The sequence below is a fragment of the Orbicella franksi genome, chromosome 2 (genome assembly GCF_964199315.1).
Source record: "Orbicella franksi chromosome 2, jaOrbFran1.1, whole genome shotgun sequence".
NCBI lineage: Eukaryota > Metazoa > Cnidaria > Anthozoa > Scleractinia > Merulinidae > Orbicella > Orbicella franksi.
Window position 1 is genome coordinate 9,304,512 of NC_138146.1, and position 112,500 is coordinate 9,417,011.

The following is a 112,500-nucleotide window of genomic DNA, read 5'->3' on the forward strand; positions in this document are numbered from 1 at the left end:
ATTTGTAACGCGATGCTGGGACTGCTACAAACGGCTGAGATGCGGCTGAGATATGTCGACAAACTGCATTAGATGGTTTTGGATATAATAAGCTGCGATCCGCACTGCGAAAACTTAAAAACGCACTGCCCAAAAACTATTTGAATAAATTACACGAAGATACTAGCGGCACATTCCAACACGTTATACAATACAAAATGTACTTGCTAAAAAACCGGACGCATAAATAACACCATTTCAAGGCGTTGCGATCTTACAACCATTCAGTGGATATAGTCAAGAAATTATGATGTTATAGGAGATAACTAAAGGAGAGACTTCTCCAAGTGTTAGGTCTGTACCTTTTCCCAAACTTCAGATATTCGTCGAAATATTTTGCACAAATTTACAGAGCCACAGTATCGAGACGCCATGTCGGTGTACCTCCGCTATATACCAACATGGAGGCCGGAAAATACCGTAAACATCTAAAACTTACTTTAGCTATCTAGACAACTAATTATCTGAGATGAACAAGCAAACACTTAAATAAGCACTTTTTCTAACACTTTAACTTCAAAACGCTAAAAATCACGAGATAAGTATATATTTTTCCAAAACGCTTTCGTAGCTTTATGTCACCCACCGCCAGAGCTCAAAATTCAAAATGTGCTTGTTTCCAGACGAAGCAGGCTATTGAGCCGAAAAGTTGTCAACAGATATAAATTTACCCCTTCTTATTCCTGATGAGGATAAAAACTTTGGTGGCTCTTTAGTTTTGGATTTTAGAGCATGATGACGTCACGTGCAAACCAAGAATAGATCGTAGAACGTTCCTCATCTAAAGCTTTCATTTTCCTCCTATACACCTGTAATGATCAATGTTCTGACGAACTGGGTTGGTGCTCTAGCTCTTCAAAGTTGATTGGTATCTTCACTCAAAAATCTGATCGAGCCACTTCAATCAACTGCAGAATATATGGCGACCACTCAGGGGCGGAGCTAGTAACAGCCGAACCGATGAACTTGCCTCGGTGAAAATTTAGAAGTTATTTACTTATTTCAGGATCTTATAAGAGACTATGCGTTAAAAAATAATCAGATATGAAAGAAGCTTATGTTTCTGATAATGCGTCTGTAAGAATTTCCGTCACGCTACAGCCTTGTAGACTGACTATACAACAATAAAATACCTCCATTACCTGGGCTGTAAACAGAACGTGACGACATTTTTATCAAATATTTGCCTTGAGTGCTAAGCATTCATTATGCCCGTCACTTGCGTCAATGTGTGTTACGGGAAATATTTTATTCATGTTAATCATTCAATTTTACTCGAATAAAAAAAAGAAAGCCATAAAATTTAAATCAAGTGCTGTGAAGGAGAGGAGGAGCGTTCTCTTGTTTATATTTAGATTTAATGAAAGAGCAAATTGTCTTCTCTTCATTCCGTTCGCAACAAGAGCTTCGTTTTTCTGAACAAAAGCGTGATAATCACTTTATAGTAAGGGACAAAACAATGTCGGCAACCTTGATACCCAAGTGTTCAACTTAATTTAATTTTCTTGGCAATATTACTGGAAATAGAAAATCTTTTGCCTGATTTCAATCTTCTCTCTGGTTATATTCCTTATTCACAAGTTCTTACATTCAGGATGAAACCATTAATTTGTTTAAATGGAATTGCATTTGCCTGAAGTAGATGTGTTAGTCTACATTTTGTTATCAGTAGCTTTAATGAGAAATTCGCGTGAAAATAAACTGAGTATTATTATTCGTTACCAATAATCTCACTATTGGAACATTTCAAAACAGGGACACGCAATCTCAAAATATTAAAAAAAAAATTACCTCGGGCAGGTGGAATTACGAGATGGTAAGAAACATATGTTTAAATGTAGTTTATCGTTTATAATCTGCTTTCATTTAACTGAGAAGCTGGCTGACATAAATATTATAAACTTTCGCCATTCCGATAAATTATCATCATCATCATTAATTGTGCATGTTTTATACCCAACGTATATGAGATCAAAGGTGAAAGATAGTTTTCAGAATTAATTACATGCTTATCACAGGAGAACGTTTTTGTCAAGCAATCTCCTTTATTCGCAGACGTCTTTGTCTATCTAACAAATAATCAGTTCGTAAAATAAGAAAAATTTCAATGAACCGAATATGAGAGAAATTTATAAAGAGAAGGTTTTTGGGGCCGTTATGTTTTAATAAATTATTGACAACTTAAGTGTTTTCTCTCACGAAGGGGTCTGTTATCTTTTAAACATCGTCCTGTGATTGGAAGCTTTCAGTTGTTTTGGTTTTCAAATCCAACAATACGATTGTTATGTTTTTCTGTTTAGCTGAGACTTCAGTGGGATGCAACAAAGGAATTCCGTTGTGTAGAAACGTTTTTGGATGCGAGTGTTTTTTCAAAGTGTGGAGTCTAGTTTAAAGTTTAACAGGAAGTCGTAACTACACTTGAGAGTAAGTAAAATTGCTTTTGTATTCTGTTTTAAGATGTGTAGTTCCCTTTTAACGAAATCAAGGTGATAACATTCACTGGAAATTCCGTCTAACATTGTTTATATCTTATACTTTTTCGATAATATAGTAATATAATCAAGAACCACATTTACCTCATTCTTTCAATGTACGAGGAATATCATTCTGGGAAGAAGCTGCTGACATTTCGTACGATAAGTGAGAAATCATTCTAAAGCATTCCAGATGACTGGAGTAATGGTGTTCGAGAATAGTCTCCATTTCGCAGAATCACAAGGAATGGGTAATACGTAGTCATAATAGTGGCAAAACTTGGCGAAACGAAAGTCTGAGGGGACTCAAGAAAATTGTTGTTGGTAAACAAGGCCCAGATGATAAAGTCAAAAGCTGAAATGTAATTGGTTCAGTCAAGTTATTGTCTGAGTTACACATTACTGGTGTTAAGAAAACATATTTCTATCAAGATTCAAAAAAGATATTTTCAAAGGCACTTGTTAATCAAATTTTAACTTAGCCTGAAAACTTTGCACTCACGCGCGGATAAGGGGAAAGAGTTGAAATTACCATTATGTTAAAAAAAATTGGATTAGGAATATCTAATTGTGCAAAATATGTTAGGTTTTTCTCCTTAAAAACCTTCCATTATTTATAGTTTGTTCTAGAACATAATTTTCCTTGTTTAGAGACCTTTTCTGTCCAAAGATTCTAAATAAACCGCAGTCGTACCGTGCTGCTAATGAAAACTTTGACACTTAGATTAACTCGGTAAAACAAATCACAACTTTTCAATGATATTTTGATCTAGTTCTTTTTCAAAGATTTGAAGAGTATGGTTAGCAGGATTAAAAACTAACAAGTGCCATATCAGTAATGGGTTGGAACGAAGCCAAGCAAGAATGTCTCCCTCATGAATGATATGTTGTAAAAATACATTTTGCTTTGATTATTGCAATCAGTTGTAATCCCGTTAATTCTTCGGATTGTGGTTAATTGTGTTCGAACTTCAATTACTCCATATTAACCCACAGTGGACTTTTTGAATTTTTCATGGCTGAGGACGACCAAAATTGATTTTTTCTTATTATTTAAACGACGTCTGACAGTTACAACTACAAGAAGATTTCAGATAAGCTGAAAGCTAAAGAGGTCTCACTTTTATCTGATTTTTACCACTTCAAACTTTCTGCTTTCAACTGAGATCGAAACTAGTTTAAACCGAGACAATTAAAAATAACTGTTGTTTATGACTTCAGTATTAGTTTACCCAAATGCGAGTGCTTTCAGATAGGACTGCTTCAAGGTGTTTGCGTAATTAACTCAGTAAATTTTCATTGTTTATTTTCATTGGCCCAAGGCTGCCTGTAATCCTTATTAAAGCAGTTGACCTTCCTTGATTATTGATAAACCAGCGAGTGGCAACCATAACCGTGTTAGTGGTATAACCAGATGGCAACGCTACGATAAAAATCACTTTTCTCATGCTTGCTGGCAAAAACGGCGGGCTTTTAAACTTTCAACGTGTCCCTTCTTCTTTATAGCTGTAACTTCCAATGTGTTCGGTTTACATCTAGTAACGAAAGTTACATTTCTGCTCCACATTTTAGAATTTTAAAATGCATGTCAGGACGGCTTTGGTAGTCCTTTTCACTGTCACTCTCTCACTGGCTTACAAAGAAGGTGATAACGAAATGTAAGTATTGTCATCTTTTCACACGTTTCTTTTTCTACTGATATTCAGGATCTTGACAAGGACGCAGTACGTAACATGCCAGATAACAAAAAACTTAAAATGCACTTAAACCAGAGCTAAAATCCTTCTCGGGGGCTGGGAAACAGAAAATCATCTTTGATTATAGGAGGCAGCGTGGCCGACTGGTTAGGGCGTCGGACTTGAAATCCGGAAGTCGCGGGTTTAAGTCCCGCTCTGACCATTAAGTTGGAGTTGTTTCTCGGTAGACCATAGTTCAACTCCTCGGTCACGCTTGTAAATAGCCAAATGGTCTGCCTCCCACCAGTTGGGATTTTTAAGCCTATTATGTTTAGTTGATATATTTGTTTCTTTCAGTTTAAGTGGCATGCTTGTGAACTAGCTAGGTGTAGCTAAGCGCATTGACCACTATAACAACAACATTTGAACATTTTTTTTGAGCATTCCAAACGAATCAAATGTGAATACAACTATAAATATTGGTTTCACGTCCTCGCAAAGCTTTGTTTGAGATACCAGTGTTTTTTTTTTTTTTTGTGTCCCCAATTAGTTGTGAAAACTAAATAAATTGACACATTAATAAAGCTTTTACTTTACTTACTTTACTGTATTGATAGTGAAAACTGCACGCAAGATCAGAATTGGTTTATTGGCTGTGGTACATTTCCGAGGATAAATTAACTTCTTTGGCTTGCACTTTCGTAGCCTACATCATTGAAGGGCTTCGGTCCAATTATAATTCATGACATATCCTTGATGTTTACCAATAACAGTCAGCCTGAATGCTGCAGTTTACGTTTTGAGTTCTATTTGAAACAAAAAAAAATGTTTTGGGGGATGATAATAATTGCTTCTTTTATTACATCTTCGAGAGCGTCTTGTCTCAATGGGTAACTTAAAAGTTTCTACCGTAAAAAGATATGAGGACTACAAAGTGAACTAGACTACTACGTATTATATTTGTTACGTAGGGAGATGTACAAGAAATCAATGGAGGAAGCATATAATTTATCTGTGGCGATCAACAACAATTTGAGGAATTATGACACAAAGTTGAGACCAAACGCTGGAGGTGAGTTCTGTGACCGTTATTAATCTCACTACTCTGTCTTTTGACATTTATTTGCTCGTTCGCTTTTATTGCTTTTAAAAAAACATGTCTTGGCAGACATAATGCCTGGCTAGCATGTTAGCCGGCTACTAGCAATGTCGTGCATTTATGGAAGAGGAGATTGTTTGCTGACGTCATTGTTTACATTTTTCCTCATTGACATAGGACTTTACGCAGAGAAGGCATCACGCTAGACACGAAATACAAACTACAAACATTTTTAAAAAGAGCTTGGAGAACTTAGTAATTGGTGAAATTTTTGGCTCTTTGGGTGTGATATTCGAGGAGAAATTGGCTGCAAAGTTCTGGGTGGCAAAAGCCCTTGTGAACTAATACATTCTTTGTAAAATGTTGAGTTTTTAAACCCGCGTCGCACAAAATGTTTTCGATACATTGGCCTTAAATTCCTTGGGATCGTTTTGATCGTTCTGTTCCCTTTCTAACGTTTTTGTAGCTCCATTAGAAACTGTATCGCCAATGCTAATGAGGCAAATATTGTAAAAAAAAAGTCTCCTTAAGACAAACCAAAGGTTAAGTTACATTTCCAACTTTTGCCTTGTTTAGGGTTATAAATCTGGTTATACAAACGGGGAGTAGGGATGGCGTGGTGCTCGCCTTCCACAGCGTGGCCGGGTTCTACTCCATCTTGATGATATAATTGTGTTGATTTTGTTCTTTGCTCTTGCCATGCTCCGACGGTTGGGTACTCCTAATAAAAGACCGGTATTTTCAAATTTCAAATTGATCCGGATAGAGATACCACATTAAGACCATCTAGGACTGATATAGCTTCCTCTCTGAATATTGTAAGTTTTTTTCGTATAACGGGATAATTATATTATTTGTTTTCCAGGCGAGCCAGTCATAGTGCAAGTTGAGTTTAAAGTTATTTCATTTGGTGAGATAAAAGAAGTTAATATGGTAAGATGCTTTTGACGGTTAGCAGTTGTGTACTCTTGAACATTTTTCAAAATCAGGTTTGAATTGTGAAGGTGAATTAATCAACATGACACGAGCGTGGGACAAAGAAAAATTCTGAGTCCCCGACAGGAATCGAATCCATGACCTCCCGAACACCGGGCTATCAGGTTTGAATTATTTAACAAATATATATTTAAAATGTCAGAGCACTTTGAAATGCTCCATTCTGAAATGACTATGCTAAACGTTATGCTGACTTTCAGGAGTACAGCATGGACATATTCTTCCGCCAGTGGTGGAGAGACCCGAGGATGAGGCATAACTATTCTACTCCATTCAACATAGCGTTTGACCCGACCAACCTTTTATGGACGCCAGATACTTATTTCTGGAATGTCAAGAATGCAAAGTATCATCACGTGACCAGGGAAAACATGCGGCTGAGAATCTCATCGGATGGAGAGATTTACTTCAGTACAAGGTAAACTCACTACCAACTCACACTGAAACGGCACCCTTTTCCGGATTCTCAGAAGACAGCTAATTTACCTTTAAGCCTGGTCTACACGAGCAATGTTTATGTGACAATTCTTATTTGCTCCTGTAAACGAGGAAAATTCGCCAATTGTTATGTGATGAATATATTTACTGAAAAGCTGGCCTGTTAGCTTTTATGTGGCAGGTGGCTCCCTGTTTGGCAAAATGACATCAGGAATGAAGGAAAGAAACAGCAATACCACGAAGTGAGATCAAAAGTCCAGCGTCAGGTACGTGAGATGAAGAACAATTGTTGGGAGCAGGAGGCACAAAAGATCCAATCCCTATCCGACAGCATCCACAGTGGTGCGGAGCACAGTGAGTAACCGAGGAAAGAACACCGCGAGAGACTCCGGTCAGAGAGAAAAGAGTGGCAACAGGATGGCGGCATAGCTTTAATCTCATCTGTCTACGAGACTTGGAGACTTGGCCTGCTCAGTCATCAACGAACTCATAAATTGAACACCATCAAGTAGACATTCTACTCGATATCGAGCGATTGCTTACTACTACTAAAAGTTGCCACATACGAAAACTGCCTCGTAGATGACTCGTCACATATAATGTGGCAAATATGTTCATAAGCGCCATATTTTTTTGGACCTAACCCATTTTCCGCTGTCCAAAGTCATTACTGGCGCATCTACACGATCAAATATATTTGTCACGTAAAAATTGTTTGATAACAGTTATCGTGTACAACAGGCTTTATAGCCGAACGTTCCCCTTGCCCGCCGACACAGCACAACACATGGTTGCTTTAGAAACTTTATGCATTGTTGCAATCTTAGATACGATGAATAGGCCACGTTCGATATATCAATATTCTAACATGGCTCCGAGGTTTTCGGGTCAAAATTGTAAATTTTTTAAGTTTCTTTTGTCTTTCAATTCCCAAAAGAGACTTGGATACAAAGAAGACAACACCAAATATAGAAGTTTGTCCTGAAAGCCTCGGAACCATGTTAGAATATTGATATATCGAACGCAGCCTATTGCGTCATCGTCTATTTGCTCTAACTAGAAGCTATCGGGCGAGACTTAACTATGAGACACTCCTCATTTCCTATGATTTATAACCAGGGAGTAATAATCAAGTAAAAATGGCGAAGTTTAGCTGTTTAAAGTTAGCGTTAGAGGGGTATGCTTTGAAACTCCCTTGCACCAGGTGGTCGTTTAGAAAATCCACCTCTAGGAAGCATAACCCATACACAAAAACAATTTGATGTAGCTAAAATAACAGAGATTCCACCTCTCCTTCGGCTTGTTACGCTTTAATTTTCTTGGTACCTTCTATCAGGATAACAATTGTGGCTCAATGTGACATGGACCTACGCCTGTATCCAATGGACACTCAACACTGTGCTTTGAGAATCGAGAGCTGTGAGTATTGATTTTGAAAATTTTAAGAGTTTTCGTTATGGCCACCTTTATTATACTTCACATACCAGTCCCGAGAGGAGCAAGTAGCTTAATTTGTTTTCCTAACACCCGAATAGGAAACAAGGGGTTTGTTTATGTAGAAAAAATAAAATAAGACAGTTGAGCCTTTCAGCTTTTGAGGAGCTGCTTAACAAAAGATCGACAGGGGATCTCTGCTATTAAGTTAAGTGTTTCACCAACTAGCCAGAAGTTACTTTCAGCGCACTAAAGTACTAAGTTTCTGCTATACATTCAGATGCTCACACAGTGGCTGACGTGGACTATAAATGGAAAGGCGGCAAAGGTGTTGAAATTGTTTCTTCAGAAATGGCACAGTTTGATCTTCTCCGAGTGGTCACTGAAAACGAAGCGTCGACTAACAGTAAAGGTTGGAATATTGACAATGTCTGTGTCAATTTTTGTTAGCGTTTGTCCTGATGTAGGCTCAGCTTTCCCGGTAATTTCATGATGATTCATAAGTTCATAAGCTTTGTATCTCGGGAAATGAAATTAACATAAGATTTAAAAGCTTTTGAACACTTCTGTGGACGAAGTGACAAAGTCCCGGAAGTGCCGCCAACCGGCATAATTCCGCAAAAGTTGATGAAAGCTTTTAAATATTATGTGAATTTCTTTTGCCGAGATATAAAGCTTAAAACATATAAATCATCAACATTTCTCTTTTACCTTTTTACAGTGATGCTTAGTTGTTTGTAAAATAACTTGAAGGTTGTGTAATTTTCGAGAGGCGTTTGTTGCTGAGGGAAACAGTTAAAGAATTATGCGATCTATTGTTACTAGAATCACAAATGATTATCCGAGCGGACGCTTGGTTTTCGTGTATAGGCACCAAAAGTTTAGGATCAGCTGCTGGCCTTTTATGCTAAAACAATTGAACTGCTCGCTGACGGTTTCGATCGGCTTCGGTAATTGACCCGAGGCTGGGCCGCAAGACAACCATCAGGTATCAGATATAACAGATATGGCGTACAATTTTCTAAGTACTTTTCTCGCTTTCAGGTGTTGACTATCTATCTCTCAAAAGAAATTTTCAAATATCGCAATACGTTCATTATATCCTTTTTAATAAACCTGTATAAGATGTATTTTGGATTCCGAATCATAAAGAAATTACTCCACCGTATGGTGTTAATCAGTATAGCCCATTCTTGATTCGTTCCAGCCTCATATTCTTCTACTTTATAAACTCAAGGCTAAGTAGAAGTAATGGAAGATGATAATTTAAAGTATTTTATCTTATGTCATTGCCTTTAAGGTTCATTTGCCAAACTGAAGGCGGTGTTTTCATTCAGACGTCGGCTCGACTACTACATTTCAGCGGTGTACGTACCGGAAGTGATCCTGGTGGTGTTGTCATGGTGTACGTTTTTCATCACTCCCAGTGCTGTCCCCGCAAGAATATCACTCAGTATAACAACCATTCTTACTACCATCCTGCTTTCCAGCAGCCTAAACTCCAATATTCCCAAGGTACGTAAGCAGTGCATGCCTCTTGATGCTTGATGGCCAAGTAACAGCAATTTGTTTCCTGTCTATAATAGTGCTTCTTTCTTTAATAGCTTGCTCTCTTGCTACCTCTCAATCAGAAAGCAGCTCAGTTAAGCACTGGCCAATAGTTAAATCCAAACTAATTATCTTGGTTGACTGAGAGCAGTTATTGGAGAATGTCGCTATAAATTACCACATCGTTACTGTTAATATTTTGTTTCTCAGTTAGCCTTTTGATGGATTGATGTCCATGTTCAGCACTCATATGAGGTCGTTTCCTATAAGTTTCACAATGCTGTTAAGGTAGCTATATTAGCAGTAGTAGGTCCGTTAGTGTGGACTTCTTTGGGTCAGGGACAAACTTGGCTTTTTCTTCCGGTTTTTTGTGTCGTGAATTCATAATTCACGTAAATAAATTGATTGTTGTTACTATTATATTCCTCCTTTTAGGTCAGCTATATGAAAGCTGTAGACTACTTTATGTTAACGTCATTTGGCTTCATCTTCGCTGCTCTGATTGAATACATTATCGTTCTTAATACTCCTAATGTACTCGTGGATAGTTTCTACTGCGGGAAGAAAAAGCAAAAGAATGAGCCCGTTCAAGCCCAGGTAAATAATACAAACCAGCCAATCACTGACTGGTTTTCAAGATTTACACTTCAATCCGATTACGTGGCCAGTAAAAAGTTGGTATTGCTGTATGTGGGTCAGCACATTTAATCTTGCCCTCGTGGTTATGATTTTTTTCGTCTTTGTTTGGTCACCGAGACGAACAACGTTCTAGTCATGTTGGTTTGTATTAGTAGATTTGACATTCAACATAATACCATGGAATTTTACTGGAAACTATATTTTCTTCGCTTTCTTGATATTTCTTTTGCAGGATGGCGCAGAGGAACTTATTCTGAAGATCAGCGCTACCCCAAGGAAATTAGATCTGACCAAGCCCAGCAAACCAGCCGAGAAGCAACCAAGCAATTCCAAGGACCACTGGGTTGACAAAAGCTCCCGTGTGCTCTTTCCAACTCTATACGCCCTCTTCCTTCTGGCCTACGTCGTGCATTACAAGAGCAAGGACTAATAGGCAGAAGTTTTGATCCCTTGTCGAAATAGTGGGCCCTTTCCATTTGACCAAAAGTTCCGGCGCGAATTTCCAGAAATTTCCAACATCTAGAATTTCCTGAAAAGAGGACAACCTTACGAGGTATACGCAAATCTTCGAAAATTTGTTACCGGAATCTCCTCATTTAACTTTCCCCCCGTAGTTTTCGGTTGAACGGCTCGCATTCCGGAAATTCAATTCGGATTTTCGAGATAGTTTACCAGGGAAATTTCCGTCCAATTTGCCCTCGTTTCAAAACTTCTGGAATTTTTAATTGAATGTAAAGCGCCCTCTGTTCACTGTCTTTTTTCTAATTATTTTTGCTGTCTATTTCGTCGACTGCATCGAAAATCATATTTAGCCAGGCAACTACGTTTTTTCCTGCTAACTTCATTGGAGTAAATGAATCTTCAGTGAAATGGTTAGTTAATTGAAATATTTCAAAATTTCCAAAATATGTATATTTGAATATTGGCAGGACGCGCCTTTGTTTTTGGTAGTTTATTGCAATCAGATGTGCATGGGCCAGCTGACATACAACAATAGACAATTTTCCTATTCTCGGTATTGAACTGGAACAAGCTTGCAAATGAGGCTAATGAGTGGAGTCTTTTTAAATGAATATGAAATACATCTCTTTAATGATAATACATCTCTTTTAATGATATTCCCCCATACTAGCCTCCATGCATTGCAAACTAGTTCCGATCCAATACCGAGAATACAAAAATGGTCTATTGACTCTGGATCAAAAATATGACAAAGTGAAAAGCTGCAGGTTTCGTAAATGTAGTTGTAAATTCAATGTAATTCTATGTATGTAATCATTATGTATTATTCACTATAATGCTATTGATGAAATTCAATCAATTTATAATTGGTTAATTAATCTAGATAATCGTGCGCTAACTGCTGCTGTGCAAATCCCCTTTACGTTATTATATGTGCACGACTATACAAGGGCTAATAATATCCTGGCTATTTGCAGGTGTCCATGATATCAATACTGAGACGAATGTTCTCAGTTTCCCTCTGCTTTTTTCTAAGTTTTATATCAGTTTGTGCAGAAGTGGAAACCGGGGACCTTTGTTAACTCATCCTGTCTATCGTGACGTAATTTCATTTCGAGAAGCTGATATAACAACAATCTTGACTGAGAATATAAGTGACAACAAAGTCGCTGAACGGCTGTGGTAGCAGTGACTAAGTTCCAGTTTCTTTGCATTGAGAAACGTGCGTGGAATTTGACCTTCGCAGTTATAAAGTAGCGGGGCATTTGATAAGAAAGCCGCGAGGATGGTGAGACTACTGGCAAAAGCTCATTAAACTGGCTATTATGTTTCATAGATATTGCACAGCGGTCTTGAATCTCTTTTAGATCCATAAGCTACAGCTGTAACCATAGCTACAACAATGTTTTGAGGTTAGGTGTATTAGTGAGTCGTTTATGATTGTTTTGAAGTTTGAACAGCCACAGACTCTCCCTAGACATTAAAAGATAACAGATAATGGTCATATAATCTGCAGAGTATAATTGAGAGAGATTTATTTCAGCAGTCCGACTCCAAAGGATATTGTACAGTATTTACAATACGTAACTTGCCGTTAAATGACCTCATCCTCGTAGTTATAAGCTTTAACTAAGTTTTGAGCAGAATGAAACTGACCTTTCGCAAAAGTGAAATAAATAGAGGATGTGAGGAAAGACAAAGAAACTATCGCCTTAGCGGCATTGTATACTCAGAATATATAATAATTATCCTGTAAACAGGGTAAATGAATATTATTATTAGGTCATTAACTTTGTACATATTTCCAAATCGCTACAAAAGTTTAGCTAAGTAGTTTAGGTCACAGAATTATACTCTTTAGAATTACAGCGCTCTTTCATTTTTGCCTGACAATATCCACTGTACCGGTTTGTTTTAGTTGATTTACATAATCTTTTAGCTTAACATTTATCATAAACTAGATACCGATACTAATTCGATATGACGAATCAACCTTATTCTATTGCGCACTTTATAAGGTGGCTTATCAGCTCAAGGCGAGGATTGTTTTACCATTTGCAATCCACGGTTCCAACCTGTTAAGCCATCGAATAATGAAAATATAATTCGTCTGTCGTCGTTCCCTGGTAATTAATAATGCTAATCTTAAAACTGAAATTTAATGAAAATGTATTTAATTTACTTGAGCCTTAAATCTGTCGGGATACTACGGTGCCAAAAGACGGTCGTACTGGCCTGGGACATTGTGAGATTTCGTTTCATCTTATATATTATCATACTGTAAAATGACCAGTAGGCCAAAGAGTAACAATAAAAAGTAAAAATGCATTCCTGTTGCTACTATCTGAATAAAGTCACATTAATCTTGACCTTAAGTTAAATTACTTTTCTTTTACTTAGTACAATTTGGCCCTCAAAACTTTTCAAACTGTTTTTGTTCCAGTTATTCTACTGGTTTTCATATAAGCGTGGTCAGTTTTCTTCTGTCAACTTATATTCAGTTCGAAACTAAATAGTGTTATTAATGTGTTTGTAGACAGAGGAATGCTACTGATAGCTTTGTTTTTTTTCTTAATTCTTAAGTCAGGCATTCATCGAAAAATTATGCGAAGCCTTTAATTCAGTTAGCTGCTACCTCTCTGGAGGTACAGTATTTTATTTACCCGTGTGAATATTTACTGTCATCTTCGGGGTAAGGTTTTTTAAAATGATTCTAAGACTATTTCAAATTTATCTTTGTTGATAATTGCCAATTAACAAACCAAAATCAGTAATTTCCATTCAAATTGTCTCGTCTTTCTTCAGATAAATTGTTTATTCCACCACATCTTTGTTTCCTTCGTTTTCTTCCCTAAGCACACCGTAATATATGGTGTAGGAAACAAGGAATGTGACGTACAAAGTAGGGAAGACAAATCTTGACAATCGGTCGATCCAGTGTGCCTTGGGTTTAACTCCTTCTTGAGGTGCTGTAGGAAGTTGTTGTTTGGGTTGAGGTTTCAGCTTAATATTTCCTTTGTTGTTCCTGATTCTACACACTCCTTCATCCATTACTTGCACGATAAGATCAACACTGCCTCTGCTATGGGCCTGAAAAGGGAAGAAATAAAAACATAGAAGTACTGTTTTAAGAAGGTTCTCATAGAGGATTCTGAAAATTATTAACCGTTACCAACATTGTCCAAACAGTGATCAACATTTAACGTATAAATGCATTGCCAGGCAGAGCCGTAAGGAGAATATAGGAAATCATCAGTTAGCTAGAGGGGAATGTCTTGATGTATCTAAAATGAGGATAAAGATATGTGAGCCAGTGACGAAAACAGACTTTTAAAGTTACTGATTTCATGGTTCATGCACTTACCTCGCATTCCATCGCGATTTCCTTTTTGCCATCCGCCTTTTTACCCCTTTTGAACCAGGAAGGCGCTGAGAATACTGGATTGGTGTTGAGCACGATGATAAACTCGATCAACGCGGCGAAAATGAAACCAAACGACGTCAGCAAGAAGTAGTCAACCGCCTTCATGTAACTGACCTTGGGCATGTCCCTGTTAACGTTCCCCTTGAGCAAAATTGATGTTAAGATGGTGGTTATGCTGAGGGCCACTCTGGCCGGGACAGCAGAAGGTGATATAAAGAAGCAGCACCAAGACAGGACAACCAGCACTATGGCGGGAACAAAGATGGAAGACACAAAGCTCTCTGTGCGTCTTCGAAAAGAAAACACCGCTGTGAGACTCGCAAAGGAACCTTTTGTGAAAAAGAGAAAAAAACTTTAGTGGAGAAACTTACTAAGGTAAGTCATCTCTAGAGTGCATCTGAGCTTTGCTGTATTAGAGACGATGTGTGTTTCTGATAGGCTAATCCACTAATGAGCACGCTTCAAAGGAAATATTGAATGTCAAGACTGAAGCCTCAATTGCAAATTAACAAAAAATATGAGCATACTTAAAAGTCTCCGCTATGTGTACGTGTAGTCATAACGGAGGATGACCATTTAATTTACCAACACAAAATTCAGGGAGCATGAACATGAACTATACTGCATTCTTATTGGTTGATCTTGGCTACCTTCATTTGTCCATCCAGTAGCTGTCTTGAACGTTCATCAATCGAAAATACGGTATAGACCATAATTCACGGCTGATTTTTAAGTTTCATCCGTTTACGAAATCAGAAAAAGACAATTTTAAGAATATTCAGCTACAAAGTATGCTCATGGACGGCACCATATAATGATTAGAAAAGGTGTTTTTTTATGCACGTATTCTATCAAACATTCTGTTGTACCATTAGTGTGTCACGGTTCCTCTCCTAGCCGGAAACTGCTTCTCTTTTATTATTAGATTTTCTATTCCGTTCTATTTGTCACCTTTACTGTTGGTCTGCGATTTGGTGCGGGTCTTAACTCCAGTCAGATCAAACTGAGCCATTTCAGCGGACACTATTTCTATGCCCTGATCATCTCCTCCCTTCCAGCGGTAATCTACATCTGCTGTCGTGTACGCATCTACCATCAAACAGAAACAAATGGTGTGAGTCTAAGGCTGTCTGATAGTTTTTCAAGACAAAACGTTGTATTTCTAGTTTAATATTCTTGTTATCAAAGCCATGCAAACTTTTTTAGTAATATTTTCTTGTTCTTGTTTTCTGACCAAACAAACAATTTACAAAAGGACACAGCTCCGTAACAGTTTGTTTGGTTTTATTTTGAAGTATAAGATATGCAAAATGATTTATATTCGTAACATATAAAAGGATATACCAGGAGCACCAGAGTAGGGAAGCATTTGTTCTTTAGAGGTATGATATTTTTAGAACGGATTAAGAGCTTATTAGTTGGCTTGATTGTTGTTGTTATGTTGTCTTACATCTGTTTATCAACGAAACTCTAATAAGATAATGCATAAAGAACTCGCTATTTTATGTGATAATGGTGCTCGTTATTTCACGGTTGTTGAGGTAAGGAAGATGTAGACATCCTATTTCTAAGCATGGCCATGTTAACAGTCAACATGCTCAGTTCCTCTGTGGCAAATACATACAGCTTTCTATAATAAGGGGACAATACTGTGTGTCCATTGGGTAGAGACGCAAATCCATATCACACTGGGCTGTTAAAGTAATTCTGAAAGATACAGAAAGGCCCGAGAATTGCTATTATTTAGCGTGCAATTAAAATGTCCGATAAAGCACAAATAACATAAATTGTGAACAAAGAGGTCACTGCCTTAGTTTGTTGTCAGTAGATTTCAACCCAGTTCTCTCGTATGTTTAATTGTTTATTTCTCCAGGTTGTTGTCGCAATTGTGACTGACGGTGGCCTAAAAGTCAGTCCCTGCCGGTTAGGTTTCGCGTGTCATTTAGTGCAATGTAAAATTCACACAATTCGTTCGCAGTGGCCAAACTTTGTTTCACCTTATAAAGTAAGTAAAGCCCTGTCACTGGGGCTTTGGAGTTTACGAAACAAGAAGGATCGCTGACTATGCTAAGATAATTGTGAAACTGATTTGCTGACATTTGTCTGTACTGATAGTAATGAAGTTTTTTTTTATCATTTTACCTTGTGCTGTAATAAACCTCTCCGTCAGGAGATATTTTCACTCTCATATTCTCCCTGGTCACGTGATGGTATTTGGCATCCTTCACATTCCAGAAGTATGTATCTGGAGTCCAGAACAGTTTAGTTGGATCGGCGGCCATGTTGAATGGTTTGCTGTAGTTGTTCTTAAACCTTGGATCGTGCCACCATTGCCGCATGAATATGTCCATCGAATATTCCTTTAACACAACGAGCGTTTACCTAAATTTCTAATCCAGACTCAAAAGTTGATTTTAATGTTACTGTATCACTACATTTTCAATTGAAATATGAAAAGACGGGAGTTTGAGAAACCAATCTTTGTCGCTGAGATGAAAAGACGACCAGTCATTTAGTAGATCTGTCGTGAGGATTAAGTTATTAAAAAGATGAATCTATTCAGTTTTCCTGAAGTCAGGACTTCCAAAATTGACCAGTGTTACGAAGGGATGCTGGAAAACGTAATGTTATGAAAACGCTTTTCGATCAGTGCACAATGAGAAGAAAACATGAGAATAGATATACTTTTTTATAATATGCAGGTGCTTATTTAAAATCAAACCTTGGAAGATTAAAAATAGGCTATTTTAATGGATAAATTTTAATAAAATAATTAATGTTTTAGCCGATCATTATTCCATACTCTGTTTATGGGACAGCAGAAAGCTCAAGTAATATGGAATATTCGACCAAGTTCCCTTAGACGTTCAGTGCTGTGATCTGCAATTTTGAATTGTACGCTTTGGAAGTGTGCACTTTATGATTCCAGTAAAATATGCTACTGAAACTGAGATAAACGTAGCTGTATGGTCTCTAATGGCGTACCATATTAGCCTCCTTGATTTCTCCAAAGGAGATGACTTTAAATTCTATTTTCACTATGACTGGCGGTCCACCTGCGTTTGGTCTGACTTTCCTGTCATAACCTGTTAGACTCCGGTTTATCGCCCGTGACAGGTTGTAAGCTTCAATCATGCTTTTTCTCATATCGTCAGGAGCACTGAAATTGTAATGGAGAATTATCAAGTCTTAATAAACAGATTATGTTAACGATATATTTTACAAATTGCTTTGATACTGGCAACGCTCTTGAATCACTTTTTCTTAAAGACTCCTCAGTTAATCCCAGGTTTCGAAGTTGCAGTGTTAAAAGAATTTTAGATCGAGGATTTGTGTTCGAAATAACGTACCTAAGTTACAGTTGTCGGCGATTGAATAAATCCAACGTTCTGACCTTGTAATTGGAGAGGGATAGATTGCGAAATTTTGGTTTCAGCGAAAGTTAAACAATTAAATTATCATATCTACCCACAATACGTTTCTAGTTTTTTTGCTGTTGCTCGATTTCTATCTAACTAACGAACAATTTTTTGTCCAGTGTCCAGTAAGTACATGTAGGTAACGATATCTCGCGAAGATTTGTGAAACATAACTCTCGTAAATTAGTGCACTCTGCGCAATGAAACAATGTGTAAAAACTAAAGTGAAATTAGTAGTTGAATATTTGAGATTTTCGAATTGAGTTTGCTGGCTCGTCCTAAGAACACTCCGCTCCTTCTTAATGACCACAAAGAAGGTAATGTGGCTTCACAAATTCGTTGACAGAACACACGAGAAAACAGGTTTCTTTAACTTTAACAATTCAATAACATTGTTGTAATTACGATATATTTTTTTAACTTACCCCTCAGTAAACCCACAGGCAATAAGACTAAGGAATGCCACTATAGCTGCTGCTATTGGAAGGTAAAACTTCATAATCCAGGTGATGTAACTACAAGTACAAGAGTGAATTAGGAAAGGAAAGCTTGCACAATATACTACTAGGTTTCATTTGCTAATGAAATCGCTTACGGACATTTAATGCCTGAATTGGTTTCGTATAATAGTATATCAAGTGAAAGAAACCTGTTGTCAGAATTTGTCATGTATTCTGAGCTCCCTTCCGAGACGAGGGAAGACTCTATTTTGTCAAGACTGCGGTATCCACGAAACTTTACTGTCGCAAAGTCACGCCAACGGCACTTTTGTACGTAAAGCAATTTCTTACAAATGCAGATACTTAAAATATTCTTTTTAGGGATAATTAATTGAATAATCAGTTGTAACTGTTATACTTACTTGATTGCGACGGAGGAATTGGTGAAGAATCAGAATGAAATAAAAATAAGTATCTTTTGCCACCTCCAGTTGCCACAATTTGAATATGTATTAACATAAACAATTTTTTTTTAGATTTAACCGTATAAACCACAATTGCAAATCCCGAATCTCCCGGAGATTAGTTTACAAATATCTGTATTTGTCTTGGCACAATCACCGGCTAAAAACCTGCAGTACTGTAGTGGTTTCTTTGAGGAATTCAAATAGGATCACATTATATTTTCATTAACACTTCTAAAGAGAAATTTTCTGCGCGTTCGTAAAGAACGCATGGGCTTTTATCTGTGTTTGGCGGATGGACTTGTAAACACAAGATTTTTTATGATTTTGTTATCTCTGCTTTGACCACCGCAATATTTGATGAGATGGGAAACACAGTAGTTATTTTAGATGCGGTTAAGCGGGATATCAGTTATCAGTAATTAGCCCAAGTGTTTGCTATATAAATGTTAATAACTCAACCTTTTCAACATATTTGTACCGCAAATAGAATCCATTTTGACAAAAAATAATCTTAAATCATTCCTCAACTCCATAGGAAAATATGTTAATAACCAATCTATAGTTTATCTCATCTGGTATTGAAATTATTTTGAGCTGTAGGAATGGAAATGGAAACCAAATTTCTATTCAGTAGAGTCTGCAACTACAACGCAACCTGTTACGGTTATCCGGAATTTTATGAAACGACTAGGTTATTATGTGATTAGCACAGATTTAAACTGTGGTGCAGACGTTCCTTGGAACAATTACGTTAAAAGAGTCTGATCCAAATATCTGAGCGATATTTCAAGACCTGTTTAAGACCAGCTTGCCAGATATCTAGAATAACACGCACGCTCTTTTCGATCGTTCACTTCTTCCATTTCTGTAACTGTTTTGATGATCATTAAAACCGATAACAACCCTTTTGCTCAGAGTGCTGCCTAATGGAACTTTAGATGACTTACATTGTGATCAAGATTCGAAATGTTTCAATTAAATCTAAAGTAAATTTTGTTCTGCGACAAACCTCCCGCAAGGCACACAACGCTTGGTTGAATTGTTTACCTTTATATATTTTGAAACCGTTTTAAGAACATTGAAGTTTTAACTCTGATTGACTGTATTTAATTAGATAGTGCTGTCTCTAAATCGCATTAAACTTACCTCGAAAAATATTTATACGATATGAATTACGGATATAAATTTAAAAGGGAGTGTTTTTCATTTATGCAAATCACGGTTACTTTCGAGTCCGTTCGGGTAAGAAAATCGATTGAAAACGAGACAAAACTCAAGCGCATTTTAAATCGACAAAGTTATCGCCAAAAATAATTTGTAACATTTTATTGGATATCGTGGAAGACTTGGTTACTAAAATATACATATGTCTATTTCATGAGATAAATATTTTTTCCATCCTCGATCCCCAACTGCGTTAAAAATTTCGTATAATTAAGTTTAAGATGTGAAGGCACGAATATTTTTGATCTGTTGTCAGTCAAAAACGTTATAGGTGTGACAAAGAAATGTCAGAGTACTGTATATCTCTAATATCTCAAATAGCTGCCTTCTTCATTTTCTCGCTGGTGCAAAAAAATAAGAAACGTGCAGATAAATTGCCAGGTAAAAACCATCTTTCTAGACGTCGACGGCTTTGGCATCAGCTTTGTTCATAGTACATGTTTTATGTGCCTCCTGTTTTCATGCTGTGGCAGAAACACACGGATGTTACGTTTCTGTGCCAAGCTAGTTTCATAAACATGAGGAATATTTCGGTTGCAGATGTTAAGTTAAAGAGATACTAAGCACGTCCCTAAATATTTCAAAATTGATTTGGTTTTCCATAACTGTCTAAGTTTCTCGTTCTTCTCTTATTTTGTAGCTTAAATTCACGACTAAGACTTGGAATAAATGCTTGATTTACGCCGCAGTTAATAATGCCGCCTCGTAGTCTCATTATCAAGGAAGATTCCCAAGGCAAATGACGCTCATTTACACCACAGATATCGCTTATTTCTAAGCAAAGAAAGCTTTGCCTAAAGTCTTAGTGATTGTATTGATCGCCGCTGAGAAGACAACACCATCAGCTTATCACAAATAGCGAAATTCCACATCATTCTATCAATTGAAATTCTATACCAGTTCGCTGGAAAACATTTCAAAAATAAATTTATTGACACATCTGTTTAAGGATCGGATTTTTGTCAGAAGGAAACGGATTTGATTTTAACGAAAATCTCAATGTCTCAGACGTTATGTACACAAGGAATATCAAAGCCTGGAAATATTTAACTAAGATCATTGATGCAAATAAGAATTATTCATCAAGCGTTTACCTCATTTGTAGGCTTCTTTAGATTTATGGCAACAAAGTGTTTGATTTCAGTCCAGTTTTGTCCTTGTCTGTGTTCCAGAATAGTTCCAATCCAGGCGGATGTGAATGAATAATTTCATTTTTATCCGAATTACAGCGTGCAAAATCTGTTTGTTGATATATCATATAGAACACTAATAACGAACTGGAAGCATCGATAGCACCTTCTCGGCAAAGTAATAAATTATTTATGTCAAAACAATCGCAGACTCCAGCGACATGCTACAAACAGCTTTATCAGCTGCTTTCTAATATAACAGATTTAAATGAAACAAGAATTGTTGCTTCCAACTTGAACAAGATGAGACTATATATCTTATTGAAGTGATTTGCGCAATATATATATTTTTTAAAAATGGGCGTAATGTATTAGAAAAACAATTATAATAATCACGAACACTTACTGGTTGTGTGAAATAAAGTATATGACAGTACAGTAAACCGATCTTTGCGTTGCACGGTTGTATGCTGCTAAAAAAAGCTGTTTTCATTTTGGATACTTGAAGCGTATCGTCAGTTTTGCAAAACTAAATGTAACTCTGGCGTGGAGAATTCGTTTTTACGATTTAACAGACTCAAGAGCACCCCAGGCTCAGGTCCAACAGCTTTCTCAGATTGCCGGTGCGAACGTTCTTACTATGTTACAACAAAAATGTCTTCGAATGGAAGTTACGAGCTCATATGAGTTTGGGTTCTCTCGCCTCAACATCTGAATAAAGACGAACATTTCTTCAACAGTAGTTCAAGAGGCATGTTAGGATGGGGTTTTTGTCTATGAGCGCGGCAACATCTCGAAAAGTAATATTTATGAGCGTAATTAGCTTGCTAGATCCCCCTCTAATCCTTCGCAGAGAACCAACAGCGAAAGAGCAATTTCATGTGTGAAGAATTTTTTGTTTTTCCATATTTCAATTTGCGGAGAGTAAAGATAAAATGCGATACAACATGAGCAAAATAACATCATCAACAACAACAACAACAAATCCTAAACGTCTTTAGAGTTGTCTGAATAACGAATTGGACCGACATTCTTGTAATTTGCCAAAACAATCGTGGAAGGTATACCAACCTTTGAGGCATTATTGGATGAAGTTCCCCTTGTCCTCAGAATACAGGTGCATCGATTATTCTGTAGTTAACAAAACCTCATTAAACCACAAAATGAATCTAAGAGGCCCCCTTTTGAAACTGAAAAATGATATTCTTTTAATTCGTCTTTTGGAGTAAAAGAGTAGTTTAAAACGATCGAAGCAGAGTAAATCAACTGATATTGGAGCAAATTGATTTGTATAATATTTTTCATCGTTGCGGTTTATGATGGATGGTTGCAAATGCACCAAAAAACCAATAAAGAAATAACGATGAATAATAGTAGCAGCACAATCACAAATGTCAATATCATCATCAGATAATATCATCGGATAATAAGCAATTAAGGTGTAGAGCCCTTTTTAGGGCATATTTGTATTTGACAGCGTAGTTACGACAAGTGATGGATACCAATGAAATCAAATTTTCATAGTTGACGGGAAGATAGTTTGTAAAGACTGAAAAAATACGCAGAAGTAATGGAGGACTCTTCTCACTAAGACATTTTTTGTCCAGTCCTATCCTTTTTTTTCTAGTAGCATGCCAAAGTCGAGAACGATATGTTGCTCGGAAACCTCTTCGTCTTGTTATGTGTCAGCATGCTCGTCACCTGTTACGATGGCTTTTAAATGAAGTTTTCTAATATCGTTTCTAATATCGTATATAGATTTTTTCGACACGTACTTTCTTTCGTGAACAGCAAACCGCCAATTTAACTTTGATTCGTTGTTATTATGAAACTAGTTCATGCACTGAAAGATAAAAGTCAAACTAGAAAAACATGCGAGGGAGGTTTCTGAAATCAAATCAAAAATTTTAAACTCGGCATCCTAGATAGATAATTTATCTCAAGAAAGCACTAGAAAATAAATTGTTACTTCAGTAATCGTTTGAATAATAAAATTTGTTCTAGATAAGAAAATATTATCTCATAGAAGAAAAAGCACTTTTCATAAAATGTCAATTTCGAGTCTATTTATAGAAAAAGTTGAATCTGAGCATCAAGATAACTTTGTGCATTTAATATCGAAGATCAAGCTGTAAAGTTCTTTTCTTAAGTAATGACCTCAAATTCTTGGTTTTAGTTCATTACCTGATCTGTGAATATCCAGTCACTCAATATTGATGATCTTGCATCGACCAACGCGAGCTAAGGAACATAAAGAATACAAGTTTAGTCAGAATAATAATTCTACGACCCCATGTTATGTGTTTTGGCGATACGAAACCTTTATTAATTTTACATCCTGGTCACGGTATTGAAAAGAGTTCTGATTTCGTAAAATTCAGTAACTAAAGAAGCATTTTATAAAATATTTTTACTTACGAAGGAAAGGCAGATTTTTAAAATGCCTGCGGAAATATTCCTGAGGATACAAATTTATAAACGTTTAATCAGGATCCCGTCTGTTTTCAAGGTATCTGATCAAGAATTTATCTGATAAGTGTGTGAGCGTAATTTGCCGATCAAGTTCAAGAATTTTATCTCCAAAGGTGTTTAATTTAATAACTCTTTTCACTGACTTTCTTACTGAAGAGAATTCCTTTAAAGTGCTGCGCAGGTAGAGCTAATCTGGGCCAATCAGTGTGATACGTTCAATTTTTGTTATATATCGACTGCAATGGCAGATTTCTTTGCCAAGAGAGGAAGCTGCTAGTTCTCCAATTATCCTCTTTTGTATTTGTTTTCGTTATAACAGAATGCCTTTAGATCCACAGCAAGATGCTTGCGTCCTTTGGCCGATTGAAAACCTCTAAATTTAGGTGTCTTGCTGTGCCTCAAATTAACGCTCAACACCTTATGCAATATTTAAGAGAACAGAACACATTCTAAGTTTTTGTGGATATAACGTTCAGACCAGCATAGCGTAAGTATGATTTGATACCTTATTTCTTTGCTGTAATTATTCGTAAGACAACCATCTAGCAATGAAACAAAATGAAATTAAGACCTCTAAGTGACGTTGACATTTCTGAATCGTCGGGGGTCTAACATCACACCCAATTTATCTCTATTCTTACATTTTATTCATTGCAAAAATTTCCAAGAATTTCTGTAGTGGCATAAAATTAACTTGAAGCACTCATATAGGGCAGAATAAAGAAGGAGTACCTATACATATCCAGGTCGTGAAAATTCCTGTTTTAATATTTTCTTCGCAAATTAGTGGCAGCGGCAAGTTGTTGCAAACAAAGAATTCACATCGATCGGTACTTTTTGAATTAATATACAAAAGACAGGTGGCCTGATCACAAAGGTTTTTGGTTTGAAACGTTCTGTTTTTAAACTTCAAGATCTAAGAACGGATAATTTAAGCAATAATAATGATTATCGATACAAAACATTCTCTTATAATCAATGTGATTTGTTGTGTTCTGTTGTCAGCGTGAGCGAGTGCTCTCAACCTTGGAGCAAGACAGTCTCTTTTTAATTCTTGTTTTTCTACCTGAACTATTATTAACGCTGTTGAGTCAAGAGAGAAAACTTAAACCAAAGGTATGTGTCTTCAGGTAAGGGACGCAACAATTTTGAAACTGATAGTCTTTGACTTTGGGTGTTTTTTTCTACATTCCTTTGGATCGTTTTGAACGTGACATACCGACAATTTAGCCGAGGCAACTGAGGCATTACCTATTTTTCTTTAAATAATGCTTCAGTAACTGCATTTTTAATTCAAGGAAGTCACACTGAGCTGCGACGCACAAAAGTATTTAAAAGCTCCTTAACAACTAGTACGTGATTCCATTTCTAATCTTACTAAGAGGCTATCTTCTCAACAAATTTTTGAAAATGTTTGCAGATATTTACACTGATCTGAAAATTATTAGAGGGGAAAAATATTATACCGTTTCTGTTAGGACTGCACAATAACAAGATCAAAACACCTTGTGTACATACTAATTAATAAATATGGTTCTTTGATGTTCGTAGTGGCACGAGTTTTGGCAAGACGAAATGAATTGCGTTTAGGGAATTGAAATTTGAATTTTCAAATGTTGCATATATTTGCCAGGAGACACTTGTGGAGATAATAAACTTTTATCTTGCCTTCCAGTCTTGAGAACAATCAACCGTTTTTTGATTAATGGAAAACGCTTAAAGTTTGAAGCACCACTCTCAAACTTTGTCCTTTGACACTGTGTATAAAGGTCTACCTAGGGTAAATCTTTAAGCAGTTAATAAAATCTCTGTTGATTTTTATTGTGTAAGGGGACAATGAAGTTTATTCAGTGGAACTATTCTATTCAGATGCCGCGTAATTCAATATCCATTCTAATAACATAAATTTTGAAATGACAGATGATAGAATTTTACGGCAAATACAGATACATAAAGAGCGAATTTCAGCCTTTGACCTTTCAAAGGTAGTCGATCGATTTTCTCCTCACTGAAAGGACTCAGAAGGAGAGAGGACTTCTAGTACCATGGGAACCTATGGAGTTTCGTTTTGAATGCAACGGTTTAAATTTGTGACAGAGGATTGCAATCCATCATTACAACCCACTAACATAGCAATAATTAAACTTGATTTAGGCGGCAGAAGGGTAACTAATTGAAAAATATACAATATTCGTATTAGCATGGTCGTTTCCACAAAACTAATTTTCCTGAAATACACGGAAGCAATGAACATCATCCACACCCACTCCTTACACGTTTTCCACCAAGCGAATGTTGAACGAGGCGTAACCGATTCACACTCTAAAAATATCTCTGGCGTTTCAACTTACCCGTGTATAGTGCAAATATTTGGCACAGTCTAATCAGGCGACAATTATAAAGGAAAAGCTACTTTATTTCTTGATAATACTAATAACTTACAAAGGCATTTGGGAAAGCCATATATCGAATGCATATGGGAACTGTCATGGGTCATGATAGTTTTCTTCAAATTGTTGACGATAAATTCCTAGTCAGAGGGAAATGCAAATCCCAAACATAGTTGTTGAATTTTACGCAGCCAGAAGAGGATAATTACAGAAAGGTATTACAACGCGTTTCAAATAGAATTTGTACTCTACACAAGTGTACGTGCACGTTATGAACAACACAAAAAATTTCCAGCAGAGTGCTCTTTATCAGGAAATATAGAGATTAGTATTTTTAAAAACATAACTGACGCAGCAATCACCAACGACGCTGTGGTTCTTGAGGGCCTGCGGTGTTTCAACTGCTTTCTACCACAAAAACGTTTGCTAAATTAATGAACACTCTTTAACATAGCTCAAATTACATTAAATTATCGCTTTTATTGAATACAAGACCCTTCTGATTTAGTGAGATTCATAAAAATTTACAAATGTAGCAAACGATGGAAAGTGAATGAAATACAAATATTCTTGGTGAGCGGAATTTGATTGGACTAGGAACACGGCACGATCAGTTGCAAGAAGAAATATGTAGTGATTTCCTCAACCAAATTCAGAACCAAACATATATATATATATTTTTTTTAATCTGTGATGAACATAAAATGAAGGCAAGAAGTTCGAAAATAAGACAAAAAGGCCTTTTCTATGAATTTCAAAGAATTGCAAAATCTGATAAACTCATACGTAGACAGTGAGGATTTTAATTAGCTGTAAAGTTGTAAAGATGGATTAAGAATTTTTGAATTTTCCTGAGATGTATTTACCATTACCCCTTTATTTTTCAAATAACTTCATTGTACCTTAGTTTTTTCTTTTAATAAAAAGAAATCGTCAAAGCAAACGTATTTTGCACGTTTTTCGACCGCGGACAGGCTATTGTTTTTCTGCGGCATATGTGGTCTCTTAATCACTCGTCTTCTTTAGCTATTGTATTTTATTTATCTTCGCGTTAGAAACACATTAATTGCCCGCTATTTTATGTAAAGCCAGGGCAATGGACACTGTTGTAAAACTAAAAAACTACAAAAACGGTAATTGCAGAGATGTGTTATCCTTGATCTTATGCAAAGTTGCCCTTAACCTGAAATGTAAGTGACAACATCTGTTAGTAACGAATCACACTAGTGTTTGGTGATTTAACCTCTTAACCACTGGGAGGCAAATATTGGAATACGAAAAACGAAAGTGTTACAACGCAGTTTTTGTTTCGAAATCTTAGAGCACGGAATAACGACCTTTCTATGACCAACAGTCTCGTCTTCTGCAGTGCAATGGAATAAAGCTTTTACGAAGATGGAATAGAGATTAGCGAATCCGAAAATATGAATATTTAATTTTCGTTTAATCCTCAAGCAAATTTCAAACTATATAACCTATTATTCACGTTCTTAATGACGTTTGTGGTTTCGCAATAACTCATAATAGAATATATGGGAGATTTTCGACTTATTCAGTTTAAAACAAACAGACAGTGGGGAAAAAAAATGTGAATCACCTATTTTAAACCTTTAACAAAATATTTCTTAGGTTCAAATACGCTCAACCAGGAGCCATAATCGGGGACGGAGACCGTAAGTCTCGGGATTCGCGCGCACCTATGATATGGGACAATTTTTCTATTGTTAGAACAAATTGCGCCATCCCGACGTCATATATCCGCGCGGATCCACGCACATGTCGGCGGCTCCCGCGTGGATGTTGTCACGTTTCGTGATCAAATGGTGAGAGTTGAGAGATTCTCTTGCGTATTTTTCACAGCGATGGCAGGAATAAGGCAGGGACTAAGAACCAGGGCGCCTATATGTAGTTTTATGCTCTGAGCTAACGGAAAAGGTGGTTTTTCAGGGTCGAAAACAAGACTTCAATCTCGCGCTGGGAATGAATAATAAGATCTGCTCGCGCTAGTTGTAAGCTTACGCCTATGCTTTTGCGTTTGTTCTGACTTAAGAATATAGCAAGAAAACTCTCTACTCTGGTATCGAGTTAATTTGTGAGTTTCTCAGACAATGCTTAATCATAACCAAAACCTGTTTTGATGGTTTCTTATTGTTTCTGCTTGTTTGGCGAGTTTGCAAAAGTTTTTGAAAGGAAAGTCTGACGCGCACAGGTAGTCATTTACATAGTGCAGCTCGTGCACTTTCAAGTCCGAGTCGGTGTTTTCAATTGTCAACAAATCTTGACAAAGATTTGTTTCGTTATCTTTTGTGCTGAGATGTTGCAACAAATTTCACGAACGCAAAAAGGCTACTAACATCACGTGTGTTTCTTCAACAGAGTGAAATTTTACACTGCGAAAATGAAAATAGACAAGGAGTTTTGATAACTCGATCAACAAAGTCGAAATCATTATTCGAAGTTGATTAAAGAAAGCGTCATCGTAACTTTGCTGATTATTTCTGCTTTATTCACATATTTTCAGCTTAGATTTTAATATGTTCTGAAATATTTATCAATCTTAAACATGTTTAAAAACTATAGAGTTATTGTTTGAGTTCGATGTACGTTTTCACACGAAAATGCCGGAAGTACAATATGTCTTGTTTTCTGACTGTACAAAACACACATCGGCGGGCGCTCTCATTCATCGACAACAGCACAAATAAAACTGAACAGTATCTACGGACGTAGAGTTATTGGGCCTTGATGAAACATCGAGTGCTGCTTACAATTCAGGCGAAACTCATACTAGCGATTATTTTGTTTTATTTTTCGGTCGCGATAGACTGGCAAATTCCTCGCAATCGTGTGGCAAGAGGAGCTAGGAAACTATGAAGTCCTGAAACTCTGCTATATCTAAATATATCCAGCTAGTTTTTTGCTGTGTCGTGGAAAACTGTTAATCTTCAACATATGTGAAATTTAAAGTGGAGTAATGTACAGCTCATGTAAAAGAAGCATCGGAACACAACTTGGTCAGCGATATATATACGCTTAAAGCGGAACAAACCTAAATTCGACACTGCCTTACGTCACTCAAACTGGAGCAGCTTACGACGAAAATACTTAGCAAAATTCCAACAGACGTAAACGCGTTGAGTTGTGGGCCAAAAACATGAAAAATTTCGGGATTTCGGACGCCATTTCCCCCGCGCGACATCCGCAAAAATCCTCGCAGCATGTACGCGCGTGTCCCGCAGGCGATGGCGCATTTTTCTCCAAAAATAGAACAATTGTCCCATATCATGGGGGCAGCCCCAATACTAGAAATGGCGCGCGCTTATGGTCTCCGTCCCCGATTATGGCTCCTGGCCGGCTCAACTTATGAAACTGTGAATCTCTGCAATTACCAAAATTTCTCCAAGTGAATTAGGTTCCTAAGATTTCTTGTTATTTCTAAGTAAATGTCTTAAGGAATTCATCTAACTTTATTTCGGCTAAAAAAAATTGTTATTTTCATGACTGTGGCCACAGATTCCAATCCAGCTCTACTTGGGACCACAACCTGGAGACCACAAGCACAAGTTCAGTTAATGGCTACAATGTATTTTAACCCAGGACCAGTCGGTCACATTGTCTCTCACAAAGAGCTATTAAGAAACAGCGACTTCTCTATAAATTTGAGTTGTTTATAATATTTCATAAGCGAGGTAAATATCCCATAGGGTAGCTAGCTTTGGTTCCGATAGATGATGGTTGCATGGAGTCAAAACGCATGAACTCATGTTGATATTGTTAACACCTATCACCCCAACTGCGACAGTTGTAGCCTTTCATTTTTCCTTATTTACGGGCAACACTTACGAATTTTCATATTCGTTATTGTGTTTTCGTATTTACCAGCAGGGAATCGCCTTTTTTGGGAGCGTCCTGCTATGACACTCCACATGCTGCCGTCAGTTCGTAGTTCAACTTTAGTGAACGAGGCTACCACGGAAACCATTAATAATTTAATTTGGAAATATTTACGTGAAAAGCGACTCGTACCTCACGCTTAGAACATAGCATTACCCAGTTTAAAATCTGAGCATGTAATTCTGACAGATTATGTCAGGATTTTACTTAAATAATCTCTTATATTTATGTAGAACTGCATTATCGCTCTGTGCAATGCACTTACTAATATTATCACCCGTCGATTGGGCTCTTATTGTGGCTTAGAATACCTTAATGTTAGAATTTATCTACCAGAAAAAAAGTCGTGGTTGCCCTGTCTGTTTTTACTTTTTTCTCTTAACAATTAGTTTGGAGCGTTCAAATACTTAAGCTGCACAGTTAATCTTCTGTATGACTTTCATTTGATTGAAGAAAGTATGTTTTTTGCAATCTCTTCAAACTATTTTAAGGCACCACCAGTAACGCTTTCAACCATCTCCAAGCGTTAATATCTCCAATATTTATAAGTCCAGTACGTTCTAAGAATCTTCCACAACGACGTACAAGAGCCCTTAATTTATGCTAATTCTCAACCGCTAAAGTTCTGGCCGCTGTCCAATTTGTATAATTAACGGACTACATTACAGTTAAAGTTCCTGTGAACCAAATGCTAAAGTAACACGCGTGGTTCAAAGACACAATGTGATGACACGGTAACTTTTTCAAATCGTTAGAGGGGCTAGCCGACATATCCTGCTTTTGAAAAGAACCATAAACGTACGAAGAACTCCATTGCATTGTTACAGTAAGTGGTTTCGTTGCATTTGTGGCATTTTTAAGAGATTTGTCTCGCATTTTTAAAATGATAACATTTTGCGACAAAATAAGGTATATATGGAGAGTATCGAAGCTACGAGGAATGAGGAAGGTTAGAATCTGCAGAACAGGTATACTGCGTAGAGTTATAAAGTGTCTAAAATAGCTTTACTATCGAACATGGTAAACAAGATAAGAAATATTTATTTTCATTTTCCGTGACTTAAGTCACTGTTAAAAATTGAAAGGAATAATAATGAGTAATTCTTAGTGTATTCGATTATTGCTAAACCAAAAAGGACGCCGGCGACCAATATCCTCGTTGCAGAATTCAGTTAGTGCACTAAATAGAAAATTCATTCACATGATTAATATTTCACTGCAATTCAAAAGGCTTCAAAAGGAAGGCACTCATGCAGTGTTGTTACAGGTGCTTGAGTAACAGTGGGCACATCTCTAAGCAGTTTCGTCTTCTTAGTGTGTTGATGTAACTACTCTTACAGTCGGGAACCTTAAGGCTTACTTTATCACAACGCTCTTTATAGTTTAGTTAGCATGCAGCAGCGACCAAAACACTGACAAAAGTCAAATTGTAAGCTTAAGCTTCTCAGTCGCTGTTTCTTTGTTTGCTGTAATTTAGCTCGTTATTAATAATTTATATTTTGGCACGAATTTAGCTCATTTAGTTCGGGAACCAGTTAAAAGAAAGAATCAAGTGACAGAAAAAAAAAAATCATTTTTACAGACAATTTGCCATTGTCTGGTCCTGCCTGATATCTCCGGGTCGTGGCAACGAGTTTTGAAGGGATTCCACGGGGTTTCCTGTTCCACCACCAGACAGGAGTACTCGGTTATTCTGTTATAAATAACGATATATTGTATAATCAGCACTTCAATCATAGGCTGCGTCAGTTAAAGTATCCATTTTCTGGCTAGCAGGTTAAGGAATAGTTCTGGGCTTTACTGAGTTTACTTCGGAGTGAGACATTTGTTAGTGGAATGACAATAGGTAGCACTATAGCCCCAGTGCCCGCAGCAAAAGAATTCCATATTATCAGTTTACTCTTGTTCGCCGTTGATGTCTGGTCTGCATTCAAAATGCTTCATATATTCAGAGATAATTTTTAAATAAAGTCATTTCTAATCACAGGTACATCAAAGGAGTAATAGGAACTCAACCATTGGAATTTAAGGATTGTGGCTAAGAAACTAAGGCAATGATTTTGAAATGTTGAATACTAGAAATTGTTCTAAATTCCATGTTCTAGTTGTAATATGGAATCTTTGTTAAAAGTTTTGTCGATATGAGTGACTAATACATTGTAGAGGAAGAGTAAATCACACTCCGCAAGAGTTTTAAATGAAATCTCAGAATCATGCAACAGAAATGAAAGGGAATCAACAACTTGCTTATTTCTTAACAAAAACACGAGATATTGCATTGACTAATGAATTAATCCTTACAAAGAATGTTTACGCGGTTTTGTTTGTTATGGTGTCCTTCTTATCTGCGAGACTGGTGAAAACCATAGACGTTACCTTGCACTGAGATTTCATTGTTGTGGTAGAGTGTCGAATTGTTTGTTACTCAATAGGGGGTAGCTCTTAGTTAAATACACGTGAACTACAAAACCTCCAGATGTAGAACGCAAAGGAAAACCGTCAACAAAAATTAATAACGGAAATGAATTGGAGGAGTAGGTATAAGCAATCACTTGTAAAACAGGTAAACGCGTTGCAACAGAATGGGCAATCAATCTAGCGCAAGATTTTTTGATAACTTATCAACCATGAGACTGCATCCACTAAAAGTCTGTTTTGCTCAAATTTATCAAAATTTTGGAACCGGGGAACGGCAAATAGCAATTGCAGTCAGTGTGTATTCACGTGATAGTTAGCTTCTGAATCTGAACCTATAGGTTCACTCGGTGTAACTTGGAAATATCTACCACTGGTACTAAACGTCTCAATGATGTTGGTCCTTCCAGAAAAAGAAACCTGTCCGGGAAGACATTTCTGGACTTTTATCACCAAGCATAATCGATATCTTCGGACTAAAAGAAAAGATTCCCTTGTGACTAACAGTTATGGACTTCGCTGTACACTGTTCATGACTAATCAGAAAATATCTTCATCATATTATACGCTGCTGTGCCGATTTCCTCTAGATAAACCAAGACAGTCAAGGTCTTTCTTTGGGAAAATTGCCATAATTAAACGTGCTTTAAAAAACTTGGCATTCAATAAGTTATTCCATCCGACTGAGGACCATTGAGAATACAAATGCTGTATATTTAAATCTCATTTTAAACAGGATCCTTTCCTCTCACAACAAGCAGTCTGCATGCGCCAAAAGCCATTAACTAATCAAATTAGCGAAGACATTGATAAAAAGAGTTGTTTTTTTCGTTTCACTCTTATGACGTTTTTATTGTTCCAAAATTCTTAAACTAACTTGGAGAGAAAAAAAACAATTGCCAAGTTTCTCACATTGAAACAGCCAATTTTAAGGTGACTGTGAACTCCCTAAAAACGAATCAGCAATTTAATTCAGTTGGCGATGTTTAACGGTGCCAGCGTAAGAGAACTTCTATTAAGGCATGAAAAACTCACCGCTGTGATTCGTCTAGACACCACCTAATGGAATAATCACAAACCGTGAACGCATAAGTTCTAAATGATATCTCATACACTTAATTAGCAAGTTTAAGAGTTAAACGTTAGAGATGATTTATAAAATCATTTCGATTATATAGCAGTTTATCGAATGGAGCTATCCAAATTTACAAATATGTTACCATAACACCAAAACCGGTTAACTTGTATTGTCTTGCAACTGTTTTTGAATTTTGTAAACTTGGCTCAATAACGCAGAGTTATTTGAAATGAAATGGACGATTTGAAAAAAAATATTGAGAGAAATCGATTAAATGTTTAGGGCAAGTTAAAATGCCTCTTGAATCTGAACTTTTGATAAAGAATTGACAAAAAACACACACATTTTTCGAGTAACTCGAGAATTTTCACCGCTTATTTTTTATTTTGATATTCACGGCCGACCGCTTAAGTTGGAAACAGACCTTCTTGGCGCCTTACCTGTGCAAAACAATAACTGCGGCTGTACAAAAACCATTTTTTACGTATAAAATCCTTCTTCTTTAAGAGATGACACTTTTTTGAGACTTCCAAAGATAAGACCAATATGACACATTGAGGATATAAAATCAAGTAGTAACGATGTCTTAGAAATCAAAGTGTTCGTTCCTTCTTTATTACATCCAACTTCAATTGAATCTAAGAAATGTGGTAAGAAAATTATTTGCATAATACTGTAAACAGTCAGGGAACACAAAATACTGAGTCGGAGCTGCTGAAAAAGACCGTAAGTTGCTATTCAACTTTTTCCGTGTAGACTCTAAGGCGACGAATACCAAGGTTTGGTAGGTCGAATATATTTGTCCTCTCGAAGTGAAAATTAATACACATTTTCAATCTCAGTCTTTCTTAAATAGGCGAACAAGCACAACACGTTTACCAGAAACCACTTGAAAATAAGCTAGTCGCGTAGGTTTTGCGACTCTAGGTTTAGACTCCCTGTACAAATTTAATGTAACTGTAAAGTTGGCATACATCAAGTTGTGCGGAAAATAATTTATTCTAGCGTTTATGTATTTATAAAGGCAGTAATTTGCATTTTAGTGAAATCATTAATTTCACCAACTGTGAATGAACCAGTATCTCCGATAATCGAAACTAAAGTGAATAAATATGTGTAAGGAACAGGTTTTCAGCAGCTTCCTCGAGTTATGTTCTTTTAACAAGTGTGTTTTCTCTCAACAGGTTCTTGAAGCCTAGATCGCATAATCATGAGGACACGTTCAGCGGTATTATTCTTGTTGGTTATAACAAACGTCATTGGGAGATCTCACGAAGCAGAAGAAGAAAAGTAAGATGTCATTTCGTGGAATTTATCAGAAATTAATTCTGAGGTTTACAGACGGTTAGCATGCGAGATAACTTGGTGTGTTCAAGTAGGAGAGCTGCAGGCATGCAGTATGGAAAGAAATAGCTTATTGCCATATTCCTCACTCGCAACAGGGAATAAGATAGTTGAACTATTCAATATCATCTATAACGTTTGAAATAGGAAGGTTATCTTAGCGATATATCCTGATCAATATTAAGAAAGAGGTGGTTAACAGGTGTTTTTTTTTCTCAATTATGGCGCATATAGTTTTACAAGGCGAAAGTAGCCTTGTTTTTTTGGTAGAAAATGTACATTTTCTAATAATATGCGATATTGATCTTTTTCACGCTGTTAATGTTGCGAAGAAATGTGTGATATTGAAGATCACAACAACACTGTTATTTACAACCAAAACGAATAAAAGGAACATAGCATTTCAAGACATTAATCAGAAAAAAAGGCATATTTTCGACCGGCAGATCTGAAATGCAGTCCTAAAGCACCCTGAGATGCAGGGGAAAAAATGCCGTTTATTTGCCGCTATCACTCGGATCTCGCAACAGGGAAGAAAGCGGACTTCAAAGAAATTATTTCAAAATTAGTAAATAGCGGCGAAATATACAAGGCGATTCCCTTGTTTTGGACTGAGAAATGATTTTCATTTCAATAATGATGTTTGGCAATTAAATAGCGCCCTGCTTGTAAAGGCGACGTTTATAAAATGTGCTTCGGGTACAGCCGAGGCTATTCATGATCCTGGTCTCACACAAGACTGAACAGATTATCACTCGCCACATGTTATCAACAAAATAACAAGACGTCTTGTCTTTGTATCACGATAGTTGTTTATATTTCATGTATATTATATTGTAATGATATAAAACTGCCTCCCTTGTCTTGATCCATTTCTCTCAAAATTGAAGCTTATTTTCCACCGTTTTGGATTGATTTTCTTAATTGGTGTCAACTGCTAAGAACGATTATTATACATCGAAGTCTTAATCCTTCTTCTGCGAACTGCGTGGTCGCGTAGCTACAGGGGTTGATTGTCACCTGTCGAGCCAGTGCGGTCGTATAATGATAGCCACCAAGGTTTTTCCGTTTCTGAAGCATTGCCGACCACGAAATAGGAATGTAGCTAATGTTGGCCAATATCGAATCCAGAGAGTCTTTTAGTGTAAACGATTTTCTTTCGAATCCGGATAATTTTCTGGTTGCATTCGTTTGGTTGAGTTTGCGGACCAAGTAGTCACATTGATGGCGGTCGCTGGTCGCCTCATGTTACAGGTACAGGAAACCGATTTTATTTTGAGTAATGTCATATTCCTCAGAAAACGAAAATTATTGACGAAACAATGTTGAAGTCCTCCACACTTATCGGAGACGACAACGATGGCGCGATCAAAGACCTCTACGGTTTTGGATAAGACCAGCCTGTAGAGACAACATAATGGACAACAATATTGTGGTCGAAAGAGGGGAAAAATTTTAGACTATCTCACCCCCAACTCATAGCCTTCTTTTTGGCAACATTTTGTTTCACCTTGTCGAGGCAACAAACAGCTGGGTAACCATTTTATCAAGAATGCTGCGGCCGGAGTTGTCGTCGTGTGTAAACAGTTAGGAATCCGAATACCCTTTCAGTGTAAACACCTACGAATCCGAATACTCTAAAATTGATGAATCTGGAAACATTTGCTAATCCGGAAAAGTCTCCTGTAGTGTAAACCTATGTCTCCCACACAGTGCCACGTAGTTGAATTTCACCATCAATCGATAGCTGAGGTAGACATTAAACATACCGTGAGTATTTCCCAGCTGTTAGGGACCAACATTTTGAGATTGTACGTGACTTTCCGTCCAGCGCAAAACACCACGTTGCCTTTCAATTTTCTGCGAAGTCCTACTGGCTCAATTATCGTCGTGTGCATTAAATCGGTGTGGACATTTCATTGGCTCACGAGTGGGAGCAACTTCGGCTGCTTATAATTTACTGACTGTTTTATTTGAAGCTATACTTTGCGAAATTACATGTCGGACAAGATCTAGATTATGCGCTCTTTTATCGCAGGCCACTAACAGACTACACGAAGTCGATGGAAGAAGCTTTAAATCTGTCTCGGAAGATAAACGAAGCCTTAACGGCGCACGACAAAAAGTTGCGACCGAACGCTGGAGGTAAGACGAAAAACATTAACAACGGTTAGCACAACTAAAAATTGAGCGGAATAGTAATTTTGGTTTGATTCTTTGTCGATAACACTAGTGGACATTTTCCTCCTACAATATTACAAATACAAGGCTAACTGTTATACGCATATCGTCAAATATGGGCTCGTATTGTATGTGAAATAATCGTTATGTGGCCTGTATAGTTGTCAGTAGTTATTAACGAGTCGAACAAGCATACAAGTATGCGAAATTGAATCCCAAGCTTGGGATTGTTTAGCTTTAAGAAATCGTTTCCTTCTGAGAGCAAGAGGGGTGCTAGGTGGAGCAAACAAAATGTCTGCTCGTCTCGCGCCCATCGCTTTCTTGCGTCCCTTGTGCTCTGGAAATGAAACTACTGTGTAGGCTGGGATTACTTTCCCCGCCAGTTTGGAGATGACTGACTGTTGCGAAGGCCGAAGTGACTAACTAAGTCAGTGTTGGTTGGAGCATGACGGGTAAATTCTCTATAATTCTCTTCATAGGTCCGCCTGTTATGGTCGACGTGGAGTTCAAGATCATTTCCATTGGAGAAATTAAAGAGGCTAGCATGGTGAGGGAAAAGTCAACAAGTTAACACCGATAGTTATCTAATTTTCTTAATCAAATGTAACTTTGGTTTTTCTCTTCTCAGGAATACACGATGGATATTTTCTTCCGTCAATGGTGGAATGATCCAAGGCTAGCGCATAATTTCAGCACGCCTTTTAACATGGCAGGAGACGCGACCAAGATGATATGGACACCAGACACATTTTTTTGGAATGTAAAAGCTGCAAAGTATCACAGAGTGACGCGAGAAAACATGAGAATAAAAATACATGGCGATGGCAAGGTTTACTTCAGCACAAGGTACATCTAGATCAAGGAGTGTTTGTGTTATTTAAGCTAGCAACCTAAGGGAATCTCAGTTCTCGCGTTGCTTGAATGAATCAAAGGTTTCTGTCATAGAAATGTGAGCTTCGTTCACAATCTTCGACACATTGTTGCGTAATACTGTTGTAATTTAGATCCTTTAGTGTTAAACGTGTGTCTTTTCTTGTATTAACTGTAGGATTACATTTACCGCACAGTGTGACATGAACCTTCGCTTGTACCCAATGGACATTCAAACTTGTCCTTTAATCATTGAGAGCTGTGAGTACAATGTTTGTGCAAATGATATTTTGAACTGATTGCTTGCGTGCTTTTCTTGTGATTTATTTTTTAAAGAGGGGAGGGGGAGGGGGAGGGGGATTGTACAAGTGAAAATGCGTCGCCGGCGTGACTTTAAAATGGCATCCACCAACAGAATGACACAGTAGAAGCCATAACGGAAGGGACTTTTAAACAATTAGTAATAGCCTTCTTGAGAATAGTTGTGATATACGTACAGTATTGAAAAAATCGATTAGGCAGAGAGATATCTGAAGAAAGCGGATTTCTATTCCCATCACAGTGGTTAAAAAGTGTGCTTTTGCAACCTTGTTGTTACTTGTCGAGGAAAAGGATGTTGTTATTCATCATGGTAGATGCAATAATAAAGTGTATTATCGTTTGTCTCACGATGTAGTCACTTGAGATGTAAATCGCGATCTACATCTCAAGTGACTAAATCGTGAGACAAACGATAATACACTTTATTATTGTTGTTACTTGTTAAGTAACCTTCTTGTTGCGTATTAGTACCTCATTGTGATTGGCTGAGAGCAGGCCAAATTAATACGCACGCGTTCATAATTTTCTCAGTCAATAAATAAATACTCGTATGAAAGGTCGAGCAATTAAAGTTGCTCTTGCCTAGTAAGGTTCATGCAATTTTGAGAGATTCTCGAATATGACTCGTAGATTAATTCATTAATTGCACTTGCATTCATACGGTCACCCAGCTACATGTGGGTTATTGTATTTATTAAATCCATTTTGAAATCACTGGTTATCCTTGCAATCTGATTGCTCTCAGTGGTGCGATTTATTCACGAATCGCACCATTTTTTGCACTAAATCGCATCTTTTTCTCAGCCAATGAAAATGGGACAGTAAAACAAAACAACCAATCAGATCTCAAGATAAAGTAATCAATAAAATTTTAGGAAAATGAAAGGCAAAAAGCCATTGTGTGGAGAATTTTGCAACACTACTAGTGCCAAAACTTTGTTGTTATTGTAGTTTTTTCCAAAAAAATTGATGAATTTAATTAATTGCAGTTTCTGAATGACGATTATGAGCTCCTTCAGGCAGAAGACCTACTGTAATGGAAGTTTCCAACTTTCAGTGCCCATTTTGACGAATATTTTGGCGATTTTTCTTCAACATCTGCTCAAGATCCGTATGATACCGAGTCCAGTAAAACATAAACAAACGAAAACCACACAACAAATTCAGAGCCATCTCAAGAAGGTAGATGTTTCCAGGTTTGCGGTAGTTTCCAACGAAGCGACAAAAGAGCTCAACTCTGTCGCTGTGAATAAACATAGTCAAAATACGCCCCACTGCACAAAACAGTGAATGAACGAACGTCTTACGAAGCCGGTGCCAGTCCCGCCATCTTTGAAATATCTTGAAACAAATGGCGCCGCAAGAACTTGACAAGGTCCTGAGTGTTGAGTCCTACGCCGAGGTCACAAAAAGAAAAGAAGATGATAACGAGCTAGACTCCCTTAAAATCATGTCATTAAACGGTGGTTAAAAGAAAAAAAACGTCCTCTCCACTGGGCATCGTGCACTCGAGGGAGTTTCACAACTGAAAAGAAATCGATCGCAGAATTACACAGGATGCATCTTCAAATTCCTTCTCCAAAGACAATGAAAGTCTCAGCCTCGACCACAAAAGAAAGGAAGGCCTTCCATCATTGATTCAGGCGATGGGAACTGAACTTTTGTGCCTGAAGTAGACTAGTTTCGTTCTGATTTCAGAACTGCTTGTTTCTCTGTCATGCTCGAATGAGTTTTCGTCACATGACATCGTTTTGCATACTAAATGAGACGTAAAGGCGTTTCCGGTTCCGCTTTTTTTAACAAACCAGCTACTGTGACCAAAAATCTAAAATCTAAGGCGATAAAATCATGTGATTTCAAAATGGATCTAATAAAGTGGCAATTGAACTGAGTGGAGTGCAATTTTGGTCGAAAATCATACTTGTGATTTCAGACCAAATTGCACTCCACTCAGTTCAATTACCATTATGAATGCGAGTGCAATTAAGAATTTACATTACGTGTGATTTTTGATAATTCTTCCAAATTTCAAATTTTGAGATAATTTACAAATATCACTCGTAATGTAAATCCTTAAGAGCACCTGCCTTCCGGCGACAGGACCAAATTAAAAGTTCGAAGTTTTCTTTACCTGTGTATTTTGCCCCCAAAAAACCTTTTGGTAAACTATTTTCAGAAATATGATTTAAAGGTTCCAGTGAGTTCACATTTTTGTAAAATCTAGGAGAGCTCAAAATACCGGTTGATCAACCAAGACAACCGATGAGATTTATGCAAAATTGAGCATTTTCAACAGGACAGGACAGAAAAAAGATAACTTGCCCTGATTTCATATTTACATAGTTTGTGATTTATGATTTGATCATTTCTCTGAGCTAGTATCACAGTAAAATAGGATATAGAAATTCAAAAGAAACTTAAAAAACAATTGAAAACTGGTAAGTATCACCCTGTGAAAAATCAAAGTAAAATAGGTGTTATCATCGTATTCGCCGTTTGAAAGACTATCAAGATTGCATTGGGTTTACCATAGCTAAATGGTTAGTTTGGCTCGTGCAAATTAAGCGTGCGTGCTAGACAAAAAACTAAGAGGGACATTTTGACAAATTTCGTCATTTTCAGACGACGGAGAGAAAACCTCGCTTTTGTCGTCATCGTTATAGGCATAATATAGTCAAAATTATTCTTGGGCATCATGACTTTGATTTATGTTAGGACATCAGTTCATGAACGGCAGTTCTGCAATAACGTTAAATTGGCCTGCTCTCAGCCAATCACAATGAAGTAATTTTCTCAGTCATATAATAATCATTGTTATCCACCGTTCTACCGGTCTACGCCAGATGCACATACCACTGCTGATGTGGATTATCGATGGAAAGGAGGAAAGTCTCAAGGAGTTGAGATCGTTTCTAAAGAAATGGCGCAGTTTGACTTTGTTGGCGCAAAGACCACAACCAAGGCAAACACTAATAGTAAAGGTACGACACTGTAAAAGAAAAAAAGACTTTCACGGAGCTTAGCAGGTTGTAAAGATTACGTCGGAAGATTTCACTAGCTCAATTTAAATTAATTGCATGTATAATGCAATAAATGCAATATTTAAAGTTTTAACAGTCCATTTAACATCCTCGAAAGCTGACTCGACTGATATTCAACACCCTGAAAGGCTAACCCAACTGAATCAGGATATCAGAAAGACAAATCTTGATAACTGAATGTTGTCAAGTAAACTACATTTTCATTGATCCGCAGGGTCTTTTGCCAGTCTTCGTGCATTCTTCACGTTCAAGCGTCGTGTGTCGTATTTCATCACGGCGACCTACATGCCTGCTGTAGTCCTTGTCATTCTGAGCTGGTGTTGCTTTTGGATCAACCGCTCTGCCGTGCCTGCCCGAGTCACTCTCTCCATAACAACCATTCTAACCACAATACTATTGTATGGAGCTGTCAACTCAAACATGCCAAAGGTGACTTTTGCAATGAGCATAGTGTTTGTCCAGCGCCGAAAAGGAAAAAAATTAACAGCATTAGCTGGGTCCAATGGAGTATGAGATAGTCTAATTTCAACTACATAGATGGATTCAGAAAGATCAGGCGAGGAAGCCAACAATGTTATCTTGAAGATATTTGTTAACCAAAACTTGAACCATCCAAAATCAGTTAAGATAAATGATGTAATTTTATTCTTCATCAACAGGTCAGCTACAGTAAAGCTATTGATTACTTCCTCATGACGTCTCTGGGTTTTATCTTCATGTCACTTCTGGAATACATCCTAGTTCTTAACACGGATCCGCGATTCTGGACTGAAAGACGGAGAGAGCAAAAATCCGAAAAAATGAAATCACTATACAAGGTACGCGATGCTTCAGTTAATACTTTACTCGTTGCAGAAAATATTACTAAACTGGTTTTATTCCAGGAATCGAAGCGTTTCCTGCACATCCTAACGATATGATTTTCATGGCTCCAGTCTCCCAGCTCTCTCACAGCTCCACATCTTCCAATTCGATAATTCGAAGTGCTCCAAAAGCCTTAGAATTAAGACATGTCTGCCAAATGATCATAAGTTCAGCTCTTTGGTGCTTCGGATTCAACAGTTTTCCTTTCCTCGTCATTTTTGTTGGCTTCATAAGTTAAACGGGTTTAGTCGTGCAGTTTAGACGCATGTGGTGTTTTTGTTTGGAAATGGAGAATCCACTGAGACCCTAGGTCGCGTGCTCTGTCAATAGGGACTTACATCTCCCAGAACAAAGATTTGCCTTGTAGAAGTACCTGTAATTTCAACTACAAAAAAAATAAAACAAAATAACAGAATCCTGAGCTCGATTTTGGCTCGGACGGGGTGTTCGTTCGACAAGACAAGCCCAAACATGCAGAACGTTTGGTTCTAATGAAATACAGTTTGAACAGAAATAAATTATTATAGCTCAGCTCAGTAGAGATGAAGCTTTCTGTCTGCAGCCAGGGTGTAATATGATAACTTTTTTGGGGGGTGCATCATTAAAATACGTACCACAATCAAAATATATCACCAAAACAAAACAATTTGAAATTTACAGAAATTAAATGTTCTTAACTATAGTAATTAAGTAAACGCCAAGTCTTGTACCTGTAAGTTGACGTGTTTTTTTATTTTTTATCAAACACAGACGGATGTGACGGATGTTAATATTGCAATTGTTCTTTTCCTTGGTCACACAGGAGATTCCAGCAGAGACTCTGGTCACGTTAATGGACAGCAAGAATACATCAAATGACCTTCCCAAGGAAAGTACAGAGATGACTCCTCTAAATGGACCCACTAAAGAGGTCGAAAAGGAGCCGCCCAAACCACCAGCACCTATCAAGTCTCATTGGATTGATCGTGTTGCTCGAGCCATCTTCCCTTTAGTTTATTTTTCATTTATAGCATTCTACTGGGTATACTACATTAATCATCCCGAGTCCGCTCTTGGTGCGGTTACTGAATGAAAACAATTCCTTCGGAAGTGATAAACTGAGGCTAATTTTCTTTTAGTGGAAGTTCTTTCCACTTAGAAGGAACTTGACTGCTTATCGACGTGCAAAAAATCTGAAGTAAGCGATCTGACTACTGTTGATTAATTTTAAGAAAATCATGACAGTATGATTCATTATTTTAGCTTAAAAGTAATTAACACTAATACCACTTCACAATTGAAGCCTGCGAATCGGGTTGGAAAAAGGAACCAGTTGTCTAAATAAGCTGAATATGTGTGTTCAGACTGGGGTGACACAAAAGTGTCCAAACGATAAACTTAATGATAGAGAATTGACATAAATTACTAATTAATATTATAGACTAATCGTTTAGTCTAATTACAGGTATCAGAAATACGATACAGTGTGGATCAATGGGATCGATCGAAGAGTAAGATGCCGTTTACAATGTTATTCTCTATTTCTTGTTAAAGGTATAACACAGCAGGATAATGCCTAAAGTGATTCAACAAAATAAACATGCAAAACAAATAGCAATGTCAAAAGATAAACTGGCCGTTTGTTCAGACTGAATTAGACTTAAAGGCAAGTGCAAAATATATTTATACATATACAAGAGACAATCAAATAATCGGCTCCTGAAATATCGTATTTGGCGGTTAAGGATGACGTAATTCTAAGTCGCACAGTTCATTATATATTATTGAAGAATATACATAGCTGTTATGTAACGTTTATCCTCATCTAAAGCGTGTTTTGGCAAGGGGGACTAAGACGAGCACATGCTGCGTTCAGTACATAAATACGGTGAGGCATTGGTTAGTGAAGTTGGATACTAAAGCCAGTTGTCATTTATTTTATATGAAACAAGCAAAATAAATCAGGTGTATAAAATGTAAGGCATAATGCCGAAAGGAATTAATCAACTTATCAAAGATAAAAGAAAATGGTAGAAGCCCAAACACTGAAAACAAGACAACTGCACGTATTTTCTAACGATTAACTAAAGGTTGATTGTTTTTTAATTCAAGTAAATAAATTAGCCGCAACTGATATGTTTAGCAGAGTTTCCCTTTCTTTGCTCCTACTGGAATAGTATTATATCATTTTTTGTGTTTTATAATATATCTGGCGCGCAATATTCCAAACGAAAAAAATTAATCGAGCAACTGGAAGAAGAGAATTCATGCACGTAGGAATATGCGCTTAATTAAGAACATGTCTTCGCAGACTGATATGTTATAATTACACGCAATTCAATCAGATAGAGACTCTTTTGGCTGATAAACAAGTTAGAAGTAGTGCATACTGATTTAGGGTTATAAGTTGTTGGTATAGCATTTAGAATACATTTTAACCCTCTAAGCCGTGTAAACAAACAAACAAACAAACAAACAAACAAACAAACAAACAAACGAACAACTTAAAGATGATCCGCAACACAATATAACTAATGGCTATGGAGGTTTTCCACACATAGCTGCAACAACGCTGCAAGCATTAAAAATGAATGAATGAAATAAAGCCGGTCCCATGGAGACAGAGAGAGTGGCTTATATATATATGAATAAAAGAAAAAATCATGATAGGTGTCAAATTAGTACAAAAAATATAAGCGCTAATATTATTGTAATATTAATTAAATGCATTGCGATGTGTTTTTGGGTAAAATATCTGACTATAAGTAGAAACAGGCCAATTTCGATACATTAAAATTGTAACTTTGTTTGTGATGAGAGATAAATAACTTATTTCTTTTGCTTTATTCCCTTAAGCCCCGGAGCCAAATCAGAATTTTAATATATCAAAATTGGCCTTCTATCATTTAATTTACACAAATGTACTATTTGCCCGAAGTCTCATTTATTTCACTTAATCATCTGTAACTAAGTTTCACCCTCACAGCTATAGTCTCACTGTTAAACTTATGTACATCATATCCAAAGGAGCAATTGCTTGAGTTGAAAATAATGAATGTTATTAATATTATTAGCCACTGTGCAAAAATGATGGTAACTTGTTAGTGGTTTCCTTGTGGTCAATTTAATACCACGAAAGGATAAATTATTCGGCAATTATATTGCCATAACATTAATTGCAGTAATATAAAAATGGCCGTTGTTTCACTTTCTTAAGTTATAATAAGGTTAAAAATTAACGTCTTTTGCTTTGCCTTAAGAGGTAAATCACTTATTTGTACAGCCTTTATATAAATGCCTGCTAATAAAAGCATAAAAACATGAATTTTATGATTTAATAATTGATCGATTAAAGCTAACTATGACGAAAGGAAACAGTTTTTTTCACTCCTGGATAGTCACTGTTGCTTTATTACAATTTCAACATCGATGTATACATTCCCAAGTACACTTTTGAATAACACCTCAAATCTCCACATTTTGGTGGCAAACGGAGTCGCAAGTAGACGCAAGTTGAAAGCTTGGGTCCACTTGCGACTCCGTTTGGCCAGGCCTTGCGTACACTTGCGTTGAATTACGATGACTTGCGGTCATGCTGGTCGAGATCAATTTTGCACGCAGGTCGACGCAAGTTTTTCACCGTTTGGCCACTCAACCCAAGTCAACGCAAGTTGAGAGACGTCCATTAACCTATTATTAGCCAATGAAATACAGGATATTTCTGACTTGAAATGGTTTTTATAGCGACTTGCGGTACTTGCGAGGAAACTTGCGAGTCCGTTTAGCCACCCAACACAACTCTCTACGCAAGTTCAACTTCCGGCTGCTTGCGATTACTTGCGAGTCTGTTTGGCCAGAGCTTAACAAAAACAACCATTCATCCGTCTGCATACAAAGGTTTATTGTTATGACGTATCCTATGATGGCTAGATAAAGCTTCAACTCCTACACAACTGCCAGCAGGTTCCCACCGAAGGCCACAAGTACACTTAAATCCTATACGACTGTACTATACTATGCATCTTATTGAACCTTGACTACGTACGCTACATTAATTCTGCTACAGTTGCAGCAATGTAGCATTATTATGCTAGATTTCAAATGAGATTTTAAATAGGCAATTTTGAATATGATACAACTGTACTCAGCGAGCTAGGGGATTTTTTTTTTTTAGCAAATTCCGTTGTATACGTCCTCTAAGTCACACGATCAAGTAGAGTTTTATTGCATCAACACGACTAAATGCAAGTGAAAAAGGTCGCGGACAGAGGATGCACTTTGCATTCTTGTTACATTCAGGAGGTAATATCTTCAGGGTGCAGAAGAAAATAGTGCGACTTATTGCTAATGGTTCCTGACATTGAAGCATTACCAAATACGCAGGTTTGATTGTGTCTTTCTTTCTTAATTTGTAAATTTAAACAGTAGTTTTTACAACTAGTGCTATCGTAGCAAAAGAGCAGCTATCTGAAATGTATCAAACTTGCATGCAATGTGATGAGTTCTTTGACCTGCCTGAGTAATTTAAACTTGTAAAAAGCTTCAGAGTCTTTACAAAATAAGCAGGTCTCGCAGATCTTTATTTTAAATTTTTACAGCGTTACCTGTTGTACGAACTTTCGCCAGAACAATACCAGAAAAGTAAGGTAACAGCTGGGGAATATGATACGGGACATTATATCGACCCAGTGGGTACCGCGTGATTTCCGTTTCTTAGGTTCTACACGATTAGTGGCTTTCACTTGAATGTTTCCATGACGCGTTTCACCTGACTTATCTAGCAGCATAACTGTAGCCCCTTGTTGTCCATTGGACACCACAACTCGCCGGGGTAGGGTTTGGTTGCATGGTGACACGTGATTGTTTACCGCAGCCAGGACAGTTTCAGGGGGTTGAGTGATCTCTGCTTCGAGTTCCGTGTCTGGCTCAGTACTGGAGCTATTCTGTAAGGTCAAAATTAAATTTTCATTTATCCCTTATGAGACCGTAGAATATACTTTGAGGATCTAACATTCACAGCTGTAGCCCTGTCGGCAAACCAGAAAACAGAAAATATTTCTGAAAGGAACAGTGTCCCAGTAGATTAGTGAAAGTCGTCCTATCTAATAATTTCCATATTATAATGCCAAATGACCGCCTAGATGGAAATAAATTAGATAAGAACATTTTACAGAACAAGTTGAACTAACAATGAATCAACTTTTACAATTTAGTTGATGCGATGTTTCATGATTTTACCAACTTAATAAATGTAGATGTAGAACAAGTTCTTTGAGGACGAAGCACTGGCAGGGCTACAAGGATTGGAGAGGATTAAAATTCATCAAATTTGACTCTATGACAGAATCATTTAGTTATAGTTTCCTCTTTTTAGTTGATATTTCTTTGCCTTAACCACTTTTGATTTTTTTCCTATACGCTGCGAAACCACTGCAAGATCATAAAGCAAGTTTATAACAAGCTCCCGTTTATATAAAGCACAATCTTTACCTCTTTCTCGAGCACCGCTTCTGCAGGTTTCAGTGGCTTTTTCTCTTCCTTTTGGTACAAAAAAAATTAAATATCTTAACATTGTCAAAACACTTAAACTGTGTTATTGTGAACTAACACCCTGAACTGTATGATATGATTTGTTATCATGGATATTATTTATGAGATGTTATGTCATGACAGGATATGACTTTTTCATGATATGATGCAGTATGACATGATATACGATATGCAGTATGAAGCAGGGTTACACGATCATTCGACAAACGATATCCAAATTAATATGGACAGCGCTTAAGGTAGTAATATAAGCAACGTATACCAGGTCAAAACGAGAGCTATTTATGCATTTGTGGCACTTTTCAAATGGATCTCGGCATTTTTAATTGTAACCAGACATTGTAATAAATACCTTGTCAGATTCTATGTTGAGGCACCTTCTAAGGCATTGAAGCCATCTTGGATCAGGATCTGTATTCAACACGATCACAAACTCCAGAAATGAAAGAAAGATAAATCCGAAACTGACCAAAAGGAAATAGTCTTGAGCCTTGCTGTAACTGACTGGAGGCATAGCTTCATTCACGGAACCGAAAAGAACAATAGCTGTGAGAATTGTTGTGATCCCCAAGGACACGCGCGCAGGAACAGCATAACGGGAAATCCAAAAACAGCACCACGAGAGAACGACTAGTGTTACTGCTGGAGAGAACACTGAGGAGACGAAGTATTCCAACCGACGTTTGAATGAGAACACCACGCTCAGACTGGCGAATGAACCTGCATTTAAACAAATTGACAGTTTCACCAATTCTGAATTCTGACAATTTCACCAATTATTGAGAATACAAGACGATTTTCACGTGATATTTCTCGTATAATTTTGCAAACACGGTATTACTTTATTTTCAATATCATTGCAAAATTCCAGTCTTGCATGCCATCGAGTGATCTAATAGGAATCGAAACGTTAAGTTTCAATATGATACAGATCAAATACAAGTGAAGGAGTTGAATTCTACAAAATGAAACTATCAGCAAGAATTCATTACCCATCCACGAAACCATTTACCTTTGCTGTTTTTTGTATCCCTGAGCTTAGTTTCTATTCCAACCAGTTCAAACTGCGCCATTTCTTTGGAGACAATCTCAATTCCTTTGCCCTTGTTCGCTTTAGTCTTTCGCCATTTGTAATCCATATCATCAGTAGTGTGTGCATCTGAAATTGAACAAGCAGCCACCGACGTATCACGGACGCAATTTTTTTCTTACAATGATACACGTGACTGTTGCTTCTTATTATTACACCTATCAAACTACTGGCTGCAGTTGCTTTATGTGATAATAGTACAACATAAGGGAGGTGTCTCCATCATCATAACAATCTTTAAAACGCAGCTGCAGGCGAAAATAGGCATTAAGTGTGTATAGAACACAGGCGAAAATTATCGCATAGTGCGTATAAAAACAACTCTTGGTTAAGGTTTAAGGAAACTAAGTGCTCTTAGACGTACTGAAAGAACTCTTAGATAGCCGTTTAGAAAAAGAAGCTTTAACTTGAGTACATCTCCGAATCTTCTAGAACGTTCGTCCTTTACTCAGGTTTAATTATTTGTCAAAGTGATATTTCGCAATTGCTATAATTTACTACAATTTATGCTATTTCCTATGACTATACTTTGAATTTTGTAGAGAATCCATATCATTAGCCATTTGTAATCTGAGCATGTTTATAAAAACCTATTATTCTTGTTTTTCTTTATTAAAAAACGATGACATCAACACCTGAGTGGAACTCGATATACAGGAATTAAGGTATGGTACTATAATATGCATAAAGTCACAAAAATGCATCATTTATTGTTCTCTTGAGATTTCAGGGATGGTAAACTATCACAGCATCTTTTAAGAAAAACTTTTCAACGAAGTCAAAGATCACAAGACAAGGATGATGAATTAGACCAAACCGATTATGATAATCTAGTAATATAAAACATACATATAATAATACTTGAGCCGCATTGTGTTTCACAGTGTACTGAGCGGTGATCAATAGCAGGTATGCAGTGAAACATCTTAGGTACTTACAGCTTTCAATAACTAATGGGCAGTGCTGGGTGTCCATTGGGTACAAACGAAAGTCCATGTCACATTGAGCCGTTAAAGTTATCCTGTGGTGTATAGTGACAAATGCAGACTAGATGTCAAATATTGTCATAATGTAGATCGTTGAGAAATTTTGTAACAAATGCAATTTATACGGCAAAGTGCTGAATTAAATCCTTCATTCCATTAGTCATATGCACAACACACTAAAATCGTGGTCTCGAAAGTCGAACCTCGATTTTATACTCTCGATTTCCTCACAACACTTGCAAGTGCTTTAGTGATAATAGCACTGATCCCATTCAGTAAATGCAACTTCAATGAATGGAGCAATTAGCAATATGATCAGTTTCGTTTATGAAACACATTTTAACTATCAGAAGAGAAAGATTGTAAAATTGAGCCTCTTTTTTTTTTCCGCTCTGGTCTCTTTAAAAAGTCGCACCTCTACATTGGGACACTTCTCATGAGGCAACAGACATCACTTCTAAGTAGACTTGCACTCAGTTGCGGTACAATTTACACAATGTTTTCCTATTAAGGAAAACTTATTATAATTTCAAGGCTGTACGTTTATCGTAGATTCTACTGTATTAATAGTGTTGTTTAACCAGCTTTTTAGTTGCTTGAAAAAGGTATCACGAGTCCAAATACTCATAATAAAATAAACCTGAATTTTGCCAGTAAAACATGTAATGATAGGTCCAAAGATAGCAGTGAATGTACAATTTCACTAAATTAAACTTGTATGTAAACGTTTCACCACATATTTTCACGGTTACAATATATTTTTTGGGGCAAATAGTTTAATGCTTACCTCGCGCTAAAGTAAATTTTTCCTGTCGAATGAATCATCACGCGCATGTTTTCACGAGTCACGAAATGATACTTGATTCTCTTCACATTAAAGAAGTAAGTATCAGGAGTCCAGAAAAGCAATGAGGGATCTGCCGCCATGTTAAAAGGTGTGCTAGAATTATGCCTGAACCTTGGATCATACCACCATTGGCGAAAGAAAATGTCCAGTGAGTATTCCTGTTGATTAGAGAAAGATATATCCTTGGGTAATCCGGCAATGACGATTTATTATTTCATCTCTATAACCACTCCCACAGTCCCAGCAGCGTGTAGAGCAATTATTGTTTTTTACTCTATCTCATCAAATACCATTAAAGAAACTGTTTTATCTGCCATTTTATTACACTACTAGGTTAGCTCAGAGGGCCACTAACTAAAATCAACCAATCACATTGTTCCATTGCCGGTCCAATATTCTCTAAGTATTGGACCGGGAAATGTCCCGAATGATCCCTCAAGATCACTCTTGAATATTTTGGGTAGTTTTATGGCTTACGTTTCTAAAAGAACTTGTTTTCACACAAAAGATTTGAATTCTTTTCTTTTTCTTCCAACTCTCCTTCACTTCTGTTTTGTTTAACATCAGATGGGAGTGTCCGTCTAGTCGGCTTCCAAACTGAATTGTTTGAACTTTGCGATGTTTTCCTTGTCCTTGATCGCGGCATTTTTTCTCTTGTCCTTGATTGCGGCATTTTCAGTCGTGTAATCTCTTATTGACCAAGCTTGCTCGGGACCGAACTGGTGGCACGGCGGCCTTATGGTTAGTGCGCTCCCCTCCGGATCAAGGGGACCAGGTTCGAGTTCCAGGCGGGGACTTTGTTCTGTGTTCTTGGGCAAGTCAATTTACTCTCACAGTGCCTCTCTCCATCCAGGTGTATAAATTGGTGCCGTCAAACTTAATACTTGGGGTTAACCCTGTGATGGACTAGCATGCCATCCAGGGAGGCGTAGAAATACTCCTGGTCGCTTCATGTTACTGAGACACTGCATGAAATGGCATGTATAAGGAGGTCTAATGAACCCGTATACATTATGTGTATGGAAAGGTATACTGATGTATACTGAAGTATATGTATAAGGTCTGTACAATGATCCGTATGTCTGTATCCTTATACTAATGTATACTGACCGGAGATAGTGCCCTCACTTGGGTCGTATGCAGACTTTTACCTTCACCTTTAACAATTGCTTTAAATGTGTTCTTGCGTAAGTGGTACTCAAAACAAAACAAAAACCAAATTCGCTTGTGGAAGATGTACTTGTGAAGAACAATGCCAGTAAATTACTAAGAAATCTACTGATCTTTTGACGGCAGTCACCGATATTAATGATGGAGTGCCTTAAACAATGAGAAAAAACAGTCCTTCATAAAACAACAGAAATAAGCCATAACATAACCATACCATATTTGCCTCGTTGAGTTCTCCGAAGGAGACAACCTTGATCTCAACAGTTACTTCAACAGGCTCACCTTGAAGTAACATAACAGGAACAAGTCGCAATTAGCAATATTGTCATGACAAATTGGATTTCAAATTAAATTTATTTCGTTTTACCTACTGTACCACAGGTAACAGGATTTTCGTATGGTTACTCTCGCTGATGCACAGCAACGGATGGGCGAATGATGAATGATTTAGATACGGCACTTACTTGGCAAAGACGTTCTCAATGAAGCGAAACGAGCTGAAATTAATTGAAGTAAGCAGAGCCGTAGAGGCGAGTATGGTAGGGTATGGTCAGGTGTTGTGGAGGGGAGAGGAGTGGTGCAGTGGGGTGCAGTGCAATATAAATGCAGTGCAGTGCTGAACATTACAGTTGATCAGTACAATGGAGTACATGCAGTGGATATCATTGCATGTGGAGTGGGAGTTATAGTGCCGACTCACCACCAGCATTAGGGCGTAATTTCGGATCATATGATCCCAGTATTTCATTAATGGTGGCAGACAGATTGGCAGCTTCCTGCCTTGTACGCGCCCAGAAGTCATCGTCCTCCTCTAGAGACCTGCAAATCAGGAAAAGGGAAGGTGCAGATAATGGAAAATGCTTGAGACCAGGACCGAAGTTGTTCGAAGGTTGGAAAACGCTATCCACCGGATAAATTGCTATCGAGTAGATAAGCGTTAACAAAATGAACCACGCTATCTACTGGATAGTAATTTATCCGGTGGATAGCCGGCGTTATCAACCTTTCGAACAACCCGGGCCAGCAGTGGAGGCCTGCGGACGAAAAGACAAAAATCCCGTCCTCTTAGAAAGAAAGGTATACTATTTTATCTGTCGCTGGCAGAATTAACGAGGGTTCGGATAACAAACGGATTATCAAATACACACAGTCTACATGTTAACAGTTTATCGTAAAATGCTAAAACATCCTATTGCAGTATAAGGTGTTTCTACTCTATAACTGAAGAAATGCTTTGATACGGCTCCCTGTGGCTCTCTGGAGTTACAAATTTCCATTCTTAAAGTAAAAGTGACAGAATGTGTATGCAAAATTTCCATTTGTTTTGTTCTTTTTTTGTGAAAATAAACAAGAAACTCCCTTTAATTGTTTGCTCGCATCAGAAGGCGAAATAGAGTTCCAACGTGATTACTGTGAGCAAGGCACTACGCGGGCCAGTCGTATTCTGTTGGAAGGTGACCTACCGGGTGGTCTTCTTTGGCATGGGCCAAAGAATTTGTTATTGATATCGTAATAAACCTTTGTATTAGCAAATCTGATAACGTTAAACTGTAGGTGATGGAGGCGAATGTTGGTTGTCCTCTGTTGCAAATGAATATCGTTCATTGTTTACTCGTTCATTGTACTACCTGCCAAATACAACCAGGTGGTATAAAACCGGTATTTCACCAACCAGGAGATAATGAATAGCAATCAAATCTCAGCGTATCACCTGGCCATGGATATGCTCAGCCTAGAACTTATAATAATATCTTTTAAATAGTAAGCTAGATATCTTCACCTTTCAGATTCAACTATGGATGTACCTAGCCTTTACAAATAAAGAACAAAAACATCTTCTAGAAAACGATGATTCATCTATAATGTATTATAACTTGTGGCTAGAATCTCGATTATAAATTTTTGTTGATTAATTGCTTTAGCTAGGCGATTTTTCAGCCAAAGGGCTCATTTCAAAAACGTTGGGTTCGAAATGTACATGTAAGTTGTTGTACTATGTTACTTTAGCATGTTATTTTCGTTGTGCTTTAAGAATGCAAATATTCGAGAAATTACCTAATAAAAAAAATAATAAAACATCAATCAGTGGGCACAACAAAAAACGCGACCAGTTTGCTAAATGATAAATATCGTAACAAAAAAACAAATGAAAATAAACACAAACCGGCCATAAACTGCACGGGAATGTGACCGCTACGACTAAATTGCCATTTCTTGTGTTTGTGTTTTGGTATCTTCAGGTATTGGTTGGGAAACCCTCCACCAGCTCTCAATCGAAGCAAGCATTTATTTTGAAATGTTACTGTCTTTTATTCTTAAGGACAGTATTCCATCTCCCTTGCCTTGCTTGTTACTGACCGACAAGTCGTTTATTCACTACGGCAATCAAAGTAACCCTTCTCCTCTTCAAGTTCCAACAGTTTCTGCGGCAGCCTGTGCACAACCGATCAATGTGCTTTCTATTCCTACACCTCTAATAGATTTAATCAACTAAAGCTTTACCAGATTTTAACACTAGACTTAAAGAGTTCCTATTTTAGATTTGTTATTTAGGATTATTGTATTACATGTAAATGGACTGCTTCACAACCAGTTTCGCTTTTCTTTCCAATTTGAAATCTATTAAATTGCGATCTATTTTTATTTATTATTTCAATGTATTACACAAACAGTTGTAACGTTCGTTTAAAAAAGTTATTGGCATAGATGTTCTTACAGTATATACTTGCAGTCTATAATCTTCTTTTAACATGATGCTGTGAATGAAACCAGAATTAACGTGCTAGCAGTCATTGCTGAACTAGATTTTATGCAAACCAAAAGTCAGCTGTGACTGAAACGTTATTTGATGAAGCATATGCAAATCGCGCGAATTTCCCACAGATCAGTAATCAGTGTTCGGAAATGTTCGTCATTCTTACAGGACCGTGCAAATAGAGTTGTCATCATAATTACTACTCTTATAACTGAATGCACGAATGAAACTGAACATGATTCAAAGTATTATTTCTCTTACCTTTCGTGTCGTTCGCTTGTAATTGAAAACTTCCCACTGCAGGAAGGAGCCGCTATCAATAACAAAGTCAACAGAAAATATGGCAGTTCCATGTCAGTGTCCTACACGGGAAAATGAAACGCAGTAATCACAACACAAACTGAAAACTAAGAAAGTTATTGAGAGCAAATAAAGAGACGTTCTTATCATTTAAAGAGAGTGAGAGAAACACAAACAAATCTTACATATGCCTCACAGTGATTTTAAGATTTACACACAGTTCGATGAAAACTGGTCAGCTGGCTAACTGAAAACACCGGTTATCGACAACGTTTAGTTATGATATATTTACGCGAGACTTCGTCGATAACAAGATGTAACCAAGAAATTTGAAAAACAATCAATTAGCGATATTGTACCTCGCCAATTTGTCGACTTATAAATAATAAATGATAACCAAAAATTTCCAGCTTTTATATATTTTTCAATAAAACTAAGTCACATTTAAAGACTTTTCTAGTAATGGGAATACTTCCCACAAGACGTCATTTTAATACAAATTGCGTTTGCACTGCATATAAATTTACAGAATTACTTTCTGGGTCAATAAGAGATAATAAAAAACCCGCTATTGTTATTTCTATAGCAAGCGAAATTAAATACTTTCAAGCCACAGCCGTGCCAGACTCAGTAGAGCTCAGCAGTGTACTCAGCAGGCTGGTTATTTACCATACCAGCTTGATGTCGGCGCATAACATAACCAATAGTACTACTATTGTTCCAAAGTTATAGAAAAAAACTCTTGCTGTGATTGCAAGCAAATCGTGCCAAGCAAAGTAAGGTAAACAGTAAAATGTAAACATTCTCATTCTTTCTTTCCTGAGGGGTGTTTATATAATTTTGGAGCGAAGCCTGCATGCAAAACTATAGCTTGACATAGCTTTTTATAGGAATATTAAATGTGGGCGATCTATAATTTTTAAAAAGACAAACACTGAATTTTTACTGTCATACTTGCTTCTTGTTCTTTTGATCATAATATTTTTCCTTGAATATTAGCTCTCATAAAACTTCTCAACCTCGAATAATGCAAATCTAGTCTTCTGATTGGTTCACTGAATCTCAGTTAAAAGCCGTTGTACAAGTGTTTCACTGTATGGAAAATGGAAGCGGCAAGCGTCACAGAAAAAACGTTAGCTGCAATCAGCAGGTTTGGTAAATTTTTATGCCGCTCAATGCGCTAAGTGATGGCAAATGCCATCTCCGGCAGAAACCAGGCGAAGTCACAGAATTCACAATTATCGCAGTTATGTACAGTTTGAGACCAAAACGTCATTCCATTGAATACGCTCTGAAATGTACTACAGAAGTGACTGACAAAAACTGAAAAAAGGCGAGAAACAAAATTACAAGACCGAAAAACCAAAACACTTTCGTCCAAAAATTAAAGCAGCTTTTGTAAGCTTTAATGGCATTTCACTTCAGTAAAGTTTTGTTACCTTAGGTTTGGGTCTTGTCCTTTTATGCTTCAGTAACTGACTTGATCGATTCTGAGCAACACAAAACTACACAGTACAACGATGATGAGAGCCGCGTAAAGAAGTCAACTTCTTACTTTAATCATCCAGTCGATTGAAGAATTTAATGAAGCAATCGTGCCATTCGACCTTGTTGGATGACCTTGGATTGACCTTGGATACGAGGTGATTATAACAAACTCGACGCTACGTGTCTCGCTTGTTATTTATCATCTTGCCTATCCAACGTGGACTGATGGAACAATGCATGATTTGTTGCCGTGGTGTTCAATTGTTGTAATCCTTTGGGAAATAGCTATGCAATGTTTTTAATGCTTTTTGTTATGATTTTGACATATCCTTACGTGAATTATTTTTACCAGAATACTCTTTAAGGAAAATATACAAAGGAAAATGAAATCAAGAGCAGGATATTCAATCTATACCGCAAAAAAGTTACCAAACGCCTAGAGGAACACTATTTTAAGGGCCCATTAACCGATTCATGCGCGCGCTCGCGCGCGTTGCTGAGGAGGTGAAATTTCATTTCCGGTTACTTACGTCAGCCTGACCGCGGAAAATAATAATAACTCAAAAACTTGCAAATTCGCCTACATTTTAAATGTTTTTCTTTGTGTTTCACAAAATTTAAAGTAGAAAAAGTACAAGCAAAGACAAAATAAGAGAAAGACAGAAAAACAAGAGCAACAGAAAGAGAAAAACTAACTCCGAGTGGCTTTGTTTGATCTTACCGAACTGCGCTGGTAGTGTAAATTGCGCACGCGCTGATAGGGTAACTTTTAATAGATATCGGGCGCACTTCCGGTTTCTTTAGATTAAAGGAAACGCGGTTTTTCCTTAAATCCAGCCTTTTTCGACGAATTTCGATTAAAGCCAATGTTGGAAACATAGCTATGCATTCCTTTTTTGAAATCATAATTTTTTCAGAAAATTACGAATTTTTCAATATTTTGAAATGCTCTCAAAATCTGACCTTTTAGAAATGAAGCAAAATCGATGCGTAGCGTAATGAGGATTTAAATTAAGATATTAAATCAATGAAAAAAATCCCGATTAAGTAATTTGCCTGGGAGCCTTTGCATTTTTTCTGTATTAGTCACATGACCATAGGCGTGGCCTGATGACGTCATCACTAGTGTTACTGATCATGAAAAAGTTAAAACACATGAAATAACTCTGAACTAACTGAAAATGATGAGATTATATGAGAATAAATTTTCCTTAGCAACGGCTCGAAAAGATCGGTTAATGGGCCCTTAACATTGAGCTTAAAATTTACCTGTTGAATATTTAATGACGTCCCATTTTCTTTCGGGAATTCCGCCTTGCTCTGAATTATCTGAGAAATAGTACACATTTTCCGTGTATCTAGCGAGCTATAGAAACATGAGTGGAGAGGGAACACGAGCCGGCAAGCCAGTGTTTCCACAGCTTTTTCGAGTTCTTCGAAACTTTCCAGAGTGTTTCTGCAACTCGATAGAAAGAAGAAGAAAATGTTTTCTATGTTTTTTAGAAAACAGCCCAAAGAAAATAACGAACAACGCGACCATGACAACTTTTCTGAGTTTCTATTGAGTATAATTAGTATAAATCTACTAGCGTTCTATCACGAATGCCGTTCTCTAATTGGCTACGCTACTCACTATCTATTCAGTTGTAAAAATGGATTAGCCCAGCAGCATTCGGTTGCTAACAAAATGGTAGCCGTTTTGTTGGCGTTTTCGAAGTGTCTGTGTAGAAGATTTATATAAAGTTTTGAACGACTAATAGATTTATACTAAGACGATTAGATTATTCGCTCTCGATTTCTATGCGTGATAGTTGACAAGGGCGCAGCCCGAGTCAATTATTAACGCGATAGAAATCTCGAGCTCATAATCTTAAATAATTTTTAATAATGAACGCGTGTATTTTCTTAGGTCCATTTTCTAAATTCTACTTATTGCCTCGCGAAGTAAATTATATCTTTTATAGTTCTTTTGTATTTGTTTCTGTGCTCTTGCATGACCAGATAATCTTCATAAAAGATTTTACACTGAGGATTTTCGAAAAGTGCAGGCCGTTAGCCGAAAATGGGTATGCAGTTAGTTACTGAGCTCTTCAAGCTCCTGGGTTTGTGTAATGGTTTTGTTGACAACGACATGTGACATTGGCCAATCCGCAAACATTTGGATTTGAGTTTCATCTGAGGTCATTGCCAAGTGCATTTAGTAGACGATCGGTAGGGTCGGTCAGCCAGCCGGTTGCTTCAGTTCTTGCTGCAGCTACACCGTGCTGACAAGACCCAACCAGGTTGGAATTCTTGGCTTTCAGTTTGGACTCTATCATGTCGTTGTCCCGTTAAACTTTCTACGAAGTAATTAGCCTTACTTCTTATGTTGCGTTAACACTCGCGCTGGTTTTCAATTTTTGTTGAATTATAGAAAAGCGGCTTGGTTTAGCACACGCTATATTTCTTACAATCTCACAGCACCCTTGAGATCTAAAGCCCAATATGATATATCAACCAGAATCTTATGTTAAAAAACATATACAGCTGTTTATTACACGCTTCAAGACAGCGTATGATAATTAGCCCACACTACCACGGTAAACAATATTCCCTTGAGAGTAAAAAGAAACTTACAGGAACCATACGACACTAAGTGATCGAAAGCAAAATCACATGATCAGTTGATATATTGTAATGCATCTTGAGACTTTTCTGTTTGCACTCTTGCATACACCTTTTTTCGCGCAGGAAGAACAAACATCGTATCATGTATTGAATACAAGACGTTTATAGACCCTGGTTGTTTGATATTTTCAAAGAATGGGCAACAGTTTTCCATCCTGTGTTAATATTTCGTTTTCCGCTGAATATCCAAAACAATTTCCAATTAGCATTCAATGTCTATCTTTTTTTATAAAGTTCTCATTTGACGATAATTTTCTGACGTGGTGAGAAGAAATTTGTTGTATTTAGGAGGTAGTATATCGTATGTTAAGTGAAAGGAAATGATACCCGAGAATCCAAAAAACCGGCAGATTTGCATGCAGATTACCAAACAACATCCAAGGAGTAAAGAGCTTTGTTTTAGATTAATTTACTTAATATTATTCGTATATCTTCCTTTCCCTCTTCTAGAAATGTTCCCCGTAGTAAAAGAAGTCAATTAAGTTGGTAATTAAACTAGAAAGCATTGAAAGAGAAAGTGATGGTCAATTTCCTATGGAGAATACAAAACTAGGTATCTTTTGTAATGGCGCATTTTTAAGGAACCCCGCCAGGGTTGTTTCTGTTAGATGGGCCACTATATTTCCCTAAAATGATGCTGAAAAACAAAATTCTAATATTCAAGGATGACGCATCTGCATTTTGTATCCGCCCCATATAAAAAATACAGCTGTTTTGCCCAGCAACATCACTTTTTTCTCAAGAGGATCAAAAATCTACGGAAAGTTCACAGACGAAGGTACGTTTTAATAATCCGATAGGACATATCCTTTGAAACGTACACTGAAATATTAGCAGGGTGTTCATTTTAAATACAACCTTTTTTGCATGGGAAAGCAAATGCGTGGAACAGGCCAAAACAATGAAGGAAACTGAGAGTCAAGGTAGAGTTTGAATTTTATTTTTTGCCTGAAATTACAGGCAATTTAAGGATCAAGGAGTACATTGACAAGTAAATAAAAATCCCACTAGAAGTACAGACCTTCTCGAATCATTGATCGATATCGGCATACCGGTGCAATATACACGATAAAAGAATCACACGCGATTGAACGAAGCGAGAAAATGTTTAGTTAACCGTATTATATTTAAATTTTTCGTTCGGAATGGAAGAAAGATTCGAATACTAATCTTGTTATGTCGTTTAAAATAAGCAGGTTAGTTATTAACTGAAAATTTAACTTGAAGAAAACAAGTGCTGAAGCCGAAATCATCCATCATCGCGGCGATTTGGGAACGATTTCTTGATAGCTTGTTACAGGCTGAAGAGTGTAAGGAAAACCAAGGCACCAGGCGTGATGTGAAGAACGATAGAGCAGTTCCTCGCTGCTTTTCCTCCGGTCTCTTCGGCTATATGTGGCTCATTTTTCCCCCACAGTCTTACAGTGCTTGGAAATGATTAATTCTTCTTAAAAATCAAATAAAGACCAAATATGTAAATCGAATTTACTCTTAGTTAGTCAAATTAACAAGACAGTAAGAGGAAATAAGGATAACAAGAAGAGGAAAACACGTTTCCTCCTAGGTTGGTGGTTCTAAGTGCATTAGACGGATTTAGGAACCTTGTGTTTACAAGACACTTCCAGGCTTACGACAAATTTACATAAAAGCGGCATCGTCTCTGAAAATTCATTTGCGTCAATTTTAACAGGCCTGTTTTGACACTTTTATATTTGGCGTCAACGACGGTCTGACGTGAGTAAAATCAGTTTTAAAACTTCCACTTTGTAGCTGTTTGTTTTTGAAGTGTCAAATAATTGCCGACAGAGGATCAGAAAGAACCTTTCGCAACACAAGTACAACTTCCTGGTTTTCCGCGTAGAATCAATGATTGGAATATGGAAATGAGAAAAGTTCGAAAGTTCAAGGTTTATATTAGCATCGATCACCGTGTAACATGTTGCTGAATCACACTGAAATAATAGCAGTGCTTATCAAAGGATTTTTTTCCAGGGTTCATCTGGATGCTAAAGGCAGACTGTATCTGTGAATGGACAACGCCAAGAGTTCTTTATTTTGCAAACTAGTCATTTTGCAGGTAGGTGTAGACAAAAACTCAGCTGAAATCGATAACACAATACACACTTTCCTCTTAAAGCAAGGAATAGAATAGTATTTTCAGCAAACACCAAGCATAAAATGAATTTGACCTTATTTTTAATTTTATTTTTTATGTGAAGAGATTATTGCGCCATGTCTTGTCACAGTTAAGATGAGAAGGAGAAGTTACTCTTGGAAAAACGCGCAACAAGGCGTACAAGACCCTATTTATATGCATAAAAAGCAGCTACACACATAAACAAACTTTAAATGCAAAATATTTTAAGTTCTCTTTCTCGCATAAACTAGGCTGATCACTGATTAGGCAATTCAGTCTGGATTTACTCCAGGTAATACTTTTTTATTAGTTATGTGGCTTACTTATGAAACCTCCATACGCTATCGTTGCTTTCAGGGAAAGCTAACAAATCTTTCAATTCTGCGAAACGGTTTCCTAAAGCTTCAATAAATTCCTAAAAATATTTGTTCAGTGTACAGATATGACGAATTTACATCAACAAGGCAAATGTAATATCAATAAAAGTATAAACATGAATATGGTAGTTTTCTTAACATTAATTTCGAAGTCAATGATTTGATTGACAACTAAGCACTCCATGCACATGCATTGAAACCTTAAAAGCAAGCTTGTATTTAGCGATACCGGCTGTCATCCAAGTAGCCAACATGAATGCTCGTTCGATAGACGCCGCAGGTCACAGGTCCAATTTCCCCCATTCGACGGGCGCGGTACACAGTGATCTCACTAAACACGCTAGCGTGCGAGTTTCTCGAGTTCACTGTGCAGCGAGTTTTCAAGAAACGAGCCGCACGACTGGTTCAGCTGTCACACAAGATTAGGTTCATTACGTATACGGAACAAAATATATTTAATACGGTACAAGACGTGGGTTTCATTGCATTTGTGAAAAATGTTTAAAAACTGCATTTTCTTGTTCAGGAACAAAGTATATTTAATATGGTACAAGACGTGGGTTTCATTGCATTTGTGAAAAATGTTTAAAAACTGCATTTTCTTGTTCAGGTTTTAGTGACATTTACGCACGCATGGAATTCAGGAGCTGATCATTACTGGCCTTTAAATGAAATAGCATATGGACGAGTGTATGATCTTGCTGCACATCCTACCTACAAAAGGTGGATAGGGAGTATTAGAGGTACTTAAATTGCAAGAATAGCTAAACTTGTTATTTCATCTCATTAATCTGTGTTACTTTTCTTAAAAGAGAAGGTCACTCCAAAAAATGTATATTTTTTGTCAACGCTAGTAAAAACCTCGCACTAAGTTTAGCCACTCACCGAAGTTTCAGCCGCTAAAGTGCAGATTTTCAATATGAAAATAATTCGCCTCCAAAAAGGCCCAAAATTCGAACATCGTTGCCGCCATTTTAAACAGTACTCAGCAAACAGGCCGCGTTTTCGCGACGTCATTTGTTCAAATTGCTTCCGACAAGCTTTTAATTGCCACTCTGGGTTATGGCTGCTCTTGAGCCGTATTATTTTGAGCCAAACACGCTCCATACTTCGAAAATGATAGCAGTGAAGATAGTGAAGTGGATAATCGCTTGGAAAAAATACATTTTGCTGACCTTGTGGAGAATGCAAAGTCAGTTGAAGGTTTTTCTCCTTGCCGTCAATTTCGAGTCGGACGGAATGACGTGACATAAATACGGCCTGGCCGCCAAGTACAGTTCCAAAATGGCGATCTCCGAAGTCTCTTCTTTCGAGACGAATTTCTTCAGGATAGCAGGCACTTCAGAGGCTGAAATTTCGGTGAGTGGAAAAGCTGAATGTCTACTTGCCACAGGCGAAGACAAAAAAAGTGAGGTTTTTGGAGTGACCTCCTTTAATAACTGTTCGTGACACATCCATTGCTATTCTGCTATTCTTCAAAACAATTATTTAAGGACGGTGCCAACTTTTGTTTGTGCGCACACTTCCTGCACATTACGCAAGACATGGTTTAAGCGCCACGTGCGCGCTGAGGTTGACATTGACGCAATCAACTACGCTACCAAGTACACGACTAAAATGAAAGCAAAATTTTCCTACTGTGACCAAATCAAGTTTATTGAACCAGGAACACCAGAATAGCAGCATATCGCTAACCACAAGTGCGAGATAAGCAAATGTTTCACTCACTGGGAAGGTGACGGGAAAAAATGTAACGAGCACCATAAAAGTTTTCAAAAAAGATCAATAACTTTAAAAACGCGTGGTTACCCGTGGTTTTGTGTCATGAAATGGAAGTGACAAGCCTATTTAATAAATGATTAGTTTCTGGTGATGAACAAAAGGTATTTAGAATGTATTTTAGCTGAACCAGAGGAAGACTGTTAGAGACGCTAAAAGCGCTGTTGCAACGATTTTGTTATTAAAAGCATACCACAAATGGTTTTTATGAAACCATTTACCATGCAGTTTTAAGACCTTTATAAACGTGTTGCTTTTCTGTATATAAAGGCGAATTCTAAGGATATCTGTGAAGAAATATCCTTCCCTTCTTTTTTCAGAAAATTATAATGTAAGCATTTTTGTTGAGATTCAATCTCGAAAAATGCGTGGCTACCCCAATTTTTCTTTGTGGATTTCAATAGCCCTTGCAAAGATCTACTTTTTCCGGGTGGTCCTAACCTGGCGCAAAAACTTTTGTGTTTCGTAGCCACCGTCCTTAAATTGGCGGTTTTAGTGTCACGTCACGACAGAGTAAAATCCAAACCGTTGAATAAAAGAAGTCAAGAATTTGAAATGTTATAGATGATTAATAAATAATCAACTTCTCCGTCACAAAGTTTCTCACAAATTTATGGAGCTCAGTATGGAAACGGCATGTTTTTACCGTCCTGCAGAGGGGCACAAATATGGAGGCTGGAGATCAATAAAAACATGTGGAACTACTTGCTTTTTAAGCGATCCGTTCACCCTCATAAAGCAGTAAACCTTCACATAAATACTTTTCCTAATACGTCAAGTGTTCAGAATGAAAAATATCGCGAAATATAATTGATTCTTTTCATGGCACGTGGAAACCTGTCCTCTGACGTGAAAATGTGGGCTCTAAAAAATGCTCTATTTTCAAACCGAAGAATGCTATCGAGCTAACAACGTGCAAGAAAAGATATATTTTGAAGATCTTATAACCGATACATTTAAAACCCAGGGGACCTTTAAATTTCTGGTCTTAGAATTTGATGACGTTACGTGAAAACAAAGAATTATTTTCCACAGGAAATGCTGAGATCACGTGGTCTAATCCTCAACTCGCCCTAGACCTCTACGGTCAAGATTCGTGGCTAGATCTGGGATTCAGATCTAACTCTTGTTACGTGGACGTGAAATACTGCAACCAGACTGGTATTTCAATTACGTTTTGGGTATCTTTTCGTGAAGCTAGCTCGACACAAGGATTGATTGAGTTTGGAAGTGGTGACTGCGGGCTCATGCTCGTTCGTACATCTGACCATGAAATAAATGCCACCATTAGAAGTATGGAGCTAGAACACACTTGGAGTGTGCAAAGTTTGAATGCAAGTATTCGTAATGGGATGTGGCATCACTTTGCGATAACATGGAACGCTACTGGGGAAATTCATCTCTTTATTAATGGTACAAGGTACAAGTACATCATCGCTTTAATCATGTCTATTGATCCTCGGCCAGGCCATATCATCAGTTGGCGCGCCTATAGAAAGTAAATTAAGAAATTGACGTCAGTTTTTTATGCGTCTGTCCTCTTATTGATGATAAATTGCGTCATAACATTGCCAAAGTGGCTGTAAAACCACGAGCCGCAGGCTCGTGGTTCCACAGTAAAAAGTATTCTCACGTGTTACACTGAATTAAAAAAAACATATCTGAACAAAAACTATGCTAATATGCAAATATTCTTGAATACTAACAAGGCTGCGAATCTGTGCGTGTGTCTCTGACTCATAGGTTAAACAATGTAAGCAGAGAGGTAATTTCAAATGTGTCTTGTGCTGATACAAACTGCTCCTGTGACTGGTCGATGAAAGTAGGCACCATGACCCGCCAGAACTCGACCGTCCAATCAAAGTCGTCCGTAAAGCTTGCCAGGCTGTTCCTATGGCACTATGCACTTAGTAACGAGACAATTCTTGAATTATCGAAAGAAGTTCAAGGTAAGAATTGTTTGCCTTTTGTGCAAAAGAAATTTTAATTTTTGATTCCCCTTATGCAATGACCGTTTATTTCAACACACTTCAAAGCGCAAACGTTTGGTCATACAATAAACAGACTATTATCACTAACTTTGATAAGTTAATAAAGATGGTGAATTTTAAGCTCGGTAATGAAATGTGAAGGTGAATCAATCAACATGACACGAGCGTGGGACAAAGAAAAAGATTCACCATCTTTATTAACTTATCACTACCCACGATGACTTCGATAGCGTTGATCCTAGCAGTATGCAGGACACCTGTCATATATGAACTCAGCTAAATGACCTTGCTCTCCATGAGTTCTCGTAGTTCAGTGGATAGAGCGCCCGCCCGCTGTTCGGGAGGTCATGGGTTGGATTCCTGTCGGGGACTCAGAATTTTTCTTTGTCCCACGCTCGTGTCATGTTGATTAATTCACCTTCACATCACTAACTTTATAGCGGTAAACTCCATATAGGCAACAGAACGTCTTGTAAAATGTTGTTGAAATCACTCTTTCAAACCCAGTGAAACAAGTTAATCACTTCCCTGGGTCAGCACGGGATTTGGCAAGGAAACACTCTTAGCATCACACTCTCTGAACTCTAAATGTTCACCTATAGGAAAACGCAGAAATAAGATATCTGCAAGTAACTCTCAAAAAAACACAGTAATCCGACCTCAGTGGCTTCTAGTGCTCGAATCACCATGTGTTTGCGTGATATATATAGCTCTTGCTTTAAAAAGGTGATTTCAACTGATTTCTTGGCACCAAAAACGATACAAATCCTCAGAGTTCGTGAATTGTACACTCGACAATCGCGGACCAAACTGTTGAGTCACACAAATATCTATCATATTTGATGTTAACAAGAGCATACATGTAATCTTTGTTCCCCATCTCTCTTCCCTCCTCCCGCCATTTTTCAATGTTGCTTTTGTTCAAATGTTATCTTTTGTCCCATTACCAACCTTCTGAAACAACAATAAATGGGAGGAATGGAAATGGGCAAAGTTTAAAATATCTTTAATTACGCATATGACAAGAGATTGTTATTCACCTGTTAATACGAAAAAAATTAAATTTATAACACACGTCATCATTTTTTTAATTTAGAAAAAATTAGTATGCTTGAGAGTTGTCTAAACTAGTTTTTGTTTTTTTTGCTTTATAGGATTATTTTTCTCAAACAGGGGATGCTACAGCAGTTGGATAGCCAGTTTACAATTCTGCTATCTCATCGAGCGTCACTTAGAACGAACTTGGCATGAATCCAAAAAGACTTGTGATGAAAATCTCGCAAATCTCGCTAGTATTGGGAGCCAAGAGGAATACGACTTCCTAGAACAGGTGCTGCATAAGAAACAAGTATCAAGCTGCTTGCATATTGGCTTGCAAACGCATGATACTGACTCCATACCGTCTTGGGTAGATGGAAACTTGAGGAGTTTCTCCAAGCTTAACATTACTTCTGAGCAAGAAAACAAGACAAACACGTGCGTATACCGAGGTGTGGATGGACTGTGGTATTTGACTAAATGCAACACGAGATGCGGTTTCATCTGCAAGAAATATAGAGGTAGGTGTTGAAGGGACACCATCTCGCAGTGTTCCTGCGTTTTGCTCAAAACAGGCGCCGAAAATATGTGTGTGAGAGAGAGGGAGAGCAAATTGTATTTAGTTTTGGAGATTTTTCCAAGAAAAGTCGACAAAATGCACTTTGCTCGCGCCATCATTAGAAATCGAGAGCGAATAATCTAACTGTTTTAGTATAAATCTACTAGTCGTTTAAAACTTTAGCTAAATCCTCTTTATAGACACTTCGAAAACGCCAAAAAGCCGTCGTAATTTTGTTAACAAGGGCATACTGCTACGCTACTCATTATCTATCACAGAATAGATAGTGAGTCAGCGTAGCCAATCAGAGAACGGCATACGTGATAATACGCTAGTAAATTTATACTAACGAGTTTTAATATAGCGATAGCATAGTAAGTAGCGTAGCAGCGTGCACTGAGGACCAGTTCTTTGTGTTTTTAAAGTGTCTTTGAAGAGGATTTAGATTAAAGTTTTGAGCGACTACTAGATTTCTACTAAAACAATTAGATTATTCGCACTCGATTTCCATGCGTGATAGTTGACGAGGGCGCAGCTGATAAAACATGGGTTTTTGACTAATATATAATAATAATAAATAATAATAATAAAAATAATCTTTAAAGAGGAAGCGCCCGTCACGTAAATACGTGGTTTTCAGGGAGGTCCTCTATAAAATAAAAAGTATTAAAATCTAAAATAAGAAATACAAGTATCACTAATATATTATAAAGGAAACTAAAGAAAACAATAATAACAATAACAATAACAATAACAATGATAATAATAATAATGATAATAATAATAATAATAATAATAATAATAATAATAATAATAATGATAAGCACCCCCTCAAACACCCTTGAATTCGGTGGAAAATCTCAGTTACCTTCCCGGCCGGAGTTGTTCGAAAGGTGGATTACGCTATCAGATGTTATCCGCCAGATAATTCGCCATCTAGTGGATAGTGTGGTTTGTTCTGTTAACATTTATCCACTGGATAGCTATGTATCCTTTGGATAGCATTGTCCAGTCCAGCCTTTGAACAACCAGGGCCTGACCCTTAATACTATAGTTTTTTTACTGTAAATTGGTCGATATTCTTTTCCCTTTCTTTTCAGTTGGCATGTTTAGAAACGCTGAATTCCATTGCCGAGTTAGAAGATACAATCACCAACTAGTGGGTCATCGGTTGACTATCCGATGGGTGCAAAATGAACTGGCTTGTGCAATTGACTGTTTGATTTATGGCAAGGGTTGTGAATCATACAACTATCAACACAACAACCTGGCATCAAATGGGCAGAACCTTTGCGAGTTAAACAGCTCAAATCAGCACAAAAAACCTGCGAGTCTAGTCTCCAATATTGGTTTTCAGTATTGTGAGAGAGTCTCCTAAGAAGTTCTGAAATAGGAAAATTAATTTTCATACAGGTGACTGACACCACGTTCGTAGCTCTCAGAACTAGCTCAGTCCGAATTCCATTGCTCTTGCACTACAACCATGGACAATCAGTGTTGGAAAATGCTCAAACACTTGACTTCATGTCTGTAATAACCACAGAATAGTTTTCAGCACCTCTGTCTCCCCTTCCAGTGTTGGTAAATGGTCAAATACAAAATTTTGTTTGATAAAAAGTGTTTTGCCAACACGCGGAGGGAAAAATGGCTCACACTAGAAAATGAACTTTTCCAACACTTATGACCACGGTTTTAGACAAAAAGACTTTTGCTCAAAGCGAGGGATGAAGGGATTCAGTTAACGCGTTTACATCCTTGTTGCCACCCACTGAATGCAGACCATGTGATGATATTCATTTGGGAGGAAACAATTGTTCTGTTTGAACATGCTTTCATGCAATCATTTGCGTGTGGCAAATCACACAATTAAATCGTCACGTGGTCTGAATTGGGTGGCAACAAGGATGTCAACACGTTAGCCGAGTCCGTCTATTGGCTCACACAGCGGAGAAGTAAGAGCTTCTATGTTCGCGAAGGGTAGGTTATGGGTTACTAAATGGGAGGGTCTGGTTATAAAGAAATATATACACGAGGTTGGTGATCGCAGAGTCATGGCAAACGGGCGGGACGGAATGAGGCCTATATTAAATGAGCCAGAGATAAATGATTTCCCGTCATCAGGTATTGCTTCTTTGGCATACCACCTTTGTCAATATTGATGTTGTCGGAAAGTAGGGAAAATATTAATGTTTAGGTAAAAGCTGAACTGTTCTGACATCGACGCGTCCAAACGTCCTTTTTTTTTGACCGACTCACGTCAATCTTTCCCGCTTCCCCGCCAGAGAGAAATCCAACGGTGGAATAATAAATTGGCCAATTGTAGTCAAACTGTCACCCACCAAACGGTAGCTGAATAATCTGCTATTGCTCGTGTGCTCACCACCAGGGTTTCCAGACTTGCCTTTCAAACCATCCTGGGATATCATCTAACTCCCCAAAAAATAAAATAAAATAAAATTAAGGCGTTATTATTGATGCATTATTTTGCGTGAAAACTAATTAGTTTGCTAGTTCGTTCGTTTGTTGGTTGGTCGTTAGTCTGTTTTTAGCCACCTGATGTCTATCCTTCCGCATAGGATAACAATTCGAATAACTTTTTGTTCAACAAGTAATCGTTGTAAAAGCAATAAGTATCTACCGATACATCACTATCAATTAAGTGGGTCGTGTACGTAGTTTGGTTTATTAATAGTTAAGAGCTCAGTAACAAATGAATAATTGTTAAATAGCCAATAGATGTCGATTCCTCCGATGAATGACGTTATCCACCCTTTGAACAACCGGAGCTGGTTGGATACCTTGCGTCTTGATCGATGTTACAAACCAAGAAGATCCAAACATGATGCGAGAACTTTTACTTACTTTAATTATAACACTGCATCACAGTTCTAATTTTCCACAATTTAAAGGAACTGAACAGTGATATTTTGGATAACTTTTAAAACACTATCAAGTAAGTGAAAGGACGAACCACGCCCTTTTCTACCCAATTATTATAATTATTTTACTCAAACGTACTATAACAAAATTCTCAGATCTGACTGGTTATAAGCAGGCCCGAATCGGGCGCTAATTGGCCAGTGCGCGTCATTTGCACGCGCCACTATGGAACAGTTGCACTTGAAAGAGTTTTTTTCTGGTGAATCTCGAAGACAACTCTAGTCATCAACTGCTTAAGCTATGGTTATATATTTCTTTCCGCAAATTTTGTTATAGTAATGACTCGTGATTAACAAATCAGACTACCGCTTCGGAGTTGTTTGATATTGTGAACCATTGTTACGATTACAGAACGAATTGGACTCTACTTGGTCCTTTCACCATTAGTAGCGAATTAAATCATTAAATTAATTTCTTAATGAGACAAAAACAATGTTTTCTGACTTCTTTTAAGCTAATATAACCTTACAGGTACAGGTTCCAGATAGTTTGTTTCAGAATACGTCCAGTCGAAACGAGTTTTATGATAAAATAAAATCCAGTATAATCCCTACATCAACAGTGTCCTATATAAATAACATTCACTAAATCTTGAAACGACTTTAATTTACCCATGTAGGTGTCATAAAAGCTAAACTATTAATTATCACAGTAATACTAAGTACTATCTCGTCCAGTGCCAATCAATAAAGTTTGTTTCATTTTGGCATCTTCAGTGCTGTTTGGGAAATCCAGGAAGAAGCAGAATTTTCCTGATACACCGCATACATCGATGAATTCTTTTAGCTTAAATTTGAAAAGAGTATAAATCATCTAGAATGGCTACAAATTACAAAATGTCCTATTCCGATAAAAAAGAGACGTTCCATTAAGCTAAGTCTTTTTAAGATGCTTTTCTCTTTTAAATATAATAGTTTATACTTTGCTTTATAAACTGTTCTCATTCTCAGATATATCGCTTGATTACTGTCCTCAAAAAGAGAACGTACTAAGTGTGAGTAATTTACTCTGTAACATGGGAATACTAGTCTCCAGTGAAACTGCTAAAAACGTCAACTGACGATAACAATCACTCGATTTATGTCGACATCAAGCTTGTTAATGACCTCAACTTCTCGATGTATACAAGGTCTAAACCAAGTCACTCATAAATTATAATATGGCTGTTAGTGAAACCTGTTTTATAAAACTTGTAGTGCGCTCGAACTGCAATTGAGAAAATTGATATTAACACCATATACGTCTATACACTGACGGAAGATTATTTATTCAGTCTGATAAATAGCCGTCGTACTCTTTCTTCCGACGGGCCATCACTTGACAACGAGAATGTTACAAGGCAGGTAACTCTTCGAACCGAAGGATAGTTTGACTGTACTCGTTTAGTTTCGCTTCTTAAACAGGCCGCACATTTGGCACGTGACCTGGCCATCATCTCCATAGTCAACACCCACCTCGTCAGGTACATCTCTAAAATGCGATTCATTACAAATGGTGTTCTGAATGGCACCAGATATCTCAGAGTCTGCTTCGCTTTGCATTCTCTGAGCTGCAGCATACTCTACCTTATCCTCAAACGACATATTATCGTAACCTGAAAGTCTGTTTGCGATCTCAGTGATTTCTTGTTCTTCTTTAGTGGGTGGCCTCTTCGGAATGTCCCGTGGAATAGAAGCTAAGAGTTCGCAAAGGTCAATGGCGCAGGAATCCATGTGAATTGTTCGCCAGCCTTCCTTGTCAACATCCGTCTCTTCGATATCCTGAAAGCTTAGTAAGCCTGGTTTTTGTCGTCTTCTTTTGACGGTCATCTTGTCTGTTGATTCGCCATCTAAGTTTTCAAAAGTCACACGTTTCTGGGACTTTCTCTTCTTTTCAGGCGGACTCGACTGGAAATCGTCTGTTTCTTCTTTAGAGGAATCGCTATATGTAACGTCCCTGATATGGAAAAAAAAAACAAAAAAAAAACACAAACGACCGGTTGAACCAGGTGATTAGGTGGAAGAGCATCAGTTAATAAGATTCGAGGAAAGAGACCCCTTTCCCTTCCCTTAGCCTTGTCTCTCCATGACGAGAGAGAGAAAAACCTGGACTCAAAAGACGACAGATAGAGAATTCGCGGGAAGGTTGCAGAGAGAAAAGATCTCTTTATGTTTCTTCTTGAGGTTAACTGTTCATTAATGATCTAAAGGCCTTTCGAAAGCTTTCTTCACCATTACATACTCTATGAGCAAGCTTCCTTAAAGTAACTCCAAGACAGCTTGCTCGCAGGGGCTATCCGTCACTGTGCCAGATGGTAAAGAGGTTTCAGAAGGCATCATTCGAGTCCCCGGCTGTTGCGGAAATCTTCTACTTTAGAATTCAGTGTCCTGCATGGTATTTGCCTCAAACTTCAATAAAACGCACACTTACTCTTGTTATCATCATTAAGTGGTTCCTAGCATGAGCAAACCTTACTTGCCTTAAGGACGGTGCCTACTTTTGTTGGTGTGCACACGTTCTGCGCATCACGCAAGCCATGGTTTAGTTCCACGCGCGCGCTGGGGCTGACATTGACGCAATCAACTACGCTATCACGTACACGACAAAATGAAAGCAAAATTTTCCTACTGTGACCAAATCAAGTTTAATGAACCTGTACTTAAACCAGAAACACCAGAATAGCAGCATATCGCTAACCACTAACTGTTTACGTCTTCCAGCTGAAAACCTAACTGTTATCTGTCGAAAATTATACTGAAATCCAACTGTAAACATGTACCTGCAGATGGCGTAGTGCGCTCGCAAGACAAGTGCGAGATACGCAAATGTCTTACTTACTGGGGAGGTGACAGGAAAAAATGTGACGGGCACCGTAAAAGTTTTCCAAAAAAATCAATAAATTTAAAAAACGCGCGGTTACCCCTACATTTTATGTTATGAAATGCAAGTGGCAAGTCTATTCAACACGTGATTAGTTTCTGGTTGTGAGTAAAAGGTATTTAGACTGTATTTTAGCTTAACCAGAGGAAGGCTGTCATATACGCTAAAAGCGGTTTTGCAACGATTTTGTCATTAAAAACATATCAAAAATGTTTTTTATTACCATTTGCCATGATCTTTTTAAATGTGTTTGCTTTTCTTTATGTAAAGGCGAATTCTATGGAAATCTGTGAAAAAATATCCTTTCCTTCTTTCTTCAGGAAAATGCTGATGTCAGCATTTTTGTTGAGATTCAAGGCTAATTATCTCGAAAAAATGCGTGGCTACCCCCATTTTTCTTTGTAAATTCCAATAGCCCTTGCAAAGATCTACTTTTTCCGCGTGATTCTAACCTGGTGCAAAAACCTTTGCAATTAGTAGGCACCGTCCTTAACTTCTCAAAGTGTTAAGTGTAAAATGAAATTCTCCTAACGTGAAATCGCGTTTACTTACATTTCATGCCCTGGGGGTCTGGAGCTGATACATCTCTCGATTAATATCTTCCTTACATCCAGCTCGTCCTCTAGATCGGTGATCGTTCCCTTGATTTGAGCCAACTCTCCCTCCAGCCTCTGCCTGTACTCCATGAACTCGCATATTTCCCCCTCAAGTCGAGAGGTGTCCTGCATGTGAGAAAGAAGATTTCCTTTAAGCTGACCTCTGCTCTCCTCCAGCTCATCCGGGACTTTTGAGGTGCAATGCTGACAGGTGGCGACGCCCCTCTCGCATTCTTCCAGCTCATTTTGAAGCTTTGTCTTCTCGTTTAGCAGTTGTGTTATCTCGTCTTCTTTAGTGGCAAGTTCGCATGAAAGCCGAGAAAGTTTGCTTTCCAAGTTGTCGTAAAGGAGGCAAATATCACTCCCATCACCGCCGATTCGACCGTCGTTGTTTGTTGTCCTTTCTCGCACTAATTCCTCTTTTAATCGAGACAGTAAACTCGACAGTTTGACGCGCTCGGCCTTGCTGAGTCGCGGTAACACAGTACTGCTCTTGGAACTGTCCATCAAAGAATCAGGTCCGAGTTCACTTTTAACTTCATAACTGGGCTTGATCTCAAGTTTTCCGCCATGCACAGTGCCGGAATTTGGTGCGTCGTGCATTCGACTTAATGCGTCCTTGATTGCGAGGATTTTAGCTTTCAAGTCCTCGTACAGTCGTAAAATTTCCGTTTTGTTCTCTCTAATTATGCTCACATCCGAAGGATTTAAGAAGCATTCATTATCTGGAAGAAGGGGAACGAGAAACGAAGTTTTCCACGAAAGAATCTCGTTTATTTCACTGCTGACTTCACTGCTCGACTCCTCAGTTTGCGTCGAGGTATCATAGGAATCAGCAGATGTTGGTCTCGATCTAAATCGCTGAACAGCCTTCACATTCAATCCGAGAGAAGCGATTATCATATCAATATGAGTGCTCACGTCTCTTTGCAGAGTTAACACGCCATTTATAAGACCCAGAATTTCCTGCTTTAACCGATCAACGACACGGCTAGCTTCGACAATCTTTTTCTCCAAGGATTCTTTCCTTTCCTTAAGCTCTGAAAACTCTAATATCCCATGGCCCATCTCATTTCGCACGAATGCTGATTCTCTCTCCAAGTCGGTTAATCTTTTCTCCAGAGAGGCCTCGTTTTCTCTGTGAGAGGCGATTTCCGAACGCAGTTCCTTGGCCTTATCGCTGCAAAACGATGCGTAAGTTCTCATAGTGGTCGCTTCAGCTGACTTCAGATTTATTTCTTGCAGCAAGCACTCGTTTTCCGAACGACACGCTTGGAATGTTTTCTCCACAATGGACAAATTGGCTTCCAGAGTTTTTATTTCTTGGATAAGCTGTTCATTCTCTTTCACCATCCTGGCGTTTTCATGCTGAAGTTCCTCAACGACAGTTTGGAAATTCCTGTGCTCACTAAGAAGTTGCTCTGTTTCTTCTTGTGAAGCTTTAATCATTTCATTATTTTCTTCTGAAAATATCTGGGCGTTTACAGGTTGAACTGCAATTTCACCAGGACGCTCTTCACCAATCATCAAAGTTGATGCTGTGGAATCACTTTTCCCGTCTAACTCAACAGCGTGTTGATTTCCATTTGTTATCTGTGGTTTGCATGCCCGAAGTTTTTCCAGTTCCTGTTGTAATACAACAAGTTTTGCCGCGAGTTTCTTTTCTGTTTCGGCAGATCTTAAGAGACTTCTCTCTTGAAGGGCTTTGTCTCTCGAACTGTTATCAAGCTCGGATCTTAACTTGCATACTTCACTTGAAAGATCTACTGATTCGTTTCTCAAATTTAGAATTTCTTGATCTTTTTCGAGCATCTCTCTTTCCAGTTTCAAAATGTTTTCTCTGAAAGATTTCAGTTCCAAAGAAAGGTTCGAGTTTTCCTTTCTCAGCTTTTCTAGTCTGTCTGCAGTCCTTCCAGTGGAAGTCCGGGCCGTTTTCTCTTCTCTCCGAGAGAGCAATTTCTCCTGAATTTTACAGTTTTCGAGTTCCAACATCTGCGTTTTTTCACGTAAGTCAATTTCAGATTGTTTCGCAGCAAGCGCTTCACGCTGTGAGAGTCGGAAGCGTTCTTCTGCATCCTGAACACTTGTACTTAGTTCCCTATTGCGAGCCTCGGCATCTTCCAACTTGTCCGTTAAAGTTTTGATGTCATCGCGCATGGCACTCCGTACATTCATATCCAGACCTTTCACGGTCGAGTATTGCTGCTCCGCTTGCCGAAGCTTTGTCTCGAGCTCAAAGATTTTCTCGCCAAGCTCGCGACTGCGCGTTTGAGCCTTTGTTAACTTCTTCGTCATTTCTTTACAAAGTTCAGCACGAAGCCTTCGCTCATATTCTTTTACGCTCAGGATTTTTACTTGCTGTTCTTTCAGCTTAACTTGCAATTCAATAATTTTTCTCTCGAGGATTTTCTTTTGATCTTCGTCTTTCTCATTTCCAGTAATACTTGAAGAGGGTGGCATGCTACCTGTTTCGTTTAGTCCGTTTATTCTCTCTTCCAGCTGAATGATTCTAAGGTTTAACGCCCTGTTCTCTGCAATTGAACTTTCCAGTTGCTTTGCTATTTTATTACTCTCAAGCAAATCTGATCCCGTGAAGGATGCAAGTTTAAGTTCACTTTGTTCAAACTTATCCTCAAGCTGTCTGAATTTCAGCTGAAGTTTCGCATTGCGTTCTTCTGCATCATCAGAGCGTTTTCGTTCTTCAGAAAGTTGTCCTCGCAGCTTTCGTTCGTTCTCTTTTAACACTCCAATCGACTGTTCCCTTATATGAAGTTCATCTTCGAGCTCTTCCACACGTGTAAATAATTCCGTTGTTTCAAACTCTTTTTCTTCCACTTTGTCCTTTAGGTCGATCTCATCAGAGTTTCCTGATTGTATCAAATTGTTCAATTTCTTCTCACTTCTGTCAAGCTTTCTTTCGTACTCCAGAATCTTCAAAGCCAGTTCGCTTTTTTCGTCCTCGGCCTGCTCGTATCGTTTTCTTAACTGCTCGTTCTTTTCATATAAACGTTTGTTTTCAGCTTCCAGTTCCTCCGCTGTGTTTTCCAGATGCACGGAGAGCTTCTCGCGGCTGTTAGCGCTGTCACTCAAACTCTCCAGTACCACCCCTTCGTCCACTGATGTCAAGCGTCCTTCACCACTAGGTCTCCCTGAGAGGGGTGGAGAGGGGAGAAAATCATCGCTAGACTGACTTGAACATTCAAACTGACCGGATGTCATACTGCTAAACCCTGGAAAGAAGAAAATTAACGGAATTGTGACGGATTTGCCTAACACTAGAATATTGTTTTAGCAGACCCAGGTAAAAAGGATGCGTAAAGTTTCATGACTTCATATAATTTTTAGCACTGAAAAAAAGTGTTAGTATTGATCTATCAAAGAAGGACTGCTACCTAATGCTGCAAACTTTGCATGGTTTGCGCGTCTTGAAAAGCTAAACCTAAATCTTTCAAGTTCTTCGTTTGTAATCAGTGTCAGTCGATCTTCTCCATCCTTGACCACCCTTGTCCCTTTATGGATTATGATTATTATTTATTTGGTGTTTTTCTATCTTACCAAACCACTATTTTCAGTTTTTCTTCAGTTTAAAGGTAATTTTGTACCGTGGCTGAGCTCCTTTAACTCACCAAAACACCAAATAATAAACAATAATATAACACCCTTTACGTTTCACAATTGACTTCGCCAAGAACGGACGAGGATTTGACGATGCAAAGGTAAAAAAAAGTCAGACCCACGCGTACAAAGGTTTACAATGACCGACCTCGTTGGGTGTCTAGACTTGTGCAACGTATTAGTCAGATAAAGACAAAGTGATTAACATCGCAATTGAAGTAAACCGGAAAGTTACCTTCTTTTACGCTAGATGTCTGGATAATTTCCTAAATTTAGATGCTGAAATTACAAAATCTGTCGAAGACGTTTCTGTATCATTCCAAACCTCTCTTCTGTTGTTGTTGATGTTATTATTATTACTATTGTTATTAATATTTTAGTTGTTGTTGTGTCGGTTGTAGAAGATTATTGAACTAACCATACCTGAATAATCAAATCGAGTTTGCTGCTCTGCTAAGGTTTTAATCCGGAACTCCATGTCGGCTTTATCCAATAACAAAAGGCAGTTCAGAATGGCTTTGTCCATGAGCACGTGACACAAGGACTGTTCGAGCTTCACTGAATCGACAAGAGTTCCATCCCCGGGTGCTGAATTTCAAATACAGAGCAAAAATTTCATTCGTCAAATCTGTGAAAACGACTGATACGCTTTTCCAAATCAGAAACTGATATTGTCCGTAAGTCTTCCACAAACAGATAAGAGATACAATTGTCACAATTGGTAGAATACATCTTATCTTTTAGTCCAAACTTGTCTTGAACAAAGAAACGAAGTGTAACGTACGAGGTTAATGTGTACAGTTAATGATATATCTGCCAAGACACCTGGCCAATTAAGACAACAATTAAACATCTATGACATCTGTTTTTTCTGTTTGTATTATGATTTAACGAAAGACGTAATAGATACAACAAAACTAAGAATTTCCTGCTCCTTACTTAATGTACGCTTTGCATCAGCAAGTAATAAGATTTCAAGTTCAATCTACTCTCTCTGTCTCTGTCTCTGGAGTGTTTCCCAGCAGTGCACATAATTTATCATCGACCACCCTACTGTCTCCCACCTTCCTTAGAATGGATACTTCAGCATTTTGAAAATGCTTGAGTGCTTTCTTTATCTCTTGATTAATTGGGAAGCCAAACACACTTTTGAGTGCTTAAAAACTGGACTTTTACCTTTTCCCGGGACATGTTAACCCTGGTAAAGAAGAAATATTTCCAGGGACTATGTAAACTGGGGAATGGTAGAGGTATTCCCAGAGAAAGGATAGTGTAAGGAATAGATATGTTTCGTCAAGGTTCTATTAAAAAAAAAAACACTCCCTCTTGGCTATCCACACTCCTCAAAGGTCATAGATATATTCCTTCATATAAACCATTTGGAAACTGAAAGAAAACTCCAAACAGGTTCTGCAAACGACTTCATGAGTAGACCTGCTCAGCTGTAAAGATTATGGAAGCCATTTATGTCCCTCCCTTTTACTATGTCTTTTGACTGAGCTCTGTTTAGTGGGTGGTTAAATGAGATAACGTAAACAAAAAAATCCCTGATATATAGCTGACGCCTATGTAATACCTGAGGAAGTATCCGGGGACTTGACAAGATGTCTTAGAAGTTCATACAGCCGCTTTTTGTACTCTTGTAAACCTGAGTGAAAAAAGCAAGAAAATACCTTCTGTAAGTCATTACCTAACACATCAACGTTGGTATTATCAAGGCATTCATAGTAACACAATCAAGGAACAGCCTCAGCAACAGATCAACCTGTCACCAACTTGAATCACGAGTGTTGAGTCGGCGGAAGTTACTACAGAGGGGAAGTTTACAAGACATGACAAAAATATGGCTTCCTGTCAAAATCTCACCTTCGTGGACAGAACAAGCAGATGCCTTGTCGTTATGTTACTGTTTGCCCTAGGGCTCAATGTTGAGTGCTTAACTTTTCTGAATAAGCACATGATATGTTTACAAGCATTCATGACCACTTGTCCGTTGAATCTGGAAAACTTAATGGGTTCTGCTCATACAAAGATATGCTAAGTTATTTCACACAAAGTAAGGAATACCATTTATCAGTTTTTCCCACTTATATTTAAGACATAGCCATAGGTTGAAAATTGTGCAATTGTACTTATTTAGATTCTCTATGAGTGGTAATTACGGGCTAGCGATAAAGATGATGGGACGAGATAAGAGACAGTTAATATCACACATATTTACATGGAGAATATTTCTTCCAACACTATGGGCGGCATTTGTGACTGAAAAAGTTAAAATTGGATCAAATGTTTTAAAAGTTATGAGAAAGCAAAGTTATTGCAAAGCATAGCACATGTTGACTTTTCAGGAGGGTTTGCAATCTAACACGAGCATCTAAAGTGAAGGCAGTAGTCGATGCAGGATGAATTGAATAGTATAAAGTGATTTAAAGGAAAAAAAAGACATCATTGTTATAAACGGAATTTCCGGTAAGTAAGGGGAATCTTCAGAACAGGTCTGAAGTAAGATATTCATCAGAAATGAGGATGATAAATGTGACAAAATCTGACCTAGAAAATTGACAACGGTACGCTCTTATTTTACGGTGTTTGCTGTAAATCCTGTATGTACACAAACTAATGAATTAAAACTTTCTACAAATCACACGTTGTTTTAGATATCGACTTTAAGTTCAACTACAATCTTGTTTCAATTAAAGAAAAATAATTAATTTAAAAATAGATAAATGAAAAGGCACACGTTACTAGAGGAGACGAGCATAGTATTGAATGATACTTGACAAAATTCTTCAGGAAACATATTTTAATCAGGAATATGTACGCTCAAAGAAAGGAGAGAGAAGTAATATAGTACAGCTTGAGCCCTCTTGAAATTCTCATATAACATCATGGGGGTGGGGGTGGGGGCATGTGCGTAAGCGTAACAGAAACTTACTGCAAATAATTCATTTTTATGGTTTTATTCGCTTACTGATTATTTTGACATCCAACTTCGAACAAAAACAGAGACATTTTCCAATTCAAACTTTCAGTTAGTGAATGTTTGTGGTCCCGTCAATACCGATGAGTAAAGACATGTGCGTAAGTCTGTGCGTAAGTTTCCGTACTTTGTGATTCAGTCCGCAAATTTAGATACTCTGCGACGCAAGTCTTCCTTCCGTGATCTGTATGAAAATACATTTCCATGTGTGGAATTTAATAAGGTTTGGGTAATCACAAAATTATTTGACTCGTTTTGCTTGTTTCAATTGTTTGTCGTAAAACGTCGATCCAGAACAGTTTTGTCCAGCATGCTATGTTTAAAACTGTTTGAAAGTTTGTTGTCTACTATCGTAAGGGGTATATAAACCATCCTTTCACTTATTTATTCCTACGAAAAATTTGAATGTTTTGACTTTTTTACACTGACTTCTGACCATATTCGCCAAAACACACCCTCAAAGAGGGCCAGGAGCCCCAAGCGCCTTGACCCCCCTCCCCCCTTGGCTAGGAGCTGCACGTGGCATGTGCCTCTTCAGCAAAGTTCCATGCCAACACAGAACGCTTAAACAATGTTTAACAACTGAGCGAGGTGTTAGCCACACAGTCAATATCAACGTTGTTTGACACTGAAAACTCAAGACGAGCCAAGTGGAAGTGTCAGTAAAAGAAACCCTCCCCTCCCCCCTTCTTTTGACGGCTGGCCGCCAGCAAACCACCAGCAGATAGGCCAGTGCCTGGGCCATGTCCCCAGCCCTGCCTTGACGGAGCTCCCCCCCCCCCCACCCCTTCCAAATATGGTTATCGATATAATTCAATCTAATCATTTATGTTTTGAGGTACAATAGATACAATATACAATTTACATTGGGGAAAGTTTTGAAAGGAACATCTGCCCAGATGTAGCAAATAGACTAATTGGTCGATCTATTCATAAGCATAATAGATTTTGCATTCAAAAGTAACATTTCATTCGTTCAAAACGTTCAAAAAGTTAATCTGGATTTTTAATTATAAAATACTTTATACATCAATCTTTTGCATGAAAAAAATAATTTTCCTTCATGCACAATACATCTTTCGTACTAGAAAACAATAAAGAAGATTTGCTGAGCTCCAAAGAAGTTTCCTTGTTTTTTTTTGTTTTTTGGTTTTTTCAGGCAGCGTGGCCGGTGGTTTAGCGCGCTGGAATTGGAGTTCCCTGGTTGAAATCCTCCTCCCTACTGCTATCTGGATTTGTTCTCGGTAGTCCTGAGTTCAATTCCTCGACCGCGTTGTGTAAATAGCCAACTGGTCAGCCTCCAACCAGTTGGGATTCTTAATAGTTTAATATATACCACACAAGTGAATAGTGCTTTTTGCGTGCTCTGATTGGTTAACTCGGAGATGATTAGCAAGCACTATTCACCTCCGAGCAGCCGGCGCGAGAGATTTAAAAAATTCCGACCGCTTGTCACACATTAAAAAAAACGTTTTGGTCCGCTAATTATTCAGCTTGTGTGGTATATTCTAAAACAATTATTCACCCCAGTGTCGGTGAAAGTGATGGATATTTACCTCCACTTCGGTGAATAATTGTTGATTATATTTGGAATATTTGGTTATTTATTTACAGTGTCCCCAATTAGTACAATAGTGCTAAATACATTCGACACTTAAATAAAGTTATTATTTATTTATTTATTTATTTATTTCTGCTGTGTTGTCGCTGAAGTAGTGCGAAGAAACAAGTTCTCTGTGCCTCTGGCATCCCGTAACGAGCCAGTGGCTCAACCGAGTTATCCCCCCGTTCCGCAACGATCCTCAGCGAAGATCCCAATTTGCTAAACCATTTATTCGCTCACCCATCAAGTGTTTTAGCTGGTAACCCAAATAATTGCCAAACTCCCAAGTACAGGCAAATACGCGACCACTGAGTGAGGCATAAAACTTATCGTTAGAAGTTTATGTAAAAATGAAGCCTAATGAGAAAACTGATTATGGACTTTTGTTAGTACTTCAATATTGTGGCAGAAAATACAGAAAACACACAAGGTCATAATACACTACTATGTTAATAAATGCAGATAAACTGGAACATCAAACAAACCTTTCTCGTTTTCGTCTAGCTTGGTGTCCAAAAGTCTCGAAAGGAAGCCAAGAGCGGCAGAATCAGTTGTTCGTTTCAGTTTGCCAAGTGACTCTCGAACACGAAGCACTTTGCGTTCGTATGAAGACTCCGCTATCGGCGTGCTGTGCAGTGAGCCGTTTTCTGAAACAAGGACACGCGATAACATGTGATGAGCCAATTATCGGTAAATTGAGCCAGATGTGTAATGAGTGGCAGATAGTTCCACTTGCCAAATTAACAAATTTTCTCCGTTTCTAGTTGAAGTACATATGAGGTAACGATGTTTCTGCTGAGCGGGAAAGCCGGCTTTACTTTCTACGCTTTATCCTCAGGCGGTAGTCCAATTGTGGCGTCAAGTTAAGCCACCAAACACAAAACCTGAAAAAGAATCGTGCATTCGTCTCGCAAGAATTACACCTTTTACCTTGCAGACGATCAACTATGCCTGACTCCAAGAATTTACATTCAAAGTTGTGTTTGAAAACTGACCCCATTTAGGCGTTAAACAACAAAGACGTTTGACTATAACTCCTGGTACCTATAACAGCATTCTTTCCTATACTACAGTGTACTTAGACTACTGTCAATTGTCCTGTTCATTTATCAAATCTTCTCCTTTATCCTGCAAACACTTAACACATACACTAGAAGAAAAGAGGTCGTGTCTCAGGGACAAGAAATGTATATGACTCACAGGGGGGTCGATTTGCGTGCACAGCAGGGGCTTGCGTATAATGGCCGCCTCTTGCCTCCTGCGTTGCGTATTCGACATAGCCCGACATCCGGGAGTCATAATATTGGCCAAATCCACTGTACGTTTTAGTAACAAAGACGAAGAGTTTAGTCCACAAACATTACTAAAAACCTTTCGACTTGTTTCCTGAGGGGAAAATATCTAATCAGCACTGATAAAACTTTACATTATGCTAATTGTAAATGGTACTCTGAAAAAATCTGATCCGGCTGTGATTACCATCAGAAGCAAATGCCACCATCTAGTAACACAAGGAAGCACTGGAATCATATCGCCGACAACTTCTGGACGCCACCTTGAGTCAAATGTTAGCTAGAAAGCTGGGAACCCGGGTACGAGAGGATATTTAAATTCCGGTTGTTCCAGATGCACCCAAAAAACTTATACTTCAGCCCCTTTTAACGATTTTTTTTCTGGATCTTCGAGTAACGAAATACAACAGTAGTTCTGATGTATCAAAAACGTGACAAAGAAATGGTCAAACTATGCGGCCAGCGGCGCTAATTCGCGAAAAACTAAGAAGAGCTCGTTTTGCAACATTACACCAAAAATGAGTGCAATCGGAAAAAGTCGAACAGTATAGATTCCCGTGTCCGCCATTTTTTAATTTGAGGTCAAATCATTAGTGACATATGTAATGCAACACGTGGACTTTTGGTGATTAATCTAGTCACGTAGTCATCATGACGGTATCATACATTATATTACTTATGACTAATTCATTGCAGTTATGTTCATAATCCAGTTAGGCAGAGGGACTGTTTATTTTACGCGGAAAAACTTGAAGAATCACGAGCATGGTGATTCAGTCTGCAGTTCGTTTAACTTAGCTTCATTTCTGATCCTTCTTATCCATTTTTAACTTGTAGTGACTACGGATTAAGTTGCTTAAAACGTCTTGGAAAGTTAGAATACCAATGACAATACGAAAATATTTGTTCTTGTAATGAAAACAAACAGGTTGAGCTTGTTGATGTTTTGCTTTGTCATACTCTGACGTCAAAGCCGTTTCTTATATAGGATCATGCGTAACGTTGGTAAGCTGTTAAGAAAACAGTACTACCCTAAACCGATTACAAATACGATGGTAAATTCTGCTAATAACCCACATGCTATTATCGGACGCTCTTACGCCGCCAAGTGTCGACCAACTTAAGATTTCAAAATTTAGATAATACTCACGGTAATTACCTTGGAAAAAATAAATTGATTTATCTCAGCTAAATCTTAAAAAATGCAACGCTGTAGAGAGGCAGTGTCTGTTTTGGGATTGATCCTCAGAAATTTAATTAAAGATAATCAACAAGACAGACTTCCTCACCTCGTTCCAAAGACCTGCTTGGCAACTCAGTATTTTCATTTTTAGATTCAAGGCATTTCAGTGCTAATTTTTTTCCATTTTCCTCATTAGCAAGGGTACTCTTTGCAAAGAAGTATTCAGTCAACTAGTAAATATGTAGAAACAATAACGTGAGTCAGTGGCATGACATGGAGTGGCCGGACCAAGTAAAAGACAACAGCACCTATTCTGGTTAATAAACTAAAGAATCTAAACATCTACCTCTAGAAGCGTTTCTGCGCTGTGTAAAAGTAAATCTTTGTCAGTTAGACTGTACAATTTACTGCTTGTGACTCGCTGGGCTATTGTAGTTGGATCACGTCGTAACAAATCTTCCAGGCCATAGAATAACTCCATGGAGATCAACTCTGCAAGTAACACTGCCTTGGTCTGATTTTTGAGAGCCTCGTCTTCCATAGTCGCCGGCAAATGAACCTCCTCTGTTGGATCACAGGATTCCGAGGTCACCTGATCAATGGAGAAAAAAAGAGAAAAATGAAGAGTACAAAATATAATCTGCCACCTTCAAATGCGCATTATAGAGGGAGCTAGGGCCAACTTATTAGTCCGTGACTTAAGTGATTGGGTTCTACTCCTGATCACCTCAAACAAAAGGCGGCACTTCCATCACTGTGTCGTTGCTTAGCAGCAGAACTGTCGAGCGAACTCTTATATCCTGGCGAGCTTCATTATTTGTGGCGCTGCGCTTTTCTCAAAAGACACAATGACCACAAGGATATAGAGTCACGTTCGTAACAAGGCATACTGTTCTAGAGCTTTGTCTGTTTTGAACTGATCTATTTATCATTCTTAAATGCTGCCAAATGACATGTCTGAGACTCTGTTTTTATAACCTCGTTAGAGCTTCCCTTGACAGTGGTTCCTGATTGCAAAGTCCCAGCAGTGATATTAAATGGAGGTTAATATCCTATTAGTATTATAAACAACGTATTTACCTGTTGCTTTAGTTCCTGTTGTAGTCTCACGTCTCTTTCTGCCTCCAAAGCCATGATATAACTCTCGTATTCTGACTTGAGCCGTCGCCACTCCCGGTCTGAAAGAAATACAGTATTTATTCCATACAGGTTGACGAAAGTTTCATCCAAGCTCAATTTTCAATTCAATTTTCAATTTATTGTTTTGCCCTCATCCAGAAAAAATTCGCAGACATCAAGCTTATTAAGAAGGTTAGGTATTAGACATTCAGTGGACGCCAAGCAATAATTTTGAGGAATTAAATGTCGATGTCTTACTCCAAAATGCAATCTATAGAGATCATACTTATCCAGAGAAAATTCGCAGACATTAAGAACGTTAGGCATTAAAATTTGCGTTTCATACATTGTTCAACGTTGCCTCCATTGCAAAGAAACAAAGCAGTTTTGTGCATTTGTCAACCGAAACAGTCAACTCCAAATGGGTTCCATTTGAAGGTTAACATTTTATCATGTTTCTGGTCTGGCCAAAACCTAAGTAGGCTACGTTGTTAAATCAAATGTCAATCAACAGGGTCAGCAATATAATTAACACAGACTTATTTGAACGCGGCCGACCTCCAGCAGTATAGCGTAAAATGAGAAAACTAGTACAAGAGTGACTGAAGCAAGCTAAATCTCGCAGTAAGCGCCCAAACGAAATAAAAGTGAAAAAAAGGAACACCAACCACAACAACACTTTTAAAACTGAAAAAAAAAGCGAAAACAATATTTGTATGTTGCACAAACTTCAGCCAGGGTAAGAAAAACAGTATGTATGTTATTGGTCGGTTAATCCTCCCCAGCAGTCCATTCATCAATAATGACCCTAAATTGCCAATCCACAGTTGTAATTTGCAATAGCATAACAAACAACCTGCACTACATGCCTGTGGACAACATAAATTGCACTTTACCAGGTAACCACTGGAAAACAGTTTTGTCTCAGAACTTCCAGCGGAAAGTGTGGGAAAGCTATGGAGTCCTTTTCGAACGGACACAAAATACGGACAATTGGCCCATAACACTTGAAAAGAAGACTGAATTGACTAGCTAGTTCTGACACTCAAAAAGACAGGAGACAATCTCCTTATTTTCCACCCCCGCTTCCACACAATATTAAATAGCAACTGCGGTAAGAAGTCTTGGGAGACTTGAGATTAGATTTACATTACTGCGCAGTTCCGTGGTTTCCACGCTTTTCTATATGACAACCTCTACGTATGGTGGGTTAAATAACAGTACATTTCCATTCGCTTGAAAAATGGGAAGACAACTCGATATCACGGCAATCATTCACCCACGGAGTTTACTTGGAATTGTATTCTGATAACACGAATACTTAATGCTCGTAAGCACTCTCGAGAGTCTCTCCGGCGCGAGAGGGATTCTGGTAACAATTGGGTATCACAAATTTTCTGCAATTTTTGCAAGGGCCTGGTACGCATACACCTTGCGGGTTTGCGATGTTAAATACAGCTAGCCTTAAATCTTTATCCCTCCATTTAATTTACTTCATTACATATACACAGTTTGATGTACGGTGACTTGCGCAGGGTGATATTTATAGTCAATGAATCTTTTTTCATCCCATTTCCGCTCTGTAACGTAGTTCGTAGTGTGATGCAGCAACAACCAGCCCCTGCTGTTACACTTGTTGCGCATACAAACCAATGCTCACAAGGTCAAGTATAACTAATGGGTGATTGCAACCCGATAACAAACGTAAAGCTATGCGTAAAATGAAAGGCAGATGTATAATGTACAGTGATGACATGAGGGAAAAATCAGAGTTCGCAACAAAGTACATCCGAAGAAAAGAAGCTGTGATGGTAACCATGCCAACCGTACAAGCTTTACGAGGGCACCATTAAATTTAAAAAAAAGTAACGTATGCCATAGAGATTTAGTTACGTGTTGGAGACGTGACCTCTTTTACAATACGGGAAATCTGGAGGCTTATGTTGCTTTGGCGACTAAGGAAGGCTTTACTACCAGTAATGACTTGTTCTTACCACATGGTGCCCGCTTACCGGGCGCTGAATAGCTTTACAACAATAGCAAGCAACAAACACTAACGTTGTTGTAGTTCAGTACAAGTCTATAATTTTGCTTGTCATACCTTTAGCCGCGTGCTCGAGCGTTGCTCTCCTTCTAACTGCCCCGTTCCTGGTTGCTGGAGCGTTCTTTCGATTAGCATATTCGGTTCCCGGCAAGCGAAACGGTGCTGAGAGAAACACTTTACGCTGTTTAGCTTCCATGCGTCCTCTTTGTCCGCTTAAAGCTACAACAACAATGTTGCACCATAAAAACTAGGACAAAATGCTGAAGCCAAGCCTCGAGACAGCTCTGAGATCATCTGAGCTTATCTGCAGCCGGTAATGGCCTTCTGTCGAGCTATTCGCAATTTAACAAAATCCGATTCGAGCGTCTCAATGACAGATCAAAGGTTTCCAACAGGAATTCTGACTTCGACGAATTCAGTTTTTGTTTCGATATAAAGAAAGGGACTGTGAGGTGCAACTATTTTAACTGCGCTCACATTCGGCCAAAAATCTTAATTCCTAACAACAATTAAATCGGGTACACTCCAAACAGTATTTCCCAATTGGATCAAAGTTTTCGTGCATCATAGGATAATATTGGATAAGAGGATTTATCAGCTTACCGAATGCATTCAAAGACACTACAGTTCCACATCCATGTGTTTTTCCCGTAGCTGCAGTATTCAGGCACAGAAGCTGCATTAACTAACGTTATATGTTGGAACAATACGAGGTAAGGACTTTTTTGTACATGAGTACTGGCGGGTGTTTAGAGTCAGTTGTCTTTTGTTATCGCTTGTTCAAGATGTGTAATGCAACTGTGTTTGTAAGCGGCCACGCAGGCATGTCAACCGAGAGTTCAAGTGAAAGAAGTAGAACACAGCACGCAAAGATGTATGTCGTGTTTTAAATCGTCTCCTATTCTTCTATAAATATCAACTTTCCTTCATCCATGAACTAATCATCCACAGATTTTCGCAAGTGAAGGTATTTTTCATTCTTGAAAGGTTTATTTGTGCACAGCTTGTATAGCGTGCAAGAAACATAACTTCTGAGACACCACGCATGCCTGTATAGCACCTGGAAGAGTTATCAGCAAACAGATCAGTAAAAACATGTCTTTTGAGGACTGCAATATGAAATTTTTGAGAATAGGGCGGATGGGCGTTGAATAGTTTGGCGTAGGAGCTTGCGTCCTTTGATCGAACAAGTGGATTTGGGCTTCTAAGCTATAATTAAAATGAACCGCAAATCGACAGACAGCCCGGTGCATCAAAAAAAGAGGAAATCCAAGTTTTCTTGTGATAAAGGAAACCCAGTACTCTGAGGTTTTTGCTGTTGAGGAAATCCTAAATGTTGGCTTGGCTACTAACAACAACGCCTTACGTTAAAAACTTATCTAAACAAAATTCGTTCCGGATAAATGTTCTTAAGCAGGAATAAGAACTTATACTACATTGAGTGGGTTTTACCGAGGAATAATAAGATGTACGGGGACTACGATAGTATTGTTGCTTCACTGAACGCTCTAGAAATAAAGAAATGATTTGAAAATGTGTGGGCGGTTATAGAGGCCATATTATGTGAGGAAATGAACATGATATTCACAAGATAATCTACATTTTTGGTTTTCCTTCAGAGATCAATAATGGCTGTTCATATTCTGTACAATGCAACAAGTCAACAGGCTACGTAAAAAAGACTTTCATTTATAGTATTTCTCATATTTGTGTCGATGGAGATCATGCCTTTAGCCGTCACGTACTCGACTCACTGACTCAAAACAGGTATTTGTAATTACAATGTGCGTGGATTTCTCAAAAGTGGCCGGCATCCAGTTTCTCCATACAATGTCAGAACATTTTCTAACGCAAAGGTCACAAATTCTCCCAACTGTAATACGGAGACTGATCAGTGAAAGAATTGGAATATCGACAGCGCCACCTTAAAAGGTTAAGTGAAATTCACGACAAGCTGTCTGTTAGGACTCTTCAGTGATTCACAATAAATTAGCTAGTCTTATGTTTAATATAATGTCATGTTATTGGTTATTATCATCGTCTTTGGAATGAATGTTTTGTGTCATTATCCTATAATCCACTTCCGCACCCTAAACCATGCAATAATTTCAGATATTTTATTGAATCAGTGCTCATTGCATCAATTTGGTGGATTTACTTTATGCCCCTACAGTACACTACAGTTCCTAATATTTTTTGCTGTTTTCTCGTAACCAGAACTAGAATTAGAAGTAATTTACAGTCAAAATTTCCAGTGATAAGAAAGTTTAATTCTTGCCATAACATTAGATAACAGTCAGCACTGATCAACGAAACTAAACCAAAGGAATCTAAGTTATCCGTGATAGAAAAGACTAAAACAGCTGACAAATCTATCTTTAGCCTCCCGTCGAAAGGCATGGAATCCTTCAAACGAGCGCAAGACTTGTTTCACAACACGTTTGATCAGATAAAACTACAATTGAGACAGCGACGGCAATCCTGCCCCCAGAGAAGGATGAGGGCTTAAGAAGAAAAGACAGGAGAGATAGAGGATAGGTGATAACATGGTGTTTATAATCCTGTGCTATACAGTTTTGAAGCGCCTGTTTCACTATGTTTAGTCCAAAGGTCTCTTGCAGCCGATGTGTTGGGTTATCAGGCAATTAAGGTAATTCCTCTGGAAGAAAAGTTGCAATAGATTTTTGTTCAAACTTTGTCCACTGAGTATTTGTCAACTTCAATTTTGAAATAAAAAAGGGGGGTGCCCATGCTCATTAAGGAGCAGTGAGGCATTGAATATGCCCCATTTTGGTATTATTTAATGCTTATTATAAGAACGCATTCCCAGTAATTGTAAAATCTTTGTGAGCCCAGACTCATACGAACACGCATTAAACTACAGTCAATACATTGTTTCGGACACAAATAGACATTTTAAGTTTGATTCAGACAGAAAGCTAAATCCTTCATTAAAACTTTAAACCAAATTTCTTGACGTGGTTACTGACTGCAAAATAGAAAAGACCACAGTGTATCCGCTATTTTTCTTATTTATTCAATTTTCAGCAATAGAAATTAGATCAGTCTTTTCTCACGCAAAGTTTATGATTAGTTGATCACAATGACTGGAAAAAAAAATGGGGTGCCCGTGCTCGTTGGTGAGCTAGATCCATTTTTCAACTGACAGAACTCAATATCAAGGCAAATCCGTCATGTTTTCAATATGCGCGTGCACGAGCGCTCGCTAATGACGCCACAAATTATGCGCAGTAAGGATGCGCAATGCAGTACTGGGGAATGACCTTGTCTCAGTTGTTTAGAAGTTTTTTCTTTAATACCTGTTGTGATATAATCCTGTGCAGATTATATATGTTGACTAGATGTAGGTGTAAAATTAATGGAGAAGCTTGAAAAAAAGTTCTTCTGGAAAGGAGATGCCTAACGTTTGGTACCAAATATATTATTACAAAATGCGCCCACTTCAATACTGATATCATTAATTACTGGAAACAGAGGAAGAGTCGGAGTAAAATTATTTTATCTTCTTCCTATTTGCCCTTAGACTCTTTTAGGAACTTTTTATCATTTTAAACTTTTTTGAGCTAAAAGTACCGGTTGCAAATTGCCCACCAGCAGATAGCACGTGTAGTATGTACCACTATTGTCCATTGGTTCACGGTCGGTTTTACATTCAAAATGCTCAAAACATATATCGTTGGTTACTGAGGCTAGTAGATGACCTTGGTATTGGCAGGTGCGGTGGCCTCATGGCTCCGGATGAGGCGGTACGAGATCGGGCCCTGTTCATCACGTCGAGCTAGTTATCCTGGTTTCTGTGACAAAAAGCAATTAGGACTTTTTCTACTACTCCTTGGATAGGATGCTAGTCCATTACAGGGTTACCACCAGCATAATTCACCTGGGACTAATCTATTCACTAGTGGGATTGCCAGCTCCGTGAGATGAACCAAATCCTGCGCTGTGATTGACTCCCCGGGCGAGTAAGATAGTCGCTTGGGATTACGCGCTACGTCCCGCAAGAAAAAATGCCCTGAAGCCATGTAATAAATCCTTTATTGACCAAGCTTGTTCGGTCAAGATGGCTGGATATTGACCTCGTTCTTTGTTTGCGTGTTTCCGTCTAGGTTCATAAATACGCAAAAAAGAACTTGACTAATATGCAGTTACCTTGACCTCACGCTTGGTCTTCAAGCCATATTTCTTGGGCAAAGGACTATATTCTCAGAATTCCTCTCTCCAGCCAGTTGAATTCATGCTGGGGGTAGCCTTGTGATGGACTAGCATGCCATCCAAGGGGTAGTAGAATACTCCTAGTTACTAAATGTCAAAGAAACCGGAATAAGCTTCTGGGGTATGACCTAACTGGTCCGACGTTGACTTTTCTATTGCAGCAAATTCTGGAAGACAGTAACATGAAACATAAATGGGGGGCAGGTTGTAGCAGGGATGTTATCGGTTTAACTCGCTAAATCTATAGATTCGCTGCTAATTGGGTATGACGCGCTGGCGGATAACTTCAAAGGCTTTGTTTCTATAGAAAAATATGTTCTAAAAGCAATTACGGGTAAAGTCCTTTTATAAAGTGTAATAAAAACGGCGGAAAAACGACGCACAAACTTTTCCTTTTGTATAGCCAGCACCCAGTCTGACCTGTGGTCACCAATCGAAACGGTATTTCTGTTGTGCAAAATCATGAAGGTTACCAAGAACATCCCTGGTCGAAAAAATGCCAGAATCAAAGATTGTCCGGAACAATAACAAGTAGTCTTTACATCCATAACAGCAAAATTTCCAGGTAAAATGTAAAGCACATTTTGGTCTCCAATTTTGATAATTCGATGCTCTGAAATTTTATGTAAGTAAGTTGGGTACAATAAGAGCGCAATGGACAGATAAGAACACAAAACTTCACGAAATAATAGGTAAATTATGGACCATAATAGCGCAAGCCGACAGACCTACCCATTGAAACAAAGCGATAAAGAAAGCACTATACTGTACGAGAAACAAATTTTGACGATAATTAAGAGCGAAACTTTACCCGGGAAATAAAACCGACAGTCAATCTACCGATGTATTGAAAAGTCATTTCTAAAGAGTACTATTAACATAATAAAGCCGGTTTTTAATTGGCACGAACTTAAGAAAACAAAAACCGCAAGCGATGTTTGTCAGTTACTATTGAGCACAACAAGGGTACCAGTTTGCACCGTTTGCCTCCAACAACGACAGGAGAATGCTACTTTTGTCTTCTCTGCTTTGACTTGCTAACAAATAAAGGTCAAGGGGAAAAAAGCGCGTGAGGCATTCAAGCATAAAGTACATGCTGTTAAAAGCCTGGTTAGCCACAATATCACGCGACTACTAAAATAGAAGGGGTGTAAGTTGAGCTTCTCAAGGGATATGTTGTGTTTGTTTTAATTTTAAACTGCACTAAACACAAAGCCCGCGGCGATATGTTTGCATAAAACAACATTTAGCCCCATGTTCTTTGATGTTGTTCTAGCTTTCTCGTCGACTTGGATAGTACTTATAGATACATGGGATTAATAACAAGCAAGAGCGAGTGACCCGTTTGGCTCTTTCATCTCCGTACACGCCAAAACCGCAACACACGAAAAATGTAATTAACAAATAATGCCGGGTAAAGCTCATTCAAAAGTTTAATCACGCCTTCAAGGGACTCAAAATACTCCACCGGTGTAATGCTCAAAAACCGCCGCTGTGAAAGAAGGTCCTGGAATTTTACGCAAACTTCTTGAAAATCTATTAATGCAAGCGACAATATATCCCAGTGCAACTGGAGTAATTTACTAACCTTTTCCTTCTAATGTTTCACTGAGTTGCTTGGCCATTTTCTGGTAGTCAATCTACAAAGGCAACCAAGAATGTTTTTACACAAACACATCATTATTAACGTGTAGCGGTCGCTTCAGTGCGGCAAGAAGCGAGCAGGGCGACGAAACAATACCATATGTTCTTACGGATAATGCAGGCCACTTGTTTAAAATGACTGGCTGTCAAGAATATTTGCAATTCGAGTCTTCAACCTTCTTGTTTGATAAACACAGAAGGTCAACTAATGACTCTGATCGAAAAAAGAATGTAGCCTCATGTAACCTTAAAGGAAACATTGCACTACAAAGTTAGCGTCTAACTCAAGTCATGAGAGGTTTGCAGAAATCTAGCAAAGATTGTTCTTGCCTGGGGGAAAACTCCAGGACTGATGTTCCGTTCTTCCGCTTATGGACATGAATCATGAAACGAACGATGATGTGGCCCGCATAAAACACATTCCGGCGGTGAATCGTGCAGAAAGGACGGAGCATCCATCACAGCACACAGGAGACGAAAGACAGACGGTGTTCGCGCGATAAGTAAATGAACAACGAATGAATAAATTTTAACTAGGTGACGATCAAACAATATAACTGCTAACAACTGGAGCACGTGCTTTTTGAGAATGACGGGCATATTTTCTCTTGTCTTGCAAACATTCTTTGTCTGTCAACAACAACAGCCAGTGACTGCTGCTGGGATTCCGAGATTTATGATTTATTTTTATTTCTTTCTTAAAAAAAAATGGCCTAAGGCAAGTATCAAGCACTCTTGATTCTCTTCGTTGTGTTATAATGATTCCGCTTTTAATATCGTAAACAATGCATTTTTAAGTGTTTAAATGACGTTGAAAAAAGTAGCCGACCAAGAGTAGTTAGTGATGCGGTTTCCTGTGAAACAATTAGTCCCGAAAAGCTAACCTAGAAACATTGCGTAACCCAAATCTTGCAGAGTTCTCTTGAACATATCTTTACCAAAAATTCAAAAACCTACGTACACTCACATTCACTGTAAAGATCTTAAAACGTACATAAATTCAAACACTTCTCAGGGATTATTAAGTACAATTTCTTTCGTAATCTGTTAATTAATTTTTCAGAACTGAAGCCGGTTTCAACAAAGCTCGCGGTAGTAAATTCTTCTTGTTTCACAAATGCACGGATTCTTGGTATTTTTGCCCTCAAGATATAAAGTGGTTTGTTTTTGTTTTTTTTTTTCGTTATAAAATCACCGGCTAAAAACTATAGGGTGTTCAAAAGTTAATTTAATTCTTTTTGAAGAAAGACCAAGAAAATCCAGCAAAACAAAACTTTTTCAACTTGATACAATTTTGTTCCCGCTACAGCACGGATGGATTTCTCACAGTAAATTGTAGTTAATAAATACACAATATACCAGGACCCCATGCAATAAGCTCCTGAATATACTTAACATAAAATACGTATTGACATGAACTTTTGCACCCATAATGAACTAACTACCCCAACCGTTTTGGTTTATCTAAAATTCGGGGGATAAAATCGTTAGTTGTAAGTTGTAGTTTCTTTTTATGATAATAGTAAGCTTTAAATAAACGAGGTAATAATGGCAATTGTGGAATATGGCGCCATTATTCAGATTTCCCACGTTCCATGTCGCTCTCATAACAGAACGTTCTAGACAAAACTGTGCGAGATTGCAGGGTGGCATTAAAATGTGCCTGGTATCTGCAGAATGAAGTACATGTAATAACGTGCTTAGACAAACAAAAACAATGTTTCTACTCAACCAAAACTAGTAAAGGGTTATCGCAGACATTTCTATGACGAAAGCATGTGTTTAGGATGTTGAACATATTTACATAGCGAATCATAACATGTCAGAAGGCCTGTCAGAAGGCGGGGACCGCGATAGGATCTGTGACATTCCTTTGCTATCGGTCTCAAATCTAAACAAAATTAAAAGGGAACATCGATGCAAATTCAATGTGCTGATACATCAGGGAAATTTATCATGCAGTCTTTATCCTACCAAGGCTGATACAATTTGGCTTCGGGTACAGCTTTCTCTCCCATTTACACTATAAACAACAAGCAGTTTTGAAGAAAATCCTTTTCCTTGCGGCCAAATTTTAAAATGACTTGGATGTTGACAATCTAACTGAACAAATGACTTGTTCGGTAACAGACAAAACAAGAAAATTGTTATCTCACAACCTGCTAGCCTCAACACCGCAGGTTAGATTAAAGCTAAATGGCCAAATATATAAATCAAAAACACAACGACTACAAGAAAACTATCTCAGAAGTAAACTTCCCAGTAGTCAAGAAACTTTACGCCTATTTTGTTGCTCTCGACTCAGTACGTCGCCGTGTACGTTATGTATCAATATTGAACTGTCCTTGGAAACTAAAGGTTACAGCTGTCTGATATATGCTCTAAATAACATCAGGTCTCTGTTCATTTCAAAGGTCCAAATATATGCGGACATCTGCGCTATAAGATGTTGAATTTAAGTAGTGCTCTCCTCTCTACGGTTATTCCTTTATTTGTTAGAAATATTGTTCGTAATCAGTGAATAACTACAATATTTAAATATGTATGAACAATGACTAACAAAAAAAGAAACTAGTTGAAAGTGACTGTATAAATTGAAACACCGATTTACACAAGCAATAAGCCAGAAGCTATAATTGATAACAATATAATTTACTTGACAAATTGCCTGTCAAATCAATTCCTCGATGTCTCCAAGATGTTAGATACAAAATGGGTCAGTTACCGAAGTTTCTCGAAGGTCATAAAGGGGGACTGAAACAAACAACTGGCATGGTGGTAGAGAGAAAAAAAAGCCTCGATCCTGGTGCACACTAGCGACATAACGACATAAGAAGGACTTAATGTTTGTAGTGTGAACGTCCTTGCACAATGACATAATAGCAATGTAACAGCAAGAAGATAACGATATACAAGGAAACAAAACACTGTTTTCCTTACGTCGTTATGTCTACGTCGTTATGATGTTATGTTACTGCAAACAACTGGAAAAAACATCGACATAACAAAGAACCAATGACAGCGGCCTCACAATTGTTGATCCCAGTCCGCCATCAGCAGTATTTTTAATATTGCGGCGACTGATAAAAAATTTGTGCGTAAAACTTTATTCTGTATTTTCTTACTAAAAATATTTGTTTCATTCTGTTACTGATAAAAAAAATTGGGCAAAGAAATTTCTTTTCTGCTGATTTTGTTGTATAAATAATTTCATACATATAAAAAATTCAGTGCGAAGAAGTCTTCGCTCTGTCCAGTTCTCTGTGATAAAAATGTAGTTTTAATACATATGAAAAATTTAGTGCGAAGAAGTCTTCGCCCTGTCCAGTTCTCTATCATAAAAAATATTTGTTATACATATAAAAAATGTAGTGCGAAGAAGTCTTCGCTCTGTCCAGTTCTCTGTAATAACATTTCATTTGTTATAAATATAAGAAATTTAGTGCGAAGAAGTCTTCGCCCTGTCCAGTTCTCTATCATAAAAAAATATTTTTTATACATATAAAAAATTTAGTGCGAAGAAGTCTTCGCTCTGTCCAGTTCTCTGTGATAAAAATATAGTTTTAATACATATAAAAAATTTAGTGCTAAGAAGTCTTCGCTCTGTCCAGTTCTCTGTGATAAAAATATAGTTTTAATACATATAAAAAATTTAGTGCTAAGAAGTCTTCGCTCTGTCCAGTTCTCTGTGATAAAAATATAGTTTTAATACATATAAAAAATTCAGTGCGAAGAAGTCTTCGCCCTGTCCAGTTCTCTATCATAAAAAAATATTTTTTATACATATAAAAAATTTAGTGCGAAGAAGTCTTCGCTCTGTCCAGTTCTCTGTGATAAAAATATAGTTTTAATACATATAAAAAATTTAGTGCGAAGAAGTCTTCGCTCTGTCCAGTTCTCTGTGATAAAAATATAGTTTTAATACATATAAAAAAATTCAGTGAGAAAAAGTCTTCGCTCTGTCCAGTTCTCTGTGATAAAAATATAGTTTTAATACATATAAAAAAATTAGTGCGAAGAAGTCTTCGCTCTGTCCAGTTCTCTGTGATAAAAATATAGTTTTAATACATATAAAAAATTTAGTGAGAAGAAGTCTTCGCTCTGTCCAGTTCTCTGTGATAAAAATATAGTTTTAATACATATAAAAAATTTAGTGCGAAGAAGTCCTCGCCCTGTTTCGCTGTTTGTATTTGGGTTGTACTCCCCCTTAGATATTTTTCAGAAACACCCTTATATTGTGTACACAACTGTCAAAATGTATCAAACTATATTTATTTCGCGCACAACTGGACAGGGCGAGGACTTTTTCGCACTAAATTTTTTATATGTATTAAAACTGTATTTTTATCACAGAGAACTGGAGAGAGCGAAGACTTCTTAGCACTAAATTTTTCGTATGTATTAAAACTGTATTTTTATCACAGAGAGCTGGACAGTGCGAAGACTTCTTAGCACTAAATTTTTTATATGTATTAAAACTATATTTTTATAACAGAGAACTGGATAGAGCGAAGACTCCTCAGCACTAAATTTTTTATATGTATTAAAACTATATTTTTATCACAGAGAACTGGACAGGGCGAAGACTTCTTCGCACTAAATTTTTTATATGTATAAAAACTGAAATGTTATTACAGAGAACGGGCATGGGCGACTTCCTCGCACTAAATCTTTTATATGTATGAAACTATAATGTTATTACATTTTGCATTACAGAATAAAGTTCCTCGCACAATTTTTTTATGTAGTACTATCTCACTTTGCTGCAAAATTTGCGTACGTGTAAATACCGTCTGAGGTTATGATACTGGCCGTGTGCTCTCCGACTTGAAGCTTTTTGTTGAAAGGTCAAACGCATCCATTCTTTTCTTCTCAATTGTATTTTTTCCACGGAAACAGAATTATTGTTTATCCCCCAAGTCTTCTTTTCACCTAACCTTATGTCTTTATGTCGAAGTTCACATTAACAACAAAAGCGGATATGCCGTTTCGTCGTTTGTGTCGTTACTGTGTCGCTGGCGTGAGTTAGGCCTTACAAGGGAATACGACAAGTTACCACATATTCACATGTCACGTGCTAATTAAGTTACTCGAAGAACAAAGTGCAAAAAATGAAATGTTAAAAATTTCCCTTCAGGATTTTAATCCTATTCAAGAGACGTTAAAAATTCCCTCTTTTTATTAGCTAACTTTACAACGTAAGAATTTTTATCCTTAAAACGTAAATTGGGCTTACCTCGACGTTAATTTGTGCAACGTTATGAACTTTCATTGCTCGAAGGCCAAACTTCAGACTGCATAGCGTCTCGTTAACATCACGAAATGAAGGAGAAACACAAACCTATAAAGCAGAAAAGAATATTCAAGTACAACTACGTGTTTAACCAAGGAGAAATTAAACCAAAACACTGCATGTTTTGATTTGGACTCATTTCAAATAACTGTAATCCATGGCCACCTCCATGCCGGAGAACAGCACGATCTTGGCAGCGCTCGATTTGTGCTTCACATCCGTGCACATACTCACGTGTACCTCACGTGCACCACATTTATTCGACCCATTTGGACTGTTCGTTGGTTTCCCTTTAGATGCGTTGAGAGGGAGGGTGGCATAAGGTCCAGGTCAAACGTGGAACTTCACATGAGACGAACGAAATTGCAATTTTGAGTCGATCCAATCGGGTAAACTGAGCTCGACCGTTTCGTCAAACGTCGAACTCAATTAAAATTTATATCGACCAACTTGGTCGATGTAAATTCAGTCAGACAAACTTAGTCGAGTTAGACGTCGAACTTTTCATGAACTAGATTGGCTCAGTTAAGTTCGTCTCATGTGAAGTTCGACGTTTGACCTGAGCCTAACTGTAGGTTCTAATATATTAAGCCAATAAACAGCGAGCAAGAAATCGATTTACTCATTCTTCTAAGAATTAGAAAAGTACTTGTAAAACTGTTGGCTTGTACTTGACTCACGATTAAGCTAGTTTTGGAGTTCCCATCCAAGCCGTCCTGAAGAAGCCTAGTTAATGTTGAGTTCCTGTATGGAATATGGCGCTTCGTTCTCTCAGCTAATGCTTGTATAACATTCCTGAAAAGATTGATATTTCATCTTGAAACACTATATAGGGAAAACAAACTATGTTGAACTTCGCGACGTTACATCCTGTTATCATTCCAGTTAACGAAGAACGGAAACAATCAGTGGCTGCTATACTCATAACAATCCTTTTGGACTTACGCTAAGTCCTACTTCATTGGTCAGATCTGAAGTTTTAGATTGGTTGAACAAACAATATATTTTGCAGTTGTGTTAATAAGACAGCTCCTGGTAAAATTTGTTACAAATAAAACAGCAAATTCCAGAGAGTGGCCCTATCTGGAGTCACATTAGATTTCAATATTTTTTCTGTATCACTGGATAATCAAGATATTTCCTCTGCCTCGTCTCTCCTGCCGACAACTTAAATAGTCATAAACACTGACAAATATCAATGAAAATTCATCACCAAATATTACTGCATGTTTAAATGATGTTCCAAACTGTGGAAACGAGATGATAAAGAGCTACTCTTTCTAACCAGTTTAGAAATCAAGATTAAGAGGAGGTTCTTTAGTAAATAATTTTCAAAGGTTAGGTGTATCAACATACTTGGACAGTATCACACTTCCAGGTCTCGAGTTCAGTCGTTAACGAACCCGTAAATCAATATAAGATCAACATGTACATTAGTGAACAAACACGGCCGAATCTCACGAGGAAGGGAACCGATGAATGGTGGTCTTAGGCTAAATGCGCCGAGTTGTGGCAACCCCATGGTTCCTAAAGAGTCCGTTGTCAGGCCAAGAGATTATGATCCTATTCCCTTGATCAGGCCCATAACGGGATCTGGGATTTGGCTCAATTGCAACCGGATCGTATTTAAAAGATTAATGTCGGCTGAAAAGACTGCATTTTCTACACATACCCCAATTCCAGAAGAGAGGAATTAATGCTTTGCGCCTCTTGTAGTCGTTCACCCTCGGCCTTGGTTTTCTTCACCCTTTCACTGCCTGCCAGATCACAGCTGGAGGCGAAAAACAAAATTATCACTAATCAACCCGTGAGGCTTGAGGAACTCTGTCACTATTTAACAACCGATCTGACTGGCCCTGAAAAGGTGTTATAAATCTTTCCCGCTGACGAACGTTTTCGCCGTGAAAACGGGCGGAGTTACGAAATAAATGACTGAAAAAGAGTCGGCGTTTTTGTTATCAGGCGACCAGGCCCACAGCGTTGAGATGCATATTGCATTCTGTGCGATTCAAGAGCAAAGCCCCCCACCTCTTGATGTAAGGAAACAGAATATCATCTTAAATATTGACAATTCATACTTGTTGATGTACCGCTGTATTTTGACTAAAAATCCGACAATATTTTTGTCATCTTTTGGACGAGACCTAGATACCTGGATAGATCTTATGGATAAATCTCACAAATGAGGATAGATTAGATGCTGCATGTGCACTATACACTGAACTCATTGTACATCATTTCGACGAAATTTTACGTTTCGCGTCAAAAAAATGCCCTGATATTTATCTGTGTTTCAAAAAACCCCTTTTTGAGTTGGGAAATCATAATATTTAAGGATACATAATCCTGCAAACTGATAACCGCTTCATGTTTATGGCGAACTTTAACAGTCTAGTGCACACTAAGCGAGTTTTGTTTTCCTTGTGCCCAGAACTCTCAATATCGTCAAGTGTGTAGTTTCCTTGGATGGCGACTACAAACGCAAATAGGTCGCATGCGATGCGCGACAGAGATAGTGCAGTCTATGTAGTATAGTTATTATTGCCACCGCGAATTTACATAATAGATTTTAAATATGCGTCAGAAACCGATCCGCTATCAGTTTGATTTACGAATTATTTCCGTGGCAGTGTAAACTGGTTATCTGTTACACAAAGAGAGTCGCGGGGATGTCGAACAGTATGACTACTTGGGGTAACGACTCAGCCAGATCTCCAGCGACAACGACGATGACAGTAAGTGGTCAGCAGCTCGCTTGTATCGCAGATTTTTATCTGCCAGTCAGGCGGTCTACTGATAGAGGACCGACAAGCCTGGCTAATCAACTCCGTTCATTGAATCGCGTAACAGCGTGTTTCTGATTGCTCACCCAAAATGAACTCACAGGCACATCAATTACTTATGCTATTTCTCTCTGGAGGCAGGATGTGAAAACAAAGAATCTTGACAGAATTATCAGAAAACACAAAAACTTAAAAGAACAGTTAGAACATCAGATTTCAGTGTGAACGGCATGGTCGATAATACAAGAAGAGTAGACTTACACATAAAGTTTTCCTCTGACTGCGGCTAAACCACGAGTTTGAGATGAAATCCTTGACAGCATTTCCTCGTCTTCCTAAGAAAGAAAAGACAGCAAGGCAAGGAGCTGAAACGCCATATCCAACACGATGAGTGAGGCCGAACGCCCTATGTTCTACGGATGAGTGAAAATGAATGAAGGAAGTCATATCAGAAATCAAGTAACCGGGGCACTTAAATGAAATGAAACAAAAGTTGGGTTGATCCTCTTTTAAATGAACCGTGTAAAGTAACAAAACAGTAAGTAATACTTACATCGTACTGGTAGTAGGAACCGACGGCCTCCACTGATCCACTTTCACTTGAATACTCAGTGTCTGAAGTTCCAGACATGTAATAAGACTCATAACTACCGAAAGAATCTGTTATGCCTGCAATAGAATACAGAATAAAAAGAGAAGGTAAGTCTGCATACGGGACAAGTGGCTCTAGGCCCGCGGTTATCTCTGGTTTCAGTGGGCACAGAGTGACTAGGAGTATTTCTACTCCCCCCTGAATGGGATACTAGTCCATCGCAGGGTTACCCCAGCATCAAATTCGCCGGTACCCATTTATACACCTGTGTGGAGAGAGGCACTGGAAGAGTGAAGCGTCTTGCCCAAGAACACAACACAACACAGAACACAACACCTGGCCAGGGAAAAAAAGGGAAAAGAATTAGTTAATGACCGATGCATGTATTAATAAATGATTAATGCTATCCTTCTGTAATCTTGTTTTCAGGTCTCACCTTTTCGTGCTTAAAGAGGGAGGTATGAGGAAAGACCCAAGGAATGCGAAATTGGGGCATAGTAGCAAAGATGACAACTTATCAAGGAAGGAACCAACAAGTCACTTAATAAACGAACAAACTACTAGGCAAACCTCCGTAGCGACGTGGAACACTCAGCCTCTCAATCTTGAGCAGACAAACGGCATGTGATCTGAAAATGAAAGATTTAAGTGCAAATAGGTCATTAAAAAAAAAAAAAAATAACAAGTACTGGTTACGTACGGACCGCGTTTTTGGCCCCTGATCACTGAAAGCCGCTTATTAATACTTAGACTCCGGATCCGTCAAAAAAGTCACTTCTGCGGGTCAGTTTTTAATGAATTCGACCAGAAATTTGATCAGCAGACGTGTTTTCTATGAACATGAAGGCGAGACTGAGGTAAAGGTTGTTTTGCTACGTACAAACTAAAACGAAGTAAGGAAATTTAGATAAAGTAACGTTTCATAAAATACTTGTCACTTGCCTGCTCGACTGTCTGTTCATTTTAGTTTCTGCAATGGCCAGCTTCTTTTTTCCAGACTTCAGTAACCTGCCAATCTCCTCTGGACATTTTACAAAGTATTCTGACAAGTTCTCAACATATACTCCTAGGACAGGTAAAGAAGGAAACGATATGATGGACAGTGCTATATAACGTTCCCGGGAAATCCGAGAACAATGTGCACGTACAATACCTACATTATTGTGTGTTGGTTTTCCCAAAGGTAACGAATCATGGACTTTGGAATGTGAATTATTTTTAGTTTGCACCAAGTGAACGTCATAGAGTGCTAATTGAGCTGAAAAGACTGGGAAGAGTCTACGTTCAATTTAGTCCAAGTTCAGGCTGACAATTCGCCCAGACAATTCAAGCTTCGTATATGAAGAAGACTGCATTTATCTCAGATCAAAAGTCCATTTCCGAGTTGCTTCTTACCTCTGTTTGAAAACGAGTCCTGGTGCATAACCTTTCACATTAAAATGAGTTTAATTTACAAAACAGTGACCGTGCAAGAAACACTTATTCCAATATGACAGGTTATCCACCAAGACTCGTTTTGAAACAGAGGTAAGAGCAACTCGGAAATGGCTCATCTAAGAGTGACAACACGTCGAGACAGATGATGTTTCATACATGACGAATGCCTCTTGAGAGGAGTCTGGGTTCATTTCATTTCAAGCTCAGACTGACGATACGCTGAAACAAATCATGCCTCATATACCACAAGGATCACTGGGAGTGGTGTACATTCGTTTCAGGTTAAAGGACAGTGCGAGAATAGAAGTGCAAGGAAAGTATTTCAGTAACTTTACCTTTCTTAGGATGCTCTCTTAAATAGACTTCAGGCCCTGATTTTTCGGCACCTAGCAAATCATAAACCCTTTCCTGGTAGATCTGTAGATAAGAACATGTAACCTGCAAGGAAAATAAGATAACACAGTAGACGATTCACGTTGAAGTAGCATTCAATTAGTAGGGAAAGGCAAACCTTTGTTAACTGTTCCAGTCTGGCTCAGGCGATTTTTTTTCGCCCGCCTCTTTTTGATCGTCCGTATTGACTGAGAACCTGGAACAGACTAACGATTGTTCAACAACCCCGGTCCCTGTCATAACCTTACTTGATTTATGTTCCTTTTTACTTGAAAAGTTGAGGGAACAATTACTTCTAAATGATGACGTCATAACGGCGACTTATGAGATTGGATTTTGATTTTATATTGAGAATCGGAAGCTCTACGTGTGATTTGTAATTCAACAGTACGTGCTTTATATAAGTTAAACGAGATAACATTTGCTTACTGCCAACCTTACACTTCTGTCAATGTGGTCTGAAGGAGAACAACACTAAATGTATTGGCTTACCGCGTAAGAATGGGCTGCGTCTTTACCGATGAGGGCAAAGATATGAGACACAACACTGGTCGTTAGTCCATCTGGAGCCATCAAAGTGTGCGTTTTACCTGTGAACGTTTCCATGCAAAGGAATATTACAAAGATAAGGTCTCTTTATGTGCAAAAAAAAATATTGAGGAATTTTCAGAAAAGAAATTTAAACACCCTAATCATGCGATGATGCACAGTGAAAAATTAAGACTGACAATAACATACCTGCCCCGGTCTGCCCGTAAGCCATTAAGATGCTATTAAGGCCTGTCATCGAGGCCTCAACGAGGGGCTTACCAACCACCTGGTACACCTAATAAAACAAGACAACACATCCTCCAGTAAAACAAGACTTATCACAAAGAACACATCTCCCAGTGAAACAAGACATATCACAAAGTACTTTTGGCCCTGACAAGCCAAATGCTGCTCATAAGTAGAATGCATAATGTTAAACAGGTCACAAGTTAGAACGAAGTACCGAACAATGTCTATTAAAACAACTTTTTTTAAAAAACTGAAATCCCCTAAGTAAAAAAGTTCAAAACTAACACAGTCAGGAAATCACAGAAGTTGATCACGTACCTCCTCATTAGCGGCATCGGGGGACAGTATTTGATCAAACTGAAAGATTTTCTCTCTTTTGCCATCTACAACGCGAACCTAGCAAAACAAAACTCATCTCACTGAAACGGCAAACCAATTAACCCTCGTAAAGCATGTTATGGGCCAGAATCGAACCTCGTTATCTCATTGATAGTTAGCCGATTGATTCTACAATATTTTCTTAATTCTGTGCGCGCATGAGATCATTCATAACTAATAATATACATGAAAAAATTACTCGATTCTGATTGGCTGAGAGCAGTGCAGTTGAAGTGTAACACCAGTGCAAAAAGTGTAACATCAGTGCAAAAAGTGTAACACCAGTGCAAAGTACACATCTGACATTTGAAAAACTCACTCGTGCACATTAATTCCAAATTGAACGAGAAAAACCGTATGATTACCTATACGAATAATTCCGAATGGAAAATACTATTGCAGGTGTCCGTGCAAATTTCCAAACACAAGAATGAAAAAAAAAAAAAAAAAAAACCCTGCAGAATAGCCAATTTAAAACTGTCTCAGCTATTGTGTAGCTTGCGCAGATCAAATCAAATCAACCAATGAGACTAAGGCCCGGAAAACCAACTGATCCTTGACTGTCCTCTTTATTTTGATCCTAAACAAATAATGGGCTGAGATTAAAGCGTACCAGTAGCTATATAGCTTCTAGAAGAAGTTTCGTTTCTCTAAATAAACTATATTAGCTTATATTTAATTCCCCATGTAAAATTCGTACCTGGGTTAAATCGTCATCCTCCGCAATGACAGCACCTTTTCCGTCTATACTTCTGACGTCACTTTGAACCAAGGGACGAATTCTGACGTACACTTGGACTCTGCCTGTTGTAGGGTCTTCAAACACATCCGACCCTTCAATCCAATTAGTTTTAAATTAGTTGATCAGCATTATAATGATGCATTTTTGTTTGCATGTTGAAAACTCAGTGGAACCACGAGTCACAGACGACTGGCTTCAATGCAACGTTTTTACATAGCAAAAAAAAAAAAAGAAATTTGCAAGTTTTTTTTAAAAGAATATTTAAGAAATAGATTTTAATATAAGATTTGCTAAACTAACCACATTGACTATTATTACCATTATCATTATTATTATTATTATTATTATTACAATTATTATTATTTTAAGTCCTTAAAGTCTTGCCGCTTTTAACTTATGGTGCCTATTATTATTATTATTATTATCATCGTTATTATTACAACTGATGAGTCCCTTGGCGGGGACGAAACGAGCTGGGTAAGACTAGCCACGAACAATGTATTATCACAGGTAACTGTCAACTTAGTTCCTTTCTTTTTTTTGGGCGAAACTCTAATTGTTAATACTGGTTTTTTTATTTTGGATTTATGCTTTTTTTTAACATTTCTACAACATTCATTCTTTCCTCTGTTAAAAAGAGGGACATGTAGGGTAGGAATTGCCTAGAGTATACACATTACTATTATTTCACATTAATTTACCATTACTTGTGTACATAGCCACTTAATGCTTGTAAATGGTTACAGAGTACAACTATGTAGGTAGGCTATTGAAATTTTTACAGACATTATTTTTGGGGAAAAAAGCTTAAGGAACAACAGAATTTCTGAATTTTTACCAGATACTTGTAAGATTCATGTATGAAAACGTACTCAGTAAAGTTTTTTATTAATTATTTTTTAAAATTATTTTCTAAAAAAGTAACTGTCAACTTTATTATTATTAATGTTATTATTATTTTTTTAATTAACGTCCATTACTTACTTATTACTAAATTAAGGATGGGTATCCTACAATATAAGCTACCCTGCAGTTTTTTTTTTCAACATATATCTTACCTATATTCAAAAATAATAATTTTCAAATTTTAGCAAATATTTTTTACGCAGGTATTTCCTTTTCGCGTTACTGCTACAAGATTAGTGTTCAAGTTTAAATACTTTAAGCTACTATCTACGATTAGCAGACGCTGGTTGAACATTTTACAAAGTATTAACTTCTGGATGCCATGAAATCTAGGCCACCCACAAAACTGAAGGGCCTTTTCCGCCTACAGCTATTTTTAAGAGCGTAAGGAATGATTCGCAGGATTAATTAAAACATTTTAAATTTTTTCTTTATCTTTATCGGAAACTGGTTAAAAATGTACGCTTTTCTCGTGAAACGACAAACAGTTAATAAAAGATGTGCATATCCCTGTAATTTTTAATCCAGTTAAAATCGTACATGAATCATGTTTTTAGCAACAAAACAAGACACCCGGCCAAAGGCCATGTCGATATTTTTAGAGTGTAAATGACAAGATATGTTAACATTCTTGTCTATTCAATTTCCGTGTCAGTTTTCAGTTTCCTGTTCTCGAGATGTCGTGAGGAACCGTGCTGATAAAACATTTCAAAGTCAAGCTCCTGAAAATGTTAAGAATGTTGGCGCTGACAGGCTACGTTTAGACGAAGAAAGATTACAACTCGAAAATTGGACGTTAATTACTCAGGTTTGGTGTCTCTCATATATACAACATACGACGAAACAGAATAAGAGTTGGAAAACGTCTGATTTTATGAACATATTTGTTGAAGCAGAAGGCAAATTGTTATCGATTTTCATCAACCCGGCAGACACAGAGACTATAAATTTGTCAGTACAGCGTGAATCAATTTGTAATTTGCAGTTGTTTCGGATGGATATAACATGGTTACTGCTTTAAAAGATGCCTTAAAATTGGAATTGTCATTCACGGAGATAAGACATCAGACAAAACAACTGAGTGAGGGACAGTTCCTATCTGACTCAGCCCTTTGTTATTTCCGAAGGCTACCATCTGCATTTCATGGTTACTAAAAAGATTTCTGTTGTAAGAAAATCAGTAAACACCGTTCTTGTTCAGTCTCAAATGCCGATATTTGTTAACCCTTTGATTATCCTTGTAACTTTAATAACAATTTATCAGTTATGAAAGATTTTAGAGAAAATTCTGAAAAACAGAAACTTGAAAAATCCAATCCGAACTTTGCTTGGTAGCGTATCTTTTTTAACTAGTTTATTCCTTTTTTTTTCGATAAAGTGTAAATTAATTCCATTCTAATTGCGAAGCAAAACTGGGAAGTATATATTATGTAATCTGGGCCATTTGACAATATATTTTCTAAAAAAGACTGCAGATAAGAAGCGCACAGTACGTGTATCCGCCAACTGCCGTATTTGTGGAATAAACATCATTCACTTTAGTAGATAATGTACTTCACACTGCGAAAGGAATGCTTCGGCTCCTTGGATCAGAAAACCCAAGCTCGTTGCTGTGTTTCAAGTGCCCGCTCATAAACGACATCTGCCTTAAATGTCTTCAATTGGAAGCAGTTTCAAACTGTAAGAAGCGAAGTGTTATAGCCCCCAGAATCCTATTAAACTTTAATTTGATTTAATATCTAATAAACCATACTACTACTATCGGGTGTAGACTGTGTAATTATCACGAGTAAATAACATTCGTTTCTGCGAATAGTCTCAAAATAAACAACATAAAGTAAACAGCCTACCTTGAGTCCCGTTTCTCTGTCGTCTCATTGTGAATATTCTCACGGCCCTGAACTTCAACTGCGCAGCCGATGATGAATCATCTAGTGTCCCAATTTCTCCAAGTTCCTCGAAAGATTCGTATTCCTGTCGTGCGACAAAACACCAGGGGACAAGTGAACAGTCTCGTCTTTGGATGTTGAATTAGAAATGATATTTGCTACGGTGGAAACAAAATACTGTATTGAATCTCATTGGTTGAATGGAAAACACGAGGCTGTATCAATGGCTTGTCAGACTTTCATGACAGTGAACTAGCGTAAAAGCGCCACTGATGAGTAATGAAAAAAAAAAATTAATGGTAGATATGTGAATTAATTTCAGTAGTAGACGTATTAGGTAATGCTTCCTTTAGTTGACCGTGAAACTGGTCCAAACCGACACTCACAGTAATGGAATACCAAAAGAACCTGAAATATTTAGAATTTAGGTCACTTATAGTCTCTCCATATTAAAACAGAAATAATTCAAGCGAGAATCTATTTAATGAATTTGGATGAACTTGACATTTTTCAAACGACTGTTTATTCTTCCGTCAGTATGTCAACCTATTAAAATAGGTTGACGACTGACACAAGTTGACCCTGGGTTATGATAACTCAGCAGTTCCACATTCTAAAATATTTGTCCTTAGTATCCTCATCAGTGTATTGCATATTTTCTTCGAAGTACGAACTTCTAAACCTGTTGTGGCCATCTAAATGAACCAACTTTGCATCAGTTTTGCTAATTGTGAACTGTTTTGGTTGTAGTGAAAGCTTCTTTTATAACCTGTGCGGATCAAATAAAACACTCGATTAAATAGCGGTCATATTTAAAACGCCCGACATTTAAATTAAGTTTCCATAGCATCGTTACCGACTAAGCGGAATATTCTATTCCGACCCCTCAATTGGGCTTGGATAAATTTCATAGGAAAATAAGCGAATATTATAAAAGTAGTGATACACTTTGAAAAATTACTCAATTCTGATTGGCCAAACAGGAGTGCAGCAAACACTTTTTCAAAGACTACAAATTACACATTGCAAATTTTCATAGCATTTGAAAAATTTACTCGTGCATAATTATTCCAAATCATGTGATTGCCTTTACTAATTTCCCACTGGCAAAATTTCAGCCAATATTGTAAAATGTACAGAACATTGAATATATTAAACACCTTGAATGATGACGTGGAGTCATCGAAACATCGTTCGGTTTTACTTTCTCTAATTTTCATTTTTCATTTTTTTTTTTTAAAAGTTCAAAGGTTGTTGTTTTTAGTGGTCAATGCGCTTAGGGTCCGTGCACGGTTCGGCCAATTCAACGTCAATTTTTCAATTTTCTTGAAAAATGGAATAAGCAAATATTACTCAACTAAACTGTTTGTATTCATTTTCAGCTGACCAAGAAAAACGTTAAATTAGAAATGGGTCAGTGAAAACGCACCATTTTTCCATTTTTCTAATTTTAAAAAATTAGAAAAATCCCGTTTATGGCTAAAAACGGTATTTTTGTCAATTTTCCATTTTTCCGTTTTCCTAATCAACTGAAAAAATGCAAAAATGGAGTATACTTGTGGGCATTTTCTGTTTTTCGATTTTTCCGCTCTTAATCAAAAACCAAAAAGCAGAAAATTGACATCTAGTCCATTAAACTTTCTAGTTTTCTATGTTTGGCAAAAAATGGAAAAATCACAGTTGTGTCTATTTTTTGTTACGTCTTCCATATTTGGCAAATTGGAGAAATGTCATCGATGTTGTTAAATATACTGTTTTGATTTTAAATGTACACGCGAACGATTTACTGAAATATCTAGCTTTTTAGTGGCCGCATACGGGCAAGCAGCGTCGAGGGACTGGGAATGCGTCAGTTCTTGGCGGGACGTTCGAAAGATGGATGGGATTGAGAAAGTAGTGACTGCTAATTACATAAAGGAGCTTGTCGAAAAGCAAGCGAAAACACACAAAGAAGTAAGTGAGATATTAAGGCAAAGATATCCAGGGGTTGAAGGCCTATCCGAGAGAAGCGTTCGGCGATTTTGTGCTACGAATAACATACAGCGTCATGATTCAGGTTTGACATCTGTAGATCTCGACAACGTGGTAGCTTCTGCAATTGCTAAGGTGAGAGCATGTATTTACTGTCACCTTTCGAAATATTATAGAAATAATCGGCAACTGCTTAAGTGATACTTGGAGAGAAATCAAGCTAATACTGCCACCAAAAACGAGTTGTTTGTTTGTTGACGAGAACTTAGTCTAATGTGAGTCGTCACGCAACACTGATCGGGAGAGGAGCATTGCTTGACGACTTCAATGAGACTAACGAGAACTACGCTTCTAGACGTTATGCTATTAAATTATGCAGTTTAACTCTCATAAAACTTGGTTCTACCTGGAACTTGGGAGAGGTGTCCATGGGCTTGTCCAGTCTTTGGATGAACAACCGTAACTCACCTTCTTTCTATTTTGTCTTGCACTATTTATAAAATAATTAGTTCCCTTTGTAACGTCACTGCTACCCGACGGTACCCATTTCGATAACCCACTCCCACTCTGTGTCTATTCCCAATCTTCTGTCCATTTGTCAGACCCACTGTTTGTTTGTTTTTTTTTTTCAAAATACAGAAGGTTGGTACAACGTACGGAAGAAAAATGATGACTGGCTATATCAGACATGCAACAGGCCTGCGCCTTGGAGTAAACAGCGTAGGACAAGCACTCAAACTTAATTAAACGCATCAATCCCCAACAACACCGTACCGCGAACGGCAGACATCGATTACTCGCCACCTCAGTCCTGTACCATACTTCGCTGAATACTTTGGGCACAAACTTCATCTTGACCAGAACGAGAAACTTGTGCATTATGGCATCACCGAGGTCATAGCCGTGGATGGCTACAGTTCGTTTATAACTGGCAAGTCGGTTATGGCTTTAAAAAATAATATCATCATTTGCAGGGATGTATTTAGGTTAGCCTATGGTCCCGTTATAATTAACCCTTATTTGCATTAGAGAAAGGTATGTAAAATTATATTAAGTTATTTCAAAGCAAACACAATCTTTTTAGGCTCACTTTCTTTTTTGCTGTCACCTTGGAAACGCTCTTACGATATGGTATGTTAGACCAAGTCCGAGTCGACCATGGCAGTAAATTTGACTTGGTATTGGCAGTTCAGAATCACATGAAGAGCATGGGAAATAACACAAGCAGACAGCCATACATTCAGACTCAGTCCATAGCTGATCTCCTCCTCGTGCACTTTAATAACTCAACGGGATCTCAACTTGGCGGGAAAACCTTAGGTCACGTGTCAACTCTACTATTGCATTTTGGGACCACATATCGGTAACAATTTTTAAACAAAATCGATATTGTTACAAGAACTAAAATTCAAAACCATCGAGAATCACAGGAATTTTTAAAAACTTTTTGTGAAGAAGTTGAAAAATAGGAATTCCAATGGAATAGATTTCAATTTTTCAATTTTACGGTTTTCGATCTAAAAATGGAAAAATAGAAAATTCAATAAAATAGATTTCAATTTTTTGTTTTTCCGTTTTTGATTGGAAACGAAAAAATGGAAAACAGAAAATGGTCACAAGTATGTTCCATTTTTGCGTTTTTTCAATTGGTTAGGAAAACAGAAAAATGGAAAATTGACAAAAATGTTGTTTAAAGCCATAAACAAGATTTCAGTCTAATTTTTAAATTCATTTAAAATTAGAAAAATGAAAAAATGATGCATATTTACTGACCCTTTTCTAATTTAAAATTTTCTTGGTCAACTGAAAATGGATACAAACAGTTTAGTTGAGTAATATTTGCTTTTTCAAGAAAATTGAAAAATTGAATTGGCCGAACCGTGCACGGACCGCTTAGCTACACCTCGTTAGTTCATAGGCATGCCACTTAAATTGAAAGAAACAAATATATCAATTAAATATAATAGGCTTAAAAATCCCAACTGGCGGAAGGCAGGCCAGTTGGCCATTTACAAGGATGAGGAGTTGAACTACGATCTACCACGAAACAACTCCAGCTTAGTGGTCAGAGCGGGACCCTCCGGATTTCAAGTCCGGCGCCCTAACCACTCGGCTACGCGGCTTCTTTTACAAAAAGGTTTTTTTGTTAGTAAATGTTAGTCAAAATAATCCTAATAATAATGCAAAAGATGACGACAAAAACTGCAAATAACAGCGACTGAACAACAATAACAAAAGGCGATGACCTTCCTTAGTGCCACAGTGAAGAATCGTTACAAATTCACACATCACCTCACCCAAATTTGCAATTAGCCAATCGGAAGCCTTGATTTTCTGTGGTACCAACCTCTTATATCGCCAGCCTTTGGGTCAAAGTTTGAAGCAGTAGTTACATGTACTTGATGGTACGTTTCGGAGAGATATTAGGTTCGTTCGATCTCGTCGTGGGAATAATAAGAACTATGACTTGAACAAACTAGCCAAATATGCCGCCGAAGCCGGTACCAAAAAGATGTGACTAGGTTTAAATATGCAGACAATTTTTGATGAATGTTTTAATTCACGCGTCTTAACTTATAGGAGTTTGGAAATGACATGTCATTTCAACTAGAAGTAAGTCGTGGACAGTCACGCCGTTAGTGTGCAAAATCAGTGCTTGCGTGCGAGCCAGTACCCGACCAAGAAGACAACAAAAGTCACAATTCAGAAATTTGCAGATCTTTGTTAACAGATGCC

At 37.8% G+C, this 112,500-nt stretch overlaps 6 protein-coding genes across 7 annotated transcripts; 3 read left to right on the forward strand and 3 right to left on the reverse strand.

Moving 5' to 3' along the window:
* Positions 1–5,164: 5,164 nt before the first annotated feature.
* On the forward strand, positions 5,165–10,984 carry LOC145468115 (gamma-aminobutyric acid receptor subunit beta-like). The gene is made up of 8 exons (XM_081451804.1): positions 5,165–5,261; positions 6,154–6,221; positions 6,485–6,702; positions 8,059–8,141; positions 8,437–8,568; positions 9,457–9,671; positions 10,140–10,301; positions 10,576–10,984. Exons 1-8 carry the CDS (start codon positions 5,165–5,167, stop codon positions 10,771–10,773), a joined length of 1,173 nt encoding a protein of 390 aa, XP_081307930.1. The 3' UTR covers positions 10,774–10,984.
* A 2,466-nt stretch (positions 10,985–13,450) lies between these two features.
* Positions 13,451–18,147, reverse strand: LOC145470429 (gamma-aminobutyric acid receptor subunit beta-2-like). The gene is made up of 7 exons (XM_081454236.1): positions 18,074–18,147; positions 17,215–17,389; positions 16,372–16,589; positions 15,854–15,936; positions 15,181–15,318; positions 14,170–14,558; positions 13,451–13,895 (listed from the first exon to the last, which is right to left on the reverse strand). Exons 1-7 carry the CDS (start codon positions 18,145–18,147, stop codon positions 13,620–13,622), a joined length of 1,353 nt encoding a protein of 450 aa, XP_081310362.1. The 3' UTR covers positions 13,451–13,619.
* A 16,221-nt stretch (positions 18,148–34,368) lies between these two features.
* LOC145477979 (gamma-aminobutyric acid receptor subunit beta-3-like) lies at positions 34,369–43,452 on the forward strand. The gene is made up of 9 exons (XM_081455861.1): positions 34,369–34,448; positions 36,541–36,647; positions 37,163–37,230; positions 37,312–37,529; positions 37,732–37,814; positions 40,718–40,855; positions 41,130–41,344; positions 41,575–41,733; positions 42,582–43,452. Exons 1-9 carry the CDS (start codon positions 34,369–34,371, stop codon positions 42,849–42,851), a joined length of 1,338 nt encoding a protein of 445 aa, XP_081311987.1. The 3' UTR covers positions 42,852–43,452.
* A 2,898-nt stretch (positions 43,453–46,350) lies between these two features.
* LOC145468127 (gamma-aminobutyric acid receptor subunit beta-2-like) lies at positions 46,351–55,056 on the reverse strand. Its single transcript, XM_081451813.1, has 9 exons — positions 54,418–55,056; positions 52,102–52,220; positions 51,616–51,683; positions 50,172–50,389; positions 49,337–49,419; positions 48,321–48,467; positions 47,661–48,028; positions 47,249–47,296; positions 46,351–46,701 (listed from the first exon to the last, which is right to left on the reverse strand). Exons 1-9 carry the CDS (start codon positions 54,507–54,509, stop codon positions 46,351–46,353), a joined length of 1,494 nt encoding a protein of 497 aa, XP_081307939.1. The 5' UTR covers positions 54,510–55,056.
* Positions 55,057–61,714: 6,658 nt separating this feature from the next.
* LOC145470438 (uncharacterized) lies at positions 61,715–69,817 on the forward strand (the record flags this gene model as incomplete). Its single annotated transcript, XM_081454248.1, has 5 exons — positions 61,715–61,868; positions 63,940–64,324; positions 64,648–64,853; positions 66,050–66,454; positions 67,593–69,817. Coding segments are annotated over 5 exons (1,428 nt in total), but the record flags the coding sequence as incomplete, so codon positions are not given.
* A 187-nt stretch (positions 69,818–70,004) lies between these two features.
* Positions 70,005–108,203, reverse strand: LOC145477980 (uncharacterized). Of its 2 annotated transcripts, XM_081455862.1 has the most exons (22): positions 107,755–108,203; positions 104,957–105,090; positions 104,197–104,274; positions 103,837–103,924; positions 103,591–103,688; positions 103,041–103,143; positions 102,211–102,334; positions 101,839–101,897; positions 101,230–101,345; positions 100,938–101,011; positions 99,566–99,664; positions 98,574–98,688; positions 97,837–97,941; positions 92,545–92,596; positions 84,641–84,738; positions 83,907–84,152; positions 83,667–83,790; positions 81,571–81,732; positions 78,079–78,150; positions 76,926–77,090; positions 72,844–76,117; positions 70,005–71,367 (listed from the first exon to the last, which is right to left on the reverse strand). In XM_081455862.1, exons 1-22 carry the CDS (start codon positions 107,780–107,782, stop codon positions 70,815–70,817), a joined length of 5,967 nt encoding a protein of 1,988 aa, XP_081311988.1. In that variant the 5' UTR covers positions 107,783–108,203; the 3' UTR covers positions 70,005–70,814. The 2 variants fall into 2 exon arrangements, with proteins under 2 accessions (XP_081311988.1, XP_081311989.1); XM_081455863.1 differs by lacking the exons at positions 92,545–92,596; positions 97,837–97,941; positions 98,574–98,688; ... (9 more) ...; positions 104,957–105,090; positions 107,755–108,203 and adding an exon at positions 86,781–92,537.
* Between the last annotated feature and the right edge of the window lie 4,297 nt (positions 108,204–112,500).

Bases quoted from the DNA above. Each gene is read 5' to 3' on its own strand.
- LOC145468115 (XM_081451804.1), top strand. From the start codon at position 5,165: ATGTACAAGAAATCAATGGAGGAAGCATATAATTTATCTGTGGCGATC. The intron at 5,262-6,153 runs GTGAGTTCTGTG...TTTGTTTTCCAG, and splicing joins GTTGAGACCAAACGCTGGAG to GCGAGCCAGTCATAGTGCAA. The intron at 8,142-8,436 runs GTGAGTATTGAT...CTATACATTCAG, and splicing joins TGCTTTGAGAATCGAGAGCT to ATGCTCACACAGTGGCTGAC.
- LOC145470429 (XM_081454236.1), bottom strand. From the start codon at position 18,147: ATGAAGTTTTACCTTCCAATAGCAGCAGCTATAGTGGCATTCCTTAGT. The intron at 14,559-15,180 runs GTGACAAATAGA...TTTTCACAAAAG, and splicing joins ATCGCAGACCAACAGTAAAG to GTTCCTTTGCGAGTCTCACA. The intron at 13,896-14,169 runs GTAAGTGCATGA...TTCCCTTTTCAG, and splicing joins AAATCGCGATGGAATGCGAG to GCCCATAGCAGAGGCAGTGT.
- LOC145477979 (XM_081455861.1), top strand. From the start codon at position 34,369: ATGAGGACACGTTCAGCGGTATTATTCTTGTTGGTTATAACAAACGTC. The intron at 37,530-37,731 runs GTACATCTAGAT...TATTAACTGTAG, and splicing joins AAGGTTTACTTCAGCACAAG to GATTACATTTACCGCACAGT. The intron at 37,815-40,717 runs GTGAGTACAATG...GGTCTACGCCAG, and splicing joins TCCTTTAATCATTGAGAGCT to ATGCACATACCACTGCTGAT.
- LOC145468127 (XM_081451813.1), bottom strand. From the start codon at position 54,509: ATGGAACTGCCATATTTTCTGTTGACTTTGTTATTGATAGCGGCTCCT. The intron at 52,221-54,417 runs GTAAGAGAAATA...CCTGATTTGCAG, and splicing joins ACAAGCGAACGACACGAAAG to GTCTCTAGAGGAGGACGATG. The intron at 50,390-51,615 runs GTATGGTTATGT...TCTAATCAACAG, and splicing joins AACTCAACGAGGCAAATATG to GAATACTCACTGGACATTTT.
- LOC145477980 (XM_081455862.1), bottom strand. From the start codon at position 107,782: ATGAGACGACAGAGAAACGGGACTCAAG. The intron at 84,153-84,640 runs GTAAATACGTTG...TCCATTGATCAG, and splicing joins AACAGGAACTAAAGCAACAG to GTGACCTCGGAATCCTGTGA. The intron at 78,151-81,570 runs GTTTGTTTGATG...TTTTTCACTCAG, and splicing joins GCTAGACGAAAACGAGAAAG to GTTTACAAGAGTACAAAAAG.